This window comes from Phytophthora ramorum, assembly GCF_020800215.1.
Source record: "Phytophthora ramorum isolate Pr-102 chromosome Unknown Phyram_PR-102_s0001, whole genome shotgun sequence".
Classification (NCBI taxonomy): domain Eukaryota; phylum Oomycota; class Peronosporomycetes; order Peronosporales; family Peronosporaceae; genus Phytophthora; species Phytophthora ramorum.
This window is the reverse complement of record NW_027150647.1, coordinates 3,396,319-3,525,454: the sequence shown is the minus strand read 5'-3', so window position 1 is coordinate 3,525,454 and position 129,136 is coordinate 3,396,319. Positions and strand designations below refer to the sequence as shown.

The window sequence follows — 129,136 nt, the reverse complement described above, 5'->3', positions numbered from 1 at the left end:
GCAATGCAAGAAGAGTTTAGCCTGCGGCAGGCTAAACTGCATGTGAACGCCCCACGGCTGATGCCACGACCGGTGGCAAGGCCGTCGGGAGGTCCCGAACCAATGGACCTCTCGAGTGCGACCGCTGCTGGTTCCCAGCAGCGTCGTGTATCAACGAATGTGCGTTGTTTCCGCTGCGGAAACATCGGTCACTACGCCCGCGAGTGCACAGCACCTGTGCACGCGGCGAGGAGCCGTCGTGGCGATACTGGGTATCGTCACGGGCAATCAAAAAACTAAAGGGACCAGCAGGCGCGGGGCGCCCTGCTGGTGATGCGATCGAGCGTGTCGACATCGGACACGCTGCAATGAAGATCGCTGCCCCCAGTGAGAGTCAATCTCACTGCAAGAAGCAAGATGACAAGCCGAACCTTGTCATCCTGAAGGTAAGCTCGAAGAGAGAGAAGTCTCTTCGTGCTCTAGTGGACTGTGGAGCGTCGAACAACTTTGTTCGACTGCAGAGCCTTCCAAGGCTTGACTTCGAGGAAGTGGAAACACCTCGAAGTCTATTGGAAGTGAGGCTAGCAACGGGTGTCGTTGTTAGAACCGAGAAGCGTATCGTACGCGTACGCTTCTCTTATCAAGAGAAGGAGTTCGTCGACGAGCTTATCGTCCTGGAACTGGACGATAAGTTCGATATGGTGTTGGGCATGCCGTGGCTTGCACGGCATGATCCGGTGATCGACTGGACGAAGCGCACGATCGTGCGCTTCGGGAGCAGCAGCAGCGCGACAGAGAGCGATGGCCCTGTCGGCGCAGCACATGCACCACGTGGTGCATGCGGCCCTCCATCAGAGACAGCGCGGAATGCGGCTGTCTCCGGTCACCCGAAGCGAACGCCAACGACTGCGAGAGTCGTTGGAAGAAGATGTGAAACGAATCAGCAGGGCCTGGTTCAATCCGATTCGAGAGGGTCTCGAAGCGTCCGGGGCGACGCGGTAGTGTCGACAGCTAATGTCGACACACAATTGGTCGAAAGACACTCCGCCGTTAGGCGTCGAGGTAAAGAAGGCGCGTCGGCTCTGGGAGCCGACGCTGCAAGCAGTGCGGACGGTTGCAAACGTCCCGCACCGGAAATGCTTGCGAGCTCGCGTGCAGCCGGGCTGCACGACGAAGCGGTGCGCGATCAAGCCGGGCTTGAACGCGTGCGCCCGCGGGTAAAACCCGCCGGCGAATACAAGGAACAACTGTCCACGGCCGGGCCTGGACAAGAAGAAACTCGCGGAGCCGGGCTCCGCACGAGAAGTGAACGGCGCAAGCGAGAAAAGCTGCGCAAGTCTCGGTCAGGGACCGAGACGCTACAAGCAGTGTCTGCCGGGCAGACACAGGAGTTGGAGACGACCGTCGAGACATTGAATGTCTTGACGCGTACGAGTATTGGTCTCCAATACAAGAAGATGAGGCTGAATAATCCTCCGACGTTAGCGTCGGAGTTGATGTCGCTCCCAGTCACAAGCTGGAAGCGTTTCGCTCGCGAACTGCACGATGGACGCATCGAGCAGATCTGCATCCTCTCGGACGTCGAGAGGATGACGTGTGAAGCAGAAGAGCTGAATCAGCTCATCTCTGAGGGCGCGGACGCCCTCAGCGCGAAGTCGAAGAAGGAACGCTTCGACGAGCAAGGCTGGGACTCGCTCAAGGCGAGCCCCTTTTACAAGGTCTTGCGTGAGTACAAGGATGTACTCCCGGACGACATTCCTGCGGAGTTACCGCAGGATAAGGGTGTTCAGCACGAGATTGATCTCGTGCCGGGAACGAAATACTGCGTCACGCGACAGTGGCCACTGCCGCGTGAGCAAGTCAAGGCAATCGACGACTTCTTTGAAAGTCGTCGCAATGCAGGACAAGTGCGGGAATCGAAGTCCCCGCACAGCGCGCCTACGTTCTGTGTGAAGAAACCACAGGGCGGGTGGCGCATCGTTCATGCGTACAACAAGCTGAACGATGCGACGGTACCGGCGCAGACGCCGATACCTCGAAAAGATGTGATCATCGATTCGATGACCTCGAGTACTATCTTCAGTACTCTGGATCTGAGAGACGGGTTCTATCAGATCCTCATGCGTGAGAGTGATATCCCTCTCACGGCGGTAAGCACTCCGAGCGGCATGCTCTGGGAGTGGCTCGTGATGCCGCAGGGGCTGAAGAACGCCCCAGCGACGTTCAACAGGTGCGTCATGCACTTGTTGCGCTCGGTGCGCGACTTCGCACCGAGCTATTTCGACGACGTGTTCATTCACAGCCGGGCTGTGAATGGTAAATCGGATGTGGGGATGCATACAGAGCATCTCCGCAAGTTGCTTGAGCTCATGCGAAAGCACAAGCTCTACGCGAACCTGAAGAAGTGTATCTTCGGGGCGACCGAGATACCCGTACTTGGGTGTCTCGTGGGGAAGAACGGCGTACGCCCTGACCCAGGAAAGGTCAGAGTGATCAATGAATGGCCTACGCCTTCAAACGTAAAGGAACTGCGGCAGTTCCTTGGACTCGCCACGTACTTGTGCAAGTACGTGAGCAACTACGCGGGCAAGATTCGCCCGCTGTCGCAGCTCTTAAAGAAAGAGGCTGCATGGGAATGGACTGCTGATTGTCAGCAGGCCTTCGAAGTAGTCAAGCAGGGCTTGACTGAGGCGCCGATCTTGGCGGTGGCCGACCAAGATCGCCCATTCCACGTTGTGTGCGATGCATCCGATTTCGCGATCGGATGCGCACTGATGCAACTCGATCACGAAGGTCGTGATCGTGTGGTTTACTACCAATCGCGTCAGCTGAAGCCAGCTGAGCGCAATTACCCGGTACATGACAAGGAACTCCTTGCCATGAAGTATGCACTCGCAAAGTTTCGAGTGTATCTACTTGGGAGTAGACCATTCGTGGTCTACACCGACCACGCATCGTTGCGTACGGCGATCAAGTCGCCGCACATATCACAAAGAATGGCACGGTGGCTGTCATTCTTTGCGGAATACAACTTCCAGGTTGAGTACAAACCTGGAAGGTTGAATGTCGTGGCCGACGCGCTTTCGCGTCGACCAGATTATGCGGTGCAAGAGGCCGACGCCAACGCAGTTGGCGTCGTCAGGACGACTACACCCTCGTCGTCCTTGCTGGACGAAGTGAAGGCCGCATACGCACATGATGCGGATGCGAAGCAATTGGTGGAGTACTTCTCCACACCTTCTGACAAGTCTCGTCAGAAGCTGGCCAAACACCTTCGTGCCCGTGTACACCGTTATCGTGTACACAATGGTCTGCTGCTTTACAGCGCAGTCGACGACAACGCAGATCGCATTGTCGTGCCGGATGATCATGAGCTGAAGCTCAAGATCACGTACGAGTACCACGATGCCCCGACATCGGGACATCCTGGCCGTGAGAAGACATATTTGCTTCTCACGCGTGACTTCTATTGGAGTCACCAATACAAGTGGGTACGCAAGTACGTTCGTGCTTGCGAGGTATGCCAGCGCGTGAAGCCTGCGCCCAACTCGCAGGCTCCGCTTCAATCACTACCGACTCCGTCGGAGTGCTGGCAGTCCATTTCAATGGACTTTGTTTTTGGTCTTCCGCAAGACAACAAGCGGAGGACTGGTATTGTGGTCTTTGTTGACCGCTTCAGCAAGATGGTACATCTTGCTGCAGTACCAGCCGAGGTGACAGCCAAACAGACGGCATGTCTGTTTGTCGACATGGTGTTTAGACACCATGGTATGCCACTCGACATCGTGTCGGATCGGGATCCGCGCTTTACCGCGCGATTCTGGCAAGAAGTGTTTACACTTCTTGGGACGCAGTTGTCCATGTCGACTGCGGATCACCCGCAGACCGACGGACAAACCGAGCGTGTCAACCGCGTGCTGGTTGACACCATGAAGAGCTACGCGCACTCGTTCCATCAATGGAGCGACTGCTTGCCGATGGCGGAGTTCGCCATCAACAACTCGGTGCATGTCTCGACAGGACACACACCGTTCTACGTGAATGCCATGAGGCACCCACGCGTACCGAGCGTACTCGGTGCGGTAGCTCCTTCCTTAAGTGGGGGAGGATATCCGGTTAATTCAAAACAACCGGATAAGCACGCTGATACAAGCAATGTATCAGCTGTGACGACTCGCGCACGTACTGCGCGCAGTCATGGCGACGACAACGCAGTGTCTACGACGGGCGTAGACACTTTAAACCGCAACGGACATCACGCGCAGGCCGGGCCTGCTGCGAACAAGGAGCACGAACTGAACCAGGGGTTCAGCTCGGATGCAATGGACTTTGTCCAGCGTCGACAAGCCGTAATTCGGTTTGTCCAAGATGCAATAGCAGCTTCTGTCGATCGACAGAAGCTGAATGCCGATAACATCGGCAGGGGAAACACAAATGAATTCAAAGTTGGTTCATTAGTTCTGTTAGCTACTCAGAACCTAGCTAAACATGCAGTTTCCGATTTCGGAGCAAGCAAGCTTGCTCCGCGCTTCATTGGGCCATTCACCGTGTTGGCGAAGCATGGCAACGCGTACACACTGGACATACCGTCCAGCATGCGCTTGCACCCAACGTTTTACGTTGGGCGGCTGAAGCCGTACGTGCAGCACGAGTCACCTACGTCTGGTGACTCGCCAAAGCGCTCTCGAGCGCGGCGACGCGCTTCGAGACGCCAGAGAGTCTCGTCCCGACCTCGACCTTTACGTTCGAGGTCGTCTGCGCAACCTCCGCGAGCTGAGCCTTTAACAAGCTCAGCTCCTGACGCAGAGCAGCGAACTGCGACGCTTGGAGACGCTCAACAGCCTCCAAGCGAGACTCAAAGTTTGGTTGACCAAACCCGGGGCGTCTTCCCGCCCCCCCCCCCCCCCCCCCCCCCCCCCACCCCCGTTGCGAGACGCACGCGGGGCAACTCGCTGGATCGTCCAGCGAATTGTTGGTCATCGGAACCAGACCCGAGGTCCGGTTCATTTTCGTATTCGTTGGAGAGGATTTCCTCCCCAACACGATACGTGGGAATCACGGAATGTCCTGATGGAGGACATTCCGGAAATGGTGACGGCGTACGAAGGCCGCCACCGCCACCTCCGCCGAAGGGCGTAAAACTTGGGCGAGCGCTGTAGTCCCCTACAGCACTCGGATAAGTGCTGCGATTATCCGCAGCACTAGAAGACGCCTGCGCCTGAAAACTGGCGCGCAGGGTCTTGAGGTCGTCAGGTACACACATGGACGTGTACCCGTTGACGTCCCGCTCGGTGATGCGTACTGCTCCGGGGTAGCAGTACTCACAAGCAGTGTCATAAGGCACTGCGCAAGGAAGTCCAATACCGACTGCACCATGGTGCAGTCGTTCAAGTTTACCACGCTTCGAGAACTTCTCGTAGCGCTCCCGCGCCTGGCTAATCCGGTCGCGATAGCCAGCGGGGTTCTTGTTGAAGTTTTCAACAAAGGCACTCCAACTTTGACAAAGTGCCTGCCACTCGGGCACTTTGCTTCTGCGAGAAGTCTTCTTGCTCGCAAACCATCGGAGCTCATGGAAGAGCCCGATGTAGTAGTCGCGCCTTTGATTCGTTAACGGATCAAAGTGTACTCGCTTCGCGACGTCATCGTCAACGATGGCGTTGCACGAATACAGCGCGTACAGATTCGGTGGCGCGGTCGCACCGAATCGGCTGCCGATCTCAGACTGAGACGGCATCCACGGCTCGCGCACTGGTTCAGTGCGCGAGGCCGCAACAACAGCGGATGGAGCGGAGTCATCTCCATCCCGCGGAGTCGACAAGGCTCCAGCGGCAGCGAGCGGTGTTCCACTGCCGCTGCGCGAACGCTTCGAGCTCGAAGCGTTCGGGTCGTCCTCGCGTGGACGACGCAGACCCACATTGGGGTCAGTGTGGCCCGGAGACAAGATGTCCTTGTCTCCTTCGAGTTCCCCCTCCTCGACTTCACTTCCATAGTCGAGGGGAACTCCCTCTCCACCCGGAGAGTAGATACCCACTCCGGTTTCGACAGCAATGATCTTGCCTGTCTTGTTTCGGATGGCATGTTTCTCATGCCATCTCGAGTGGTATCCAGCAACAGAGAGGCGACTCTCTGTTGCCGCGCTTGTCGGCATCGCCATCGAGGCGATGCCAGTAGCGGTCGTGGCTGAGGCAGCGGCCGTCGTCGCCTTGGAGGCGACGACAGCACTTGCTGTTGCCGAAGCGGCCGGCGTCTTGGACGAAGACGTCGTTGGCGTGCTCATTGGGAATGAGCACGTGTTCTCCCGAAGAAAATACGGATTGACGTGTCGAGACCGACACGTCAAATCCTAACGGGGGGATGGTGTAGCGGGGCTACACATTCGGTTCCCCTCCCACCTTAGTGCAACATGCACTAAGGCATACATTCAGGTGACCACCACAGGGTGGTCCACATTCATAGCAAAAGGCATATGACTGGTAGAAAGTAACACCTTTCTACCAATGAGAGTCATTCAATAGATAGGGGTTCTGCCAGCCATCCAATGGCAGAACCTCTCATTAGAAATATCAGTTTTAGGAGGAAACCCCATTTACAATCAATACAGTTCTCATTTACCACCAAAGCTTCCGTTTGGTTCATTTATCTAGGTTTAAGTATACTTGTGGATACAAGTATACTGAACTTAAGTAAACTACTCCTACGCTTCCTCCTACACGTGCGCACACGTGTAAGCTTAAGTAGTGGGTCTAAGCAGACCCATTACATACCCTGCCTTGATTTCTGGACTACTCGGCGCCAAAGACGCGCGATCTGGTCAACACTGCACTCGTACTCCGGAATGTCTCCTATCGGGGATGAAACTCGATGTTAACGCGCAGGAAGAAGGTCACGGCTACAGCACGCTCCGCGGGTGTGAGGTTCTTTCGTGGCGATATTGGAGGTCATTTGAGGTGCTGGTGAAAGGCTGAAGTTGGAATGAGGTGGCTAGGCTGTGCTTAGTGGACTGTAGCGTTTGCTAGACTCCACCGATTTGCGCGGGAAGACTGCGGTTCGAACCGTGCAGTTTGGTTTTGCTTTTAAGCCAATCAAAATGATTTAACTATGCATATTGAGCTTAAGATTGGATTTTGAGTGCGGACCTGCTTATATATTCGGACGAAGGAAGTATTATTGTTGTGAGGCCGACCCAGATTCGTTTGATTACGACGACGAGAAGCTCCAGGAGTTGACAGGAAAATCTACTAGAGATCGAATGTCTGAAATGCTGAACGACTGTCCTGACCAAGCCGATACTGAAACATGTCAGCAAGCAGTATCGATGGCAACTGATCTTTTTTGCTTGCGCGGCTTGCGGTCGTATACGTTTGAAAAACAGTGATGCACGTGCGTATTTTTGAGGCTTGACCGATTTACAAGATACCAAGCTCAGTGAACTTGAACAGGAGGCTTTATTTCGGGATACGCCGGAGGTGTATCCTATCATTAGAAAGTATCGTCAAGTGTTTTTCGCCGGTTGTGACATTTATTTCCTCCGAGCATGATGCAAGGAGAACACAAGATCACGAAAACCTCCGACTTCCAGCTGAACAATGGCATCCAGCAACTGAGGCCAAGGCAGTGCAAGGTGTGTTTTTGTTACAAGCCAGAAGGGGAAAAGCGACGGGAGACATCTACTAACGTACTCCCAGGGGAAAGGGGTTTGATAACGCTGTACAATAATAACGTGGGCATTCTGATAGCGAGGGCTTGACGTGTTCGCAGATCTGGCACATAGTGTGGCAAAATGAAGAATTTTCACCCGAGGCAAGCAATCTCCGTGATAGTGGCGTAGCGAAAGATTAGCTGGTGTAGTGAATACATTTTGCTTGATATTAAAGCATTACTTGTAAATTCGGGCCGGCATACGTGCAGCGTAGTCGGTGCAGTTGCATTGCATACGTCTCGAGGGCCTTGATGCGTGGCCATCGGTGAAACGGCAGAGGAGATCCCGCCTTCAACTCGGTGGACGAACTATGCTTGTCGTGCCCGCGCGGCGCAACGAGCTTTAGATCTGAGTTGGTATAGTCTAGTGTGTGGTGATCATGCTCACTAACCTTCGCGTTGTCGTTCCTGTCTCTCTTATCTGCCTCTCCTTCCTGTCTCTCCTTCCCGCATCTATTTAAAAATATCGACATTGCGTGACGTCGTGCAAGTAGTTGTGGTTGGATTAAAGAAATCACTTTAGAACACATGTTCTTTGCGGGAATTATTATCGGAGAGATTGCCTACAACATGTACGAAAAACGTTCAGATTTATACTGGAGTGTGGTATGCCTTACTATACGCCATACGATTTCTTATGCCGTCCTGGAGGGTTTAAGGGTTTTAGTATCCCGTCGATGTCAACTCTCCGCGGCCAAGGGGTTAACGCACGAGAACGGCTACGAATCTCCAATAGGTATCCTTCGGTTTCTGTTCAAATGGTAGAGCGTCAAATTCATGCATTTACACAAAGTATCGTTCGTTGTCCTATTGCGGGTATGACCCGAATTAGTCGGGGGGGGGGGGGGGGGGGGTAGCCGCGTGGAATTTATAGTCGTATTTCGGCATTCACCGCAGTGATAGTAGCTACAACAGATGGCCGTCTCCATGCGCATATGGTTTTATATGGTGCTGCTGTGCATCCGACGTTACTAACAAGATTGGCGGCTTGTCCGGAGATGTACGCTTTGGTACGGAAATGGCATGAAACGGTTTGTTGTACCACCGTATCTCATGAAACACGTGCTTGGCTTAGTAAATGGCATGACGAACACGGGGCAAAAGCGCGCAGAGCAATTGATGTTCCAAATACAAATTATGATTATAGAGGATTTACTTCTGTTTTCGAAAGGCGAGCGTTATTGACAAGTGACCTGTGGCAACCAACTTCTCTTGGAGAAAGCAAATTGAATTCTGACAGCTTAAACACGTAGAGCTCGCTAGGCCGTCTCGCTATGAGGCTCACACCGGGGACTCCATGAAGTACAGGCGCTTCACCAGCTGCCATCTTGGGTGAAGCCGCCTCTTGAGATTCACTAGAGATTCCTTTCATACTCCTGATGCACCTTGAGATGCAGTAAAGACTCTTGAAGGTTCGATGACATCATGTGAGATTCACATCAACTTGACAGACAGCCTAGTGAGATTCTTGAGCACAGGCTGACGTCAGTAGAAGGATTCGTTTGAACCCATTCCCCACACCGCCCACCAAAACGAACTCCACGCTCGGTAGACGAACCTTGCAGACGAATTCGTCTACAACACTTCCATACCACACCGGTGTCGCAGATCAGTATCATCTTGGTGACTGGCATACTCTTTCACCTTGACCAGGACGTCCGCAAGCATGCTAGACTACGGCTCCCAGGAGTCTTCAATGGATTCCAGCCCGATCTAAGATACTAGTAGCTCATATCGCCGAGTCGTGTTGTTGAATCGATGTTTGAGGGTGCTCTCAACACCCAGCACTAGCCCTTGGCTCGCCACATTCTCGACGAGCTCTTCATTGACCTCAAGACTGGGGTCATGGTAGTACTTCAGACGCGACCCGTGCACTTCGTGCAGGGCTTGCGTCAGCAGGTGGCGCACCATGAATGAGTGCGATTTCGCTTCAACCACTTGAAATGGGCCTACCCAGCGCACGAGCAGCTTGCCCTCATCGAGTCTCGTGTCAATTCGACTCCACAGAACGAAATCGCCGACAGAGAAGTTACAAGTCGTCCCCTTTTTGTGAGCTTGCTGATACAGTCTTCGTCTCTCTTTGCGATCCGCAACCTCCATGTGCATGGCGTGAAGGCTCTCACGCAGCCGATTGAGAAAGTCCTCAACGTTGCTCAAGCCGACCTCCTGCAGCGGCTCGCCTCTATCAGGAAACAAGCATGTGTCGAGTGGGGTCGATGCCGGGAGCCCAGTAAATAGCTTCATAGGTGACTTGTTCCAATCGGAGCCACCGGTGTTTGGTTCAGATTAGCTTGGACAACGGGCAAAAGGTACTCCCAACGGCGTGTATCGAGTCGCAGCTCGAGTAACAGAGCACGCACGACTTGCAATATGTCGCGATTAATCCTCTCCACAGTCCCGTTAATCCAAGGCGTGTAGACGGACACAAAACTCTGCAGATCACGCAGTCTGGTCGCGAGCTCCACCATGACGGCACTACGGAAATGACTGCCATTATCAGTGGATCATTTGGCAGGGAGGCCAAAGCGCTTGTGCCAGTCCAGAATGGCAACCACGGCGACATCACTAGTTGGAGCATCGCAAGCGACAAGCTCGCAGTAGTGCGTAAGCTCATCTGTAGCGGGGCTACACATTCGGTTCACCTCCCACCTTAGTGCAACATGCACTAAGGCGTACATTCAGGTGACCACCACAGGGTGGTCCACATTCATAGCAAAAGGCATATGACTGGTAGAAAGTAACACCTTTCTACCAATGAGAGTCATTCAATAGATAGGGGTTCTGCCAGCCATCCAATGGCAGAACCTCTCATTAGAAATATCAGTTTTAGGAGGAAACCCCATTTACAATCAATACAGTTCTCATTTACCACCAAAGCTTCCGTTTGGTTCATTTATCTAGGTTTAAGTATACTTGTGGATACAAGTATACTGAACTTAGGTAAACTACTCCTACGCTTCCTCCTACACGTGCGCACACGTGTAAGCTTAAGTAGTGGGTCTAAGCAGACCCATTACACCTGGTAGCACTTTGTAGTCCGTCCAACGACCGACTAACACGTTCGTATGGAATACGAACGCGGGGCTGAGAACCTGCCCTCGGACAGTAACATGTCCGTGGGTAGCCCAAACACGTCTGCAACGCATGTTGCGCGTGCAGACTGCCCCCACCTGTCGGAACCAGAGCGGGAGGCCCTCCAACGACTGTCAACAGTCATTGGGGAAGCGGCGGTAGCAACGATGTTGCGAACGCTATCACCGACGGAGCAACACGGTGTTGCTCTGGGTTTCATCGTGAAGGAACAGCGTGAAACCGCTGCTCGAACTTCGGTGTCGCCATCGGCCACACCGCGCGTGGAGTCATTAAAACTCCACGTAAGCAGCTACGTTGGAAGAGAGGGCGAACCTCTCCTCCGTTGGCTTGTCGAGGTCGACACTGCCATTACGGCTCGGCGTATCGTCGACCCGTTGTCGAAGGTTGCGTTCGCCATGTCATGTCTTGGCGGACGAGCGAGGAGTTGGGCGTACGGACGCCGACTCACAGATCCTACGTGCTTTAGCACGTACGAAGAGTTCAAGGAGGAGCTCAAACAAGCGTTTGAGCCCCCGCAGAACGAGTTCCGATCGAGGGCGGAGTTCCTCGATCTGCAACAGGGCAAGCATGACGTGCATGCTTACGCCCAAAGAGCACGGTACTTGGTCTCGAACATCGTGACCAACCCGATTGACGAGGCGACAAAGGTCGTCACGTTCATGAAGGGCCTTAGAGATGGGCCTGTGAAGACCTATCTCTTCCGAGAGTATCCAAATACTCTCGAGGCTGCAATTGCGCTTGCAATGCAAGAAGAGTTTAGCCTGCGGCAGGCTAAACTGCATGTGAACGCCCCACGGCTGATGCCACGGCCGGTGGTAAGGCCGTCGGGAGGTCCCGAACCAATGGACCTCTCGAGTGCGACCGCTGCTGGTTCCCAGCAGCGTCGTGGATCAACGAATGTGCGTTGTTTCCGCTGCGGAAACATCGGTCACTACGCCCGCGAGTGCACAGCACCTGTGCACGCGGCGAGGAGCCGTCGTGGCGATACTGGGTATCGTCACGGGCAATCAAAAAACTAAAGGGACCAGCAGGCGCGGGGCGCCCTGCTGGTGATGCGATCGAGCGTGTCGACATCGGACACGCTGCAATGAAGATCGCTGCCCCCAGTGAGAGTCAATCTCACTGCAAGAAGCAAGATGACAAGCCGAACCTTGTCATCCTGAAGGTAAGCTCGAAGAGAGAGAAGTCTCTTCGTGCTCTAGTGGACTGTGGAGCGTCGAACAACTTTGTTCGACTGCAGAGCCTTCCAAGGCTTGACTTCGAGGAAGTGGAAACACCTCGAAGTCTATTGGAAGTGAGGCTAGCAACGGGTGTCGTTGTTAGAACCGAGAAGCGTATCGTACGCGTACGCTTCTCTTATCAAGAGAAGGAGTTCGTCGACGAGCTTATCGTCCTGGAACTGGACGATAAGTTCGATATGGTGTTGGGCATGCCGTGGCTTGCACGGCATGATCCGGTGATCGACTGGACGAAGCGCACGATCGTGCGCTTCGGGAGCAGCAGCAGCGCGACAGAGAGCGATGGCCCTGTCGGCGCAGCACATGCACCACGTGGTGCATGCGGCCCTCCATCAGAGACAGCGCGGAATGCGGCTGTCTCCGGTCACCCGAAGCGAACGCCAACGACTGCGAGAGTCGTTGGAAGAAGATGTGAAACGAATCAGCAGGGCCTGGTTCAATCCGATTCGAGAGGGTCTCGAAGCGTCCGGGGCGACGCGGTAGTGTCGACAGCTAATGTCGACACACAATTGGTCGAAAGACACTCCGCCGTTAGGCGTCGAGGTAAAGAAGGCGCGTCGGCTCTGGGAGCCGACGCTGCAAGCAGTGCGGACGGTTGCAAACGTCCCGCACCGGAAATGCTTGCGAGCTCGCGTGCAGCCGGGCTGCACGACGAAGCGGTGCGCGATCAAGCCGGGCTTGAACGCGTGCGCCCGCGGGTAAAACCCGCCGGCGAATACAAGGAACAACTGTCCACGGCCGGGCCTGGACAAGAAGAAACTCGCGGAGCCGGGCTCCGCACGAGAAGTGAACGGCGCAAGCGAGAAAAGCTGCGCAAGTCTCGGTCAGGGACCGAGACGCTACAAGCAGTGTCTGCCGGGCAGACACAGGAGTTGGAGACGACCGTCGAGACATTGAATGTCTTGACGCGTACGAGTATTGGTCTCCAATACAAGAAGATGAGGCTGAATAATCCTCCGACGTTAGCGTCGGAGTTGATGTCGCTCCCAGTCACAAGCTGGAAGCGTTTCGCTCGCGAACTGCACGATGGACGCATCGAGCAGATCTGCATCCTCTCGGACGTCGAGAGGATGACGTGTGAAGCAGAAGAGCTGAATCAGCTCATCTCTGAGGGCGCGGACGCCCTCAGCGCGAAGTCGAAGAAGGAACGCTTCGACGAGCAAGGCTGGGACTCGCTCAAGGCGAGCCCCTTTTACAAGGTCTTGCGTGAGTACAAGGATGTACTCCCGGACGACATTCCTGCGGAGTTACCGCAGGATAAGGGTGTTCAGCACGAGATTGATCTCGTGCCGGGAACGAAGTACTGCGTCACGCGACAGTGGCCACTGCCGCGTGAGCAAGTCAAGGCAATCGACGACTTCTTTGAAGTCGTCGCAATGCAGGACAAGTGCGGGAATCGAAGTCCCCGCACAGCGCGCCTACGTTCTGTGTGAAGAAACCACAGGGCGGGTGGCGCATCGTTCATGCGTACAACAAGCTGAACGATGCGACGGTACCGGCACAGACGCCGATACCTCGAAAAGATGTGATCATCGATTCGATGACCTCGAGTACTATCTTCAGTACTCTGGATCTGAGAGACGGGTTCTATCAGATCCTCATGCGTGAGAGTGATATCCCTCTCACGGCGGTAAGCACTCCGAGCGGCATGCTCTGGGAGTGGCTCGTGATGCCGCAGGGGCTGAAGAACGCCCCAGCGACGTTCAACAGGTGCGTCACGCACTTGTTGCGCTCGGTGCGCGACTTCGCACCGAGCTATTTCGACGACGTGTTCATTCACAGCCGGGCTGTGAATGGTAAATCGGATGTGGGGATGCATACAGAGCATCTCCGCAAGTTGCTTGAGCTCATGCGAAAGCACAAGCTCTACGCGAACCTGAAGAAGTGTATCTTCGGGGCGACCGAGATACCCGTACTTGGGTGTCTCGTGGGGAAGAACGGCGTACGCCCTGACCCAGGAAAGGTCAGAGTGATCAATGAATGGCCTACGCCTTCAAACGTAAAGGAACTGCGGCAGTTCCTTGGACTCGCCACGTACTTGTGCAAGTACGTGAGCAACTACGCGGGCAAGATTCGCCCGCTGTCGCAGCTCTTAAAGAAAGAGGCTGCATGGGAATGGACTGCTGATTGTCAGCAGGCCTTCGAAGTAGTCAAGCAGGGCTTGACTGAGGCGCCGATCTTGGCGGTGGCCGACCAAGATCGCCCATTCCACGTTGTGTGCGATGCATCCGATTTCGCGATCGGATGCGCACTGATGCAACTCGATCACGAAGGTCGTGATCGTGTGGTTTACTACCAATCGCGTCAGCTGAAGCCAGCTGAGCGCAATTACCCGGTACATGACAAGGAACTCCTTGCCATGAAGTATGCACTCGCAAAGTTTCGAGTGTATCTACTTGGGAGTAGACCATTCGTGGTCTACACCGACCACGCATCGTTGCGTACGGCGATCAAGTCGCCGCACATATCACAAAGAATGGCACGGTGGCTGTCATTCTTTGCGGAATACAACTTCCAGGTTGAGTACAAACCTGGAAGGTTGAATGTCGTGGCCGACGCGCTTTCGCGTCGACCAGATTATGCGGTGCAAGAGGCCGACGCCAACGCAGTTGGCGTCGTCAGGACGACTACACCCTCGTCGTCCTTGCTGGACGAAGTGAAGGCCGCATACGCACATGATGCGGATGCGAAGCAATTGGTGGAGTACTTCTCCACACCTTCTGACAAGTCTCGTCAGAAGCTGGCCAAACACCTTCGTGCCCGTGTACACCGTTATCGTGTACACAATGGTCTGCTGCTTTACAGCGCAGTCGACGACAACGCAGATCGCATTGTCGTGCCGGATGATCATGAGCTGAAGCTCAAGATCACGTACGAGTACCACGATGCCCCGACATCGGGACATCCTGGCCGTGAGAAGACATATTTGCTTCTCACGCGTGACTTCTATTGGAGTCACCAATACAAGTGGGTACGCAAGTACGTTCGTGCTTGCGAGGTATGCCAGCGCGTGAAGCCTGCGCCCAACTCGCAGGCTCCGCTTCAATCACTACCGACTCCGTCGGAGTGCTGGCAGTCCATTTCAATGGACTTTGTTTTTGGTCTTCCGCAAGACAACAAGCGGAGGACTGGTATTGTGGTCTTTGTTGACCGCTTCAGCAAGATGGTACATCTTGCTGCAGTACCAGCCGAGGTGACAGCCAAACAGACGGCATGTCTGTTTGTCGACATGGTGTTTAGACACCATGGTATGCCACTCGACATCGTGTCGGATCGGGATCCGCGCTTTACCGCGCGATTCTGGCAAGAAGTGTTTACACTTCTTGGGACGCAGTTGTCCATGTCGACTGCGGATCACCCGCAGACCGACGGACAAACCGAGCGTGTCAACCGCGTGCTGGTTGACACCATGAAGAGCTACGCGCACTCGTTCCATCAATGGAGCGACTGCTTGCCGATGGCGGAGTTCGCCATCAACAACTCGGTGCATGTCTCGACAGGACACACACCGTTCTACGTGAATGCCATGAGGCACCCACGCGTACCGAGCGTACTCGGTGCGGTAGCTCCTTCCTTAAGTGGGGGAGGATATCCGGTTAATTCAAAACAACCGGATAAGCACGCTGATACAAGCAATGTATCAGCTGTGACGACTCGCGCACGTACTGCGCGCAGTCATGGCGACGACAACGCAGTGTCTACGACGGGCGTAGACACTTTAAACCGCAACGGACATCACGCGCAGGCCGGGCCTGCTGCGAACAAGGAGCACGAACTGAACCAGGGGTTCAGCTCGGATGCAATGGACTTTGTCCAGCGTCGACAAGCCGTAATTCGGTTTGTCCAAGATGCAATAGCAGCTTCTGTCGATCGACAGAAGCTGAATGCCGATAACATCGGCAGGGGAAACACAAATGAATTCAAAGTTGGTTCATTAGTTCTGTTAGCTACTCAGAACCTAGCTAAACATGCAGTTTCCGATTTCGGAGCAAGCAAGCTTGCTCCGCGCTTCATTGGGCCATTCACCGTGTTGGCGAAGCATGGCAACGCGTACACACTGGACATACCGTCCAGCATGCGCTTGCACCCAACGTTTTACGTTGGGCGGCTGAAGCCGTACGTGCAGCACGAGTCACCTACGTCTGGTGACTCGCCAAAGCGCTCTCGAGCGCGGCGACGCGCTTCGAGACGCCAGAGAGTCTCGTCCCGACCTCGACCTTTACGTTCGAGGTCGTCTGCGCAACCTCCGCGAGCTGAGCCTTTAACAAGCTCAGCTCCTGACGCAGAGCAGCGAACTGCGACGCTTGGAGACGCTCAACAGCCTCCAAGCGAGACTCAAAGTTTGGTTGACCAAACCCGGGGCGTCTTCCCGCCCCCCCCCCCCCCCCCCCCCCCCACCCCCGTTGCGAGACGCACGCGGGGCAACTCGCTGGATCGTCCAGCGAATTGTTGGTCATCGGAACCAGACCCGAGGTCCGGTTCATTTTCGTATTCGTTGGAGAGGATTTCCTCCCCAACACGATACGTGGGAATCACGGAATGTCCTGATGGAGGACATTCCGGAAATGGTGACGGCGTACGAAGGCCGCCACCGCCACCTCCGCCGAAGGGCGTAAAACTTGGGCGAGCGCTGTAGTCGCCTACAGCACTCGAATAAGTGCTGTGAATATCCGCAGCACTAGAAGACGCCTGCGCCTGAAAACTGGCGCGCAGGGTCTTGAGGTCGTCAGGTACACACATGGACGTGTACCCGTTGACGTCCCGCTCAGTGATGCGTACTGCTCCAGGGTAGCAGTACTCACAAGCAGTGTCATAAGGCACTGCGCAAGGAAGTCCGATACCGACTGCACCATGGTGCAGTCGTTCAAGTTTACCACGCTTCGAGAACTTCTCGTAGCGCTCCCGCGCCTGGCTAATCCTGTCGCGATAGCCAGCGGGGTTCTTGTTGAAGTTTTCAACAAAGGCACTCCAACTTTGACAAAGTGCCTGCCACTCGGGCACTTTGCTTCTGCGAGAAGTCTTCTTGCTCGCAAACCATCGGAGCTCATGGAAGAGCCCGATGTAGTAGTCGCGCCTTTGATTCGTTAACGGATCAAAGTGTACTCGCTTCGCGACGTCATCGTCAACGATGGCGTTGCACGAATACAGCGCGTACAGATTCGGTGGCGCGGTCGCACCGAATCGGCTGCCGATCTCAGACTGAGACGGCATCCACGGCTCGCGCACTGGCTCAGTGTGCGAGGCCGCAACAACAGCGGATGGAGCAGAGTCATCTCCATCCCGCGGAGTCGACAAGGCTCCAGCGGCAGCGAGCGGTGTTCCACTGCCGCTGCGCGAACGCTTCGAGCTCGAAGCGTTCGGGTCGTCCTCGCGTGGACGACGCAGACCCACATTGGGGTCAGTGTGGCCCGGAGACAAGATGTCCTTGTCTCCTTCGAGTTCCCCCTCCTCGACTTCACTTCCGTAGTCGAGGGGAACTCCCTCTCCACCCGGAGAGTAGATACCCACTCCGGTTTCGACAGCAATGATCTTGCCTGTCTTGTTTCGGATGGCATGTTTCTCATGCCATCTCGAGTGGTATCCAGCAACAGAGAGGCGACTCTCTGTTGCCGCGCTTGTCGGCATCGCCGTCGAGGCGATGCCAGTAGCGGTCGTGGCTGAGGCAGCGGCCGTCGTCGCCTTGGAGGCGACGACAGCACTTGCTGTTGCCGAAGCGGCCGGCGTCTTGGACGAAGACGTCGTTGGCGTGCTCATTGGGAATGAGCACGTGTTCTCCCGAAGAAAATACGGATTGACGTGTCGAGACCGGCACGTCAAATCCTAACGGGGGGATGGTGTAGCGGGGCTACACATTCGGTTCACCTCCCACCTTAGTGCAACATGCACTAAGGCATACATTCAGGTGACCACCACAGGGTGGTCCACATTCATAGCAAAAGGCATATGACTGGTAGAAAGTAACACCTTTCTACCAATGAGAGTCATTCAATAGATAGGGGTTCTGCCAGCCATCCAATGGCAGAACCTCTCATTAGAAATATCAGTTTTAGGAGGAAACCCCATTTACAATCAATACAGTTCTCATTTACCACCAAAGCTTCCGTTTGGTTCATTTATCTAGGTTTAAGTATACTTGTGGATACAAGTATACTGAACTTAAGTAAACTACTCCTACGCTTCCTCCTACACGTGCGCATACGTGTAAGCTTAAGTAGTGGGTCTAAGCAGACCCATTACATCATCCTTCAATTCCAAAACGTACTTACGCTTCTCCCATCGTGAGATAATCCATATGCAGCAACTCGTTGCGCTTGATGGCGGTCTCAGCCTCTGACCACAGGCGCTGAATGAGCTTGCCGCCTTTGATGTGTTTACACAAGAGGCATTCATTCACAAAACGCGATACCACAGCGCCTAAACTCGTGATGGCAAAATGCTTCTTGAGCTGCGTCGTCATGGCATCAATACCACGGTGTCCCTGGATTCTACAGTGAGCAACCACCAGGATCCGAACTTTCTCTTGCCTTGGGATCCATAGTTTCCCATCGATGTACACTAGTCCTTCCCGCTCTTCGGCACCACTGGGCCGAGCACGATTGTGGCGAGACTGTGCATTGGCAACCGCCTCGAGTGAAGGCCACTCAAATGCTTCATCTTGCAAGGGTCCGAGTAGGCTCGACTCTCGTTGGCTGCGGGTCCTCACCGCCTTCACCTTCACCAACGTCTCGCTGTTTTCACGCACCGGCCACGTCGAAATCAAGTCTGCCCAATGGTCATCTTCTCCATTGACGTGCTCGATAGTGTAGCGGCTCCCAGCTAGCTTCATGGCCCAACGCTGGAGTTTACCGCGCACGTGTTTCTTCAACTCGGCACTCGGACAGAAAATTTGGATCAGGTTCGCATGATCCGTGTAGATGCGAAACCCAAGCGGTCTCTGTAGCAAATAATCCAACTCGGACACCGCGTACACCACTGGGTAAGCTTCCTTTTCAATAACAGACCATTGTAGCTGCGACCCCTTAAATGAACCACCCTTGCACACAAGCAACTCATGACTCTGCTCATGAACTGGGACCCCATCCTTCCAGCACCTCACTTGAGTTAGGATCACTGCCCAACCACGATCCGATGCATCTGTGCTAAGGCAGATAATCGCTTCATCATCAGCGAAGGATAGCTTTGCCGAATTACCCAGGCGCTGCAAGAAAGTCTGGTATGCAGCGACCTCGTCGTCACTCCACACAATAGTCACACTAGCGGCATGGCGCTTCCGACGGCTATGACCCTTCATGACATCATCAAACTTGGCTTGCAATGGGGCCACAGCTCTGCCATAATCAACCACAGAATCCCGGAGTCAATTCGCTGCGCACAAGAAGTACTGCACCTCCGCAGCATTCTCAGGTAGAGAAGTGAGGTCAGCGCTTCGACTCGAGCAGGGTCATGCGTCACCCCTTGTCCATTGATGATCTTTCCGCACCACGATACAGCATCTTGGTAGATGGTACTCTTCTTCAAATTCAGCTTCAGGTTGCCTCGCGAAGAACCGCTGCAAAATCTCCAAGTACTCCTCATGATAACCAGCGTACAAAACGACATCATCCACGTAGACACGCAAATGGTCGTTGATTAGATCAGCAAATGCAGTCTGCATAGTGGACTGGAAATGCATGGCTGAAGCCATCGCACCTTGGGGAACTTGTGTGGGAGTAAAAACGCCCTCGTCCGTCAGAAAGCTGAATGGCTCCCGACTGTCCTCGTGAATAGGGAGCTGCCAAAAGCCTTTAAACATGTCGAACTTGCCCAACGCCTTAGCGCCCTTCACACGCTGAGATACAACTGCAAGGTTCGGCACGCTTGCTGCAATCGGTACAGTCATGCTGTTGATAAGGAGGTAGTCACATGTGATGCGAAACTCTTCTCCATCCGCCTTTGGAACTGGAACGACGGCACTTGCCCAGCGACTGGCATTGTTCGGGTAGATGTATCCACTTGCAACGAGCTGCTTGACATAGTTACTCGTGTAACTGCTGGCCAGGGGCGAGCAGCGTCGCGGCTTACAGCGAACAGGCTGGCTACCTTCCTTCAACTTCAGCCGATAGAGCTCGACACGCGTGGGCTCTCCTGCTCCCACACGAATACTCCACACATCACGGTAGTCGCTAACCACACGTCGAAGCGTTGACATGTGCTCCGGGGAGAAGCCATTATCACCTGCGTTAGCGACCAACTGGTCGAGCAGCTCTTGCACCTCTGCTTCATCATCTTGACCCGTTTCGGGATCGTCCGGGAGGCCGTCATTCTCCTCGCTATCCACACCGCTGCTGCTCATCGCCAACTGTTCCATTTGGCGGCCTACATCAATGCCGAGGGCGACCAGCATCGGATTTCCGAGCAAGAACTCTTCTTCGTCATCATCCACGATGATATAGCGAACGTTGGTCACGTTGGCAGGTCCTGCCGCAGTGCCCATCATTACGTCCACATCACAGCTCGTCCTGCAAGCCAGTAGATCTCCACCGACCCGCTCCAAATACACTGGCATGAGCATATTGGTCACAGCCACCGGTGCCCCACAAGATTCCAGATCACGTAGAGCATTGGCTGGTATGACATTCACGTCGGATCCCGAGTCAGGGCGGTACGTCAATTCCACTAAGCCATTAATCGTCACCTGGTGATTCCCCGGCAGACGACTGGCTCTGGCAGCCTTGACCTTGGCCACCTTGGCATCTGGTAGCACTGCATCTTTTGTTCTTCTGTAGCCGTCGGACATAGTCGAACTACGTGCGGTCCCTTACAGAAGTAGCATCTATCGCGCGGAGGCGGGCAAAGGGCAGCCCCGCTACTGTTGCCGGGATTGGGTCCTGCTGTTAGCGCGCTCGGAATGCCTTGGGGTCTGTTGCTGACCCTCGAGGCGACCTGACGCGAAGTCCTTTTACCCTGGTCTCCCTTGCTCGACGGTTTCCGCTCCGGCTTCGCCTCCTGTGTCAGCATGTGATAGCGCTGCTGCACTTTGGCGCGCGCTAGGACCAGCTGGCGCAGAGCAATGTCGTCCGTCTTCGCCTCCCTGTGCTGAAGCGACACCAATCACTTGATCTCCGTCTTCAGCACAGCTGGTGCCAAATTCTCAACAATAAATTTGCACCGGTTCTTCATCCGATTTCGGTAGTCGGATCGATCCTGACCACCAGCGGCCAGCATAGAGGTGAAACCATGCTCTTCAATGAGCTGGTCGAAGTCGACAAAGTACTTGACAACTCGAGCCTCCACATCTTGCTCATCCATGTCCATCTTCAAGTGCGTCTTGAAGAAGTCATACACGTCTGGTATGTGTCCGTTCATCACTTCACTGACCCGCTCTTGGATCTTGTCGAGGATCTCTTGGTCGGTGATGGCGTCTCGCGGCTGGCGAAACACATAATGCGCGAGGTAGTTGAGCAGTTTCGGTGACAACGAAGCTCGTACACTGTGCAACACTGCATCCACGGGTTCTTGTGAGATGCGGCACCGCTCGACAATCTCTTCTCGATAGCGGCGGCGCTTCCGAAGCCACTCCACCAGCGACTCTTGGTCCCACGACTTGAGCTATGGGGTCTTGATGATGGGGGTGGGGGCCCCATCTCGACGTCCCCGTCGGCGTCAACGCGAAAACTCGGCATCCCGTGGATCTTGTCTTCTTCCACTTGCGGGGCGGTCCTCGATCGGCTTCTTCGTCAGCTGACTAACACTTGGCCTTTGCCAAAGTTAACTTTGTGGCAACCAACTTCTCTTGGAGAAAGCAAATTGAATTCTGACAGCTTAAACATGTAGAGCTCGCTAGGCCGTCTCGCTATGAGGCTCACACCGGGGACTCCATGAAGTACAGGCGCTTCACCAGCTGCCATCTTGGGTGAAGCCGCCTCTTGAGATTCACTAGAGATTCCTTTCATACTCCTGATGCACCTTGAGATGCAGTAAAGACTCTTGAAGGTTCGATGACATCATGTGAGATTCACATCAACTTGACAGACAGCCTAGTGAGATTCTTGAGCACAGGCTGACGTCAGTAGAAGGATTCGTTTGAACCAATTCCCCACATAACCACACACACTCGTCAATATATCGAAAAGGAGTTTAGGGAAAGTTCATGTGTCAGTTGTCACGACCTGCTGGAGTTCATGAAGATATTACCAAACCACTTCATATTAAACTAGATCAGCCAACCGCTCTCGGTAAACGTCGACGTGCAACATTCACAGTCAAATCGGGTGAGAAAGCATCGTTCCGATTGCATCGATAAACCTCGCAGCTGCATGAATAAACGACTTCTACGAGAACACACAAACGGAGCTATTGTGTTTTTCACTCAAGAGCTCAGGACGAACTAAAAACCACGTGACAATAAGAAGTTGCTCATTTCGTTTCGATTTTGTTCAAGAAAACAACTTGAATCTTCAAATATGCCTAATAAAAAACTATCTCAGCCTCCGCGAAGCCTGGTTAAGCGGGAATGTTAAAGCGAGTGAGCAAGACGGGGCTAAAAAAAAAACCTAGACACCGCATCTGGCCGAGTTGTGGGCTTAGAGGCTAGGTGGGGCAGGTCGCGCAGATACCCCACTCGCTGAAAATCTCAACCAGAGATCATCTCATCGGTCAGCTTTTACCCATACATTTACCACAATTTTGAAAACTCAAAAGTTGTAATGCGTCGCTTTAACTAAAAGTTTGAAATATCGTTATTTGTTGCTGGTGCCTTGAATTCGCTATTCATCTTCTTGTAAAGGAATCTATCGCTCAAACAAGCTGATCCATAATTTGACCGGCCCCGCGTTGATCTCCAAAAAAACGAAGTTATCCCGCGGTTAAAGAAAAGAAAAGTTATCCGATTCACATACATATTTGTTTACTTGGACAAACTCAATGAAGCTCGCACACTACGAGCTAGTTTTCACCTACATCAGGTGTCTTTCACTCACGCTGTAATGATCGTGCTTACTGCCGCAGGCGCTGACGATCACTGTCGTCATCATTATTGCTGTTCTCGGAGTTCTTGTTCTCGGAGCTTTCCTCGCTCTTCTTGTCACTCTCATCCTCGTCGTCCTTCTTTGATTCAGCCGAAGACTTTTGCTCATCGCTGTCCGAAGTCTTTGATTCCTCCGTGTTGGATGAAGGTGTCTCCGTCGATTGCTGACCAAAGGTATACGAAGTCGTGTCCTGGGAAGACTCGGATTTCGAAGACTCGGGGGCGCTTGTAGACTCCTGCTGGGACGTTGAGGACTCGGGGGCACTCGTAGACGCCTCCGCACTACCAGATGACGTTGTGGTTACCGATGAAGATGCGGTGGTGGTAGATTCGCCCGACGATTCAGTCGCAGTTGATCCCGTTGAAGTCGAGGACGTGGTTGTAGCGGTACTGGAGGTGCCACCAGCAGGGCCCGTAAGAGGCACACAGTTCTTGTAGACCTGCCACACCGTGGAGCTATCAAGGCCCTGGAACGCCAGCCAGTAGAAGCGCAGCGTACAACCGCCCGACGGACACGACGAGTAGTCCACCGGACTGAACACGGATGCCTTCTCCTGCGTTCCGTCACCGTACGCGGGCATGCAGTTATCGTTGGACAGAACCTTCGTGTCGTCCAGCCAGATTTCGCACGGACCGGCGTGAACCATGCCTCGGGAGAAGGTGGCATCACCGGTACTTGGAGGGTCCTTCGGCGTGGCGTTGGGGTCGGTGAAGCCGCAGTCCGCTCCGTAGAGCGAGGTATCGCTATCAAGGAGCGTGCGGATATCGCTGTAGCCGTTCGACTCCTTCAGGGACGTATACAGAGTGGTTAAGCACTCATTGTCATCACTGCTGCAGCTGTCCCAGTCTCCCGCCCATTGGGGGTCAATCTGCACGACCCAAGCGGACGTCTCTGAGTCGACGAACTCGGACAGAGGGTTGGAAACGTAGCCGTGAGCGTTGACTTGGACTGCAAATACAACGAGCGCAGCAGTGATGGGAAGGATTGACGATGAGAACACCATGACCAGTGCGTGGCTTGAAGTGGTTGGAAAGTTGGTGTGGGCGATTGGTGTCGAATTCGAAAGTGAGTTAGTTGGGCGACGACATTCGAGGTCGACGTCATGGCGGCGGACTGGTACAGCAGAAGGCGACCTACCCTAGTTGAAACCCGCTTGGGAAGGCATAGGTGTGATCTGACTGCTGACAGGCGTGGATACTTTTCACATCATGTAAATCACACCCAACAGCTTTTCGGTGAACGCAAGATTAGGACACATACGTTAGTCGAAGCATCACCAGGGGGGTGTCGGCTTGGACAACGCCGTAAGCCCCTCAACCGCACAGCAAAGGCATATATTGAAGCGTAGAGGGGGGTCACTTCGCTGAGATTGCTTCGTGTGATATGCTGTCGCTTTGGTAGCTGAAAGACACCCTCCAGCCGCAAAATAGACTTTGTCGAGGCGGATCGGCAAAACTCTGCATGACGAGATCGGTTAACAGGAACCGAAGGAGCAAAGACAGTTGGTCATTCAAACATCTTCCTGGATTGGGACTGGTCATACTGTCAATACGAAAGTTGTTATCAGGCTCACACACTATGTGGGGATATTATCCTGCCAATCCCAACTCCGTGCATCATGTAGACTGCCGCTGAAGAGCTGGTGGGTACTATCGTTTCAAGTGAAAGACATACTGTATTATAGTATCACACTTTAGGCGTTCCAACATGCAACGTTGAATGCCAACTGCGGAGCTCCACACGAATGATCAAGGTCAGATCAAGGTTATTGCTCTGATGATTCTCCCTGACCAGGAAATAGCCATCCAACCGTGCGAAGAAGGCCAGTCATCGCATTCGTGTCGTCGATATCGACGGAAAACTTCGTCACTTGAGACTGTCCTTGCTCCTGGGGGTCTTCTTCGCTAATCAACGACAGAAGCTGCAGCTTCCTTTGAAGAGGGACCGCCCCCACCTCTTCTCCAAACACGCAATTACACATGAGCGGTAGCTGCGGCACTCGGCCTTGCTGCTGCAGCATGCCGGTCGCGCGTGCTAGCATCCACATCAGCGGCACTGCGTCTTCTTTGCTGGAGCGAGCTCCCGTCACGCCCACCACGCTGACCTCCTCAAACTCGGCGAGGTTCCGCTTGGAGCACACGAAGGAATCCACGAGGGGGTTCGCATCGGCACGCGCCACAAGGTCTTCGTCCAATGCGGACGCAGACACCGAGAGCGGCACTAGCAGCGTCTCCTGCTTGAAAGGGATAGAGAACCACGTGACCGACTGCCACACCGTGCCTTGGTCGTCCATCAGGTCCGTCTGGACAGTGAACTCGATCTCGGACTCGAGGAAGCGCTTCTCCGTGAGCACCATGATGCACTGCACACGACACGACAGGGTCACTATAAACAGCAGGCAATAAACCGAAAGAGGGTAACAACGCACCGTAAGCTCCGGGGTCGACGGCTTCTCCCCGTCCTGCAAAGGGAAGCTCATGTCGAGTGGCCGCAGCTGCACGACGGTGAGCGCCTTGAGGCGGATGTTTCGCACGCTGGCGGGGAAGTGTGAGTTTCCTAGCAGCTGCAGAAAGAGGCTACCGATGGCCACTTGCGGGAAGAGGAAGGGCAGCTGCTCCAGCGCGAGCTTGGGCAGACTCAGCGACGTGGCCAGCTTGGCGAAGTCCGCCGACAGCAGCGCGAACGGACACTGCAGCGTGATGCGCGGGCATGGACTGCGCAGAATGGAGGTGCGCCAGCCGTTGCGCGAGAGCGGGGAGAGCCAGCAGCGCCAGCGGAACTCCTTGGTGCCCAGGTCGGCGGGTGCGGGCAGCGCCGCATACCTGGGGGAACGAACAAGCATGAGTCACGGACAGAGTACAAGCAGCGGCAGGAGCGGGGGACACACACCTCTGCACCACGTCGTGCTCCCAGGTGATGGCCACGAAGGCCACGAGCAGCGCCACGGCCACGACCACCAGCACGAAGACGCCTGCGATCACCAGCATCGAAATCGAGATGACGATCAGCGGGAAATTGTGTACTGGCTGTGTGGTGCAGGAGTTTATGCTGCATTGGCTGTTGTTCAAGGATGCTGAGGTGTTGCAGGCGACTGCAGCCGCGGCCCTGCTTCGCCGCGTCACGGCAACTCAAGGCAAGCGCCTCCTCCATCGCCTGGCCGAACACGGTCTTCGCCTACGCAGACGGCGCGTCCCGCGGGAACCCGGGCCGCAGCGGCTGCGGGGCTGTACTAGTGAACCCGTCGACGCGCCAAGTGCTGGCCAGCGACACCAAGTACGTGGGCGACCAGGAAACCAACAATGCGGCTGAGTACCATGGACTGCTGCTGGCGCTTCAACTGGCGCAGCGACACCAGGTCTCGCACGTGCACGTGCACATGGACTCGCAGCTCATCGTGCGGCAGATGCAGGGCCTGTACCGCGTCAAGGCTGCCAACTTGCGCAGTCTGCATCAGCAGTGCAAGGAGCTCAGTGCATCGCTGATGCAGGTGACATTCTCCCACGTGCCTCGAGAGGAAAACTCGATCGCCGACCAGCTCGCAAACGAAGCCATCGACGAGTACGACACCTCAGTTCGCCGTGACAACTAGACAATAGATAACTGAGAGCCATGCAGGCGCTCGGACACCGCTAAACATCAGAAACTTGTGCACACCACACACCGCTGTTTGTATCTCGCCGCGCATGCTGTTTTATTGTAATGAAAATACATTTGCGCCAACTGAGTTTACAGACGACGTCTTGGAGCAGCGTTGTGCCTTGCTTGTGAACCGGTCGCCTTCTAATCGATGCACTTCTCGCCATTCCCTCATGCCAGTCCAATCGCACGCTTTCAGCTTGGACCAGTGCATGTGAATAACTTGACCCGCAACGAGTTCGATTGGAAGTCCATTCAGCATCTGGATAGTGTGTATGAGTTCGTCGGTGAGATTGAAAAATCAATCGTGAAGCAAGTCTCAAAATGCATGTGCATATGTAAAAGTATAGCAGAAGGTGGTTGCGGCGACCGGGATGAGATTCCAAGCATAGTGGGGTAAAACTGAGATATTTTTCTGTTGTTTAAAGACTGCCGGAGGTTCCTCGGTCGAGCTGGGAACTGTCCATCTTAGTTTCGCTTTCTGCTGTAGAAGTCCTGCTCTTTCTTGTCGAAGGCTGCCTGCTTGGCTAGGCGTCGCTTGACCATGCGGTCTCGGAAATCATCGTACCGGGCAGACATTGGCTCCGGGCCTCCAGCTTCGACGCACCATGAGAGAACCATGACCACGGCCATGAGGAACAGAACACGCTGGGTCATCTTCATCTTGGAGTCTTCGGCGTTGTGCGGTCGTTTGAGTGAATTGAAGAGTGAGTTCAGGTGGGAGGAGTCTTGGTGGCAAACGAAGCCACTCGTCCTCGACGCTCCTATTCATGGAGATCACACACCGTTGGCGGAGAAAGTTTGTCCAAACGTTACCGTTGATTTAAATTTATCGAGCACGATCTCACAAACTCAAGAGCCCATGGAGGAGCTGCTGCTGCCCTGACTGCCGCGGCTCCGGTTTTTTCGGCGGGTGTTGTTGCCGCTGGGATGAGGTGGGCTTGGGCTGTCAGCAGTGGCCTCAGGTGGCACACATGCCATCATCCGGATCCAACGACGACGGCGCACCGACGCACCCAGACGCTTCATGCTGGACTTGCCGCGGGCCAGGTGAAACTTGAAGCGAGGGAAGTCTGTGGCATAACTCCAGCCTTCATCATCGCAATCCGTGTAGCTCTTGTCGATCCGCCAAGGCGTCGTCCAGCTCCAGTGGGGAGGCAGAGAAACCTGCTCAAAACTCATGGCCTTGTCACCGTCTCGGTTAGAGAACCGCGGTCTGTCGGTTGGGAGTAAGTGGTTGGGCGCCCATTTTCCGAACATGCTCACGCGTTGGTTTTCAAAAATCTCCTCGAGCGCAACGCTACCATCCAGTGTGCTATTGTAGCGAGTGACGCTAGGCCGGCGGCGAGAAACAACCCCTGTGGACTGACTCCTTCGCGGGCGGTTTGGTGTGCCGCCTCCCTGGTCAGCGCTAGCCAAGGTGTGGGCAGCATCGGCTGCATCTCCGGGTTCCTCCGCATCGACTGCTTTGTTTAGCCCGTCAAAGACCGTCTTCGTACTCTTGATGACGCCCTCTTTAGTGGCGGACATGATCTTCGACTTGAACATCGTGCTTTTCGAAAACGGGATTCCAATGTACACCTTTGCAATCAGCGGCGACCCGACAGCCTCCGTACGCGGCTCGATCACATACACGGTCTCGACGTGGAAGCAGTCGCCATAGGGAATTTCAAGCAGGGTCAGTTTGTGCTCGATGACGAGTCGGTCTACATCCAAGCTATCGCGGTCCTGCGACGAGAAGGGTACATGCACAACCTGCTCTGCCATCGTCGAAGACGGTCCTAGAGGCGACGTGCTTTTAGCTCGGTACTTCATTTCGCGTACCTGGCCACCAAACTCCGCAGAGTCTTCCCACTTGCCCACAACGTGCTCCATGTCTCCTGCCTCCGTATGAATGGTCTGCCATCGTGGCAAGGTATTGTCGGCATAGAATAGGTCGAAGAAGTGCATGGCGTCCTTGATAGCCGGGTGCAGTTCGTACTCACCAACAACTTGCCGTTCCTCTTCAGTAGACACCAGGAATGGCTTTGAAGGCGCTGCGGATTTCGACAAACTTGGATTATCCATCGACCTGTTCACCATGTGGAAATACAGCCTTGATGAGCTACTCATCGCCTCGCGCGTCGCCGAAATGATCTTTGACTTGAACATGCACCCCTTCGAGAACGGAACGCCCAGGTAAATCTTGGCCACTAGCTGTCCTGGACTTCCATCATTCGAAGGGACTCGCTCCACCACAGTCACTTTTTCTACCGAAAAGCAGTCGCCGTATGGAATATCGTGCATAACTACCCTGGACTGCATCACGAGCTTCTCGTTGGCACTAATCCCCCCATCGTCAAATGGCACGTGGTCGGTTGTGGTCGTCATGGTGTGAGATGGTCCAATCGATGCGTTCGTGGGGGAGCGGCAACTCATCGTGCGCACTTGGCCACCATACTCCTTCGAAGGAGCCCAGTCACCGACCTCGATCTCCGTATCACCACGCTCCTTGTAGTATTCGCTCAAACGGTCCGAGGCTCCATCTGCTAAAAAGTTCTTGAAGAAGTCGTAGCTGCTCGTCAAAGATGCATGCAGCGGGTACTCGCCAACTAGTTCGCGCTCATCGGTCGAGGTGACAAGGAATTGCATCAGTTCGGCACCACCAGCATTGTCCACCGAGTACTTCAGAGACAGCATCAGCTGTCCGAGGATGGCATCACGCGTAGACGTAACGGGCCAAGCACACGAAAATTGTGCCGTGCGCATTCCAGTGAAGCCCAGCAGCTCACGCAGGGACAGCGACACTTCGCCAATTTTCGTGGTAAGATAGCGCAGGTGAATTTCGTACACATGCAGCACCATGATGTCCGGTAGGCCGCAGAAGGCGCCAGAGGTCGCGCCAAGCGAGCGGCACTCCGCGCACTCCGCGCACAGGTGGTCAAGGAAGTGCCACGACAGCTTTTCATTCCACTTGACGACAGCTCCTTTCTCGCCTTTTTCGCCTCGCGGTTTGGGGGAGGTTTGGCCCACGGGTACGCTCGAGTAGTCGTGCAGCTCGGACTTGAACTTGGCCACCACGTAGAACTGGCGCAGCGATGCATCCTTGTCGTAGCTCATGTCCTGCACCAGCAGCTCCAACGCGTGCGATTTCAGCCGCACCGGAGGGACCTCCATGTCGTCGCCAGAACTGCTCAGAAGGTTCAGCGCGCTGGCAGTGGCGCTCAGCGCGTTAAATCCATTGTCGTTCGAGTCGGACAACGGGTGGAGCTTCAGCGACGATCCGGCGGACAAGAGCGGCGCGGGCGCAACGGCCGCACTCAAGACACTGTCGATCCGGCCAGGCACGTGGCCCTGGATCGCGCGCATCGTCAGCACGCACAGCCACGAGCGCGCGGCCATGTCGTCCTCTGCTCTGAAAAAATAGGTCCCGCCCAGCGTGCCTCGAATCTCGAGCGTGTTGGCTCCAAACTCGAAGGGGTCGGCGGGCTTCACTGCGTGCACCGCCAACGATCCCTTGACGTTCGTGTTGCGTCGCGCGGCATCGGCGTTGGGGTAGTATTTGATGCGCGCGTGCGTGTCCAGCACCACGAAGCGCTTCTTCCAGTGCTTGCCTCGCTGCAGCCCCTTCTTGACCAGCAGCCAGCCGTCCAGCGGCGCGTCGCCCAGCTCCACGAGGCCCTCCACGAACTCTTGCTTGTTTACCACCGTGTCGGCGAAGAAGGGCATCGAGTAGTACGTGGAGCGGCGCGGCAGACGCGTGCGGATCTCGCGCTCCAGGCGGTCGCGCACGCTGCCGGCGCGCTTGACGGGCGCTCGGTCCGTGGGCTTGAGGCTGCGCGCGGGCTCGGAGCTGCCAGTGCCCGAGCCGCTGCTGGCTGCGGACTGCGACGGCATGGGGAACACGGTGAAGAGCACGCGGAAGAGCACGACGCAGACCGCCAGCCCCACGGTCACGACCATGAACAGGTCCAGGAAGGCGTGCGCATTGCCGCCCAACGCCGCGTCCTCTCGGGCGCACGTGGCCGTCGTGTCCATGCGCGGGTCAAGAACTTGTACTTGCAGCTCTTCTGTCGGTTGCTGCTTGCTTGGCGACGGATTCCGCACTGCGATTATGCCGGGCGGGGCGCGGCGAGATTACCCGCGGGGCGACGACGTAATGGCCGCCGCTATACAAAGAACAAGTGAATTCTGGGCGATCAGCACTGTATCCACACACCTTTTCTGCGCGCTATCTCATGTGGCCTGTGAAATTACAAAACAAGCTGCCGTGTAACGCTGTCTTTCGACGTTAAGTACGCTTGAATTTACAAAAATGAACCGTATTTGACTGCTAGGGCACCTTGCCGTAATCGACAATTTTGCGAAGTTGCTTTTCAGATTTCAGACCGCTCGGAGCAGCGAGCAGCGCGCTTTGGTTGGGGCGAAGAAGGCTGGGTCGTGGAGGCGAAAGGAACATAATACTCGAGCTCGTAGATAAAGAAGACACTGCGCTGCGCTCCTGGTTGCTGGTACGATTTGACCATCTGTGATGACTCCACCGCTGGAACGTCAACAGGAGCTTGATGATGGATGAATGGGTTGACGGGCGTGTTGGCGGAGCTCATTCCCAAAGGCAGAGCGTAAAAAGCTAAAGCATCAATTCGCAGCGATGTCTTGCTTCTTCCAGCACGAACGCAAATTGCTTTGTTCTTGATGATCACCAGCAGCGAGGGGAATGCAAAGGTCGGTCGAAGCTGACGCTCAATTTTACCGCAAAACGGTCTCCAAGCCACATCGTCTCTCCAGCATTGAATGCTGAAAAGCGCTCGCTGTATCCGTTGAAGGGATCCTGGGCGGATTGAAACTGGTCGGAGACGTGAGAGAGAGCATGATAATGCATTAAGCACATCGATGCATTCTTCCTGCGAACAGCAAACACCAAGAGCTGGCGTAGAATAACGTCCTACGGCACATTCCTTCGACAGTAAAAGTTGGCTTGGGAAGGTGGCGCCTTTGCCTGACATCGCCTTTAGCTGGGGGGGGCGGGCCAACGTAGCAGACCGTGGAAGCCTCCGCCACGACTGGCCGTGACAACCTTCACATACAAAGTCCAAGTATTCGCATTTTTTCTGTGTGAAGTCCTGGGCAAAACCGAGCGGTCGTTCCGCCACAATTAAAGACTTCCTGAACCGAAAGAAGGCGAACCAGGATGCGGCGCGACGGGTCGCGCGAGCGCCTGTTCTTCCTGCTGGTGCTGGCCAGCGCGCTGCTGCTGCTGTCGGGTCTCATGCTACGCCACGAGAGCGCCGCACTGTCCACGCGCACGTTCCGCGACGGCTTCACGGTGGCCGAGGGCGTCGTGCGCCGCACTGAGATCGTGGCCGCCACCGACGCGTCAGACAGCAACGCGACGGATGCGCCAACCGAAGACTCTGAGGCGGAGGTACGCACGACGACTATCAAGACGGAGGACGGGGACGAGATCACCATCAAGCGAGCGGCCACGTCCAAGGGCAACAAGATCACAACCATCTCCCGCGACGAGAAGGGGAAGCTCACGATCGAGGACACGACGGAGGAGGAGGAGGGGGAGGAGGGGGAGGAGAGACGCACAGAGACGCAGGAGGGAGAGAAGCAGGATACACTCGAGGATATTCCCACCGGCTCCCCCAGCGCCATCCTTCCGGAGGATACAGACACGACCAGACGCGAGCAAGAAGAGGCGGCGGACGTCGAGGGTGAGAACGAAGAGGCGGCGGACGTCGAGGGTGAGAACGAAGAGGCGGAGGACGTCGAGGGTGCGGACGAAGAGGCGGTTCTCGTGAGCGGTGGCAAGAAGGTGACGCTCCTGCACGTGAACCGGTCGCTGACCAAAGTGAGTCTGTCGGATATAGAAGAAGGGGCGGAGAAGGCCACGAGGTAGCGGCGTCACTACGGTATTTATGTGGAGCAGCTAGGACTTGCTGACTAATGCACAAGGTAATAATTATGTTTTGTTGAGGCTTTTCATCCCGCAGTGGATTCACTACAACCGCTTTGACTCAAGATTGAGTCCCGACAGTCCGAAATGGATAGCTATGTAGAGCGCCGGGCGAATCTGCTGCCGTATGAAACCATGCACTGCGATATCGACGAGATCCCAAGTTACGATGGGGTGGCAGATAACTCAAGTAACCACAAAGCACACTCCGGAAGCACCGATGTGTACAGACCTCAGCGCTCTCCACCCTCCGAACCTGAGGTTGAGCGACGAAATCGACCGAATGCCTGATGTCCGACGCGTGAACCACCGCATTGCTTCTACTCAACGACAACGGAGAGCCCCCTATTTGCAAGCAACGATGGCGCCACACGTGCGATACGGAGCTGCTTGCGGTTATGTGGGAGTTTGGAGGTTGGCCGCGCTGTGCCATCAAGTCTTCGACATCCAACTCGAGAGGCTAGAAAGCGGTGCTGGAAACTCGATTGTTGCCACCACAAAGTGTAGCGCGGTCATCTCTAAAACCACGCTTTCCCGCACCTGGCAAGCGAGGCCCGACCTGGAGCCGGTCTACTGGGCAAGGAGCTCGTGGTTCTTGCTTCAACGAGGGAAGCTGTGTGATGAGTGTGGACTACGACGTCTACTAGGAAGCTTGGAGGATGTGTCTCGTGCGTTCGACAAACTATTGGCTGTTGAGGGTGTCAATGTAGATCCTTGATAACACTTTTTACATGTTGGAGACTCAATTTGGAGCCTCATGCAGTACACGTGAACTCATTGTCTCCCAACAGCAGTTCGGCGTTTCAAATTGCTCGCTACAGTTGAATAGACGTCGGGTTGTAGTACCATACAGTGCTAGTGCTCAGTGTCTCCTTTGACGCACTTCCACAACTGTTTTAGAGGTGCCCGGTTGCTCGATTCCTGTGGACAACAACAAATTAGCAGCTTCCCAAGGTCTACCAAACCGACCGCTGCCATGATACCTGTCTCAGTTGAACCATGTTGCGCATTTCCAGCACCTTGAAAAGCTCCGACTGATCGAGGGTTCCGTTTGCTGATAAATGATAAAATCACCAAAAATGTCAACTTCATGACTTGTACTTGCTCGAGAGAACGGCCGTGGTTGCTTACCATTATCATCAAAAATGCGGAATGCGAGCCGCACAACTGGGGAAGACAATTCCACGCCGCTAACAACGCGTGCCGCTCGAATAAACTCGGCTACAAGCATTCCACAGGAAATATAGACCATTCATTAGCATAATATTCATGTTAGAATTCGTGTTCGCGCCTTACCTTCAGTAATCTCGTCGGCGCCTGTCAGCTCGAATGCCAACTTGATATCGGGCAAGTTGCTCTGCACGTTGAAGTGAAACGCGAAAAACTCTTCCCATGTCACCACTCCCTACAATTTCAGAATGAAGCGCACACACGAAGGGTTAAATCACACGCTTGGGAATCAATAAATGTTCACCACGACGTACATCGCTAGCGTTCAGTGCCTGCACACGATCCAGATACGGAGGCAACTTTTCCGGGCTGAAGCACGAGATGAGCGTCAACGCGAAGTCGTGGACCGACATGGTTTGCTCCTTTGTCAGCGGGTTCACCGTAGCGTACAGATCAAACTCGGCCCTCAGGATTTGCTTGCGCAGTGCGTTCAATGCCGCCTCAAGGTCCTTGGAAGTGATGGTCTTGCCAAAGCGCCCAAACAGGAATTTGGTCAGGCGCGGCAGCATCTCCTCCGCAGAGATCGACACCTCCTCTCTGCCTTCATCGACAGTAATAGATCGCAGCAGGTTCTCAATCACAGCGCAGAACTCTGCCTTGTCCACGGACCCATCGCCGTCCAGGTCCAACATGCAGAACGCCACGTCAAAGTGCTCCTTGGGGACTGCACAAAACACCAAACGACAAAACTGTCAGCACAAAACCAATATTTTCTGATCACTGGACTGTAGCCAACTCACTCTGCAGCAGGTGAATGAGCAGATAGCACTCCTCGTATGTGATGAGTCCGTTGGTGTCCCCCACAAAGTCGCACGAGTACTCTAGATCTGGCCGCTGTCATAGAACCTAACTCAGTCAGTACTCCTCCGTAACATTTCCAACAACTTGTACCCCCACCGCAGCCTTACGGGTGCGTGCAGGTGGAACTGTGGCAGCACAAACGAATGCAGGAAATCCGCGAAGGTCATGGCCCGGACGCGTCTGCCGTCGCCCGCCTCCACACTCTTGCTCGCGTACGTGTCGAACCTCTTGCGCAGCGAATAAATGGCGGCTCGGCGCTGCTTGTACTCGTCCAGGTGCGTCTTCATTTCGTCCACCTCCTGCAGCTTGGCCTGGTGCTTGCTACGCTGCTTGAGGAGCAGGCGGCGTCCTCCTCTGGGCCTCGCGCTCGTCTCCTCGTCCTCTGCGCCGGCCACCGCTGCCCCCAGGCCCCCTCCCAGCAGCTGCTTGCTCTCCGCCTGTGTGGTCGCGTCTCTTTCGGCCGCAGTGACCGCCACCGCTACCGCCATCGTCGCCATCCCCAAGGTCGAGACAGCGCTCGTGTGGCGGCTGTACTGCCGCTCCCTGAGTCGTTCCAGCGCCCGTAGACCCGTCGCATGGAGAGTAGTCGACTGAGACGACGTAGAGAGACCTGCACGGCCCGCAACCCGCAAGACGCCGCGCATCATCGTCTTCAAGTCTGGATCGTGGGGTGTGGGGTGACCCACACCAACCGCAGAGTCACACCATTCCATTACCGGTATTAATACCGTACCGGCGACTTCAACGTGTGTGACGAAACGGCAGCATGTGGCTGGATGTCTCCGCCCACTCGTGGCTATTTATCGTCCGCCATGTGACTGGCGCTCCACTTCTCAACGTGCCGATCGATGCAACGGACGTCTCGACGGTCGCTGTCCGCTGCGTCAATGACGACACCGACGCCCGCGCGCCGCTCCTCGTGCCGTCTGAGCTCCCGCAGCGCCGCCAGCAGCGAAAGCGCGAGCTCCGCCAATGCAGGGGCGGCCCCCGTCAGCAACTCCAGCTCCTTCACACTCACTAGCAGCTCCACGAGCAGCTGCGTGAGGGACGAACCGACGCCGCTGCGGAGACCTGAGAGCACAAACCCGACCAAGGCCTCGTCACCAGTCAATTCCGTGGACCTGGCGGCCTACTACACGTTCTCCAAGAAGAACAGCAAGGTTGTGCACGATGACACGCAGGGGCTGTCGGGGTTCCTCGAGTACCGGAAGCTCAACGGCACGTGGCGGCCGTTCCTGTTCCAAACCGCCGGCTACCAGTTGGTGCTCTACCGAGTCCATGTGCGAACGTATTTGTATGCCAGAATTTGTGAATGGGCATGTGCTAATGTTGTATGATTAATAGTCTACGCACCAGGTGTTGGTTATGTCCACGGACATTCGCAGCGCCTCGGAGATCGATCTTGACTATGAAGGAGCTGAGCGTGAGTATTATCCTACTGTGCTACTATTTCCAATCCCAGTTTCTTACGATCGATATACGTGCAACTGGCAGACCAGGAGGATACGAGACTTCTGCGGCTTGGTATCAATGGCACGATGATCACATTGCGCGCGGTGACACATAGAGCAGCACTGTACTGGGTTGATGTACGTGTTGCAGAGAGAGATCGATCCTGCTCGGTCTTGACGCTAACAAAATCCTGTGCTTGCCTGCAAATGACCAACAGGGGCTACAACGTCTCCGAGATGGCAAACCCCTGCAAATTGTTAGCGATCCCCCTAGCTCCGGTACGCTTTTCGCCCTATATAATACAACTCGCAAAGGCTCCCAATCTAATGCATCGTTGTTTCTACAGAATCCGAAGAGGAGATCTTTGACGATATCGACAAGCTGCTCTCCCTTCGTGAGTGGACACCGCCCCCACCTTCCACCCGACTATGCGGAATCTGTATTTCTATCAAGAAGCCTGAGCCTCCTACCGCAGGGATGTTACTGAAGACCAAGGTACGAAAGGCTTTTGCGGCATACTTTTTCCCACCTCGTCGGAGCTCACGAGCCACTGTCATATTCAGAAGAAATCACTGGACGAAGGACCTTCGACAGGATGCAAAATCTGCTGACGGCTGCCTCGTATGAACCAACGCGTCGAGCGTTCCTAGCACCACAATCCACAAAACAGTTTATAATGAACACGCTGCGTTAAGCCTTTTGACAGCGCCGTGTCACAGTTGGGCGGACATTGCGTGTTGCGGTTGGGGGCAGTTTGGACCGCCTTGGGGACCCTCCTCCACCACAGATTTGTTAAACCGCGCATAAAAGCTGGCCATCCGAAACTCGGGATCCCTAAAATCTCGGAGCACCTTCATCTCCTCTCCAATTTCTCTCTCGTTCTCACCGCAGACAAACTCTTGAGCCAGTCACTCAGCCGAAGCCACGCAGAACAGCTCCGTCTATTGTGGCGATTGTGCAAAAGCGCAAAAGTTCAAGTTGCAGAAACCGGTTCTGTGTGTGTTTTGGGCTACAGATGAGAATTACCGCGGGTATCTATCTCAACTTTCCAGTTGTTTTGCAAGGCAACAGACCACATGTGCTCGAACAATAGGACCACGCAATACAATAGTCTGCTCCCAATTCATCGTCATTCCTCCCACACTCCAATTGCAGCTTCCCATCGTCAATATGTCTCCGTCGATAATCACTATCTTCCAGTGCATGAGTTTGGGACCTGCGTGAAATACACAGCATTTCCACCACGAAACGCATGGGGGGCCACCGATAGGGTTTACCTGACTTCGACTCGTTTTTGTTTGGGCTGGGCATGGACGATGGAGTCGATCGTGCTGCGGGCATGTCCCGTGATTCGATGCAGCTGGGTAATTCTCTCTCCTTTCTGGTATCGCTTGCGAAGCTGGGACTTCTCTAAAGGGGATAGTCGCGAACGTCGTTTCTTGGGCAGCGTACTTCGAGTTCTGTAGGCATTCGGTATGATGCGTTGTGATGCAGTGCACATCCGAACGGTGGTGAGAGCGACGTTAAAAACGAATAGTACAATTACGTCAATGAAAATGTACTACTATTTAGCACTCAATTGAAATTGCTACTCTCTTTTCTGTAAGTAGTAGGCCTGTGTATGCCTGGATGACATCTTCGCGTCGCCGCTTAGTTCTGCGAACGGAGACGACGGCCACTCTGCTGAGCCGCTTCGTTCGAGGTCGTCTGAGTGGTCGACTGGTCCTCGGGGGCCTCAGTCTGAATGCCCGTCTTGCCAGAGTTGACAGTGGGGGCGGGGGTCTCTTCCTGCTGCTGCGTGGGAGTCGTGGGAGCCGGCGTCTCGTCACCGTTCTGCGAGCCGTCCTCCGAATCATTGTTGCTGTCAGCGGGAGCCGGGGTCTCGCCACCGTTCTGGGAGCCGTCCTCTGAAGAGTTGTTGCTGTCAGCTGGGGCCGGGGTCTCATCGCCGTTCTGCGATTCATTGCTGCTGCCCGGGCAAGGAGTCGGGGCGTCCTGTGTCACACCCGATCCGGTGGTGATGCCGACGCCAACACCGACGCCAACACCGGCATCAACACCGACACCGCCAACGTTCACACCGACACCAGCACCGACGCCAACGCCGACACCAACGCCGTTCTGGTCGCCCGACTGCGAAGCACCCTGCGAGTTGGGGCACGGGGTCTCGGAGTTCTGCTCACCGCCTCCGAGGCCAATGCCAGCACCGACGCCAACACCGGCATCAACGCCGACACCGCCAACGTTCACACCGACACCAGCACCGACGCCAACGCCGACACCAACGCCGTTCTGGTCGCCCGACTGCGAAGCACCCTGCGAGTTGGGGCACGGGGTCTCGGAGCTCTGCTCACCGCCTCCGAGGCCAATGCCAGCACCGACGCCAACACCGGCATCAACGCCGACACCGCCAACGTTCACACCGACACCAGCACCGACACCGGCACCAACGCCCACGCCACTCGAGCCAGCCGTAACGTCAACGCCAGCACCGACACCCGCGCCGACACCGACACCGCCGACATCAACGCCCACACCAGCACCGACGCCAACGCCGACACCAACGCCGTTCTGGTCGCCCGACTGCGAAGCACCCTGCGAGTTGGGGCACGGGGTCTCGGAGTTCTGCTCACCGCCGCCGAGGCCAATGCCAGCGCCAACGCCAACACCGGCACCAACGCCAACACCGTGAGAACCGACACCGACACCAGCGCCGACGCCAACACCGGCACCAACGCCAACACCGTGAGAACCGACACCGACACCAGCGCCAACGCCAACACCGGCACCGACACCGACTCCACCAACACCGACACCAGCGCCAACGCCAACACCGGCACCAACGCCAACACCGTGAGAACCGACACCGACACCAGCGCCGACGCCAACACCGGCACCAACGCCAACACCGTGAGAACCGACACCGACACCAGCGCCAACGCCAACACCGGCACCAACGCCAACACCGTGAGAACCGACACCGACACCAGCGCCGACGCCAACACCAGCACCGACACCGACTCCACCAACGCCCACACCAGCGCCGACGCCCACACCGACACCAACGCCGTTCTGGTCGCCCGACTGCGAAGCACCCTGCGAGTTAGGGCACGGGGTCTCGGAGTTCTGCTCACCGCCGCCGAGGCCAATGCCAGCACCGACGCCGACACCGGCATCAACGCCGACACCGCCAACGTTCACGCCGGCGCCAACACCAACGCCAAGACCAAGACCGGTCGAGGGGGTCTCGCCGGACTGAGTAGTCGTCTGTGTGTTGTCGTCCGACTGCGAAGCGCCCTGCGAACTGGGGCAGGGGGTCTCAGTGGTCTGCTTGCCGCCGCCAAGGCCAATGCCAGCACCAGCGCCAAGGCCGGCGTTCACACCGATACCGCCGAGGTTGAGGCCAAGACCGGCACCAGCACCCACGCCAAGCTGCACGCCGTGCTTGTAGTCCAGAACCTGGTTGCCGGTGGTCTGGGGGGCCGCCTCCGCGATGCTGGAGACGATCAGGGCCGCGGTCGCGCACAGCGCGAACATCTTCTGGCAGGACAGCATGTTGCTTTTGTTGAAATTGGGATTGTTGAGATGAAGCTCTACCGAAGGGACAGTTCGGGCTGTTGAGAGGACTTGGACCGGAGCGGGCAAGTTGTAGAATGAGGAGCACGGACGCCGGCTCGGAGCTCAGTAGCCACGCCAAGGCTAATCCTTGCTCGGCAATTGCAATGCAATTGACTCAGTCCCATCCAAAGCGCGATCCGAGATATCGAAGGCACGGATCGCGCATGGGACGCGCCAAAACAAGGCTACGCGCGAGGCTTGCCTAACGACTGCACTGTACTGTGCAGTATCCAGCTTGACCGCACACGTAATCGTTTTTTTTTCGGTGATCGAGTCTCGACACTACGACAGCCCTAATCCATCTATACGGACGGTGGGTCCACCGTGACGGAGATCCCTGGTCGAACATTGTCGTGCTGGCATGGACACAGAGAAGGAGTCGAAGTCGCAGTCGTCCACGCCTCGATCTGGACGACTCCGTCGTATGACTGGGTGGCTGGCTGCTACGTGGTGGACTTGTCCGAACTGGCCTCGGAATTATACGCGAAGACGCGTGCGGTAGGCGGGGCGAGTGCTTGTGGCGTCGCGATCTGCTTGCCCGCTAATCAGCAAGTCGTGACACTTTTCGGTGGATAGCCTCGCTGGCGTCCGGTTGAAAAGTCTCACAACGCTCGGACTCGACGATTGCGCCAGCCGCCGGGGCATCGCAGACACCGTCGTTTGCCCACCGAATACGTTCGGCATTGGTCACCGTTACCAGCATGTCTGTTCGTGAGAGAGAGCACCGGGCGCGCAGCATTCATTGAAGAGACATCGAGCGAGCCGCTGTTCGAGCACCACTTCAATGTGGACACCTTCCGGTGGGCAACGCTGGGAAATGGTGCTCCTTTTCTGCCTGAATGTCTTCGTTCGTTGATCTCTTTCGCGTGCTCCACGTGCTAGGATCCACCACTCCGGACTTGGCGGCCCCTAACGCCACATACATACAGCACCAGCGCCTCGCCTCGCCTCGCCTTTGCTGTACTTTGCCTTCCAGCGTTGCCGCAACGCTGCCCTCCCCTGTCCGGCTTCCCATCGCAGATTGCCGCTCAAGCGTGGGGTCAAAAAATGTTGTGCTCGTTGCGTGACACGCGTGTCTTTGTGTGTCTTTGTGTGTTTTCGGCCATCTTTACGGACACCCAAAGACCGAGGTTCAAGCGATTCCGGTTCGACCGAGCTCGGAGGCGTTAGAGGAAATAAAACCTCGTCCGCTCGTAGCCTCCTGCGTTTCTTGACTCCCTCCGTTGGCCTGACAACCGGTGGCTGTCGTCGACTACATGTATTAGTATTATAGTGATGCAGGCCATACAGTTGAACAGCTCGCCGGCATTGCTGGGACCCGCGGTGATGCACGGTGGCTTCGGGATGCCATTGGCTTTCCCGTGCTCCGTCGACCGACACATACGGTTGCGTCGGAGGCTCGATCCTGGCATATGGTCCAATTGGAATTTCTAGAAGCGCATTTCATGTGACTATACCCGAAGTTTCGGTTTGTGTTTTGCTCGAGATCGAAGATGCACGAGCTGCATTTTCAGCTTGGCAGTGGCCATGAAGTGGTGGTACATGTAGGAGGACAAGCAACTTGCTTAGAGTTTAAGCAAGTACCCTTGCACTCTTGGCGATCTTCTATCCCCGGGACGGTCAACTGCGCCAAGTCTACGACACCGCCACGTTGGTGAGCCGACCACGTGAAGTCATTATGCGAGCGCCCATATTCGGCTTTCCACTTCAGCTTCGTGTCTTCGTGTTTGCATGAATTGCCGGTCGTGAGCCCAAATCGGAGCATCGTCCCTGGAGCCTTTCCACTTGATCAGTCGGTCGTCCGCCAAAACATCCACCAGCCTGGCATCACTAACGTTGCAAGCCTACAAATTGAGATCGTATTATACAGTGGCTCATGTAGACTGCATGATGGAGGATACGAGTCGTAGAGGCCCCAGCATTTCGTCGTCGCCAGACTCCGTAAAGTGTCCTTCACTAAGTGTACAGTACAATCGCCGGCACCGCAAATTGCTCAAAAGTCTCCCCCCTTTAACATGAGGCACTCATTTCTATCCACCACGGTACTGCTTTTTCAAACACCTGCGATCCGATGATGCGGGAGGTGTTCGAGGCGTTCCTGACGGACCCGATCCGCGTGAACGAGGACGTGTTCGCGCTGTGGCTGGAGGGGCACAACGCAGGGGACGCGCTGGCCGCTCGTCTGCGCCTCCCGTCCGCCGTCCCCATGCCGTTCCTGGGCGGAGACGCGGCCGCCAAGCTACGCGAGTTGCTCTGGAGAGACACCGTGGATCAGTATCGCCTCTACGACAAGCTGGAGCACTACCTGTCGCAGCCGAGTCTGTTCCGCTCGCAGCTGCTGTTCCAGATCCCGCCGGCGCAGCAGTACTACATGGTGGAGCGCTACTACTCGCGAGACGCTGACGTGGACCGCTGGCTGCTGGGCAAGAAACTCTCCGGACGCCTGGAGAAGGACCTGGACGATGTGGCCGAGCGCTCTGGACGCACGCTCAAGAGCTGCCGGCGCCAGCTGGAGAACCTGCGCCGGGTATACGCTGCAGTGGAGGACCGCAACTTCCACGGCCTCCCGTGTCGCGCCGTCAGCGAGCTGTTTCTGCTCTCGGAGCAGCTCGCCAGCAAGTACGCGTGTCTGCTCTTCGTCCTGCACACGAGGTTCCAGGTGCACCCGCAGCACCCGACCACAGGGTTCCTCACGTGGCTTGACCTGCGCTTCTTCGCTGCGCTAATCATGACGCACTGGCTGCCGCAACGGAAGAGGCTGGCGAAACTCGCGTTTGCCCAAGGACCTGCTAGCAGAGACCCAGCGGAAGTTGTGGTGGAGAATGGCGCACAGATCGCGCTACGATCACCGAGCACGGGGGACTGGCCAGCGATCGGGTTCTTGCAGGAGAAGTTGCAGCCTACGAGCGTGCGAGAAACGATGGGGCTAGATCTGAGCCATCCATTGACGAACTGCCTGCGCGACCTCAAGGCTCACCTTATCAATGACAACGATGTTCTCAGAGTATACCGTGGGGAAATCATGGCTCGGCTAAGATCATGGAGTGCTGCAAAAGGGACGCTGAGTGAAAGCGCTCGCAGCATGGACGAGCTGGAAAGCAAGCTGTACTTAGTGGTCCATGGCTTCTTGACCATTGGGGCTGGGCTATCGCAGCCGAAGGAGCTGCCGCACCTGCTAGAGCACTTGCTGAGCCGCGTGGTGCGCGTTTTGCACGACTGTGAGGTCGCCAAGCCGCAGCTCAATGCTCTCTTCAGCGCATTCGTGGATGCATTAACCGAGCTGGATGTGTGGTACCTCAACGGCCAGGAAACGCGCAGTCTACTGCTTGCTAGCTGGGACCGCTTCATCAGCGTGTGTCGCGCTGTTGTGCTGACGGTCTACGATCGCTGCCACCCTTCAGCTATCTTGGCGTTCCAGCAAGCCATGTCTGGAGACGCAACAGAGGATACAACTACTGTGTCGTCGTCAACTCATGCTGCGAACCGCAACTCGCAGGTGAATAACTAGTTGCTCTTAACCAAATTATTGCTTCGTACAGTGCACACAATGCCACAGGATCAACCTCATTCGAATGGACCTGTCGAAGCTGGGCGCGATATCTGAATGCCTTTCCGTGCCGGTGACAGAGCACAACGCGGTCGCTGTTCCTCGATACGCTGGTGATACCGCTCTTGGTGGCGTTGCAAAGTTCGTGTGCGTCGTTCCTGAGCCACATTGTAGGAGTCCTGAAGTGGTCTTGCTTGAGCTTCATGATGCTCCATCTGCGCATGCAAACGTTGCAGTCGGTTCACGTTTGCAACTCTGCGGCGCTGCTTTTCTTCTTGGCCGAGCGTCGTAGTAACTTTGGCAGTTGGAGCTGATGACGAACCGCTGCCGTATAGCTGTGCCTCGGTTGTGAACCGAACTGGGGTCGAGCCATCCTCTTGATTACCGCTGTATGAAATACGTGGAGTTAGCGCACTCCATGAGGACTAGCGATGCACGGCGACCTACCCGACGAGTTCTTTTGTGCTGGCGTATGGCGTGCGGCCACACCGAGTAGGAACTTTTGCACGTCTACAGAGGCACAATACCAGGCGTCAACAAGTAAGTTCATGTCAACAAAAATCTGCAGCAAACTTACCTCGTCAAGTGCGCAAAATTAAACGTTCCGGCTGATCGACGTCGAAGACTGCTGTCTTGAGCCTGAGCCTTTGTCTCGGGGGCTTCTTGATCTTCAATTCGTTCGTCTCTTCCGATACGAGTAGGGGTCGAACGACGCCTTCGACTAGAAGCCTCATCGCCGCCAAAGACGTCACAGAACTCCTTGAAACTAATCTCGCCGCTGCCGTCTGTGTCAACGCGCGTAGCCAAGTGGAGGAACTCGCGCTCGGTCAGGTTAAGACCGAGTTGTTGCAACTGTAAGAAACAAAAGTGAAGCAGTTCGTCAGGCGCTGCAAATTCACAAAAGCCTCAGCGAGTGGTAAACTACGCACCCCGTGGCACAGCTCTCTGTACGATAGGTTTCCGCTGTGATCATCGTCAAAGGCAGCGTAGGCGTCGTTTAGCCTTGGTGCAAATGTCTGTAGTTTGCGTTGGAGAGTAGCTCTAAACCCAGGGTCCTGTGTCACACAATACCATACAGCTATCAGGCAATTGCTGAAATTCCTAGGTGACGATAGTACACAGCTTCACTCACGTCAGCGGTGTGGGTCGTCTGGTCAGACAGTCTTAATCTGCGCAAGAAGTCCAATGGGTCTCCTTCATGCGCTTGCTTTTCTTGTTGCTTCTTACGTCGTAGCGCTGCCAAATAGCTGTAGCGCTGCTCGTGTACTGGTCCGTATACTAGGCGCATGAACTCGTCATAAAGAAGTCGTCCGTCGTGGTTTAGATCATATGTGTCGAAAAGCTTCATTAGCTGCGGCTTCGCAATCCGCAACCCCTGACGACGCAAGTTGCTCTCGATTTCCGCTAGTGTAACGCCACCACTTTTATCAATGTCCCAGTCACGAAAAACCTGGTGGACTCTGCGCGACTCGTACTTGGCGCGCAGTAAGGAAACCACGCAATCTGGGTCTGATACTGGCACAACTTCTTCGTCCATCCTTAAATCGCCTATGGCTTGTTTGTTCAAGTTGGAAGAACTATTAGAGCTTTCTGGTCCTGATTGATTCAACTCCGGAGGGCCGAACACAAATCTACAGAAGTCATCGTAGTGCAGGGAGCTTTAGCACAAACAAGACGACTCATAGTTAGCTCATTACCAACCTCAACAGAAACACCATCGTGAGATACTTACGCGGACGGCATCGCTACGACATGCTGGAGAATGGTGTCCACTTTCTTTTGACCCAGGGCTTGAGCGAAACCTAGCCGCGTCAGCATATTTCGAAGTTCGTCCACACACAAGCATCCGTCCTTGTTCGTATCCCACGTAAGAAAAGCTTGGCGGACACTGCGTTTTTCGCCATAACGGTCCCGTAATAAGCGGCGTAAATCCCGCATCTGTGCGGGTTCTAGTTGAGAGCCCGGTGTTGCTGACGCCACCTTGACGGCCCATTGAACCTGAGACGCTACATCGGTTCCAGACGCAGCGATGGATAGGACAGGAGGGGAGGACTTCAGAAGTGGGTTCGTTCCCTTGGTTTTCCCGGTAGTGGAGGGGAGGATGGCAGCCAACCCGACAAGAGACTTGATCTTTGGAAGGCTGTTCAAAATGGATGTCAACAAGCTGCTGGTGCTGTCAACAACTTCAAAAAGGCGTTTTACCTGGTGTCATCGTTTGGCTTCAATACCGTGTCTACCGTCGCTTCACCTGTTGCTTCGGTCGGCCGATTGTACTTTTCATTAGCACCTCGCGCACTCTTTCATCAACAACGAGAAATTGTGAGTTTAAAATCCGCACCCGTCTCAATGCACTCAATTACTGGTCAACAAGCGCTGTACCTGAATGCGACGCTTTGATCGACACCCGGCAAGAGGATCTCGACAACCATCTCGACTACTCGACTGCGGACGCCTAGCCGTCGCAGTTCCGCTTCTATTTTCTCTCTTGTCTGCAGTAATTGGCGCAATTGGCTTGGCCGCAATATCAACAATGGCAGTCGTAGGCCCCGCACGCTTCAACGTTGAAGTGATATCCGCACGAACCGTCCGCCCCGATCCCCACCCCGATGCATCCGCCGCAGCTGATGCCATTGCATTGCTGTTGCCGTTTACATGTCGTCGCTGCCTCATCGTCCACTGTCAGTCGGCTCTTGGCACTCTCCTCCGCAGCTTCCAGGACAAGTGTAGACCGTAATTGTAACCGCACGAACAGCGCTCCATTGGGCAAATATAGCGTTTCTCCTCCCCCCATCTATTCCGACTCGCTGTCTTTCTTGGTGCCCCCCGTCGAGACGAAGTAGTGCAGCGCCATGGACCCGGAGCCACACAGCAACGCTGCCTTCACAAGTTTGAGACCGCGCATCTCCGCCGACATAATGATCAGCGCGGCCGTAAACCCGCCTGCCAACGGGTTCAACAGGTCACTCTGGCCGCGCACCTTCTCCAAGCTGCAGCTCACACCCCCATAGATGCCCAGGAAGCTCGCAAAGCCCAACATGTTGAGTCCACAGTTACGCCCCAGCGTCCTCGCCGCCTCACGCGCGATGCTAGAGTCGGGACGCGTTGACAGCAGCTGCTTCCACTGCGCATCCGTCGTGCGCGCCAGCTCGTAACCGTCCACGCCGATGGTCCAGGCCAGGCCCGCGCCCAGGCCGCGGAACACCTGCTGCGCGGTGGTGGACACGCAGTCAGCGGAGGACGAGTCGGAACTCTCGGACGGCGCGTTCAGCGCCTCACGACGGTCCGCGAAGGAAGATACCGCCGTCACAGTCAGCAAGGGAACCAGAGTGCCCACTGAGCCCACGCGCAGCGCCTGGTGCGTCACAGCCGTCGCCCTCCTTCGATGCGCCATACTTAGTAGTCGGCGGTTTTGATGAGTGATTGTCATTGTCGATGTACCGTTATTGTGGTACCGCTACCTTTGGGCGGAGTGATGGTCGCATTTCAAAAAGTGGCCGAGAGGAAACGAGTCCGATTGCGGCAGCGCTGGCGCGGACGACAGAGAAACGATGGAGAAGCAAGTTGCACAGGGAGAAGAAGAAGACCACCATATTTATGCTGACGTGTCGATGGATGCTGGGAACGAAGTGGAAGCGGCGCAATCCGCTGAAAACCAGCGGAAAGGCGGCACGGAAGACATTACGCCTGCGTATTCCGACGCCAACGCGCGGATAGAGCCCTCTATTAACACTTTAAACGACGAGGAAGACGCTTCAGATGACGACGAGTTCGCTGTGCGCTTTTCGGCGGCGCAGTTGAAGGCGAAGATTGCGCAGGCCAAGTACGAGGCCAAACTGGCGGCTGATGTGGAGCTGCTAGAGGCCAAGAAGCAGCTGGTGGAGCGGCGCTACGAGGTGGTGGACCGCGAGCGCGAGCGGGACAGAGCGTCGGCGCAGTGTAAAGCGCTGCAGACGCGTCTGGATGCGGTGCTGCAGGAGCACAAGCAGACGCTGTGCGGCATGCGCGAGGACCTGCAGCTGGAGAAGCTGCTGGTCTCGCTGGACGTGGAAAAAGCGACGCTCAAGAAGCTACAGGAAGCCTTTGAGAAGCAGCAGCAGACGCTCACGTTGGCCCAGGAACGAGTGGAGGAGCTGGACGTGCAAGTCGCTAACTACCAGAAGACTGAGACGGTAATGGCTCAATCCGTCTCCCACTTGCAGCATCGCTTTACCAGTAAGGATCAGCAACGTGCGGCCTCGGTGAAGCAAATCCAGCGTGAGTTGATGGAGCAGCATGAACTGGAAGTGAAGGCTTTACGCGAGGAGCTCGCCATCGCTCGGAGTACAGAGCAGATGGCACAGGGGCAACTGCAGGAGCTTCAGAAGGAACTCCAGACGCTGCGAGACAGCGCGCAGCAAGCGTTGGCGTCTCAAGAAAGCGTGGTGACACGTGAGCATGAGCTTCAGGCCAAGATTTCTCAGCTAGAGGCCGAGAAGGCCATGCTCCAGAGCAAGGCTGAGCAGGTGCAGAAGGCTGACTCTCAGCTTCGCAGCCAGGTTCACGCGCAGAGTGAGGAGATTGTGGCGCTACGTCAGGAAAAGGAAACGCTGCAGCGAGACAACAAAAACCTGGGTGATATTGCGAGCGATCTCGTGCAGATGGCTGACAAGAAGCGCCCACGCTTGTCTCTCGGCTAAATGCGCTCTTTGTTTCATTAGCAAGAGCAGCTAGGCAGAGGAGTGAGACCCTCCGCTTCCGTATTTCTCGACTCCCAAGCTGTGGACAACCAAACTACTGCCTCGAAGCATTTGCGTCGCCACCACCGAGCGCCGCAACGCTGACTGGCTGATAAGTGAAGTAGCGATGGTCTCTACTTTCTTCCTTTCTACAAGATCAAAAGCACAACCAGTGACGTGAGTTGAAGCCCAGACTTCAGCGATAATTAGCAGTAACAACGCACCTTTCGTTTCTTCTTCGACTTCTTCGTGGGGGTGATTTTCTTGGCAGGTTTGGGCTCCTTGGGCTTGTTGCCATCGCCGTTGTCGCCGTTGTCGCCTTCGTTGTCTCCATTGTCATTATCGTCCCCGTCGTTGTCGTTATCATCGTCATTATCGTCGTCATCGTCATTGTCATTGTCGACGTCTTCTGCCTTGACTGATACGGAAGTGAACGCTGATGCCATCACATTGTCATCTTCTGCCTCCGACGGTTTCTTGGGCGACGTCTTGGGGGACTCCTTCGTCTCCTCCGGCTGTGCTGGCTTTGGTGGTGACGTTTTCGCCGGCTTCGGAGGCGACGTTTCTGTCGGTTTAGGCGGTGAATCGGGCTTCACGACTGGAATTTCTGCTGCTGGCGGTGGTGCCGGTTTGGGCGGTGTACGAGCCTTGACGACTGGAGCTTCTGCTGTTGGCGGTAGTGCCGGTTTGGGCGGCGTCGGAGCCTTGACGACTGGGGCTTCTGCTGTTGGCGGTGGTGCCGGTTTGGGCGGCGTCGGAGCCTTGGCGACCGGTGCGTCCATCGACGTCGGCGGCTTCTCGTTCAGTCCCAGCAGGTCGACGTCCTCCACAGGCTTCTTCTTGGGTGGCTGCGGCTTGGCCGGCACCTTGGAGACATCTCCCGCTGCGACGACGGCCGACGGCGACTTGTAGCTGCCGTTGGCGCCATCTTTCTTGGCTAGATCCACCTCCACTGACTTCTCTCTGCACGCAGTCAGTTAGCAACACATAAGACTAAGGCAACTGCATCGTACAACGCACACTCGTTTGTGGGTGCCGTTCTTTCCCTTGGGCAGTAGCGCCTCGGTGTTGTCGAAGCGGTCGTCCTCTCTCGACAAGCAGCAGCCCATGGTCCCACAGGCGGCACTCTCTTATTGGCGTTCAATCGTCCTGAGTCTCACGCGTCGTTTCCGCTTGTGCGTCCTGGATCCACTCGAAGCGACCGCCTAGGATTTCTTTTTTCTCGCCGGATCTTTGGCCTCTCTGCCTGATTCCGACCGGTTTCGATGCGGTATTGCGCGGTTTTTAGTTGAAGCTGCTGGACGATCGATCACTGTGTCCGCTTTTGGCGATGACCATCTCGCAATGCTGCATCCACCTGGTGAGACCAGTACACGAGCATCGATAACGGATCGACCCTGCCGCGTGGACAGCTCTGTTCTTGCCGCCCACAGACGTTGGCCCCAATTCTCAGCGCTGTTTTCGGTTGCACAGAGAGCTAACGCTGCGCCGCAGTGCGAGCTTTCATGCAGCGCCGGACGTGAGACGCCACACAGCTGGTCTTTGGCAATTGGGTGTACGCCAGCAAATGCAGAGTCGTCGATAAAGAAAAAATGGCGCAAAACCAAAACCTGTCCGTTTCCACTTCGACTACCAGAGGACCTTTTGAATCCTGGCCACGAAAGCGCAGCGAGGATACAGCCCGCGCCTTACAGCTCCCCAGGCAATTGTTTTCTCCATTCCGATGCCAATCCGTCGACTGCTGGGGTGCTGCCAACTCATTTTCCTTGTGCTAATCGGTAGCGGGGAGATTGCTCAGGGGGATTTCGGAGGGGACTGCTACAATGACTGCAACGACCTGTGCTGAAGTGATGGGATATTGTACGAATACCAACTGCAACTCGGCTAACGGTGATATTAACTACACCTGCCAAGCACCACACGTGTGCTCGAGCTCGTACACTTTGCCTTCACCTACGGTAGCGACTGCGAGCTCGACTTCAACCTCAACCACAAGTTCAGGCGGCGTGGATGCTTGCGACTCGTTGTCCCTCAGCTCGTGCGATGAAGTAGAAAGTAAATTCAACAGTGTCGGATGTACTTGCTATTCATGCATCGAAACAAACGGCGATATTGAGGCATCGTGCACTTCTCCATTCGAGTGTCGGCCTCAAATATCTAGTCCGCTGGGAGAAACAACAGACACGCCCCAAATGGGTGACGAAGACTATGGTATCGTGTGTGCTGTATTCGTTGCGACTGCGACCATTATCGCGGGCTCTGCTATTGCTGTCGCATACTATTGTTTTCCTGAAAACATCAAGGAGCGGTCGATCAAGGAAATCGTCATGAAGAGGATGACTACCCTTGCGTGGTGTCTTTATGGTGTGGTGTCGTTTGGATCATTTGTGCAAGACAATGGAGCTCCTGTGGGGTTCATTGACTACCTTTGCGATATAAACGAACTGTTCGGTCATGTCGATTGGCGCAAGAAGACAACTCCCAGAGAGGACGAAGCCTCAATTCTCAAAGCAACTCCTGATCCTGCTTCGTCTTCCATATGGGGGGTCAACAAACCCTCCGCTGCCCCTCGGCCCTGCTACTATGGGCCTCTAGTATTTCGCTTGCCACGGCAATGTTTTGGGGAACTTGCTACAGTACATACGACTTCTTTGCTACGGCATGTGATGAAGTGAACGCAGCTTGCACCAGCGCGAACTGCATCTCGGATAATGGAGCAGTCACCTTTGAATGCTCCTCGCCGTACTGGTGTTCAGGCTTGTACAAGCCATTTACGGTGGTACAAAGCCCAGAAAATTTGGAAGCCTGCAACGCAATGTCTGTCAGCTCGTGTAGTGACGCCGAAGACCAGTTTATAAACGTCGGATGCTCCTGCTTCGCGTGCACGGAAACGGCAAAATTGACGAAGTATCGTGTACCATTCCATTCACGTGCTCACCACACATAGTTAATCCAAAAGACACAGCACGTGGTCCTGAAATGAGCAGTGAGGACTATGTAATTCTGTGTGCTGTGTACCTGGGGAGCGCGTTAACGCTTGCAAGTGTTGTAACTCTCATAGCTTCGTGTAGGAACTCACGGGCGTCGTCTGCTAAGGAAAGTGTGAAGCAAAAGATGTCTCCAGTCACGAAGTGCCTCTATATGGCGCTGTTCGCATCGTTTGTCAAGGAAGACGGATCGCCTATGGGGTTTATCGACTATCTTTGCAAAATGAGAGATCTCATGGGGTTTCTCGACGGCCGCACTGGAAGGACCATCTCACGCGCGCGTTGGATGCGGTTCATCGGGGTTCTGTCCGCATTGATGGTCACAACTTCACTTGGATTTGTGTTTGGTACAATTATGCACAATACGTATAACTGTTCGTCCACGATGAACTATTGTGGGGAACCTGTTTGCCAGACGCTCTGTGGAGCGGTGAATATTGGCTGCGATGAAAGACAATGCAAGTCCAGTAGCTTATTCCTGTCTAGTTTCCCTTCACGGATATCCACCGGAATCTGATTGCGCAGCCTCAAGCGTTGAGACTACGGGGATTTCTTACTGGGTCATGGCGGTGCTAACTACCGCTGTGTCGAAAGCAAATGCAGTGGTAACTAGTACGTCCAAGGGGGGATCGCAACAACAACTCAGCCTGTACGCGGTAACATGTTGCACTTCACTCGGACTCCTGATAGTCGGAGTCCAGTACTCGAACAAATTACAAACTATCTGACCACTACTTCTCCGTTTCCGAGATGACGGCTGATTCTGAAACACGTCGAGCGTTGACTATCGTCTTGACTGCATTCATCGGAAGGTGGTTAGAGCAGCTTTTTGGACAGGAGTGGTGATGTTGCAAAGGGTGCTTTGCCAGCTTTGCTACCACACTTGGTACAAATCAAGACTTGGGGTACGACAAATGTTATTTACCCCGAGCAAAGTCGTGGTGAGGCCGTGAAGAACCACTGACAGTTAAGCTACTTCAACTCCACAGATGTACCTGTCCCAGGCAGAAGCAACCCACTCAAGTCCAGGCCCCTTGCCAGGATGAGAGGCTACGCGATGGCAACAATCTGTACATTGCTGCTTCTGTCGCTGCTCTCATTGCCCGCGAGAGTGTACGTGAACGTGAGTTGGTGCAGACGCCAAGAGGCCGGGCCACCCCAGTCCTTGCAGGCTGCCGATGCGGTCGTTGTGCTGCGTCCCCTCGCTGGTGATCAATGGAGTATCCTCCCGAGCAACAATCGGTTCCCACAAGCGCTTCAGATCGCCCAACCTGGTGCAAATTGCATTGCTGTGAACTTTGAGCGACTCGATTTGCTGACGGGTGACAAGCTCGTGGTGCGTGATCCCAACGGTTCGAGGCCCATCACTGTAGTCCCAGGGAATGCCAGTTCCCTCATCGTGGACAGCAATAAGTCGCCGCATTCACTACTGCTACGGACTCACCCATTCTTGGTCAAAGGTGACACCGTGGTGGTCGAGCATATCCCAAGTATCATGACACTGATGCTCCCAATGGCTCCGAGTCAGCGCCAGAAAGCTGTAGTAGTGATGGACTCGTACGCGTACGTTGTTGACAATAGCGGATCTGGGGTATCCCGTTCCGGAGTTGATACTGAGAGCACGGTTGGAGCCACTGACGAAGCAAAAGAAGCCGTCTGCTACCGCAAAACCCAGCCCAAAATGTACGCGAAGGCCCGAACCGTGGCACGGTTGATGATCCAAACCGAGGAGCAGACTCCCAAAGGACGAACCGTTCAAGATTCCGAGCAGGTAACCAGTTGGACGTTCTGTACGGGCTGGCTAATCGGACGTGGCAACCACTTGCTCACCAATCACCACTGCATGAAGGATGCGGCCACAGCTGAGCAATCTTCTCAGTCGTGGACGAACAGGGAGAAAAGTAGCCCCGGGTTCTTGTCTAACACTTTCAGTCGCTTCCGATTGTTTCCAACACACAAGACTGGTCGTATCGTGAAAGCTGTTGTCGGCTTCATGGCGGAGACCAAGTCGTGCCGGGAGACAGGGTTCATGGGAGAAAGAGTAGGCGTCGTGGAGGCCACGCGAGTCATTTTGGTAACGGAGAACCCGGAGTTGGACTACGCACTGCTGCGTGTCCTCACGAACGACTCGGAGGTGGATCTGGCGCGACGTTACGGATTCCTGCGACTCCGCGCTGGCGGGCCTGTAGATGGGGAAGCCGTCTATATCCCACAACACCCGCGTGGTGAACCCAAGGAGATAGCTGCGACGAAAGACGGGAAACCCGCTGTAATTGACGTGTTGACAGCAAGCTCCGGGTTTGTTGGGCGCCATAGCGAAACAAGCGAAATTCAGCCAACGGTATTGTACAATGCCGACACAAAGCCTGGTTCATCCGGGTCGCCCGTACTGAGTCGCAAAGACAACACTGTCGTGGCACTGCATCGCGCTGGCAGCTCTGAGATCGCTCAGTCAGCGTCCACCGAGCTTTTCAATATGGGGGTGCGTATCGACTTGATTGCACGCGATCTCCAGCGACGCCACGTGCTGCCCAGAAGTGCGCTCGAATCGTGAATTGTGAGGGATTCGTCGATAACCATGGCAGCAAACCAAACGAAGCTAGCTCGAAGCCTTTTAATGAAAACTTCTTAATGGCACATCGTTCATTTTTGGAGTAGTGAGGGGATGAAGGCGACGCCCACAGCTGCATCGGCTGTGCTCTGAATTGATAGCTGAGAAGGGTGCGCCAGTTTGCGCCTGAGGAAATGTTGAAGAAGACTATTACGCACCAATGCTTGTCCCGTTCCGATCATTCTAGGCATCCACAGCACAGTAACCAGGCAAGTTTAGCAGACATCACGCACAGTAGGATAGCGTCTTAAAACGTACGGTTGTTGAAGGAGATCTGCACGCAGGTCCTCCGGCACCATCGAAAAAATGTTGTCAACTAGTCCGCGGCAAATAGCGGCGCTGATGTCACCCAACGACCAGTTGCTGATGCGTAGTTGCTCAATGCTACCTCTCACCTCTGGCGACGCCCATTCCCCGTACAGAGTGGGCGAAAACTTGAGATCGGTATCAAGCTTGGTGCCACCGAGAGAAATTAGCCGCGCGTACATCGGATCATCTGCTAGATGTTCAGTTGTAGGGCCCACTGCCAATTGCCGACTCCACGCTTGACACTGCTTGATAAACCAGGCAAATATATTGCCGCTAATGTCCACGGAAACAATGCCATTAGTTGCCACAAAAGAAAACAAGTTCTACAGCACGCACCCGGACAATGACCCTGCGACGCCCAAAAACCAATTCTCGGATAGAAAAGGTCTTACTTCAAAGCTTAGAGAGCAGCTTCCACGAGATTGCTTCAACTGTGCTGCATCCTCTTCCGTCAGCACCATGGCCAGTTGCGATGCAGAGCCAATGCTCAATACTATTCAATTGCACAGACACACATTGTTAGAGGGCCCCGCAGTATTTTCTCAGCCTTCAGGCCTGAATGTACCAGATGTTCGCGAGAGGTTGAGATCTGCAGGACTTTGCGTTTGCGCCATGGTGGTCATGACTGCGCACGGGTGGTCGCCCATCGCAAGGTACACTGGTTTCCCATTTGGTAAACCTATAACTGCTGCGATGTCAGAACTCTGGCCGATGACAGCGCCTGGAGACTTCACTGTTGGTAGCATGTGGGCTGGAAGACTCAGAGCCTGCACACTGCGACGCTCAAAATCCACGGGTTAAGTACTGTAGTAAAACACAAGCGAAACACCCAGTTGCGTACGTGCGCGGGTTCCACGTCTTCGTGTTGATGTCGAATCCACCCCAGCTGAAGGCGTCCGTGACGTCCATGCAGTTTTGGGCTGGCGTGGAGTGTCCGCATAGTGCGAACGCAATGAAATCTTGAATCGTCCCGCACGCATCGAACCCCACAATATCCCGCGGTTGCCTCTCTAACATATACGCAAAGGTGGCAAGTCCGTAGCCGGATGCGATAGGCGACGACGATGAACAGACATCAACGGCCTCCAACCCAAACGGGGCCGTGGAGGTTGCCGTGTTGGCAAGTTGAATCTTGGCTCGCCACTCAGTCAACAGAGCTGGATTACACCGCTGATCCAGAAATGTGATGTACGTACTCCACGGCCAGCTTCTGGCTGACGCTGTGGTGGTCCCCCCTTTCACCGACAACAGATCACACATCGCTCGCCGCACCCCGTTGCAGTGCCACCACACGATCCCATGCATCTAGCACATGACGTCATGTCAGTAACAAAATCTTCAGTAAAACACAAACTACTCCCGTCTCACCACTCCACAAATGCCAATCGAGCGAATACTCTGGCGCAAAGGCGTCGGCAGCGCTTGCACTGCGCTGAGCACGGCCAGCAACACGTTGGCCACACTCTGCTCGCTCTCCAGCAAGTTGGCGTCGTGTTGGATGGGCGCGCTGGTCGTGGCCAAAATATTGCCGCTGGCCGCACACACGAGAGCGCACTTGACGTTCTTGAGGCCGATGTCGATACCAAACATGCAGTCCCTCTCGCCAGTGGCCATCCCCTCCTGACTCACTTGCAGCGTGACGCCCCCTTTCTGCCTTTTCTTGCCGCCGGCACTGCTCGCCGCCGCCGACAGCTTGTTCCTGCTCTTGAAGCCGTAGATGTAGCCATTGGACGCGTGGAAGTCGCGCACGCCCTGCTCCTCGGCGATGAGCTTGGCCTGCTCCTGCATCTCTCGGTCCGTGATGCCTTTGCCGCCCTCTCGTCGGCTGTAAACCCACTGTAGTAGTGCCGCGTCGATGGCTACGTTGGGGCGGCGTCCGCTGCCGAGTTTGCGCTGCCGGCCGGAGCCGCTGGCGTCCAGCGCCACCGCTGCCTCCAGTTCCGTCTTGCTGCTCAGCCACTTGCGCACCATGGACGGCGTCACACCATGGTGCTGCGCCAGAGACCGCACTGACGGCGGGGACGCACCCTCCGTGAGCTCGCGCACCACCGACAGCTTGAACGCCGCCGGGAAGCTCCGTCGCGACGCCATAGTGCTCTATTTGACAGCCCTCTATTGTAAGAGCACCACCTCAATTATAAGAGCAATCCTAGCTTAATGTGCCCCACACCAGCACACTAACTCTATTTCCACCAATGAGACGGCCCCGTTGTAGCTCGGTACTTTCCCATCATCACTGCTCCCGCTTGAAGGGAGCATGGAGGCGACACCTGCGGCGGCGGCTAGCGCGGTCATTCCTCCTTCTCCGCTGCCGAGCGCAAGTGTACGAGCAAGCGGAAGTGCCGGCCTGTCTGCTGGTGCAAACGCGATCCGGATTACGTCCTCAGGAGAAGCAACAGCCGCGTCCGAAGACTCGGTTGGACGCCGCATCCATCAGCGCGCCAACTACTCGGTGCGCAAGAAGCGCGAGCTTATCGCGTTGGCGCAGGTCGCGGGCGTGCGCGAGGTCTGTAGGATGGAGGGCGTGCCGCGCCGCACGCTGCGCCACTGGCTGGACGACGCCGAGAAGATCAACAGCTTTGAGGGCCCTGACTCGCGCACGTCCATTGGGCGCTCGGGGCGGCGCGAGATCCTTCCGTTCGGACGGGAGATGTCAGATTTTTTGGAGGAGGGGCAACGTGAAGGACGAGAGCTGACGTCCTCGCACATGATCGAGTACATTCGACAGAGCCACAGCCAATGGCTGCAATCCTATATGGTAGACAAGAAGAGCGCCGAGAGCGGACAAGCTGCACTCGCGAGGCTGTGCCAGAGGTTCGCGGAGCGACATGGCTTTACACAGTCCGCCAGTGGTGCTACGAGGGCTGCTACGGCTACGACAAACTCAAGTACGGGCGCAGCAAGTTCCAGTCCACCTGTGGTGCATGCAAAGATGTCGTCTAATGAGCCGGTGGCACAGCCTGCACTGGCTGAGACGTCTGAGCCGCAGCCCACGTACGTGGTCGAGGCTCAAGATGACAGTCCGTTGCTGTTTGGGCTGGATATTGGCACTACAGCTGTCAAGTGTGTCGTGGTGAAAGCTGATGGAGGTGAGACCGTTGCGGTGGCTAATGTATCTCTAAACGACGTCATTGTGCCCACGAGACCTGGTGAAGATGCTGTGGAGAATACAGTTGGCGTGCAGAATGTGGACCAAGTCCTGCTGGCAGTGCAGCGAGCAGTGACTTTGTTGCCTGAGGCGGCACGGAGGCGAGTCACGTCGGTGGGCATTTGTGGCCAAATGCATGGGATCGTGTGGTGGTGCAGTCGCGCTGTACATGATGCGGCGGAACGCTTGCTGGCAACAGGCGGGAACTGGGAGCAGGAAGATGACGACACCTATGAGCCTATGTGGAGCGAGCTTATCACGTGGCAGGACCAACGCTGCACGCCTTCGTTCCTGGACGACTGTCGGAAAAAAATCGCCCGCACCAATGCAACAGCTAATGCCCCTCCCCCCAGCCGCATTGCTGCTGGCTATGGATTAGCCTCCTTTGCGCACACGTTAGAAAACTCCCCACGCACACTGGTGGGCATGGATGCCTGCGGAACGATTCACGACTTCGTGGCTTTTATATTGTGCGGCCACACGCTTCCTAGCGAGACTTTCATGGACACTACGGACGCCCACAGCTGGGGCGGTTTTAATCTTCAGACACACAATTGGGACTCCAGAGTGTTACGAGCGCTGCGGATTCCGTCCTCGATGCTGCCCGCAGTGAAGAAGCCAGGCACTTGCATCGGCCACAGTTCGACTGGACACTCAGGCTTTGGCTTGCCTCTTAACAAGCCCGTGTTCGTGCCTATGGGAGACCACCCATGTTCCGTGCTGGCTGCATTGGCGCAACGCCAGTCGGACCCTGGCAGCGGCGCCAATCTAACACGTATGTCGCCTTTGCGATTAGTATTGAGTTAAGCCTACAGTGACTGACTGTGTGGTATCTCTATGGTGTGACCGCAGTGGTGAACATCGGCACGTCGGCGCAAATGGCCATGGTGCTGACGGGTGGAGATGTAGCGAAGTTGTCTTCTGAGCCCAGTTCTGGCTCGGCTGATACCCAGGAAAATTCAAGCTTTGAAGTGCGACCGTTCCTGTTTGAAGACCGCTTCCTGGGCGTGGCAGCGTCGCTCTCCGGGTTCGTTGCGTTTAGGCTTCGCTTTCTCGCTACCATACTTGGCCGATGATTGACTAACCGACGGACGTTGCATTTGCAGTGGAAACACGTTCGCGTGGCTGGTGCGCCAGTGGCAGCAATGGGGCATGGAAATGGGGGTCACTCCAGCCTTCAACGACGGCGACGAAGAGCAGGCGGCGCAGCGCGAAGCTGAGGTCTACGCGCGGCTGATTTCGTTGGGATTCCAGTGCCAGGACACCGAACTCACCTTCGTGCCGACGCTCAACGGCGAACGTGCGGACCCCAACGCTACGGGCAGCATCCTGAACCTGCGCATGAACAATTGGGGTATGGGCGACATCAGCGCCGCACTGTCTCGCGGCCTTGTGGAAAATCTCTTCGCCATGATCCCCACGGAGCTGCAGCCGCTACTACCCGTACAACCGTACGTGCTCTAGATTTGGTGCTGCTTTATTTGAAAAATGACCGATTGCTTGTGCGGATACTCTGCAGGATGATCGGAACGGGCAACGCACTGGTGCGCAACCAGCTGCTGCAACACTACCTGCTGCGGCGCTTGACGCAGCCCTCGCAGCTCCAGCTGCAGACCGCTGCGGATGCCGCTGTTGGCGCCGCCCTCACTCCGTCGCTTGTAGGTGTGGTGTTAAAGGTGTAGTCCGTTGGTTGTCTCGAAAAGCCGTTTGGATCCAACGTTGAAGTTGTTGGGTACCTTCGCGCAACCTTCGCGACGTGACGACGCCAGTGTGCCCAGAATATTCTTGTGGGCTCTATATCCGCTGAACCCTAAGCACAACGAGTTGAATTGCGCGATGAATTGAGGACCAGCACCACGATTCAGCCTTGGGCGAAGGCTGGGAGCTTTTAGTAACATGCACCACCACAACGATCCTGCAGTTACGTTTGCTAGAGCGAATTGCTGGAGCGACCATGTATCGGTGTCCTCAAAGAGGGCGGACCAGCGTACATGCAAACGCGTTAGGTTTGAATAGATCCCTCGCAAAAGCAGCGAACTGCTGCATTGAGAATGGCAACACACGCCCCACCTCGCGGATAACGCATGAAGAGGTCCAGCGAGAGAGCAACGAAGAGCTGCCATGAGATAGAGCGCGTTTACGTACCGATATCTATACACAGTATTAATATGTGTAATGGGACCTGAAGAAGCGCTACAGTATTGACCCGCAGCATTTCTAGTCTCGCGCGAGGTGCGTGCCGTAGTAAGCTTACATTAGCACTTTCACTGAAGCAGTTGAATTGATGCCGGTTGAATTGCATCTGAATTGCACGTCGGGAGCCAGAAAATTGCCTGGCGTGCGTTTCCTGCGCACGGAAATCTAGAACGTTCTCTGCCATGAGGGCGGGTGAATCTGGGCATTTGTAAAGAAAGAGACTTCGTGGCACATCGCAGGGCGGCGCGACCTCCGTCCCGAGAGCCGTTTCCCTCGTCGCATACAAAAATCAAGTCAGAGAGCTGAGAAGGCGCTCTGGCCACTCGTTCTGCAATTCATTTGCAATTCTTTTGCAATTCTTTCCGATCAGACGCGAAGAAAAGGCGCGTGGAAGGAGAGGGGGAGAACTCAAGAATCGCGCGCCCGGAGAAGAGCGCACGTCGACCAAGCAGGACAGCGACTTGAGGGACCCGCAGCCTCGCTAACAGCAGCAGCAGCACCCGCAGCGACACAGGAGGCAGGACAGTACAGGTCAGAGCATTCGGACCCACTCGCAGCGCTCTCGTCGCCACCGGACGAGCGCATTCGGCCAATTTACGGCTCGTTTTCCGTCTTTTTCTTTATCGTCGGTGGAGATCAATTCCTGCAGGTAAGCCTCATGCTGCGTGCAACTCAAAGGGGAAGTGGACGCTGATGTTGTGCTTCCTGCCCCACAGTCTCACTGCCTGAAACCCACACACAAAAGCTGCATATTCCACGAACCCCCTTCATATTCACCCCACACACAACCATGTCAAGCGACTGGATGTTCTCGGAAAAGGAGCTGCGGTCCACTCCGTCCCAGCGCGATGGCATGAAGTTCTCGGACGAGCTGTTGCTCCGCCGCAAGGCGTGCGACTTCATTGAGAAAATGGCCAAAGCTCTGGACCTTCCGAAGCTCGCGCAGATCAGCGCAGACAACTTCCTGCACCGCTTCTACATGCGACAGTCGATCGTTCGCTACGACAAGTTCCTCGTCGCGGCTGCGTGCGTGCTGCTCGGCTCTAAGGCCGAAGAGAGCCCCAAGAAGATCGGCTACGTCGCCAAGGAGTACATTTCCGTGCGCAAGGTCGTGGAAAAGGAACAGGTGTTCGCTATTCAGAAGCACGACCCGCAAGTCATCGCGGGCAAAATCATCTCGATGGAGGGCGTAGTACTGCACAACATTGCGTACGAGCTGACGCTGTCGCATCCGTACAAGTACATCAATGAGAAGGTGGATAAGGTGGTGCGCCTGCAAAATCTGAACGAGCAAGAGACTAAGTTCCAGAGCAGCAAGATCAAGCAGGTGGCATGGTCATTCCTAAACGACAGTGCGTACACGGTGGCGTGTTTGCGTCTCGAATCGGTGGACTTGGCGGCTGGAGCCGTGTATCTGGCGGGACTGTATGAGAGCTACGTGCCAGAGAACCTGTGCACAGCCAGCGGTCTGCCGTGGTGGAGTGTGCTGACGACCCCTCTCCATACCTTGCAAGGTATTGCCATGCTTGTGAACTCTGTTCTCTTGGGTCTGGCAATGTTTAAAGAAAGCTGTGTTCTCCCGTTTGTCTAGATGCGGCTCGCTTCTTGCTCCATGCTTACACGGCGCCGTACATCGAAACGAACGTGCTCGCGGCGGGATTGTCAAAGCTAGTGTACATGTTCCACCCGCCCAAGTCGGCCGAGAGCCCCGCATCGTTTGTAGAGCTGGACGTCGTGGAACAAGAGCACGCGTCGCCCATGGTTTCATCACCGATGGACTCCGCTGCGTGCGTGACGTCCCCCGAGTGCGGGAGCAGCCAAGGCCGCTCACCGTACGACCACGACTTTGACCACGACGTCAAGTCGCACGTCAAGGACAGTGAGGAAAGCCCCCGCGAGACAGCGCAGGTTCCTGCCACGCCCGCGTCGCTGCTGGACAGTTTCCCTATTGCCAACGATAGTTCAAGTGCTGACAAGTTGTTGGGAAGCACTGCAGCGACGCGAGCGGTGAGCAACGGACGACTGTCGCGCAAACGCGGTAAGGACGCTGAAAACACGTTTTGTTCTGGAAAGAAGTTGAAGTACTGCTTGTAAGGGCTGCGACGCGAGAGTGAGCTAGCGAGAGCGCTTTCCTCGGCGGGCGCGCCCACAGCAGCCGATCACCAACGAGCCAGGAGCCTGACACGGCAAACACACCAGGCGACATGATGGGCTTGCAGCAATGCGCGCGCCCTCGTCGCCTCCCGCAGCACTCAACTCTCCTTGCAGCTCCACGCTCGAGATGCCGCCATCAGTTTAGAAAAAGTAGAAAAGCGCTAAAAACTCGACAATAAAAACATATTTATACCAGCACCCACGCAAACCAACCTTCATGCTTCTCGTCGACGTCCTCCATGTCGGTCACCAGCCATGAAGTCGAGCATCAGATATCAGGTGACAACTGACTGCACCATCAGCCAAGCCGACAGCTGGCTGGATCTGCACGGACGCGAATGAACCTCAGGAGGTGAAGCAAGCAGCACACCGAGACGAGGGAGGCTCAAGCTCTTCCCGTCGCCCGAGTAAATGCGCCTTTCACTCACTTCAATGCCCTTCCAGGTCCATTGCGCCGTCGGAGTCTCGATCCACCGACCAACTGGCTCTGCACCTCGAGATCAAGGTGCAAGACGCCAGCCAGAGCAGCGGAGAGGTGACGACATGGCCAAGCCGTCAACAGAAGCTCCCGCTTCACGTAGCGCCTGGACGAAGACGGCAACTGGATGCGAACAGGCGCAAGGACACGAAGAGGCAGGTGAGAGATCCAATCGAGTCGACAGGTTAACGGAGTTGACAACGCAGTGCTTACCTTACGCGATCGACGCCATGAAGCGGCGGAGATTTCCTACTGGTCAACACCCCAAGACACTCACTTGCCTCTCTCGAAGCAAACTGGAAACTGCGCCCGTAGCTGCACATATTTTTGGCCGCTCCAGGACGAAGAAGCGAAGTGCGCTCAGCGCCGGATAAGCGTTTATCCGGCGGGTCCCCCGGTAAACGCGATATCGACCCCTGGGATATCGACTTTGCCTGGCATTGCAGATCCCTGATTGGTGAGAATGCGGCCAAATCACTTTCCTATTGGACGAAAGTGGTCCAAAGCCATGCGACAAGCGCGCAGTTTTGCAGAGAACCCGAGCTGGAACTGGCCTCCTTTGCTGGCCATTGCTGCATAAATGTTGGCACAATCATGAACAGCATACTGTAAGGACGTGAAACTAACAACAACGGAATAATTTTGAGGAGAAGGGCGCCTCTTTCCGAGAGGGGTGCATCCGATCGAGTCTAGCCAGCGCGCGGTGATCTGCTCGACCAGGTCGTGGCGTCGAGCTCCGGGCGATCCTCCCTCCATGGCACTCACTCCAGGCTCGCATTGACGACCGCGATTGATTTCCAGTCGCTTGCTACTTGTCGCGCCACCTGGTTCACCCAGTTGAAGCAGGTGCCGCGAGCTCAGCCGCGCGACGGCGGCTCGGATTGTGAGGAGCAGGCGGCAGAGCGCTGCTTACCCTCGCTGGAAGGGCTGTTTCATATACCACCGCCTGCGATATTCGTCGTCGGAAGGGGACGCTAACGCCAACGTGGCGTTCGCTTTTGGCTATCACGCACTACATGTAGTAATCACTTCAAGACACATGCCCACATTGAGGGTTCCTCACTTCCTATGCAGCCTTTTGGCTTTGCAACGAACATGGCTCCACTTTATCAACGCTTTACATCCTCGTTGCAGCTCTGGCCTACTATGCAGTGTTCTTTTCCCAGGGCTTGGCCGCTGCCGCCTCACCGGCCTTCATTTGCTGGCTCAGCAGCGCGCTCGAGTCAACAGACAGCTTGTTCTCGATGTCGCGGATGCCCGGCACCGTCTCGCCCTTCTGAATGAGATCCATCACCTCCTTGAACGACTCCGGGTACGACGGCCCGCCCGCCGTCACTGTCGGCGAGATCGAGCTGGTCACAGGCACGGGCATCTTCTCCTCCTCGTCGCCCGCTGCTGCTGTTACTGCGGCCACGTTGTTGGAGGATGAGGAGGATGAAAGAGCTTTCTTCACGCTGATGTCACCACCGTTGGCGAAATTGCTGACGCTGGTTTGCTGCTCTAGGCGGGCCATGAACGCATCGAGACTCGTGGAAGCAGGAGCGGCGGACACGCTGTGGAACGAATTTTGGTTGCTGTGCATCGCCGGCCGCTTCTCCTCCAGGGTGGTGCTGGAAGTAGTAATAGTAGTCGTGGTGGTCGTGGTTGAAGCCTCTTCCTGATTTTGCTTGCCCTTCGCAGCGGAATACTCCTCCAGACTAGCGTGCGCAATCTCCTCGAGTGACAGACTCGACGACGCCTTCGGGCTCGTGAGAGACTGCAGTGCCTTCAGCAGTGCACGCAGAATGGCGATATTCTCGTCAAACGCACCAGTTGTTCTGCTCGCCGAGTGCCATTTCCACTCCATGTTGAGACCCGTTGTCTCGAATCCGATCGACTTGAGGAGCTCCTCGTGGTGCTGTGCGGCAGATGACCAGGTAATAACACGGATTAGCATTAAACATTTTGTGTTTTCACTTGCAGCCCAAGAACGAGAAACAACACCTTGAGGGGTTCAATCTTTTGTTTGAAGTTCGCGTTGCCAGGCGCAATGCGTCGGTAGCGGGGCACATCCGGGTTCTACATGCGCAGCAAGTGCCGACACGATAAGAAAATATGTTCACCGTGAAACGTCCCAACGAAAAGTGAAGTTGATCTTACCTCGACAAGGTTCTTGACATACATACTGAGAATACCCGCTGCCAGCTTCAGTTGTTCCAGCGAATTCTATACGTACAAACGCAACTTAGTCAATGTCACGCAATGTCGAGACTAGCCAAGTGCTTACCTCAGTTCGGAGCTTCTTCAGCGCCTTTTCCATTCGTTCAGCCTTGGACACCACTTCTGGCACAGCAGCAGGGGGTTGCTGCGGGTTGACCGAAGATGAAGTCACAGCCGTCTTGCTTTCCGAGGCCAAACCGCTCTGCTTCTTCGTCTCGCGGTGGGTCTCTCTCTGCGTCTTGCCAGCATCAGGATCGCTAATGTTTTGCGTATTTTTCGAAAGCAAGAGCGCCTTTAGCGTGGAGATTTCAGCCTTCAACTCAGCAATCGACTGTGCATTGCCCTGTTCAGCAAGGGAGCTCGAAATCTGAGCAGTCAGCAGCGTCTTGCTCTGCAAAGCACGCTCCTTCTCGTCCAAAGACGTGCTCAACTTGGCCAACTCTTCGGTCTGCTTTTGAATAGCTGATGACACGCTCGTTAGTTCTGCCAGTAGCGCCTCGTCTTTCTTAGCCTCCAGCTCCTTCTCTTCCTGCACTTTGGCTGCCTCAAGCAGAGGTGGCATCGGACGCTGCAATATCATCACACACGCAGCAGCAACAATCAGTACCTCCTCAATACTAAAACCCGATGTGGAGTCAACTTACCAGCCACGGGATGTAACCGGACTGCACCGCATAGTTCCACAAGAACGTCAGGATGGAGGCAGCGCCCACCAAAGACGACACCGTCCACAGCACACGCATATAAGCTGGGTACCGAGCACGATGCTGCATCATCTGCTGCATGGGTGCAGCTGCAGTCATCATCATCGGTGCCGCAGTCGTCAGCTGCTGCTGCTGCATTACTGGTTGCGCTGCCGTCGCAGTAGAGGTAGCCACGCTGCCATTTTGGTGGCGCTCGATAGACTCTTGGATCTCCTCCTTGGTCATGCCTTTGCCCTCCAGGAATGATACGCGCTCGGACAACGGAGTGGACTGCAGACAAGGAAGGCGTAGGGTCAGCGGTTTTGACACGAATACGAGGCGGTAGATCGCGCGAAAAGATGCAAACGACGCGCAAGACACAACAGGAGGAGACGACACACCTGAACGTTCGGGTGCTGCAGGAACTTGAGCCCATTCTCCACCATTTCCTCGCGTATGGCCATCTCTACACCAACTTGAATCTGCCTTTGACTACGTTGACCGAAGAGCCGAATCAGTCATGGCGTTTCTGATTCTGTGTATTCTACATATCTCGATTTGTGTTTCTTACACAGCAGGACTTTGGCTGGCTGTCAAGCTGCACCATTGGGCAATCGCAACTGCTGAAGGTGAACTTCGTGCATACAGGTTTCCAGCACCATGGCGCCCCCCCACAAGCGAGCAAAGAAGGATGAAGCGGGTGACGGCAACGGTGAGCCGGACGTGTTCGAGCGGCGCAACCCGTCGCACATCAAGAACAAGATGAAGCGCCAGATCGTCATGCAGAAGTTCCGCAAGGAGAAAAAGGAGGCCAAGAAGGCGGCGCAGATCAAGCGCCGGCGCGAGGCCGAGGAGATGGGCGAGGAGGCGCCGGCCAAGATGGAGCCACGTACGATTGACAACACGCGCGAGAAGGAGGTGACGATGGTCAGCAGCGAGGGCGACGAGGAGATCGAGGCTGACGAGCGCGACGACGAATTCGCCAGCATCTTCGCCAATGAGGAGGCACCCAAGCTCATGATCACCACGCGCCCGTTCCCGTCAGGCGAGCTGTACCACTTCATCAAGGACCTCATGGACCTACTTCCAAACTCGTTCTACTACAAACGCGGCACCTTCGACATCAAGGAGATCGTGCAGTTCGCCACCAACAAGAAGTTTACGCACCTTGTCGTGCTCTCGGAGAAGAGCAAGATTTGCAATGGGTTCGTTGGCGGCAGTTGCAATTGCTGATCCTCGTGCTGGATCTTGACTGACTTTTGCAATTGTTGATGTGTCTGTAGCATGCTTGTGAGCCGCCTGCCCGATGGCCCGACGGCGTTCTTCAAGGTGTCGAACGTCAAGCTGACAGCTAGCATCAAGGAGCGCGGCAGACGTACGAACCACCAGCCGGAGCTGATTCTTAACAACTTCTCCACTCGTCTGGGTCACCGCGTCGGCCGCTTCCTGGGCTCGCTGTTCGAGCACCAGCCCGAGTTCGAGGGTCACCAGGTCGTCACGTTCCACAACCAGCGCGACTTCATCTTCGTACGACACCACCGCTACACGTTTGAGAACGAGAAGAAGGCGCGTCTACAGGAGATTGGACCGCGGTTTACGATGAAGCTGCGGTGGCTGCAGCAGGGCACGTTCGACACCAAGTACGGCGAGTACGAGTGGATCCACAAGCAGCACCAGCTCGACACGTCGCGCCGGAAATTCCACCTTTAAGCCAGGCAGAAAACCTCATTCATTCAATCAAACGTACCACAAACCGCACAAAGCTCCTTCGTTTCTCGATTCCATTGCCGCCGCATGGCAAATTAAAGCTGCGTTGACGCAAATTCGGTGGTGCTGCCATCCGTTTGGCTAGGGGTTTAAAACATCTGCGATTTGCAACGTGCGATCCGATCCTTCTCGACCGTCCGTTTCGAGACAACAATGCAGGCACATGACCTCCCCTCCCCCCCATGCGATGCAGCATGCCGGCGTGCAGACCAACCACCTTATTCCGAGCGGCTACTGCTGCCTAGTGACGTTGGACGCGTAGCATTCTCCTGACGTGTCCTACCTGATCCAAGTGGCCGCACATCTACGCTGACCGCATCTCGAAGATCGTCGCAGGCTGCGACACAGCTTCCGCAATGCCCTGCTACCTTCGCCACGACGATGGAGCTCCGATTCCACGCTCCGATTCCACGCATGAGCTCACGGGAGAGTAAAGTGTAAAGATGTTATCTTTCAGCGGTTTAAAATATAATCTAGGGTGCCACGTGCATTGAAAGCCGTCTTCAGGATCGCTTCTGCTACCGCGCAGCTGATTTACTGCGGGCGTGCTCTCGCTCGGCGCACATGGCTATCCTCCCGGTGCTGCTGCAACTCTGCGACGGTTTCTGCTTCCAACTGGGCGGCCCGCTCGTCGACAGTTCCGACTTACTCGTTGGTGGACTCCATCAGGTAAGCGATCAGGTCACGGCGCTCCTGCGGCTTCTTCAGGCCGGCGAACACCATCTTGGTGCCCTTGATGTACTTCTTGGGGGCAAGGAGGTACTCGAACAGGGTCGCGTCCGTCCAGACGACGCCCGAGTTCTTGTTGGCAGCCGAGTACGAGTAGCCGTCGGCCTGGCCCGACTGGCGGCCGATCATGCCCGCGAGGTTGGGGCCCTGCTTGTGAGCGCCGCCAGCGTTCGTGGTGTGGCACTGCGCGCACTTGGTCTTGAAGATCTTGGCGCCCTTGGCAGCATCTCCCTTTCCGCCGGCAACGTCAACCATGGTGCTTGGTAGTGGTGGAGTGGTTCTGGTGGTGCTTGTGAAGCGAACTCGGCCTTTTTCAAAGTGCGTCGGTGGGTGGCCGCAACGGCCCAAACCCTTCCAAATCGGGTAAAGATGATTCAAACCCAACGTGAGGACGTGAGGAGTCGCCTTCGACCTGTTTTAAACAAATGTAACCGCCTCGTCGATGCAGCCAATCACCGACCGAAAAACCGTTTTCATGAGCAGCGCTCCTTGTCTTCGCAGAAGTCGCGCGCCGCCGACTTGCTATTCTAGGATCAACTCAGTCCGACCGAGACGCCTGCGGGACACCATGCAATTTGCTGGCACTTTTGCTTCAGTCAGCCAAACCGCTGAGATCGAGGCGTTGAAATTTGATGGGTCGCTCGCCCGGCTCTGTACTTCAGATTGTTTCTTTCAGATGTTTTATTCCGTTTTGGTGGTGTGGGCAGATCGGAGACAGATCGGAGACAAAGGCGTGCGTCACTGCTTCAAGCCGTCGAGGTTAAACCACCCGTGCAATTAAGGCGCAAGCGCGCGAGACGCAAGTCGGCATAGCGCAGGCCAGGCCCCAATACCACATCTGGGAACCGACTGCACGGGCGCAAGAAGGCAAGCCGAGCGAGCGCGATCTGGATGTCCCGAACTGGTGCGGCGCTGTGGTGGACATCACCGCTGTCGAATTCGTGCTGTCATTCAGGCCAAGAGAATGCAGATGTGGTAGTCCATGCTGCTTCTGTGCTGCCGGCGTATGGGGTATTTGTTGCGAAGAGATGACTGCGCGCTGAGCGGAGTGAGTCGAGAGGGGCTACTTTTGCGTTGCACCTCAGATGATCAAAAAGTTGAGAGCACGTGAACTGAAGCAGTACGTCTGCGCATTGAGAGGTTGTATTTGTGTTTGTGTGGGGCTGGATTTGGCGTTCGGGATGGCCTCTGTGATGGTTGCAACGGCTTAGAATGCTCGTCACTTGTTGGCAAGGAGATATATTGTTGTTAACTCCTCAAACGCGAAGCATTTTCAGTGCGCCTGTCGGCTTAACGTTATATCCTGTTTGAAGTCAATCTGTAGGATATCGCTATCCATAAGGTGCAGTTCACTTTTGATGACTGTCGAGGAACCTGCATTGATGTGTCGATTGAGCTGTTTTCTTGCTGGGAAGTCCCGCAGTTCAAACATAGTACACCATTCCCACATAAAGTGATGTGGCTTACATATGTTAGAATTAGAACTTAACACGATCACTATTGGACTTGGGCGCGAAACTTAAAACGCTCGATTGGACCAACACCTCCCGCCACCATGGCGTCTGCAAGGTATGCTGCGCTCTCGGCCTCTCGCCATCGTGCGCCAAGTCCTCACCCTTGTGTGTTCTTGCTCTCCCTTTCGCCAGCCGACCTCTAGTCACCGCGCAAGACGACGAATACTTCCCGTCTTTCCTCACGGCGCTGCAGTCTACGCCCAAGGCTGACAAGTCCAAGGAGAGCGCGCCCCGAGCTCGCTCCGAGGCAGACGTGCTCTCGTCCAAGTCCAAGCCACGTCTCACCTTTGCCGACAGCTTGTCCATGAACCAGAACAAGACGCAGGGCGTGGAGGTGCCTGAGGATTCGCCCTTCAGCTTCGGCGGCAGCTATGTGGACGGTCTGGGTGCTCGCAGACGCAAGAACGCGTCGAACCAGGACGCAGCAGATGGCGACAATGCTCAGGATGAGGACGTGCCGCCCCCGCCGACCATGTCGCTACTGGATCCCGTGGGTTTCGCTGCAGGGTCTCACCGTCTGGACGATGACGAGGCAGCCGAAGCTACACGACGCCGTGCCGCAGCATCGAGGACCTCGTACTACCCCAACGTGCACAGTGACGAGTGGGGACAGGACAGACAGTACTGGGTGACGGTGTTCGGCTTCCCGTCGAGCGCCAGATCCTTTATCCTGCACCAATTCCAGTCAGTGGGCGAGGTTGTCAACTACTCGAGCAGCAGTGGCGGGAACTGGCTGCACCTGCGCTACCACACGAGACTTCAGGCTGAAAAGGCGCTGAGCTACGACGGACGCACACTCGCCAACAACATCATGGTCGGCGTCAAGAAGTGCTCCCCTTCGGACAGAGACGCAAACGCGCTCGACGAGACGCCAGTGTCCAGCTACTTTGGTGCGCAGGCCCGACAGAGTTTAGGCTCCCGGAACCTGGAGGTGGACCCTACTGACGCCGACATCATGCTACCCCCGCGACGCCGACAAGACATTTGCTCGCGGCTTCTGAGCTATCTATTTAACTGGTGATGCGACTGTCATAGGCGATGTGGCAGAGCGCACTTGTGGAGTAGAAGCGAGCAGGCTGATAGACGGCTACAGAATGGGGTCGTGCTTGCAGTGAATGCTGACTGAAGCGTGCACCTCCGGAGAAGGGAAGATGCGAGCGAACGCGTGGAGTACAGAGTTCCGCAGAAGGTGAAGCAACAAACCGGAGCAAATAATAGGTGATGTACACTGTGCACTGTTTAAAGAGCTCTATGCGTTTCCCTCAGGGCCCGGAAGGCACTCAACTGCTTGCCAAGTGTGTGGTCGGTCTCCCTGGCTCGGTCATCTTGGCCTGCTCGATCTTCAACATCGAGTTGCATGAGGGCGAATCCTACGAAAGGGACTTCAAATGCTATATCATCCGATATGTGATCATGAAGGTGCAATTGCATAAACAGTGTTATATTTTGCAAAGGTGGATTTGGCAAAAATAATGTATGACAGGTTTATGAAGCAACACCCTAACCGCAGTAAACTGACGGATACGATGAAGGACTTGACCCACCAACTTCTTGCAGCGAGGATCGGAGCTGTGCACCAAGCAGAAAAACACAACTGTCACTTCGTCAATATCCGCCAAGTGCTCACGTCGATCCAAGTTCAGCTTCTTCACACCCGTCCACCATGTTCCCGTCCATCGTGCCCCGCATCCAGCAGAAGGTCCTCGAGCAGCAGATCGTGGCCAATAGCCCCAAGCTCGCGAAGGTTCTTGCCCACCCCGCCGGCCCGTTCACAAGTGCGTTACCGTTGTGTCTGCTGCGATAGTGTAGAGCTTCGACTAACGAGTTCTGTGACCTGTGTTGCTTGAACAGTTCACTTCTGGGCGCCGACTTTCAAATGGGCCATCTCTGTGGCAAACATCGCGGACATGCGCGGCGACCCTGAAAACATTTCGGTGCTGCAGCAAGTCGGTGTGTAGAGCTCTTTGACATTGTTTCGCTTGGACATGCAGTGTTGCTGATGTTCGTGCCTTTTGCTTGTCTTGCTTTCAACAGCCGTGGCGGGCGGAGGCCTCATCTGGTCGCGCTACAGCACGGTGATCACGCCCGTGAACTGGAATCTCCTCGCGGTGAACTTCTTCATGGCCGGCACGGGCATCGTGCAGCTATACCGGAAGTTCGACCACAACCGTTCCGTGGCCAGTGCTGCGGAGGTGGTTTCGGCCCAGTACGGCAATGTCAATGGGACTGCTAAGGCAGCTGCCGAGTCGGCCACACTGTAGACGCCAAGACTCCTAGTTGGCCCTCCTCCCTCCCTATCTACATAGCTAATTTACTTCCCCATAGAGACCTAGCGCCCCAAATGCACAAATAGTAGCGTAAATGAACGCACACGACAGCCATTCCACCATACACTTGCTAACAAGCGTTTGCAAGCGATAGACACGCATTTTGCATGCTTGCACAACTTGCTTTTTGCTTGGTGCCGAGGACGTCGCGCATGGTGGGTCCAAAGACACGTAAGGAAAATGAATCGCCGACACGGGCTGTTGAGTGCTCCAATTTGAGTCCAAAGGGATCCGCTCGCAGTCTATAGCCGGGCACAATAACTTGTCGGGTGCGCTCCGTCCCCATTTGCCGCGATCATGTCGCCAGGCCTACTCGTATTTGTTGTCATTGAAAATCGCTAGTCGCGCTCCGCTTTTCAGGCAAAGCATTTGGCACTGCAGTTCAACTGCATTGTCTCGAGCTCCTTCCCCACCAAGACCACAGGCATGGCCCACAGCATGAGCAGCGCCTTCCGCCGTTGGCTTTCAATCAAGACCGCAAACGTCAAGTTGCACGTCTATTGTAAAGTTGCTTCGAGTTGATGCTCGTTTCTCCGCCTTCACTATCACTTTCGCTTCCCGGGGCTCACGCCGTCCGAGAAAGCCAAGCCCGTACGTGGCGCAACCATCAGACCCGCTCGCTTTTGTCCTCGTGCGCTAACCTGCTCTCCTGTCACACAGACCCCCGATCTTCACCATGCTACCATCCATCGTCCCGCGCATTCAGCAGAAGGTCATAGAGCACCAGATCGTGGCCAACAGCCCCAAGCTCATGGCGCTGCTCAACCACCCGGCCGGCCCTTTCACAGGTGAGCCCCACAACGCTATAAGCTCTGAAGCCCCACATTAACCTGTGTTTGCTGCACGCAGTCCACTTCTGGGCGCCCACCATCAAGTGGGCCATCTCCATCGCCAACGTGGCCGACATGCGCCGCTCGCCCGAGACCATCTCGGTGGCCCAGCAGTCGGCCGTGACGGCCACGGGTCTCATCTGGTCGCGCTACAGCTTGGTCATCACCCCCAAAAATTGGAACCTCCTCGCTGTAAACGTCTTCATGGCCGGCACGGGCCTCGTGCAGTTCTACCGCAAGTTCACGTACGACCACTCGGACAAGGTGCAGACGCTCGCGGGCGGCGCCAAGCCGGCCACGTTGTAGACGCCGTGGAGTCTGTGCAGCACAACCAGTTCCTCTACGCGTCGTATTGCTCTGTTGCTGTAGATGCTGTCATAGAGACGCCGAAATGAATGGGCAGCCTCTAACCTGAATGTAGTCATGTTTCAAATCGAGCATTTTGTTAAGGGCCGCCGGCGTCAATGGCGCTCAGCTCATGGAGATTGACGCGGAAAATCCTGCTCGTGCTGATGTCCTTGAAGGTGGGCCAGATATGCATTGCTTGGGGGTTAGCGTCAAAGACACGAGGCTCGCGGGATCGCCGACACCCATCGAGTTGAATTGCAAGCAGACGCCTCAGGCAAGCATGGCAATCGATCTGCGGAGTTTTGTTGGCCAAAAATTCGGCTAAGCGCAGCTCGACCGCCATTGTACTTGAAGCAGTAACTCGACGACAGCACGCTCCCCCAGTCTCGTGATCGTAACCTCTGCTCGATTGGACCGTCGGAAACCGAGCAGGGCTTCGCCAATTCACCACGAGCTCACACCGACAAGCTCAATAGCACAGCCGCAAATCCGGCCGGGAGCAGCTTTGGTGCTTGGTCTCCAACTCTCGTCTATCTGTAATATATCAAACAGCTCATGTCGCAGTTCTCTCTTCATTGGGCAAATACCTCTTCCTTCACCACTGATTCGCTGAAATATCGCGCCATCTGCGGCTATAAAGCGAATCTCGCACCGCCGGCTCCTGGCGCAGCAAATCCAACGCAATCACTTTTGAGCCCCACAGCACAACAGGAAGACCCGAGAAGAAGTTCACAACATGCTGCCGTCCATCGTCCCGCGCATCCAGCAGAAGGTCATGGAGCACCAGATCGTGGCCAACAGCCCCAAGCTCGCGGCCATGCTGGGCCACCCGGCCGGACCCTTCACCGTGCACTTCTGGGCGCCCACCATCAAGTGGGCCATCTCCATCGCCAACGTGGCCGACATGCGCCGCTCGCCCGAGACCATCTCGGTGGCCCAGCAGTCGGCCGTGACGGCCACGGGTCTCATCTGGTCGCGCTACAGTATGGTCATCACCCCCAAAAACTGGAACCTCTTCGCCGTGAACGTCTTCATGGCCGGCACGGGCCTTGTGCAGTTCTACCGCAAGTTCACGTACGACCCGTCCAAGGAGACGAAGGTCATCGAGGCCGAGACGAAATAAACCCACGCACGGACCACCTAGTAATCTACACTACGACAACACAAAACGTCACTTACTTGGGTGGCTGTCCACGGGCTCACGCTTCTTCCACACGGGTACGAACTGCTGGAAGAGCACATCTAACGATCTAATTGAATTGAGTCTGTGGCAGTTGTTATTTCTCCCTCTTAAGGTGCGTATCCTGTGCGCTGTTAGTGTTATTTGACCTGTGGTGATGCAGAGATTCTGTTGGACGAGCCAAGTTATCACCATTTAAGCTGATCAAGATGATGTTTGATCCTTCAAATGATCTAGCAATTACCGATACCTTCAAGCAGATCGGTTTGGCCACCCAGCACGGAGATATGGGCTCGAAGCACCCAACTCCGCTCCGCCGTTCGTTTAATCATCGGTCGGTTAGAACGAGATGTGCATCGCCACGCGCTTTAATAAGACACCGTGGGCTGGGTGATGAATCTGGTGAGGGGTGAGAAGCGAGGACACTACGCCTGCCTCCCCCAATCAAGACGTGGTCTGCCAACCTTAGCACGTCAGCCAGCACTGTGTGCGTTGCGGATCTATCGTACAAGGTGCGCTATCCTTGGACTGAAGCCTCAAACTATGTGATCTTATCTTCTCTCCAGCCTGGAGAACACCGTATTCTAAATACAAACCCACGCAAGTGTGACAGATTGAGTTGTAAACGAAGAAATCCCAGCACAAGTGAAAAGAAGCCCAAGCCAAGAAAGTCATAGCACCCAAACGTGCTGCAGGGATCAAAATGGCCAAGAAATTCCCGGGTCTCTGGAAGATGGTTTTGATGACAGTACTCGCTTTGTGGGGCTTGTCAAACGGACCCAATCTCGTTTCGAGCAAGATGGTGGCGAACTCGCAGCAAGCTTTTCGAGATGCAAAGACGAAGCAAGATGCAGATCGCCGTGCAGTAGAGCTACAGCGACAGCAAATACTCGCAACTACAGCAGCCAAGTTTGACGAGAAGCAGCAAACAACTCCCAACTTCAATACGAATTACTCATGGAACCAGCGAAGTGGTTCCAACTACAATACGAATTACTCGGGGAACCAGCGAAGTAGGTCCAATACGAATTACTCAGGGAACCAGCGAAGTAGTTCCAACTACAATACGAATTACTCGGGGAACCAGCGAACTAGCAACTCGGCGAGCGTACGCCAGCAGTAGTCGCTTGAAGCCTGGGGATCAGTAACAAGTAGTACTTCAGAAGTAATTGCTATAATAACATTTCCTTCTGCTCATCGAGTTAGTACTTTAAAAAGTATGCGTCTTAGCGAGCTTTTATGACAAAATTCTCTGGATTTTTATGTTCTCAAGTTCTGCGGAGGACAAGAACTTAGTTGGAGACGAACGTACAACGAGACTGCTGCTGCCAACTCGCTGTGAGCGACTTTCAGCTACTGTGTTGCGATGTCAGAGTTTAATTCAAAGAATCGCACAACTTAAATGAACTCCACCTACTGTGCAGCGGTATCGGCATACAAGATTCCGTTCTTTGGGTTTATATTTCGAGGTGGTCTAAACGTCAAGTACGTGTTAAAGACACAAACATCAAAAACATGCTTTCGCTATGAACACTGGGTGCCATGTAGTTATTAGTCTTCTTCTTGGATTGCTCGCAGTGGTGTCACGATGGACAATGGGTATCTCCCGTCAGCCATAGGGTTCCAACCCCAATCAGTGCAATCTGCAAGTTTTGGAACCTTTGGCTTGGTGGCGTTGCAAATTGAAGTTCCGCCCAGGTTGATCCACTGACCCACCCCATCAACCCAGGCTGGTAGATCGGTCAACTCGGTGTGGTCGATCGACAGGTAGTTGATAAGCAGGCCGTCTCGAATCGATTTGGGCAACGACTTGATCGGGTTGTAGGAAAAGGCGATTTCCAAGTACTCGTCTAACAAAGACACGGTCGTGAAGAGGTCTTCAGGCACAGACTCCAGTCCGTCGTCGATTAAGGAGACAGAAAGTGAGGGGATTTGGAAGAGCGCCGTGGGGAACTCCTTGAGAGGAGCGTGCTCCAGGTACACAAGCCGCACGTTTTCCCACGCCTCCGCTAGCTCGTCCGGAATTCTTGTGAGATTTGTGATCGAGATTTCGATATCTCCCAGCAGCGGGGGCAGCGGCCGTGTCAGCAGTCCTTGCGGCATCTCGGTCATATTCGTGTAAACCATGACGAGATAAATCATGCTCGGGTGAAGGTTGGCGCTGAGTGCCGAGTCCACATCCCACTTCACAATGGAGACGTTCCAGAGCTCGACTCCGAGCAGGTTGTGGAAGCGGCGGATGGAAGAGGGCATCTCGAATTCGGGGCAATGCTCAAAGACGATGGCAGTCACGGCATCGTTTTGCAGGTGGTCCAGTGCATCGCTAGCAGGAGACAGCACGCCGTGTCTGTAGCAGTTGAATTCAAGCACAGAGCAGCTTACGTTCTCTGCAAACCACGGACGGAGGGTTTGGAGACACATTTTCATGATCGCAGCGTCTGCGGTGCTCGCCAGGTGCGCAGCGTGAAGGTGTAAACCCAGAACAACGGCGCCTGCGGCTAAGAAGCCTAGTGGAGTAAGTACTCGTCTCATGAACGTCAAACCGACGATGTGCGCAGGGGTGGCGGGTTTCATGGTATCTGTATCCTGCGGTTTACTTTGAGCCGCAATCAAATTTGTAACCGAGTATCGGACCCTCGGCTTGCCGTTGTGCTTGAATTGTTGCGGAGCGTAAGCTTCCAAGAGAAGGCTGATACTGGCCATCCCGAACAAAATGCTGAGGTGCGGCACAAGCTTCGTCACCCCATCGATGAAATTAAGCGCGAACAGCGCTTGGTTTTCTCGGATAAGGTTCGGAAAGGATACGTCCCCGTAGAGCATTTCCAATGGGAAACCGAACCACTGAGCATCAAATACTTGAGCGTAGGGGATGAAGATAGCGAGCGGCAAGACAATAGACCCAATCGTTGTCAATAGTGTATCCACAGTCACGCAGATAGTTCGTTCTCGGATGGACACAGCGATGTCTGCTTTCGAAATGTTCCGCGCCGTTGCATGTTTCGTCACTCGTGAATCGGCCGAGAGCATGAGGTAGTCCAGTATCGGTGTGATCCAGCAATTGACAACAACCATAGCAGCATAGGCTTGATTAATCCACACTCGCCCGATAAGGGTGCTGTAGCGGTGGCACTGTACGATCTGGGCACTGACCTCCACAGCCTTGCGCGCCGTGAATATCAGTGCGAAATGATTTCCCTCGACGCTCAGCACCTCTTGCAGCCCAGCAGCTGTGAACGAACTGATGGAGCTGAAAGAGCTAAGCGATCGTCTCAACCGTGACGTAACCGGCTGGGCTGCCTTCCTTTTCCTCTTCAGCCCTACAAGTGCCTTTACCATCCGATTGACCATGGCAGCACGAGGAAAGACGGCGGGGGCCCGAGATTTAATGGTCCATACAAGATGGAGAACCAATTGCAGACCGTGAAGCGCACCCAAAATGCCCACAAGGAAGCCAAACAAACGAAAGCAGCGATGTTTCGGTAACGCTAGCAGGTTGGTGTAGTACGCCATGAGTGGGTTCTCCATGAAATAGTAGAGCAGCGCCATTGCAAGCAGGTACGTCGCGCATAGGCCGTGGAGTGCCAGAGACAGCAGCCACACGACTACAAATGTGAAGGTCGGCAGCGGGTCTGTCGATTCTGCCTTAACGTTTGACTCGGAAGGTTGCTGGGGCTGCGACTCGGGGTGAGCTAAGGTAAATCTCGGTTGCTGCACGATGGAGCCTCCTGCGTCTTGAACGATCACCATGCTTGGCACGCCGCGTTGAAAATCAACGGACAATCCTCTTTGTTGGTTTTGTCTGCTGCTGTCGATGGAGATAATGTGTTGGCCAGCAAAGGTGGGACAGTGACTTTGGATGGACGATAAGAATAGGCCGAGTTCCGAAGGTTTGAAAACTATCTTTGAGGACGTCCGAGCTTCGTCTTGTCCGAAACACCGTTATCGTTAAATGGGCCTTGTCACTAATGTCGGTACTAAATGGAAGTGCCGTTGCTGTTATGGCTTCCCGAGTGTATGTGCTTCTCTTCAGTGTAGGTGACATAGTTACCAGACACTGGTATACCCGGATAAAACAAAAATCTGTCCAAGTGTGGCGTACTTTGCCGGTTATAGAGCAGTACCTCCCTCTCCTGAATAGGTGGACCATTTAGCCAGGTCTGCTTCGCTTCCTTTAATGTGCGGGGATATGTCACTCTTCGTGCCGCGTCCAAGTTCTGGAGGGAAGACAGTAGGGTAGTTTACGTGCAAAAACAGCAGCACGCCGAACGGATTTGGGGAATGCAACCACAATCGGCTATCCGTCGGAAGAATCTTAGGATAATGCAAGCGAGGCCAACCTGCAACGCGTAAGTGTTCGAAGACAAGCGCATACTCTACAGCTTTCAGCGTACATTTCTCGGAACGGTTTGTACGCAGCCATTCGCACATTTCCAAGTGGCCCTGTGTAGCAGCCGCCTCGAGTGCAGTGTTCGTACAGCCAGCTGTCGTGTTGCTCTGCAGCCATTTTATCATACCCAAGTGGTTATTATTAATACGCGCAGCACGATCCATTGCTGCGACAGAGCAACGCTCGAAACGAATAGCTACAAACCAGTTGACGACCTGTTTCCTACCGCCTTGTCCATAGTTTCACTTGATCGAGTCCACCACTCGATTCGCACCCTTTTTACCTTTTTAATTCAAATCCTGGAAAACCTTTAAAATCTCGAGATTGCCATTTATTGCGGCTTCCACCACTCTGTCCATTCCTCTTTCTTCTTCCTCCTCTCGTGAAGCTTCGAAATACGCTGCATCAAATCCAAGTTCCCACTGCGGGCTGCCTTGCCAATAACAGGCGCTGCGAATTCTTGATTCTTTAAAGAAGATCTGTCTCTTCCAGCAACTTCTCGACCACTTCAATCCGTGGCCAATGGCACACATGGTCGATGACCCTGCTCTCCAGAGGCAGCAAGCGCCAGTCCAAGTCAAAATTGTCAATATCCACAGCAACTTCCAGGATACCGTCCCTCCCTCCAGCGTCAGATTGATGCGGCGTCCTCATGCTGCTTTGCTCGGACGGCCTCTCGAATCGTGAGGCCTCCTCTCACTGAATTCTGAAGTGAAGGAAAAAAAACAGCACTTTGAAAGCGTCCGAACCGTAGGCTGAGCATAGCCACAGTTTTCTGATAAAGTCAGGCACAGGAAGAATCATACTCAGTGGTATTATACATGCAATATAGGAAATTGTGCTTAGCCATCACTCGAGGTCGCTCAAGACGTCCAATGCTCGCAATTCGTATTCTAGGCATACTTAACCGAAGTCCTTTGGTGAGCTGACGTCGCGGTTCTCTACTCGATCAATCGTAGAGGTGACACGATGGACAATGGGTATCTCCCGTCAGCCATAGGGTTCCAACCCCAATCAGTGCAATCTGCAAGTTTTGGAACCTCTGGCTTGGTGGCGTTGCAAATTGAAGATCCGCCCAGGTTGATCCACTGACCCACCCCATCAACCCAGGCTGGTAGATCGGTCAACTCGGTGTGGTCGATCGACAGGTAGTTGATAAGCAGGCCGTCTCGAATCGATTTGGGCAACGACTTGATCGGGTTGTAGGAAAAGGCGATTTCCAAGTACTCGTCTAACAAAGACACGGTCGTGAAGAGGTCTTCAGGCACAGACTCCAGTCCGTCGTCGATTAAGGAGACAGAAAGTGAGGGGATTTGGAAGAGCGCCGTGGGGAACTCCTTGAGAGGAGCGTGCTCCAGGTACACAAGCCGCACGTTTTCCCACGCCTCCGCTAGCTCGTCCGGAATTCTTGTGAGATTTGTGATCGAGATTTCGATATCTCCCAGCAGCGGGGGCAGCGGCCGTGTCAGCAGTCCTTGCGGCATCTCGGTCATATTCGTGTAAACCATGACGAGATAAATCATGCTCGGGTGAAGGTTGGCGCTGAGTGCCGAGTCCACATCCCACTTCACAATGGAGACGTTCCAGAGCTCGACTCCGAGCAGGTTGTGGAAGCGGCGGATGGAAGAGGGCATCTCGAATTCGGGGCAATGCTCAAAGACGATGGCAGTCACGGCATCGTTTTGCAGGTGGTCCAGTGCATCGCTAGCAGGAGACAGCACGCCGTGTCTGTAGCAGTTGAATTCAAGCACAGAGCAGCTTACGTTCTCTGCAAACCACGGACGGAGGGTTTGGAGACACATTTTCATGATCGCAGCGTCTGCGGTGCTCGCCAGGTGCGCAGCGTGAAGGTGTAAGCCCAAAACAACTGCGCCTGCAGTGATGAAAGCAAAAGGCGCTACAGCTCGTCTCAGGAACGTTAAACCAACAACGCGGGCTGGCTGCGAATGTTTGAGATTGGAGCTCTGCGCTTTGACGACTAGCGGTTTACCACGCACAGAAACAGAAGCTGCGATGGAGGACTTTGCTTTACCGTTGCTCTTGAATCGTTGTGGAGGATACAATTCCAAAAGAAGACTAATACTCGCCATTCCAAACAACATGCTGAGATGTGGCACTAGCTTTGTCACTCCATCGAGCAAGTTGAGTGCGAACAGCGCTTGGTTTTCTCGAACGAGGTTTGGGAAGGATACATCGCCGTAAAGCATGTCCAGTGGGAAGCTGTACCAATAGGTGTTAAAAGCTTGAGCGTAGGGCACGAAAATGGCGAGTGGCAAGATCAAACATGGCGCCATTGTAAGTAAAGTATCCACAGTCACGCATATAGCTCGTTCTCGGATCGACGACGTGGTGTTTGTCTTGACAACGTTGCGAGTTTGCGCCTCCTTCGCCGCACGAGAGTCCGAAGAACGCATCAAGTAATCTAACAGCGGCGTGACCCAGCAATTGACAATCACCATAGCAGCATAAAATTGATTGATCCACACCCGGCCGATCAGGGTGCTGTAGCGGTGACACTGCACAATCTGAGCAGTAGCTTCAGCAGCCTTGCGTGCCATGAATACAAGTGCAAAGTGATTTCCCTCGACACTTAGCATGTCATGTAAGCCAGCAGCCGTGAAAGAACTGAAGGAGCTGATAGAGCTACGGGAACGAGAGGATTGCGACTCAATTGGCTGAGTCTTCGTCTTCTTCAGACGACCCAAAAACTTTACCACCCGATTGATCATGGCAGCACGAGGGAAGACGGCGGGGGCCCGAGATTTAATGGTCCATACAAGATGGAGAACCAATTGCAGACCGTGAAGCGCACCCAAAATGCCCACAAGGAAGCCAAACAAACGAAAGTAGCGATGTTTCGGTAACGCTAGCAAGTTGGTGTAGTACGCCATGAGTGGGTTCTCCATGAAATAGTAGAGCAGCGCCATTGCAAGCAGGTACGTCGCGCATAGGCCGTGGAGTGCCAGAGACAGCAGCCACACGACTACAAACGTGAAGGTCGGCAATGAGTCGGCTGACGCTGCCTCAGCTTTTGGCTTGGAAACGCGTCCAGCCGTGGAGGCGAACGGAACGACATCGAAAGTTTCTCGCAGCACAAACCCATCTTCTTCTTCTTGGACGAAGCCAGGGTGGTTCATGCTTGTTCTCGTCAACTGCAATCACTTCGTTAACTGTGCGTGTTGTTGAATAGCTGTCCAACAATTAGAACGAGGGGATGTTACGAGACCAACACCGACAAGAATAGGTATTCTAGCCAAAACCGAACTCAAAAGCGGGTACAATGACCCGAATGCTGTTGACGATTGCAGCAGGACTAGCTGGGGGGTTAGCGCTGAATAAACTTAGCAGTTTGATCATTCAGCAGCAAGATCGCATTCCCGAATAAACTGAAAAATCAACAGCAAACCATGTAAGAACTCCCCACAAACAAATGAAAGCACCGATGGCTAGAAAATTTGCATAGTAAGAGAATCTTCCACGAAAACAAATACTAGTGTTGTCATTATCAGTAGAGGTCCGAACCAACAGCGATGAATTCTAGAGACGACTTTCGTGCATCTTTTCTTGCTTCAGTGTTGGGATGGAGGAGCGAGCAAATAGGGCTTCCTGTGTGTACATATATACCTGCCAAGAAACACGAAAATACCTGTAGTTACTTTTACTTTGAAGTATGCGTCAAATACACGTGAAGTGTGTGTTATGGCTCATTCAAGCGTAGATATCATCAAAGTCTCCCACATTACCTGCGTCATCTTCAGTCTACCTAGCCACGGAAACCGTTGAGTAGCTGTTCCTGGAGAGTCTTCGCATTAAGTTGGTAGCCGGATGAAACGGGCACGTTCATGCCTTGTTGACCACCCATCGGCATTTGCTGCATCATGGTTTGCTGCTGGATACCCATTTGCATAGGCATTTGTTGTTGCATGCCTATTGGCATCGTTCGCTGCTGTTGCATGCCCATACCGTGCATACCCATAGACATTGTCCGCTGCTGCATATCCAGTGGTTGCTGCTGCTGCATGCCGAAAGCCATCGGCTGCATTCCCGACATTGCCATAGGCATGGTCTGCTGTGGCTGCAGACCCATGGACATCGAAGGTTGCATGCCCATTGGCATCGGCTGTTGCATTTGCATCAGCGGCTGCTGGAAGGCGGGGTTCGGATTCGGTGCTCCGAATTGGGCCTGAGGCTGCATCATTCCCATCATGTTAGGCGTCTTGCTCGCACTCATCGCCATAGGCATTGGCATCCCCGTCATGTCTACTGGCTGCGGTGGTCGCACCTGTTGTTGCTGCATTGCAGCGCCTACGCTTGCCAATCCAAACCCTCCCATTCCAGTAGCCGGCTTTGGGGTTGTACCGACCGGCAGATCGACGTCGAAGTTAATCATGTTGAGCGCGTCAAAATCTCGATGTATCTGGGCACGACGTTCCTCGCGTTCTTCCCGGCGCTCAAGCCTTTCCTTGTTGTTATTGATTGCCCACTGCAGTTCCTGAAGCCAATTGCCACGCTCCTGCTCGCTGGTGGCGACTAACTCGTGGCCACCAACAACGCCAGGCACTTCAATTCGGAAGCCGCATCCTCTAGGTCTGTCCGGGAACGTGGCAGCCACCACGCGCACCTCGTAGTTCACAGGGATGATGATGATCGGTCGAATGCCCGTAGCGTTCTCGTACAGCAGCACCGCCTCTGGTCGCAACAAGGCAAAGTGTTTGGCCCACACGCCATCCATTTTCTTACGCAGTAGCGGACCCCGAAGTACGCTGTTTGGCATCTCGGCGGCGTCCACAGCGCTCACATCTGCGTACTGCATGCCATTGAGGCTCTCGTTAGGGTCGACTTCTCGTTCTTCCAGGCCGTACCCCTTGATTTCTTCTTCTTCATCGTGCACAGCGTACGCAGCGTCCAAGTCTACATCTTCCAGCTCTGCCTGCTTCTTCATCCAGGCGTTAGGGTGCATCATCTGGTACTCACCCCCAAAGTGCTGCGGAATGACAGTGCGTGGCAGCAGCATGCTCAGTTCCCTCGGCTCCCCCACCACTCGAATCCGTTGCTGGGTACGAACTCCCAGCAGTTTGGACAACAGCAACGTCAATACTCGCGCGAACGCCGAGCTGTTGACCACCAAGATCCTCTTGACCACCTCCGGGTACCATTTCTTGCACACCTGCAGGATGTCCGTGACCATCTTGGCCTCCAAGTTGGCCAGCGAGCAATTGGCCACGTCCACAATGAAGTTGACGCCCGGCGCGCCGCGCTCCTCCATGGCCTCGACGGCCAGATCCATGAGGTACACACACAGTCGTCGTGCGTCTTCCAGAGAGCTCACGGCCGAGCCATCGGCCGCTCCTCGTCCTTGACGCTGGAGCTTCTGGCCGTCTCCGAATCCCGGTTTGAAGTACTGGAGCTGCAGCAGCAGCACGGGACACCCGTCGAGATCCGCGGCCCCGTCCAGCAAATGGGCGTAGCCTTTGCGTAGCTCCTCCTGCAGCGTCGGGAGTCCCACGTTGAGCTCCTGGTAGTGCATTTCCTTCCGGAACGCGTGCTTGTCCGTCAATTGCAGGGCCGCCTTCATGACGTCCCCGTTGTTGCGACGCAATGTGCGCAGCATCTCGGCGTCCGTGAAGACGTTCGGGAGGGCCACAGCACTGGCCAAAGCCTGCAACGGCGACGGGTGGTGACCGTTGAAGTGCTGGCCATTGGGTAATTGGGCCGCGTATGCCCCCGTGTCTCCCGAGAAGTTCGAGGGACCTCCACCGTAGCCCCCACCACCGTACGACGAGTAACTCATTTTTTTCACGAGACTGTCGGACTATGAAGGGACGGAGGACTGCGAGGACGAGGACGAGCGTTATGGATTTATTTACGACTTTGAGAAAGCGTTTTCGGAGACTCTGGAAATGATTCAGAACAGAACCCACGCACGCAGATCGAGATGGCTACATTGACGACAAGTTGGAGGTGGCTACATTGTGGACAATATGCCCATGTTGAAACCAGTCTAAAGACGCCCTCTTTGAGTGTGTTGAGTGTTGACGAAGGCTAAGTAGTATGGTTCCGCTGTGCAAGACTGTGCAAACTTATCCGGTACAGCACGCTGATCTCGAGTGTTTGGATCTACCAGGCTTTCGTGTGGCCAATTGCTTGGGTACGCCAAGACAAATGGATTCATCACTATCGTCACCGTTGTAAAACGACAGCTACAATTCGTCCACCAACTGCTTCGGTTGCGTTTTTGCAAAACTTTACAACCCGCCGCAGTTTGACTGCAATTGTGTCTTTACTACTAATTTCACGAGAAGCACCTTTCTTCAGCTCGATGGTTTTTCTTATGCGTCCAATGACCGAGACTTCGCAATAAGCTGCGTTGGGTAGCGCTCCTCTCCAAGAGGGTCATCATCCTCTCCACAAACTGCGACTCCAGGAAGTTCGACGTTGTCACTATCACATATTGGTGAACCGCCTAACGACACGGAATCCCAAACTTGGGAGTTTACCCAGACAGGAAGTTCCGTCAGCTGAGTAAATTCCAACGCCAAATACGATACGTCAAAGTCTTCGGCCCGTGCTTTGGGCAGCTCTCGTATTGCATTTCTCGAGAGTGCCAAGTCGTAGAAGTGCGTCGAGGCTGCTGTAAGCAGTGCATCGTCCGGAATCGTCTCGAATTTGCTGTCAATTAGCGACAGTTCACTCAGAAACGGGAGCTGCATAATTGCAGTCGGGAAGGGATTCAATTGCGAGTGCTCAATGTATATGAGCTGAACATTACTCCAAGATTCGGTGATTTCCTCAGGTACCGTCGTGAGGTTTGTGTGAATAAACTCCAGGTCCGTCAATTGCTCAGGCAGAGGAGGTTGTAAGATTCCAGCAGGTACAGCAGTCATGTTCACGAAGGAAAAGATCATATAAAGCATCACGGGGTGAAGTTTGGCCGAAAGAGCAGCTTCCTGTCCCCAGGACACCAGAGTTGAGTTCCACAGCTCCATCCCCATCAAGAGTGGAAACTCGCGGATGACCGGAGGCATCACAAGTGCCGAGCAATGCAAGAACAAGATGCTGCGCACTGCTTCCCGCTCTAACGGGTCCAGAACGCCAGGGTCAGGACTGATCACCCTCTCTCGATAGCAATTGTACTTGATCACAGCGCAGCTAAAGTTTGGCGCTAGCCACGGATGCATCCGCTGAAGGCACATATCCGTCATGGCATCGATGTCGCCATTAACATGACCATATTGCGCTGAAAGATGTAGTGCGAGCACAATCGCTCCTGTAGCGAGGAAAAGGAATGGAGCTGCGATATGATGCATTCGTTGTGCAAGTCTCGCTGAACTCTGTACGTTGCTGGTAGCATGTATCACTGCGCGATAAGACGCTGAGGCGATAGTTGATCGCCTTGTCTTGCGTGCAATTCTCGGAGGTGAATTTGGTGCGCGTGCTGCAGAGGTGATCGGCTCAGGTTTGGACGCCGAGTCGAGCATGGTCGCAATAGTCAACAAACACAAGAACGCGCTCACATGTGGTACACCTTTCACTACAGCATTCACCCAGGAGATGGCGAAGAACGCGCGATTCTCAAGCACGAGGTTTGGAAAGGCCGTGTCACCGTAAAGCAGCGAGTCTGGGAAGTCGAGGTTTTCGAAGTCAAACTGCTGTAGATAAGGAATGAAAATTGCGCTCGGTAGTAAAATGCCCGTTGCAGTAGCAAGCACCACATCTACAACTACAGCCGAAAACCGTACAGATAGACGCGAATTTGTTGCGCTTGGCGGAGCAACTCGCCTGTTGACAGACTCGTTCGTCATCAGCATGTGATGAATAATGAAAGCCGACCAGCAGTTCGCCACCAAAAGCGCCACCTTCGCGTGGTTTATCCACGATCGTGCAATGAGTGTACTGTACAGATACCCGTTGGGGACCTGAGTGGCGATCTCCATGGTTTTGCGGAGTGCGAATACACGCTGATAAGCTTCGTTGCTTACTGCATATCGGCGCGCGCTGGTAGCTAAGCGTGGAAGTTCAGGGCGTTTTTCACCACCACGAGATCCCCGTCGGTGTATTACCCAACGCCTAAGCTGAACCAATCCACGAGCTACCAGCGAAACGAGAGAGATACTGTCAGAGCCCAGATTCACTGACCGGACTGTCAATCTGCGAGCTACGACAGAGGCTCCGAGATGACTCAGGAGCTGAGCTCCATGAGCTGCACCCAGGACACCCAACGCTGTGCCTACAGCACGAAAGTGTCGATCACGCGCAGGTGCTAGCAGCGTTGCAAAGTAGTCGAGGTACTCGTTCTCCATTAACCAGTAAAGTTTTGCGCAGGCCAACAGGAATATTGCACACAGCGCATGCAGCACTACCATGAACGTCCACAGCGCGATGTATTGCCGCCGCGAGATTTTATCGTGGTCAATGGATGATGTAGCGTGTCGAATATCCTGGACGCATGGGCTCGTCAGAGATGTCGGAGTCACCTGGTTCATGCTCGAAAGTCTCACGTAGCACTCCAAGTTGTGACCAAGATGGCAGGACGCTCATTTAAGGAGGGGCTGACAATGATTGAAATAGCGCTTTGAATTTGTCTCCTCCCTAGATAGTCATCCGCGTTTCACGACAAGTCGTCAACTACACTAACACCGTCACATCTTCAGGCGTTCGCGCTTCCGACGCCTTACCGACGCCAGCTTCTGGGATCTTGATAGCCGCGAGCCTGGGGGAGAGCTCCGTCATGTCGATCTCAGGAGCGTTCGGCGCGAGGAAGAAGTTCTCGAGGCGACAGCAGAACGTGATCACGAGCAGCAAACTACCGACAACCATCAGCTGCGCGATGCTGCCCTGGGCCGCATGACACACTGTCACATCGCTCCAGCAGCTACTGTCGGAGAGCGTGGCGAGATCTACGGTAGCTCGGTGCCTCGGAATGCTCATCAAGCCTACAACGGCCCAGCCGACGGATGTGAGAGCAACAACCGTGATGCTGAGCGCGACCAGCGTCTTGGCGACTCGTGTGGACACCGTCCGGTACCTGCGTGGCGACATTGAGCAGCCCACCACCACGAGTGTTGCGGTGAACATGGCCACGAACACGGCCGCCGCTCCTGCGAAGAAGGTCGGGGGTGAGAGCAGCTCCGACGTGCTGCACGTCTCTGTAGTGCGACTCTCGAGCCACGACGCGGCATTGAGCGTCACCAGCAAGGCCAGCGGTGGCAGCAGCAGCGCTCGCTGGGTCAGGCGAGAACAGCACGAGCAGCGCAGACACCAGAGTAGAGTCAAGACCTGTCGGTGGGAGTAGCACGATGCACGACGGGGTCAGAGCCAATTGACACAACAAGTTGAAGTGGTTGACGTTGAAGTGAGCCGACGTACATCGCAATCGATGGCGAGCAGCGCCTCCCGCACGCCCAGCCATCCCCCCACGACCACGCAGCCACCCGATAGCGAGAGACAGAGCACTGCCAACCAGTGCGACGCCGGACAGCCGTGCTCCAAGCTGAGTACGAGTCCTAGCACCCCCCACGCCTCAAGCCCCAGCACCGAGACAGCCGTGCTGCGCCGGAACGAGCGATTCCGGTGGTCGTAGAGCGCGTTGGCGTCGGGTTTGGATGAGGTCCTGTTGGCGGTGACTCGACGATGCAGAGCGAAGGTTGTCAGAAGCAGCAGCGCCAGCAGCGAGGCGTCCAGGAACACGCGCAGTCGAGGCAGGCAGTTGTCGGCCATGACTAACAGCAGCAACAGTTAGCCAGCACGATCCGGAGCGGAGACAAGTGTGGGATGCAAGTGGAGGCGATGCCGGCCACGCGCGTCAAATGCACGTGCAGGCGGAACGCCGCAAGTGTGGCTGTCCTCGTCTCGAAGGACGGAGTCTCACAGAGCCTGGCAGAGCGGGGTTCTAGCTTTAGACGTGCAGCATGGGCGTCTTCGCCTCCAAAATAGCTAGCCGTCTCGACACCTCGCGAACAGAGACTCCATTTCGTAGCATCACAGAGAGCGAGTCTGACTCACGTACGTTGGTGAAGCACTCGTATCTCTTCGTTCGTAATGGTGCTACCGACGATCGACTCGTTGAAGCGGACGTGAGACCGCGCTCATGACCATCACGCACTTGTCTTCAACGTGTTGCTTGATTGATCGCGGCGCGTGGTTGGGCGCTGCAGTGGCTGCCGGTGTGTAATTGCACTGTGGCACCCGACACCCGAATCCGATGCGAGCCGGAGGCGGTCGGCGTACATGTAGTGGTGAACGCTGTTGCTGCACTTGGTGCAAGACTTGCCGGCCGGCCGGCCGCTCGCACGCATGCGTGGAGAACGTGGCCCGCCGTGACTAGCTAGTCGAGCAAAGATGACGACCATGCAAACAGACAAGCAAGTGCATGCTCGTCAGCGGCGAGAGCTGGTTCCGAGGCAAACCATGCGATGTAGCCATCTGCCACGAGGCGACACGACAACCGATGCTGTTGCACCCCGAAAGAGCTCGGACTCTCGTGAGCATTCGCTACTGCCATCATCGCTAGACGCTCGCTACGGCGGTGATGCTTTCATTGAGCTGCTGCGTGGTGGCCACGATGGCGACCGGCCGGCCAGACATTCGGAGCCGCGGCTGGCATCGCGGCGCGCCGAGCGCTGGGCCCATTTGCCATCTCGGTGCAGCTTCGTCATCGTCGCGGGTCGGAAGTGGGAGCGCGGACAGTAGGCCGTCGGCACGGTCTGATAGTCAGCGACGTGCTGACAAGTAGCCAGGTCTCCTCGTAGGCTACGACTCGTAGCGCGTGCAGCGTTGCGTGGCTTTTGACTGCCATGAAGGCCGTGCTTCCTTGCCATGCCTCGCCTGACAAGTCTCTCTTCACGTAAACCGCATGGAATGCTGGTCACATGGGCCGAGCGAGTACATGTATTGCGGCGTGTCGTGAATCTCTCGTCCGAAGCAGAGAGCTGATAACTCACGAGGTCAGGCGCCGAGCAGCAGGCGAGAGTTAATGCGCGTCCGAAACATGCGCCGACTACGGCTCGCTGGCAAAGTGAGTAACCTCGGACGTCCATGTGCGCGTGGACGCAAGTGTCCGCAACCGCGGCCATGTGCTGGGTGTCGCGTTCTGAGCGCCGCACATTGTGGACTGGGTATTGAATCCGCGCGCACGCACTTGGGCCTGCTGCAGCGAGATGCCGATCGCTCGGTGGCGCGGAGCTGTGATGGTCGAGACCATATTGGCGGTGGGGAGGCGGCCATCAAGATGGACAAGCTTCGGACTCCGAGCGCTATAATAGATACGCGCGGGCTGTAGCCATTTCGGCCGAAGACAACATGCTGGACGTGACTTGAACGAGCGAGCGCCAAGACCGCACGGAGCCGGGCCGGTGCGGCGAGCTGTAGTACGATCCGGCAGCTCTATATGCTAGTCCCGAGCAGCATCCATCTGCGCGCGGAAAAACAGTCTCTGGGGGAACTCCACCTGGACACGCAGCGACGGCCACCTTGGCCCAACAACAGAGTCGGCGCTCGATCTGAACAGCGCGGCAGCAGATGTTCGTTTTGACCGGCCGGAGCTCGGTGGGGCACACTTCCAAGGTGCACTGTGGGCCGCCGGCTGTCCGACTCGGAGAGCGAGAGCCGCGGCGGTCATAGATCGATTCGTGCCTCCGATCACTCGTGTCTATCGCGTGAGGAGTGGACGAACGACCTAGGCATCCTGCTGCCGAGTCGAGCCGAGCTCCGCACTTGCCACTTTTGAATTCGACACTGCGTGTTCACACCGCACCACACGCGACAATGAACCTGCTTGCGTCGCCCATCATGGCGTTGAGCGCCTCTGCAACTGCCACGGCCACGACTATCGGCAATAAACGCGCGCTGCACGACTCGGAGGCCGCTGCAGCCATTGCCGCCTCGGGCCTTGTGGCGGCGGGCCACGACGACGACGGCGAGGAGATCCTGGTAGAGGCGGAGCCACTGCCGCACGAGGTCGCGGCGAGCCCGGAGCTGCGCTGCCGCTACCCGAGCAAGCACTGCCTGCGCGCGCGCACGGTCAAGAAGACGGGTGCGTTGCACAGCATGTGTGCGTTCCACCGCGCCAAGGCAAACCGGAACCAGCGGCGGCTGGAGAAGCGAAAGCGTCTGCGGCTCAATAGTGGCGACAACCTGGCCGAGACGGAGGCCACGACTCTGATGCTGCCGACGTTTTCTCCGCCCAGTTTCAAGAGCCTGATGTTGCTGCCGGAGTCGATGCCGGCCACGATGCAGCCGCGGTTCCAGTCGCCGCGCGAGGTGACGGCCGATCTCGAGCCGTTCCGGACGCCCGCCGCGCTGTTCCCGGAGGACCTGGAGGCGCTGTGCGAGCTGGTGGACGTGAGCGTGCGTCGGGCGTGCGTTGACCCGATCGATGACGCGGAGCTGTGCGCGGCGGCGGCGGTCTTCCTGTAGATGGGAGGGGGGGGGGGGGGTGTAAGGAGTATTTAGTTAGTTAGAGGGCGTAGCTCTGGATGTAATGAAGTGTTGAAAGCTGCTCAATTGCCATCATTGTGGTGGCCCAGAAGGTGTTCCTGTGAATGCTTGCCATCCTTCTGTTCGTGTTGAAGCACGTGAAGGCGCTTGGCAAGATTTTCACTTGTCATAAGCTGTGAGCATGTGCTGCACTTCACCAAGCGATATTGGTGTGCTACAAGTACGAACGAAAGGTGATAAGCAGGCTCTGGTGTCGTCGATCAAGAACTCATTGGGGCATCCTCAGCTTAGCACTAACTTATCCGAGATGAGCAAATTTACATGTATGAACGTTCCCATCACAGAAGCCAGTGGTCAATGACTCATTGCACGTCGTGGTCATCGTTGCAAGCATCGACTTGTCCTGTCGATAGCACCAACTTGAGGCTTTCGGGGTCGGAAGGCTTTGCCGTGCCGACAACGCTCTCAATGCAGAAAGTGCACTACAGCAACAGCGACAACCAGCACCACAAATACATGTACATTTAAACTCTAGTGACGGCCGATTTCCATGTAAATCCAACGCAGTGCTCCCCACCAATGCATGCTCACTAACTCATGGTTCAGACGACACTTCATTACATCCAGAGCTACGCCCTCTAACTAACTAAATACTCCTTACACCCCCCCCCCCCCCCCCCCCCCTCCCATCTACAGGAAGACCGCCGCCGCCGCGCACAGCTCCGCGTCATCGATCGGGTCAACGCACGCCCGACGCACGCTCACGTCCACCAGCTCGCACAGCGCCTCCAGGTCCTCCGGGAACAGCGCGGCGGGCGTCCGGAACGGCTCGAGATCGGCCGTCACCTCGCGCGGCGACTGGAACCGCGGCTGCATCGTGGCCGGCATCGACTCCGGCAGCAACATCAGGCTCTTGAAACTGGGCGGAGAAAACGTCGGCAGCATCAGAGTCGTGGCCTCCGTCTCGGCCAGGTTGTCGCCACTATTGAGCCGCAGACGCTTCCGCTTCTCCAGCCGCCGCTGGTTCCGGTTTGCCTTGGCGCGGTGGAACGCACACATGCTGTGCAACGCACCCGTCTTCTTGACCGTGCGCGCGCGCAGGCAGTGCTTGCTCGGGTAGCGGCAGCGCAGCTCCGGGCTCGCCGCGACCTCGTGCGGCAGTGGCTCCGCCTCTACCAGGATCTCCTCGCCGTCGTCGTCGTGGCCCGCCGCCACAAGGCCCGAGGCGGCAATGGCTGCAGCGGCCTCCGAGTCGTGCAGCGCGCGTTTATTGCCGATAGTCGTGGCCGTGGCAGTTGCAGAGGCGCTCAACGCCATGATGGGCGACGCAAGCAGGTTCATTGTCGCGTGTGGTGCGGTGTGAACACGCAGTGTCGAATTCAAAAGTGGCAAGTGCGGAGCTCGGCTCGACTCGGCAGCAGGATGCCTAGGTCGTTCGTCCACTCCTCACGCGATAGACACGAGTGATCGGAGGCACGAATCGATCTATGACCGCCGCGGCTCTCGCTCTCCGAGTCGGACAGCCGGCGGCCCACAGTGCACCTTGGAAGTGTGCCCCACCGAGCTCCGGCCGGTCAAAACGAACATCTGCTGCCGCGCTGTTCAGATCGAGCGCCGACTCTGTTGTTGGGCCAAGGTGGCCGTCGCTGCGTGTCCAGGTGGAGTTCCCCCAGAGACTGTTTTTCCGCGCGCAGATGGATGCTGCTCGGGACTAGCATATAGAGCTGCCGGATCGTACTACAGCTCGCCGCACCGGCCCGGCTCCGTGCGGTCTTGGCGCTCGCTTCAAGTCACGTCCAGCATGTTGTCTTCGGCCGAAATGGCTACAGCCCGCGCGTATCTATTATAGCGCTCGGAGTCCGAAGCTTGTCCATCTTGATGGCCGCCTCCCCACCGCCAATATGGTCTCGACCATCACAGCTCCGCGCCACCGAGCGATCGGCATCTCGCTGCAGCAGGCCCAAGTGCGTGCGCGCGGATTCAATACCCAGTCCACAATGTGCGGCGCTCAGAACGCGACACCCAGCACATGGCCGCGGTTGCGGACACTTGCGTCCACGCGCACATGGACGTCCGAGGTTACTCACTTTGCCAGCGAGCCGTAGTCGGCGCATGTTTCGGACGCGCATTAACTCTCGCCTGCTGCTCGGCGCCTGACCTCGTGAGTTATCAGCTCTCTGCTTCGGACGAGAGATTCACGACACGCCGCAATACATGTACTCGCTCGGCCCATGTGACCAGCATTCCATGCGGTTTACGTGAAGAGAGACTTGTCAGGCGAGGCATGGCAAGGAAGCACGGCCTTCATGGCAGTCAAAAGCCACGCAACGCTGCACGCGCTACGAGTCGTAGCCTACGAGGAGACCTGGCTACTTGTCAGCACGTCGCTGACTATCAGACCGTGCCGACGGCCTACTGTCCGCGCTCCCACTTCCGACCCGCGACGATGACGAAGCTGCACCGAGATGGCAAATGGGCCCAGCGCTCGGCGCGCCGCGATGCCAGCCGCGGCTCCGAATGTCTGGCCGGCCGGTCGCCATTGTGGCCACCACGCAGCAGCTCGATGAAAGCATCACCGCCGTAGCGAGCGTCTAGCGATGATGGCAGTAGCGAATGCTCACGAGAGTCCGAGCTCTTTCGGGGTGCAACAGCATCGGTTGTCGTGTCGCCTCGTGGCAGATGGCTACATCGCATGGTTTGCCTCGGAACCAGCTCTCGCCGCTGACGAGCATGCACTTGCTTGTCTGTTTGCATGGTCGTCATCTTTGCTCGACTAGCTAGTCACGGCGGGCCACGTTCTCCACGCATGCGTGCGAGCGGCCGGCCGGCCGGCAAGTCTTGCACCAAGTGCAGCAACAGCGTTCACCACTACATGTACGCCGACCGCCTCCGGCTCGCATCGGATTCGGGTGTCGGGTGCCACAGTGCAATTACACACCAGCAGCCACTGCAGCGCCCAACCACGCGCCGCGATCAATCAAGCAACACGTTGAAGACAAGTGCGTGACGGTCATGAGCGCGGTCTCACGTCCGCTTCAACGAGTCGATCGGCGGTGGTAGCACCATTACGAACGAAGAGATACGAGTGCTTCACCAACGTACGTGAGTCAGACTCGCTCTCTGTGATGCTACGAAATGGAGTCTCTGTTCGCGAGGTGTCGAGACGGCTAGCTATTTTGGAGGCGAAGACGCCCATGCTGCACGTCTAAAGCTAGAACCCCGCTCTGCCAGGCTCTGTGAGACTCCGTCCTTCGAGACGAGGACAGCCACACTTGCGGCGCTCCGCCTGCACGTGCATTTGACGCGCGTGGCCGGCATCGCCTCCACTTGCATCCCACACTTGTCTCCGCTCCGGATCGTGCTGGCTAACTGTTGCTGCTGTTAGTCATGGCCGACAACTGCCTGCCTCGACTGCGCGTGTTCCTGGACGCCTCGCTGCTGGCGCTGCTGCTTCTGACAACCTTCGCTCTGCATCGTCGAGTCACCGCCAACAGGACCTCATCCAAACCCGACGCCAACGCGCTCTACGACCACCGGAATCGCTCGTTCCGGCGCAGCACGGCTGTCTCGGTGCTGGGGCTTGAGGCGTGGGGGGTGCTAGGACTCGTACTCAGCTTGGAGCACGGCTGTCCGGCGTCGCACTGGTTGGCAGTGCTCTGTCTCTCGCTATCGGGTGGCTGCGTGGTCGTGGGGGGATGGCTGGGCGTGCGGGAGGCGCTGCTCGCCATCGATTGCGATGTACGTCGGCTCACTTCAACGTCAACCACTTCAACTTGTTGTGTCAATTGGCTCTGACCCCGTCGTGCATCGTGCTACTCCCACCGACAGGTCTTGACTCTACTCTGGTGTCTGCGCTGCTCGTGCTGTTCTCGCCTGACCCAGCGAGCGCTGCTGCTGCCACCGCTGGCCTTGCTGGTGACGCTCAATGCCGCGTCGTGGCTCGAGAGTCGCACTACAGAGACGTGCAGCACGTCGGAGCTGCTCTCACCCCCGACCTTCTTCGCAGGAGCGGCGGCCGTGTTCGTGGCCATGTTCACCGCAACACTCGTGGTGGTGGGCTGCTCAATGTCGCCACGCAGGTACCGGACGGTGTCCACACGAGTCGCCAAGACGCTGGTCGCGCTCAGCATCACGGTTGTTGCTCTCACATCCGTCGGCTGGGCCGTTGTAGGCTTGATGAGCATTCCGAGGCACCGAGCTACCGTAGATCTCGCCACGCTCTCCGACGGTAGCTGCTGGAGCAATGTGACAGTGTGTCATGCGGCCCAGGGCAGCATCGCGCAGCTGATGGTTGTCGGTAGTTTGCTGCTCGTGATCACGTTCTGCTGTCGCCTCGAGAACTTTTTCCTCGCGCCGAACGCTCCTGAGATCGACATGACGGAGCTCTCCCCCAGGCTCGCGGCTGTCAAGACCGTCGAATTGCAGAGAGAAGTAGAACATCACACGATGTACAGACGATGCACAAACGAAATTGTATGAAAGCAAATGCAACATGCATTGTATGTAAGCCGCTGCAGCCAGATTCACGTCACCATCGACCCGGCAGCTCTGTCGTCGCATGAAGAAATAAACGCGACAGGTTTTCTCGCTCAAGCCGTCTGCTTAATAGCGGTGGCCAGCTGCACGAACACGCCCTGGTGGTGTTCCCATTGCTGCTTGACGCTGGTCGCGTGCTCGGCATTGACGCCTTCGGTCTCCGTCAGTTGCTGCACAGCTGATCCACCACGCTGCAGCAATCCCTGCAACGCCTCGGCTCGCGCGCGGTTGTGCAGCACGATGGACAGCGACTGCACGTCGTGCCCATTCAGCGCCCGCTGGAGGCACTCGGTCAGCAGTTCGGCAGGCGGAGCCGGCGGCACGTAGAGCAGCATAAGCACCAGCGTCTGGCACAGGCGGTCGTCGCCAGCGTCATTCACGTCCAACTGACGGCCCCCTTCAGCCCGTCCGGACAAAAGGTGGTCCACAAGGTGCGGCAGGAGCACAAACCGAGCCGATGGGTGCAGGAGCGGCAGCGCGCGGCTCACCAGCATCTTGCCCTTGGTCGCTGTCAACATCCTCTGGAGTTGCTGCACATCGCAACTCATGACGCCACGGGAGGCGGCCGCGCCATTCTCGCTTTCCGCCTCTGCCGGCTGAGTCACGTTGACGCCCAGCAGGGCTGCCAGCTCCAGCAGCAGCGACGTGGTGCGCAAGCGGAGTTCAACAAGAGACGGATCCATCTCGCCCTCGTTCATCGAGTGGAACTGCTGCACATTAATGCCGCGTGCATCCAGCAGGTGACGCGCGTCTTGCAGAGACAGCAGACACTGCATGCCGCGATCCAATTGAAGTCGAATCTTCCAGGTGTCGTTGGCGAACACTGAGTTCCGGCTAACATCGTCGCTCATGCGCAGGACCTTAGCGGCTTGAGCTTCCGCAGCCACAGCCTGGGCACCAGGACTCGAGCCGCGCACGTGCTTAGAGCTAGCAGCCTCACTGCTAGATTCGGCTGTCGCAGACGCAGCAGCAGTAACCTCTTCGTCGCCCTCTCCACCACTAGAAGGCGTACGCTCCGGATCTGCCGCATTTGTCGGGGACGAAGCGGGAGGTGAAGAAGTTTCGTCGCCTGCGAGGTTCAGCAATTGCTTGGGGCGGTACAGACTGCTCTTGGTGTTGCGTCCTAGCACATGATACTCCGATTCCCAGTTGCGCGACTTGACTTCACGCTGCACGTCACGGGGGTCAACAGACTTGACGTGCTGCAGCTTCCACGAGGGAAGCGGGACCGATGGGCGGCCAGGCACACCAGCACGTGTGCGCTTCTGCATGTAGTTGTGGAAGTAGTAGTCGTCACTAAACGGGTCACTCGAGCGCAGCCACTTCATCTGCTGCTGCATCACAAAGTTTACGTCACGCGGAGTCATCATCTTGAAGGCGGGCGGGTGCATCTGCGGCGGCGGATGCGGCATACCATTGCGCGCGAATGCTCCAGGCGGGCCGGGGAACGGCGGCCGCATCGGCGGTGGCGGGCCACGTCCGTAAAACTGCGGGGGCGGCGGGGGGCCTCTAGGATACATTCCCTGTGGAGGCATCGGATGACCCTGCATGTACATTGGGTGCGGAGGCTGGCCCTGCATGTGAGGCGGCGGAGGCGGCATGTACTGGTGCGGCTGCTGCATCTGTTGCTGGTTAGGCGGCGCCATCGGAGGAGCACCCCACGCGTTCGGCGGCTGAGCGTTTTGTGTGGGAGGCATCGGCGGTGCCGGGACCGGAGGGGCCTGCGGCAGCGGCGGCGGCTGCTTGGACGGCGGAGCCATCGCGTTCACCACCGAGTCGTCGTCATCCAGACCCAGTCCACGGAGTCCAGGCACTTGGCTCTCGTCCAGCTCAGAATCCTGTTCCAAGCTCAGTCCCGGCGGCGGAGCGCGTCCGCTCCCTGCAGCAGCAGTTGTCGGCTTCTCCGAGCCGTGGAACTTCTCCTCAAGTCTCGAGAACTCCTGCTGGCCTCTGGCCCACTTGAGGTCTTCCGAGGGCGCCGCCAGTCCGGGCGGAGCACTGAGCCCAGGCGGCGCACGGCCGGATGATCCTCCGCCGGCTTTGCCGCTCGTTCCCGACTGGAAATTGCCCATGAAAACCGCCGAGAACGCGTCGTTGAAGAAGAGAGACGAGCCACCGGCCTCGCTGGCCTGGGCGCCACTCTCCACGGGCCCCAGGAGGTCGTGTGCGCGGAGATCAGCCAGCAACGACTCGTACTTGGTATCGTCCACGCTGCCGTTGGTGAAGAAGGCCGGCAGCCCGTCCATGGACGAGCCGAACAGCGAGTCCTCCGAGGCCATGACGGGCGTCTGAAGTGGCTTAGGAGCTGGGAAAGGGCGAAAAGGGCTGGAAAAGGCTGCAGAAGAGCGAAATGCAGATGGTTTAAAGCCGTTAGTGGGCGTTGTAGAGCGATTCAAGATGAGCAACTGGTATGATCGGAAGGAGGAGACGGCAGCGGAGATGAAGATGCAGCTTCCTCATCAAGAAAATCACTGCACACAGCAGGAGATGCGCACGTACCGAGGCTACGCGAACTTGGCTACGTGGATGTTGTACACCCACGCTTTTGGTGAATCTCCAAAAGCGAGGGAGGCCCCTTGGACCAATAGCGAACACAAGGTTAGCGTGATGAAATGATTAGTGCGACTAATTCACCAATCATTTCGACACTGTAGACTTGCTTTCACTATATGTCCTGTGCAGGACGGTCCGCAGGACGGACAGCTTATGTTGCGCTACCACGTGAATTTGATGATAAGTTGCACTTGAATAAGTTGCACTTGAACGCCATGGCGGGCACACGGCTGCAGATCGTGGGCGCGTTCGTGGTCTTCGCGCTGCTGGCGGCACCCGTGGCCTGGCACCTGACGCAAGTGGAGCGCGTGGATCTTCCGGTGCAGCGCATCCAACGGTTGTCGTGGGAGAAGTCGCGCTTCGGCGGGCCGGACGAGTTCCTCGTGGACATCTACAGCTTTGGCTCGGGATCTTCGTCTACGCCGCCCTCCAGCGCCCCCAACGTTGCGTATTCGACGCAACAATTGCAGCTAAATGAAGAACAGAAAAACGAGCTGCAGGTTGCGGTGGAAACAGGTTTGCAGGCCACGGACGACGCGCTGGAGACGCTGCTGACTGTTCACCAGAAGCGCTTCAGTGTTTTCCTGCTTTGTGATGAGAAAGCGGCGACTTCTGCTGCTGTGTTGACAGTGGGGAAGTACCGCCATGCGTGGACGTCGCAGTGCCAAGTGACGAAGGGGGATACAGTGCATTCTGCCATTGAGAGACTGGTGCAGCGACATGTATATCCTCAGGAGCAGGAGAAGAGTGTGAACAAGCAGCAGGTGGAGGCCAAGACGGCGCGGAGATCGCTGAACTATCGACTGCAGTTTTCTTTGTTGAAGGAGAATCCTGTGACGCCCTGGACGGAGGATTTACCCGCGCTGGTGGACCAGTATGTAGGGAGGTTCGTGCTGAAGGTTGGCGCTGTTGCAAACTTTACGGTGGAGACGCAGGTGGTGCAATATGCGCGACTGGCGAAGGAAATCACGCCTAGCGCCGATGGGACGGAGTTCTACCTGAGTGCTGAAGATCTCAAACAGGTTGGTCGGTGCCTATTGTGCCTGGATTGTATGAGGTTAGGATGACCACTGACGTGTTTCTGGTCGTTCTTGCTGTTTTAGTTTAAGAGCGCGAATGACTTTCTGGATGCTTCCGTGCTAGAAGACCGTGAGCAGGTGCTGCACTTCATGGCCGCACTTCCGGACCTTGTGCATGCCCCTCTGTTTATTCGCCCGGACGGTGAAGAACAGAAAAAACGTGGTTTGGTGACGTCTTTCGAGTTGCCAGGGTGGGGCATTGCTGTCATCCTGAACCCTCACGTTCTCAATGCCAAACCGAGTATTAATGCCTCCGAAGAAGCGCAAGCAGCAGAGACCAAGAGACGGGAGCTGCAGCGCGTCATGGGACTTTTCATCTCGGAGTTCCGCACGCTGCTTGGTGTTCCGTCCTTCACCCATCGGCAACGAGAGGAAGATACTGCAAGTAGGGCAGCTTCAAGACGGCGACTTCAGTTTCTGCCATCGCCAGCTGACGGCATTGCGGATTGGGAGTTGGATGTCGTCATGCGCAGCCGATTCACTAAACTCATGCAAACAGCCATCGAGACGCTGCAGTCGACCGTGGAGCTCGTGGAAACGCTGCCTGAGCTGAGCGTGCTGGAGCGAGTGCAGATGCGGGTTGAGACTGCTGTTACAAGACTGGAGGCCATCCTTTGCGACAGCAACCAGCAAAACTGCGTGGAGGCGTCCGACCTGCGTAGTCTGCTGGCCATGGCTCGTCAAGCGTCGGAGCTTACGGATGCTGCGTACTATGACCACACCATGATCCGGCAGCTCTACTTTCCTCAGGAGCAAATGTTGGGTGTGTACGCGCCCCTTCTCGCGCCTCTGATCTTGCCGTTCCTGTTAGGACTCGTGCGAGAACTCAAACGCTTCAAGGCGAAGCGTGCGGCCAAGAAAGCCAAGCAGCAGTAAATGAGAAATGTTTGACCATGTACAGTGCCGTTGGGTTACCGCAATGCAAGACGCGTCTGCATCTACCCAGCCTAAGCTACTTGAGCACTGCTATTTGAACTTGAAGCCCTTGTGCTTGTGCTTGTACTTGTGGTGCTTGTACTTCTTGTGCTTGTAGTAACCGCCGCCGTACGCGACGCCCGGGTACGCGACGTAGGCAGGCTGCGGTGCTGCGTACGCCGGGGCCAGCGTCGCCTGCACAAAGAGCTGTCGGCCCTGGGCTGCGTAGTAGGCCTGCGCTTGCTGTGGAGGAGGCGGGTATCCCCCTGGACCTGGAGGGTACGCGGCTGGATAACCCGGTTGAGGCGGATATCCGGGCTGAGGCGGGTAACCAGGAGCTGAGTATCCTTGGGGGGGAGGAGCGTAGCCCTGCGGCGGATAACCTGGCTGCTGAGGAGGATAAGGCTGTCCTGGTGGAGGCCCGTATCCAGGCTGGCCAGGAGGCGGGTAGCTGTAGTTGCCGCCGTACATGGCGTCAAGTTGCTCGAGTTGCTCGACTGGAACGATTTTGTGTGGCTTCAACACGGCGTCTTTGTGCGTGGTGTATGGGACACAAAGTCTCCAATACAAAACGCCAGTTCTGCGATAAATCATATTTTACAGACCATATTGTGCCGATAAAACTAAATCCTGTCCGGATAGTTTCACAATATCAAGTGTAGTAGGGTTTCTGTTGCAGCTCCATTTTCAGTCCAAAAGCCAGACTCAACAAAGATGGCGGGCCGCGAGACAGAGGACACGCCCGTGCTGGAGGAGGCCGCACGGCCGGACTCCACCACTAACGGGGAGACCAACAACCGCGGCAACTTCACGCGCAACCTGAACAAGGAGGCAGACGAGAGCGTGGCCAAGAAGATGTTCCTGGGCGGGCTGGCGTTTCTGCCATGGCTGCACCTCGTGAACGTCATTTTCTACCGCAAGCAGTTCATGGACCCGACCATCGACCCCACGGTCACCATGTGTACGTTAACTGTATACAGTAGTAGTATACATTACTTGGGGCCAATTGTGCTGATGGTGCTACCTGTGCCTTGCTGCTCAAAGGGGTGCGACGGTCGTTCATGGGCTTCTGCTTCTGGACGGTGCTCTTCGTGGCTTGGGTGCTGCTTTTCCAGCTCAACTGGAAGGACTTTGGCTGGCAGAGTCTCGTCATGGTCGTGCCTGACGAGGACGAGAACGCGGGCTGGTAGGAGACGAAACACATTCGCAGCGGTTCCATGGCCGAATATCGGCCCCGTCGCCGCCACTATCGCCGTTTGCCGACACTGTACTATGCTTCCCCACTTGATCTCGTCGCTGCAGAGGCCGGTGGCGTCCACAACTAAGCAGCGTCCTAGCGATGCAATAATTCCATTCGAACTCCCATACGAATTGCCTTTTCCGTTTTCGGTAAATGTTGCGTGGTGTGGCGCACATACCGTCAAATTTTGCGTCCGGATCTCCCCTTGACAAAAGTCTCGAGCTGCCACCGAAGCACACCAACCGGCCACCATGAGCGCACCCATCCTCTCCATCGACACGCAGCATGAGGACATGATCGTACGTCGCGCCGTCCCTCTCCTTCCTCCTACCACGCTGCTTTTCCGGGTCTCTGTAGCCTCCAAACTGACGAAATACGCTACTTCACTATTGTCTTTTGCAGCACGATGCGCAGCTGGACTACTACGGCAAGCGTCTGGCCACGTGCTCGTCGGACCGAACCATCAAAGTGTACGACGTCACGGGCGATGTGCAGAACAACGAGCAGATCTTGACGGGGTACGTCCATCAGTGTCGCTGCATCTATTGCCAATTATTCAATATTGTGTATTGGACATTGCAGCCATGAAGGCCCCGTGTGGCAGGTGGCGTGGGCGCACCCCAAGTTCGGCGTGTTGCTGGCAGCCTGCTCGTACGACGGCAAGGTGATTATCTACCGCGAGCAGAGCTTGAACCAGTGGACGCAGGCCTACATGCACGGCTTCCACGAGTCCTCGGTCAACAGCATCGCCTGGGCGCCGCACGAGTACGGACTCGCCCTCGCCTGCGCCTCGGCCGATGGGACCGTCTCCGTTCTCAGCTACTCGCGTACGTGTTGAGCTGCAGTTGGATCAACTTTTATTCAGTTGACTAACTGCCCTTGGACGTTTTTGCAGCCGAGGGGTGGAGCGTGAGCCATTTCAAGGACAGTGCGTTGGGATGCAACGCTGTGAGCTGGGCGCCATTTAACTCAGTGGGCTCGCAGGGCCCTACCGGGCCCATCCGCCGCGTGGTGACGGCCTCGTGCGACAAGACGATCAAGATCTGGAGCCTGCAGGAGGGTGAGACCGAATGGACGAAGCAGGAGCTGAGCTCTGCCCCTGCCCACGGCGACTGGGTGCGTGACGTGGCTTGGGCTCCCAGCACGGGACTGCCCGTGAACCTTATCGCCAGTTGCTCCGAGGACAAGCACGTGTACATTTGGTCACAGACCGCCGAGGACACCGTCTGGAAGCGCGAGCTGCTGCACACGTTCGACGCGCCTGTGTGGCGTGTGAGCTGGTCCGTCACGGGCAACGTCTTGGCTGTGTCCTCGGGCGACCACAAGGTCACACTCTGGAAGGAGACGCTCGACAAGAAGTGGATGTACGTATATGCGTGTTTTGTTGTCTGCGAAATTCTTGTGGAGATTAACTTGTTGTCATTGATATGTGCAGTCAAATTTCGTCTGTGGACGAGGCTGGAGCCATCCACAACGGTAACGAGTAGATGCGTCTTGCGGTATTAGGAGACTGAAAGCCCCCGTGTAAATGGCGTACTGGATCACTTCAGTTTGACATGCACTTCACCCTTCCTGCGTTTCCGGTTGCCTGCAAATGTTATAGACGGCAGGTGATCAAGTTCTGGTGGGGTTCCGTCCGTTGGAATGAGGAGAGATGACTGCTACGAAGAAAGCAAGAACTCGAGAATACACGTGTGCATACATATCGAATGCAGTCTATGTTTTGCAGGCGACAGCGACTTACAAACGCCATTTGTGTTTGTTTCCAGTGCCAGCTGCGGCATCTATCAAGTTGCGTTGGTTGCTGTTGCGCTGACCATTATCTTATGCTACGTCGTCCTGTGTTTACTCTTCAAAGTTACGCGTCCATCGTCGCTGGAACTTGTCCTCGAGAGCCTGCACACATTTGTAATGCACCTGGTGTTCGTGGTTGAAGCTCGAGAGCGTCATTTGCTGCTCGGAGGAGCGCGCCTCCTCCTTTTTCCACTCCGGGTCGGATGGATCCAACCTCTTGCTGATCAACGCGCTATGCCGCTGCTCCACCGCCCGCAAGTAGCCGGCAATCCACACGTCGTCCACCGTCACACATACGGATGGGATGTCCGCCAGCGCCTCCACATCCGAGAAGAATCCGCGCCGATACGCGTTGCCACAGCACGCCTGCAAGATGTCCACATAGCGTCCATGGGGACGCATAAAGTACGGCACGTAGGCCGGCACCACGCCCACTTCGTGCCACATGGGGAGCATGCCCCATCCACAGACCCCCAGTGCATCGTCGGGCTTGGCCACTGCTTCCCACGCCAGCGACGCCACGAGCTCCGACGGGTACTCGAAGTCGTCGTCCAGCGTGATGATGAGCGTGGACGCGTTGCTCTCGAGCCTCAGGGCCCCGAGCAGCTTGGTGGCTGGGCCGTCGTCCACGCAGCGATTGACTTTGACCAGCGGCGCGAGGCTCTCAAGCTCCGACGGGATCTCCGTCTCGTCATACGAGCGCTCCGGGTGGCGCTTCATGGGGCCCTCCGGGATGTTGACGTAGATCTGGTCGGGCCGCAAGCTCTGCTTGGCGAGCGAGCGCACGCTGTCCATGACCTTGTCCAGGCGACTGGGCGTCGTGGTGAGGGACACGACCACGCGGAACGGCGGCCGCCAGGGCGGCGACGCCGGAGGCAGGTCGTCGGCCGCACGGCCGTCGTAGGCCGTCGTGAAGAGCGCCGTGGCGGCGGGCGAGATGCTGCCGTAGCGCACCAACAGCTGCGTGTAGCCCCAGCACACGAAGAGCGCGAGCCCCACGAGCAACGCGCGCAGCAGCGTCACGTGACGCAGCCACGAGTGCGGGTGCTTGCTGTGGCGCGGCAGCACGGGCTGCCGCATGAAGACGCTCCACTCGCGAGCCATGCGCGCTAGCATAAGAGAGGAACTCGGAGACTGCAGGAAACCGATGGGCTATAAATGGATGCATCCGTGTGACACGGACAGGTAGCTCGCAAGCCTGGGTTCTGGGATATTGGTGGGCGGTTCGTAGTATGCTATACCGCAGGATTGAGAAGTGATACGGTTGCGGAGTGATGGTTTTAACTTGGTAGCTGTAAGTGAAATAGATATTCTGCAGCAATCATATTCGCTAGCGTAGGGAATGGCGGTAAGGGTCCAGTGTATCCATATCAATCTAGTGTGGTGTACACGAACAAAGTTGGTTGACAGCTTGTCACAAGCTCATTGAAAGTGCCGCCTGGATTCTCGACATCGGGATGAACCTGTTTGGGCGCAAGTCGGCGGCGCCGGCGCGCAAGGGACCCGTGGCGACGGCCGAGACGATCCGCAAGCTGCGCGAGCAGCTCGAGTCGCTGGAGAAACGCGAGCAGCACATCGTGAAGAAGATCGCGCTGCAGTTGCAGGAGGCCAAGCACAAGAGCGCCACCAAGGACAAGCGCGGCGCCATCTTCGCGCTCAAACGCAAGAAGATGTACGAAGCAGAGGTGGAGAAGCTGCAGGGCGCGCGCATGACGCTGGAGACACAGGTCATGACGCTCGAGAGCGCACACGTCAACATGGAGACGTTCACGGCGCTGCGCTCGGGTGCCGAACAGATGAAGTCCATCCACGGCCAGATGAACGTCGACACGGTGGACAACATCATGGACGACATCCAGGAGGAGATGGCCACGGCCGACGAGATCGGCCGCGCCATCTCGCAGCCGCTCGGCTCGCAGCTCTACGACGACGACGAGCTCGAAGACGAACTGCGCGAGATGGAGGAGCTCGAGATCGAGGAGAAGGCGCTCGAGCCCATCGCGGCCACGCCCGCAGAAGCCGCTGCGGCCAGAGCCCCGCCAGCACCAGTAGCTGCTTCTGCTGCCGCAGCTACTGCCCCTTCGGCGCCGCCCGCGCCCACGGCGCAGTATCATTTGCCAGACGTGCCTACACACGCCGTCGAATCCAACATCAACGTGGTGGGCAATTCGGACGAAGACGAACTGGAAGCGCTGCGGAAGCTCGAGGCATCCATGGCGCTGTAGCGCGCTTGACAAGCTTCAGGTCATCAAAGAAAGAGCAGGTTGAAGGCGCAAGAGCTTGCTGAGCGTGCTGAAATGGCGAGCTCTGCTTCTTCAGATAATGTATGGCAATAAACGAAAACGGACACACAACGGACAGACTGCAGTGGTAATGCTTTGAGTTGTGCAGACGTCTCGTGGCCTTGCTGTCTGCCTGTTGCGCTCTCGTCTGACAAGAGCGCGCACCTGACCTCTCCTCTCTATCTCTTGACCCACTGGAATTTCTTACGGGCCTTGGCCTGACCAGCCTTCTTTCTCTCGACCATACGCGGGTCACGCGTCATGAGTCCTGCCTTCTTGAGGGCCGGACGCATCTCCGGGTCGAAATTCTGCAGCGCGCGGGCGATTCCGTGACGCACAGCGCCTGCCTGGCCCGTCATGCCTCCTCCCTTGACCGTGCAGTACACGTCAAAGTTGCCGGTCTGCTCCACCACGGAGAAGGGCTTGAGCACTTCCTCGCGGTGCGTATCGCGTACGAAGTAGTCCACCAGGTCCTTCTTGTTCACCTTGATGCGGCCTGTGAAGGGCTGCGCGGCCTGTTTGACCCACACGCGGGCCGTGCTAGTTTTGCGGCGGCCCGTGCCGTACGCGCGGCCCTTCTCGTCCAGCTTGCGCACGCGCACAATCTTGTTCTTGGCCTCGTGGAAGGCGATGCGGGCCGAATTGGCGCGGATCGCACGCTCCTCCTCCACACTCACCATGTTGCGCACGGACTGCAGCCACGAGGGGACGCCCTCGTCCGTCACGCTGTCCATGTCTCCGTCGAAGCCGAACCACTTTTCGCCGTCCTGGGCGCCCCACCGCTGCTCGTCGAAGAAATCGGCGTTGTGCGCCAGGAACGCGTCCAGTCGGCGCCGCCGCTCGGCCGTCGAGATACCTTCCTCGTCGATAGGCAGCAGCTCCTCCTGCTCCTCCTCCTGCTCCTGCTCTCCATCTGATTCTGAGTCTGAATCCGAGTCGCTGTCTGAATCCGAGTCGCTGTCGTCGTCCTTGGACGCGAAGAGCTTGGCGGCGTCCGAGTTCTTGTCCTTCTTGTCGCCGGCCTTGTCGCTCAGGAAGCGCGCGCCCGGCACCGATACGGCGTTGAGAAGCGGGCGAGCAGACGGGCGCAGCGTGGAGGCCACCGCGGGGGCCGCAGCGCGCGCCACACGACGCGCCGTCAGCAGCAGCAGCTTCATGTCCTCTGGTGTGGGGGAATGAGAGGCGTCAAATGGCTCGGCGCTTTAGTGGTGTTGTGTGGAGCTGCGTTTGCACCAATGAACAGTGCGTAGAGAAATTTTAAGAGATAAGATTGGATGAAAATGAATTATGAAGTTGGAGAGTTATGATGGCACAGGGGTTGCCGTGTGCAGCCATCTTCTCAGGACTGCAACCTGCAGCGGCGTCTTCCAATATCTACCAAACAAACGTTCATGATGCTGTTTTTACTTAGTATTTATGATGCCGTTGTGCGTGTATGTTTTCCTACTGCGCTGCCTCCCTTCTCACTTCTTTCTCTACATGGTACAGACCTGGTGGTGCTCACTCGGCGATGGACGGCGGCGGCTGCTGCGGCTGCTGCTGGGCCTTCATGACTTCCTGGTACAGCAGGTCCTTGAGCGTCTGCGGGTCGTACGACATCTGCGCGTAGTCGAACTGCGTCAGCTTCGTCGCCACGTCCGCGTGGCACGGCTGCTCCAGCTGCGAGTCGCGCCACTGGCTCACGTACGGGTGCTCCAGCGCCTCGGCGGCGGTCATACGCTTGGCCGGGTCGAACTGCAGCAGGCGATCCAGCAGGTCCAGGCCGTCCGGGTTCGCCTCCGGGAAGACCTGCGCCCAGTCCACCTTGGGCACCTGTTGACTCTGGATAAGGAACTGCCGCCCTGCATAGCGACGTGCCACGGGGTTATCGCAGAAGCTGAAGGTTGTAGGCGTGCCCACAATGTCCACGATCACCTTGAGTTGGTCCACATACGACGTTCCCGGGAACATGATACGCCGGCCTAGCAGCTCGGCGAAGATGCAGCCAATCGACCACATATCGATAGCCTTGGTGTACGCGTTCGCGAGCAGCAGCTCAGGAGCACGGTACCAGCGTGTGACCACGTACTCCGAGAGCCCTTCCGCCAGATCCCGATCGTTCGCATGCCGCGCAAGCCCAAAGTCACAAATCTTGATCCGACAGTCCGAATTCACGAGAATGTTGCTCGGCTTCAGGTCGCGGTGCAATACGTCCGCCGAGTGCAGGTAGTGAATGCCGCAGAGCATCTGGTACAAGAAGTACTGCACCTGATCGTCGCTTAAACTCTCCTTCGAGTGGATAATCCGGCACAGGTCCGTCTCCATGAGCGGCTGAATAATGTACAGGTCTTCGAAGTGCTCGTAGTCTAGTGGCCGCTGCAGCTCGTGGAAACCCATGAGGCACGGGTGGTTGCCAATCTCGCTCATGAGCTTAATCTCGCGCAGAGCCAAAAGTGCCACCTTCGGATGCCGCAAGAACTGACCTAGTTTCTTGATCGCAAAAGTGCCGCCGTGGACAAAGTCACTCGCTGCGATCACCTCGCCGTAGGTACCTTTCCCCACAATCTTGACCATGCGGTATTTTTCTGCCAGCTGATAGCGTACGCCGTTGATAACGAACTGGTGCATGACCTCCTCTCCAGGAGGCGAAAACTGCTGGGTGAGCCTTGCGAATGAGCGGAAGCTATTGCGCGCCGATGGACTGTCGAAAGACGCCAGCGAAGCAGCGCCAATACTGCCGTCGTCTGAGCAGAAGCTATCCCGATAACTGTCTCGGAAGCTCGACGTCGACGATCGCTGCGAGACCGATCGGTGTGACATGGACGAGATCGTGAGGCCTAGCACGAGTTTACCAAAGAAGCTCTGGTGGTCGTTCGATAGCACGTAGCTCTGCAGTTCGCCTGCCCTGGACGCATTGCTGCCAGTTTTCTTCCGACTCCGTCGACCCATCAACCGAGAGGAGATTGTTCCACCTGTGCTAATACCACTGACGCCATTGCTTCCGTTCAAAAAGCTCGCGAGGTTCACGTGAGTGCGCGCAACAACTTCGTGGTTAGAGGAGCGGCAGCATTCAATGAGCAAAACTGTGTTGTCATCGCGCGACAGTCGATCAAACTGCAAAAACAGTTCCTGCTGGTAGTTGTAGGACCACGACGGCGCAATTTCGCTTCCGAAAGAATCAGAGGGGCACTCTACAGGGGCAGCACCCCGGGATTGGGCCTCTGTGTGCCACACGCCTTCAAACTCGTTGGTATCTAGCGAACAGCGCACAAAGAACTCGTCGCCTTGCAGCTCCCGCGATCGAACGTCCGTGATCTGGTGCAAGTGGATCGAAACCACGTATCCGCCGACCACTGATTCGCGAATGCGCTCTGCCAGTGAAGGCAATGTAAGGTTTGTAGTGCATCCCGGAGCCTTGAACACCACACTGGAGGCCACGACGTCGCCGAAAATCTCCCAGCGATTCACGCGGCCGCCATCACCCGGCTTGAAGTGCAGTTTGTGCGTCCACTGCTGCATAAACGTGGTTTGGTTGTATCGCACTTGCATAGTTTCCCTCCCCGAGATGACGACCACGCGGTTGCGGTTCCGGCGGTGGCGAGGTTCAAAATCCGGGGCCTGGTCCCGCTCCTCGTCTTCCTCGAGCTGAATGCTCTCCACAATGAACTGCTCCATCTGCACGGACTGGGACAACCTGGAAAAGTACTCTAGCACGCCGCTAAAGCCGCGATACTTGCCCTCGAACGGCACCATGGGCAGGTAGTTGCTGCGTAGGATCACGTCGGATTTCAACAGTGAGAAAAAGCGGACCAGCACGTGGTCCATCGGGGGAAGCACGTTGGTTTTGGCCAGGGGCTGGTTCGGCGTGACCGGCATGAACGAGGCCGTCGGCTTCTTGCCACTTGGGAGCGTCAGCGTAAGGCTCGACCTGTCCGTGTCCTCGGAAGACCCGAAGCCGGGGGTCGACGGCCGAGCCCCCGCGGACGGAGAGGGCGGCACGTCCATCCGAACGCCCGTTTCGTCGGCCGTCACGCGCGTGCACAGGGCCGCGTAAAAGTACTCGTAGCCGCGGTAGAAGTCGGCCACGTTGGTGCGCACATGCTGCACGGCCGGCCGCATGTGGCCCGACAGGTCGTGGTCGGCGATGGCGTCGGCAACGAACTGCAGCCACGTGTGCTTGCTGGCCTCCGAGTTGGTACGGAAATGCAGCTGGTGGCCCTTCTGCGTGGCCAAGGTGAAGCGGAAGGCCGACTCGTCCGAGTCTGCGCCGGCCGACGGACTCGTCGCGGCGTCGGCCCCGGCCTCCGGCTGCGGGTCAGTGCCGGCCACGGGAGTGGACGCGGCCGAGCCCGTCTGGCCCAACGCTGGCGCAGTTGCAGCGCCCAGAAGCTCCTCCACGTCCCAGGCCTTGACGAGCGACACGCGGTCCGAGAAGCCGAACTTGCCCTTCTTGATCTTGGACTTGGCGTTCTGCCGACGCGCGTCTTCCTCCGACAGGTAGCAGTAGAGTGCGCGACCGCGCAGCACGAAGTAGTACGTCTCCCAGTGCTTGAGCCAGTCGCTGCGCTTCTGCAGATAGCCTTCCCAGTGGAAGCGCAGCGGCACGTCCCCTCGGTGGTGGTGCGACGGCCGCGTGGAGGGCGCGGCGGCCGACGCCGGGGAGATGGACACGGATGATCCCGACGACACACGCGACTTGATCTCGTACGACGCCGACAGCCGCAGCTCGTCCGCCGACCGCACCGACGCCGACATGGGGCTCTGCGTCATGCTTTTTATTATGCGAAAGCCGCTGAACCCACGACCACCTGCCGAAATGACATAAACAGTGTAGAACACGTAAACATGAAATTTCAAGGAGATTCCCTAAAAGAGACCAAGACGTGAGCTCTCTCCACGCCTCGGTCAGGTCCTCGTTCAGACAGCACGACAGCAGCTCGACGAGGCCAACAAGAGCAGCGTGATGTGGCCGCGTTACAGCTACGACGTCCGCATGGCGCGCGCTGAGGAACTAAGATCGTCAGCTACACGAGTCCGATTTGCACCCCGATTTACCCGATTTACGAGCGCTATATTACAGCGGATCGTCAGTAACGTACGCGGCTAAAGTGACGTGCCAGGCAAAACCGACTTAAGCTCAAGCGCGTCATCGCGGGCGCTGCTTCAGCCAGTCAAGTGTCGACGAAGTGATGGCCCGTCCTGGTGCAGTCGCTTCAACTTGCAGGCCAATGGCCGCTCGCCACGCGGATTTTGCCCAAGCTCCTGTTGATTCACGACGGATACCAAATCACAAGCACACGTTGTGATTGTGACCTGTTACTATCGTAGTAACTACTTCGAAGCACGAGGTTGAGGCACGCAGACTTCCAGCAGCGAGTGGCCAAGTATGACGCGATCGCTGTGTTTGAAGGTCTTGGAGACGTCTTTAGGACAGGAGTGAGTCCTCTAGCTGACCAAGACGACGAGCAGCACGGAGCAGACCTCACAATTCAATTTGCCAAGCGCAAAACCAACACAACCAAACACTGAACGAGTCATGGACGCAATCGACGAGAGCTGCGCAACTACCGCGGAGCTGACGCCGCTGGCCGCCGCCGTGGACGCGGGCAAGTACAAGTTCATTCCGGAGTTCGGTGGCCAAGGCGTCTCGTACTGGACGGAGCTACAGCGGCTCTATGCTGCATCGGAAGCTGGTGCCACGCGCAGATTCATCGACGACGCGGCGCACGCACTTCTGGAGGAGTCGAGCACGCTCGAGGCCAAGACGTCAGGCGCCTTTGAAGCCCCCATTGACCTGCACAGCTGGCTGCAGACTCTGGAGGTTGGTGATGCCCCCGAAGGATTGAAAATGGACCGAGTGTTCTTCAGCATGCCGATGCTGATGCTCACCCAATGCGCCAACTACCTCAATTTCCTCGAGACCACGGGAGTGACCCACGAGAGTATGATCAAGAACTCCGCTACTGCCATTGGCCACAGTCAGGGCGTTGTGAGCGCGGTTGTCTTCTCGGCAGCCACTACAGCTCAAGAGTTTCAAGAACTGGGTGTCACTGCCCTGCGCTACATGTTCTGGCAGGGGCTGCGCACGCAGGAGACGTACCAGGAACTCTTGACGCAGTGCGGCCGTGGTAGCAAGAAGGCTGAGAATGCTACTCCGATGCTAGCTGTGCGGGGACGCGACAAGGAACGTGTTTCCAAGGCTATCGAAATTACCAAGCGTCGAATCAAGGCATCGGACCTGCAGCTCTCACTCATAAATGCACCGGACATGGTGAACGTGACGGGTTTTCCGGCAACGTTGTCGATGCTGAAACAGTCACTCGAGGAACTGCTGGCCAAGCCGGATGCGGACCAGACGCGCACTCCTCACTCGCAGCGAAAGCCCTCGGGCTCGCTTTCGTTTTTGCCACTTTCAGCCCCCTTTCACACCTCATTGCTGGCAACTGCTAAGCCGAAGGTGGTCCAGGACGCGCAACGTGTCAAGTGCAAGCTTCAGGGGAACCAACTGCAGATCCCCGTGCACACTACCAACGGAGACGCGGTCAACCTGCAGACTATTGACAATATCGTCGAGGCTCTTGTTAGCATGCAACTTCTGGAACTGGTAGATTGGACCACGACGTGGGCGACGATTGCAGAGCTGTATGCAGACACTACTCACGTCTTGGAGTTTGGCCCGGATATTGGTGTGGCGAAGCTGAGCAACAAAGTCGCGGAAGGCATGGGCATCGACGTGGTGATCGCGACTGCCAGGCACCCGGTGATGAAATCGACAACGAAGTACGCTCCTCTGGTCGGCCTGCAGCATTTCATGGACGCTGCTCCGACATTCACCCGCACTGAGGCGACGTGGGCGAAGAAGTTCGGTCCACAAGTGACGCAGTCGGGCAAGCTGTACAACAGGTTCACGCGCGTGCTGAACAAGCCGCCGGTGATGGTCGCGGGTATGACGCCGACTACCAGTTTAGAGGGCATCGACCTCGTGGTGGCTATCCAGAACGCTGGCTTCCACGGTGAGCTTGCCGCGGGTGGCTTGTCCCGTCCTAACATCTTCGAAGATGCGGTGAACGAGCTTGTGTCGAAGATCAAACCCGGCCTCGGCATCGCGATCAATATGCTGTACCTGAACGCGAAACAGTGGGGGTTCCAGTTTCCGATGGTGCTCCGCATGCGTCGCAGTGGTGTGCCTATCGAGAGCATTACGATCGGCGCCGGTATCCCGACGAAGGAGCGCGCGCTTGAGATGATGTCGCAGCTGGAGGCGGTGGGCATTAAGGTGGTGTGTTTCAAGCCCGGTTCGGTGGACGGCATCCACGCGGTGCTGGAGATTGCAACGGCGATGCCGACTATGAATGTGATGCTGCAGTGGACTGGCGGTCGCGCTGGTGGCCACCACAGCTTCGAAGACTTCCACCAGCCGATGGAGGATACGTACGCCGACATTCGCCGCGTGCCGAACGTGTTGCTGGTTGTCGGCTCTGGTTTCGGCAACTGGGAGGACTCACAACAGTACCTCACCGGCGAGTGGAGCTTGACCCGTGGGCACCTGCACAAAATGCCTGCGGATGGTATCTTGATAGGCTCTCGTGTGATGGTCGCGAAAGAGGCTGCGACCGCGTCGGAAGTGAAGAAGCTGCTTGTGGACACGCCCGGTATCGAATCCGAGCTGGAGTGGGAAACGAGCTACGCGGGTGCTGTGGGCGGTGTGGTCACGGTCACGTCGGAGCTCGGTGAGCCCATTCACGTTGTGGCCAACCGCTGCGCTCTGCTGTGGAAGGAGTTTGATGACAAGTACTTCTCCATCCCGCGCGAGCAGGTGGGGCTGGCGCTTCGCCTCAACAAGAAGGACATCATTGCACGTCTGAACGCGGACTACCAGAAGCCGTACTTCGGCTGCAAGCGCAATGTCGAGACAGGCGAAAGCGTTCCGGCTGACCTGGAGGAGATGTCGTACGGAGACGTGCTGACGCGTATGATCGACTTGACGTACGTGGAGATCGAAGGCAAGCCGCAGCGCTGGGTGCACGACACATTCTTCTCGCGGGTGAGCAGGCTCCTCACGCGCACGGAGGAGCGTTTCCGCCGTGAAAGCTCTGGTGACCTGTTCGACCAGTCGGAGCTGAAGGCGAACCCGAGGGGTACGGTGCGTGCTTTCATTGCGAAGTACCCTCAGACGGCGTCGACGTTGGTATCCGTCCCGGACTGCGACTTCTTCCTGGACATCTGCCGCACGGGTGGCAAACCGGTGAACTTCGTGCCTGTGATCGACACCGAGTTCAAGACGTGGTTCAAGAAGGACTCGCTGTGGTATGCAGAGGATTTGGACGCGGTTCCGGCGCGCGACGCGCAGCGCGTGTTCGTTCTCCAGGGGCCCGTGGCTGTTCGCTACAGCACGGTGGTGGACGAGCCTGTTGCGGATATCCTTGACGGCATTGCCAACGGCTTCGCCAACGTTGTGAAGGAAAGCGGTGCGATCGCTGCTGTGGCGGCTCCGCCTGTCAAGAAGACAGTGAACATTGCCGGCGTGGAAGTGACGGAGGATGAGAACAGCGTGGAAGTGTCGATCCCTACTGAGGAGAGTGCTCTGCCGTCTGCGGACGAGTGGCTTGCTGCTCTTGCTTCGTCGGTGAACGACAAGGACTGGCTGAACGCGCTCATCTCGTCGACGCACGTCGTCGAGAAGAAGAAGTGGCTTCCGAACCCGGTCCGCCAGCTTCTCGCTCCCCAAGTGGGCCAGAAGTACGTGATCGACGCTGCTGGCATTCGTGTGTTCGACAGCTCCATGGACATTTCGGGACCTGTGATCGAGATCACGAAGAAGGACGCGGACATTGCGGTCGTTGTGAACGAGTTTCGTCCAGCCGTGACCGGACTGTCGGCTGGTGTCGTGGCGCTGGAGATGACGTTCCAGTACCACCCCGAGCTGTCGAGCTCGGTTCACGCAGAAGACAGCGGGTTCATCGACAAGGTGAAGGCGTTCTACGCGCGCTTCTGGGTGGCGATTGAGGGCAAGGAGAAGGAGTCGTGCGATGCCGCATGCGCGGAGAGCGTGCTGTCTCCTTTCACGGCCGACTCCTCCATTACGAAGGAGGACATCGTGGCATACCGCGCTGCGCTAGGTCTTAGTGATGAGGTAGTCGGCGCTCCTGCTGACTTCTCGACGATCGTGTCGTGGCGTCTATTGATCCAGTCGGTGTTTACGAAGGAGGTGAAGGGCAATCTGCTGGACCTGGTGCACCTGAAGCACTCGTACAAGCTTCTGTCGTCGCGCAAGACTTCTGCTACGTTCCTGCCTGGGGACGACATCGTGAGCACGTCGAACGTTGCCAGTCTGCGCATTATCGACAGTGGCAAGATCGTCCACGGCGTCGCCATTATCTCGCGAAAGGTGGTGAACGAAGAGATGGTAGAGGTGCTTGAGCCTCTCGTGGAGCTGCACAGCGAGTTCCTCATCCGCGGTTCTTTCGACGACTTTGAGTCGACTTTCTCGATTGACAAGTCGACGGAGGAGTTTGTGCCCAGCCACCAGGAAGGTGTGGAGATCCTCAAGGCGAAGTCGTGGCTGAAGCTTGCTGCCGAGGCCTCCTTGAACGTCAGCGACCACTTAGTGTTCCAATTGACCACGAAGAAGCAGTATGCATCGATCGGTTCGTTGAGCTCCGTTGAGGTGTCGGGCACGTTGCTCCGTGAGGAGGCGGGTTTGAAGGTGGAGATCGGCACAGTGGAGTTCAAGAGCCACGACGTGAATGAGAGTCCTGTTGTGGCGTTCTTGCGCCAGGTGCAGCCGGAAGATGCCAAGTCGGGTGGCATGTTCGCGAACGGTGGCTCCTACATGCTGGAGAAGCCACTGGAGATCCATGTGCCGACCAACGCCCTGGCGTACGCGGTGGCTTCTCGCGACCTGAACCCAATCCATCGATCCAAGTATGCAGCCATCCTGGGCCACCTTCCCAAGGGCAAGCCGATCATGCACGGTCTGTGGACTGCGAGCAAGGTCCGCGACCTGGTCATTCAGACCTTTGGCCTGGGCGTTGACAGCAACGTGGTGGACTACGATGCGAACTTTGACGGCATGGTGTACCCGGGTGACAAGCTGTTCATGCAGGCACGCCACATCGGCCTCGACAACGGCAAGAAGGTGTTGTCGGTGGAGGTTGTGAACGCTTCGGGTGAGCGCGTGGTCAGTGCGCGCGCTACCGTGAAGCAGGCACCGATGGCGTTCGTGTTTACCGGCCAGGGCTCTGCTACGGTTGGTATGGGTATGGACCGCTACCAGGAGTCCTCAGTCGCCCGTGACATTTGGAATCGCGGCGACGTGCACCTACGCAACACGTTTGGCTTCTCGATCTTGGACATTGTGCGCAAGAACCCCAAGTCGATCACGGTGCATTTTGGCGGCTTGAAGGGCCGTAAGATTCGCGAAAAGTACATGAGCCTGACGTGTGAAGACCCGGTGACTGGTGCAATTGTGCCGCTCCTGCCTGAAATCAGCGCGCGTACGCAAAGCTTCACCTTCTCCATGTCGGAAGGTTTGCTGTTCGCGACTCAGTTTAACCAGCCGGCACTGGTCCTGCTGGAGAAGGCAATGTTCTCTGAGATTGAGACCGCACAGCTAATCCCGGATGACGCTTACTTCGCTGGACACTCTCTTGGAGAGTACGCTGGATTGAGCTCGTTTGCAGGCGCCCTAGCTCTGGAAGACGTCGTGGAAGTGGTCTTTCTGCGTGGTTTGATCATGCAAAAGGCCGTGAAGCGCGATGCGGAGGGCCGCTCTGACTATGGCATGGTCGCTGCAAACCCCACGCGTGTTGGCTCCCACTTCACGGAAGAGATCATGTTCAAGATCGTGGATGGCATCGAGGCTGCGTCAGACAAGCTTCTGCAGGTGGTGAACTTCAACATCCAGCAGCACCAGTACGTCGTTGCTGGTGACAACGTGAACTTGGAGACGCTGTCACTTGCGCTGTCCGCGTTCAAGACACTGAAGGCGACCGCCGCTGAGGACGTGGAGAAGATCATTGCGGAGTCACTGAAGCAAGCCCATTCCCGCAAGGAGAAGTGTGAGCAGAACGGTCGTCCGTTCATGCTGGCAAAAGGCCTGGCGACGATCCCGCTGGTTGGCATTGATGTGCCTTTCCACTCGCGCGAGCTGCTCGGTGGTGTGCCGTCGTTCCGCGCGCTGCTCCGGACCAAGTTCGACCCGCAGGTGCTGGAGCGCCAGCTGCCGCTTCTGGTGAATCGCTACGTCCCGAACTTGGTGGCTACCCCGTTTTCGCTGGAGCGCTCGTACTTCGAGGAAGTTTATGAGGCGACCAAGAGTCCGTACCTTGCGGAGGTTCTGGACCCGATGCAGTGGCATTTGACGACGCAGTCTCAGCTCGCGCACCTGCTTGTGGTGGAGCTATTGGCGTACCAGTTTGCGTCTCCCGTACAATGGATCAAGACACAGGCGCTTCTGTTCGCGGAGGGTGACGTTCGCCGCTTTGTGGAGATTGGCCCTACTCCGACGTTGACGAACATGGCACTGCGAACCCTTCAGATTGGCGACTTCCCTGATGTGCCGCGTGAGATCCTGTGGTACCAGCGTGACCGCGAGGTTGTGCACTTCGAGGGGGAGACGTCGAACATCTCTGCCTCTGAGTACGCTCGTGGTTTGGCTGCCGAGGCTGCTGCTGAGACCGCGGCTGCCGCTGCGAAGGCCGTTGCTGAATCTGCTCCGACAGAGGAGGCAGTGACCCCTGCCACTCCAGCCCCAGCCGTTGCTGCCCCTGTCCAGCAGGTGCCTGCTCCAGCTCCGGTGGCCGCTGCTCCGGCTGCCGCGGATGCACCGGTTGCTGCTTTGCATGTCCTTCGTGTGCTGCTGGCTGTTCGCCTGAACAAGGAGCTTGCCGAGATCAAGGAGGCCACGGACGTCAAGACGCTGTGCGCTGGCAAGTCTGCTGTGCAGAACGAGATTCTTGGCGACCTCGAGGAGGAGTTTGGCGGTGGTTTCCCTGAGGGCGCTGCTGAGGTTCCGCTGAAGGAGCTGGCGTCCAAGTTCTCTAGTTACAACACGCTGGGAAAGGTGACGAATGGTCTGATCAACAAGGTGGTGGCAAGCAAGATGCCTGGCGGCTTCACGATGTCGAGCATCAAGGAGTACCTGAGCGCTGAGAGGGGCCTCGGTGCTGGTCGCATGGAGAGTGTCCTGGCTCAATCTCTGCTCCTCGCCCCACAAGCTCGTTTCAAGAGTGATTCTGATGCACGCAAGTGGCTGGACGACAGCGTGAGTGGCTACGAGTCGTTTGCTGGCGTCTCTCTTGCTCGCCCGACGATGGCTGCCACGCCTGGCGCTGTTGGCATGTCGTTCAACCCGGCCCCGGTGTCGATCCCCACGGTGAGTGACAAGTCCGTTGAAGCGAGGCACGCCCTGCTGGTTATACTTGCGGCGAAGTTTGGCCAGATCTTCAGCGAGATTCCGGAGACAGCGACTATCAAGGAACTGTCTGCCGGCAAGTCGGCAGTGCAAAACGAGATTGTTGGCGATCTGGAAAAGGAATTTGGTTCGACCCCTGACGATGCGGCTGAGCTGAAGGTGGCTGAGCTGGCGAGCAAGTTCCCCGAGTACGCTTCTCCAGGTAAGGTGACGAGTGCTCTGATCGCGAAGATGCTTGCGAGCAAGATGCCTGGTGGTTTCGGTCTGTCGGTGATCAAGGAGTACTTGTCTAGCGAGCGCTGTCTGCCGATCGGCCGCATCGAAAGTGTGCTGCTGCACGGTCTGACCCAAGACCCGAAGCAACGTCTTACGGACGATGCAACGGCGAAGAAGTGGCTGGATGGAGTGGTAGACAGCTACGCAAAATATGCCGGCATCGACATCCCTTACCTGTCAAAGATAGGAGGCTTGATTGCTGGTCCGGCAATGGGCCAGCAGGTGATGCAGTCGAGGTCACTGCCCAGCGACTTCGAGAAGCGCCTGAAGACCATGATCGCGGACCAGATCGACGCATTGAGCTCGTACCTTGGCGATGATCGCCTGGACTGGCACCGCGAGATTGAAACGGAGGTGGAATTGCGCGAGGACCTGGAGTCGTCCGTCTCGCAGTGGGTGACGGAGCACGGTGCAGCTTATGGTTCTGGCATTGCTGGCAAGTTCGACGCGAAGAAGGAGCGCCAATACGATAGTTACTGGAACTGGGCGATCCAAGATGCCCTGCAGCTATACTACCGCACCGCGGCAGCGGCCAACGGCACGATGCCGAGCCCAAGGCTGACTGTGAACGAAGGTCTGGACACGCATTTCGAGGCGATGGCTCGTTTTATCAACAAGGACGTGGAGACGATTGCGAACGACTCAACGCTTCCGCCGCTCGAGTGGTTCAAGCCGTACCTGTGCAACCGTGCCACACCGGAGCTTCTGCAATGCACTCAATTCTTCGTGTCTCGCGCCGACGAAGAAAACAGTTCCGATCTGGCTCAGGCGGTTCAGCTTCTTGTTGAGCAAGTGGAGAAGTGGCTGAAAGCGAACCCGGTGAACGTTCAGATTTTCAAGCCGACGCAGCCACAGCTTCGCATTCTCGAGGACGGCGAGCTTGAGTACACTGAAGTGGCTCGTGATGATGTAGCAGATTCCATCAACTACGTTGACGAAGTTGCTCGCGGGTTGGAGTACAACGAGATCGAGACCGCCAAGATTGTTGGCTCCAGCGTCACGGCTAGTATGACCAGCGCTGTCGGTTTTGAGTCGGCTCTGAACGACACCGACAGTAGGAACAGCGATGGTCCTGACAGCGACGATGGTGACGAGTTTGGCGACAATGAGGCTGCATCGGATGTGGCTGGCAAGCAGTCCGCTATGCTCAAGGAAGTGACTTCTGTCGCAGGCTCCAAGCTCAACGCGCTGCGTGATTCATTGCAGAAGCGTACCACGTACGATTCGGAGATGTCGTTGGTTGCTCGCTCGTCCTCGCTAGGCTCCGATCTGAACGAAAACTTGAAGAAGATTGTGCTGCCACATGTGCATATTCGCAAACCGTCTGATGCGGACCCGACGATCCGCCTGTACGACGTTGAGTCGACGTGTGTGTTGTTGTCATGCATGCGAGAGATGGCGACGGCGGGAGTCTCTTTCGTTGACAAGGTGGCTCTGCTAACTGGTTGTGGCAAGAATTCTATTGGTGCCGAGATTGTGAAGGCGCTACTGGAGGGTGGCGCAACCGTGTTTGTGACGACGAGTAGCTTCAGCATGAAGACGAACGCTTTGCTCCGTGACATCTACGAGCAGCACGGTAGCCGCGGCAGCCGACTCATCGTGCTCCCGTTCAACCAGGCGTCCAAGGTGGACGTGCAGAAGCTGGTGGCGCACATTTACAACGTGCACAAGCTGGACCTGGACTTCGTGATCCCATTTGCTGCGCTGTCGGAGGTGGGCCGTACGATCGCCGATATCGACTCGCGTTCGGAGCTGGCACATCGCATCATGCTGACAAATACCATGCGCTTGCTGGGTGAGGTTGTGACCGCGAAGAAGACTCGTGGCATTACTACTCGCCCTGCGCTCGTGATCCTTCCCATGTCGCCGAATCATGGCAGCTTCGGTGGTGATGGTCTGTACGCCGAGTCGAAATTGGGTGTGGAGAGTCTCCTGGGCAAATGGCACTCGGAGGGCTGGAACGAGCAGCTTTCAATTGTTGGTGCCATGATCGGCTGGACCCGTGGCACGGGCCTGATGTCAGCCAACAACGTGGTTGCTGCTGGCTTGGAAACGAGGGGAATGCGTACGTTCAGCACGACGGAAATGGGCTTTAACCTGAGCGCCTTGATGCATCCTACCATTGTCGACCGCGCGGCTGAGTCGCCGATTTTTGCGGACCTGACTGGTGGCATGGCACGGGTGAGCGACTTGAAGGACCAGGTCGATGCCATTCGTACCGATATCAGGAGGAAGGCCAAGCTACAGGCGTCTATCCATGCTGCGTTGGAGAGCGACAAAAAGATGTTGGCTCTGCCATCGAAGAAGCTGTCGGGTGTCCTCGGCTCCAAGAGATTTGCTCCTCGCGCGAACTTATCAAGCTACTACTGCAACGCGTTCCCGAAGCTGTCAGGTGTGGCGGAGCTGTCCACGTCGACGAAGCAGGCGATGCTGCGTGGCATGCTGGACCTGCGCCAGGTTGTTGTTGTAGCCGGCTTCGGTGAGGTGGGCCCGTGGGGTAACTCGCGCACACGCTGGGAAATGGAGTCGTACGGCGAGTTCTCGCTTGAGGGTTGCATTGAGCTGGCCTGGCTGACGGGCCGTATCGTGTTCGAAAAGGGTAACTGGGTGGATGCAAAGACAAAGGAGGTTGTGTCGGACCACGAGGTCAAGTCTCGCTTCGAGGAGGACATCGTGACGCACTCGGGTATCCGCATCGTGGAACCGGAGCTCTTCGACGGATACGACCCGAAGAACAAGATGGTCCTTCACCAAGTGGCCATTGACAAGAGGATGTCGCCGATTGAGGTGGCTGACCGGGAGGAGGCTTTGGATTTCCGCAAGGAGCTGGGCGAGGAGAACGTGGACGTGTTCCAGAATGCGTCGGGCGCGTGGATGATTCGCCTGCGCAAGGGCTCAGTTCTGAACATCCCCCGCGCGCTTTCCTTCGACCGCTTTGTGGCGGGCCAAATCCCGACAGGCTGGAGTGCAGAGCGCCTGGGGTTGCCAAAGGACCTAGCTGAGGCGGTGGACCCTATCACGCTGTACGCGCTGGCATCGACGATGGATGCGTTCGTTGCAGCCGGCGTGACGGACCCGTACGAGTTTTACCAGTACGTACACGTCTCGGAGGTCGGCAACACCTCTGGAGGGAGTATCGGTGGTATGCGTGCGTTCACTCAAATCTACAAGGACCGCATGCTGGGCAAACGTGCTCCGAGCGACGCTCTTCAGGAGTGCTTCATCAACACTCCGCCTGCCTGGGTGAACATGCTGTTGCTGAGCTCGTGTGGGCCGATCAAGACTCCTGTCGGTGCTTGCGCGACAGCAGCTCAGTCTTTGGACATCGCCGTTGAGACCATCAAGAGCGGCAAGGCACGCACTTGCATCGTAGGTGGCTTTGATGACTACGGGGAGGAGAGTGCGTTCGAGTTCGCACAGATGCAGGCAACAAGTGACTCGGTGAAGGAGACCAGCATGGGCCGTGAACCGAAGGAAATGTGCCGCCCTTGCTCAAGCACGCTAGATGGGTTTATGGAGAGCCAAGGCGCCGGCATTCAGCTGGTGATGGATGCGCAGCTAGCACTTGAAATGGGCTTGCCGATCTACGGGATCGTTGCGCTGACCAACACCGCGACCGACAAGAACGGGCGATCAGTGCCGGCTCCTGGCCAAGGCATCCTGACTACGGCGCGTGAGGTCGCGACGGGTAGCGTGAAGAGTTCGCCGCTGCTGGACGTGGAATACCGCCGTCGCCAGTTTGACGACGAGCTGGAGAGTATTGAGAGATGGTACGCGCGTGAAAAGGTTCTGCTCGATGAAGATGACTCTCGTGTGGCATTCCTGGATGGGATGAAGGTGCGCAAGGTGCAGGCTGCGCAAAGCTTGTGGGGCGACAAGTTCTACCAGGGACGAATGGACATCGCTCCTCTTCGTGGCGCGTTGAGTGTGTGGAACCTGGACATTGACGATCTGGGAGCTGCCAGTTTTCACGCCACCAGCACCAAGGCTAACGACAAGAACGAGAGCGAGGTGGTGCACAAGCAGATGGCTCATCTTGGCCGTTCCTCGGGTAACCCGCTTCCAGTGATCTGCCAGAAGAACCTGACCGGCCACCCGAAGGCTGCCGCCGCTGCTTGGATGCTCAACGGATCGTTGCAGGTGCTGAACACGGGACTGATCCCTGGCAACCGACAACTGGACAACTCGTGGCAGACGCTGCGCAAGTACAGCCACCTCTTTTATCCGAACCGGAGCTTGCAAACCGATGGTATCAAGGCCGTCATCCTGAAGAGCTTTGGCTTTGGACAGGTGAGCAGTGAAGTGGTGCTCGTCCACCCGGACTTCTTGTTGTCGACGCTGCCAGCAGAGGAGCTCCAACTCTACGCAGCTTGTCGTGAAAAGCGCCAGATCAAGATGAACACGTACGCTCAGCGCGTGATCACAGGCAAGCACCCGCACATCCAAGTGAAGGAGGAGGCACCGTACTCGTCGGCCCAGGAGAGCAACGTGTATCTCGACCCCACGGCTCGTGCCGAGTTCGACCCGACGTCGCAGACATGGCGTTTTAGTGGCGCGGACTCGCTCACTGCAAAGGAGAAGCGCCGACTGCGCGCAGTGAAGCGTGTGGAGAAGGCGAAGGCTGCCGCAGAAGCGTCATCGAAGAAGACTCCGGAGACGGACACGCACTCGACCGACATATCGTCGACGCTGTTGACTGCTATCAACCGAGCAGCGACCGACCTGGGTCTGGCGTCGAAGAACTTGGGCATGGGCGTGGAGCCTGTGGCCACCTTCGAGAACCTGAACGGCCGCGAGGACTTCATCCGCCGCAACTTCACGGAGCAGGAGATGGCGTATTGCTACAGTGCACCGCATCCTGCCGCGAGTTTTGCAGGTCGTTGGGCAGCGAAGGAGGCAGTGATCAAGGCCATCTCGAGCGCCGCGCCGGCAGAACCGAACCTCTGGAAAGGGACCGGCGCTCCGCTGCACGAAATCGAGATCTTCTTGACCGTGTCGGGCGCGCCGGCCGTGCTGCTGTCAGGTTACCCGTTGCAGGTCTTCAATCGGCTTGATCTGACAAAGCTTAGTGTGTCCATCAGCCACTCGGGCGAGTTTGCTGTCGCGCAGGTCATCGCTAACTTCGAGTAAACGTCAGAAAATACCAAATGTGAATACAATATAAATGTTCGCCTGCAACAGTGTATGCAGCAACTGCTCTCCGAGAGTTCCATGCCCACTTGCATCTGGTGGCAAATACTTCGAGGTAATACTCTGTGAACCATATTTAGTCTGTGTGAAAAGTTCGTGATGCTCTGATTTTATTCTTTGAAGTTTTTTTTCAGTGTCTTATTTTGCAATATGAAACCTGATAATTTATATAAAATAAACTATACATATATAGAGGGTACATACAAAAAACATGCACATTACTGTACAGTTACTTTCACCAAAACGAATACCCCTTTGAATATGATACATTACTGAGATGTTGCTTGTAACGTCAACCTCATCTAGGTACGTAATCTATAGGCATTGGATGTTGCGCGAAGGGAGCGCATCCCATGGTGGGAACTGTTCGGCGTTGTGGAATCAAGTGATCCATATACGTGACGGCTACATGTAGTTCTGTGTGTTATGCGCAGCCCGAGAGCGTGGCGTGAATGGAGCACCTCTCCCTGGACGTGAGCATAGCCGCCAACAAGAAGCTGATCCTCGTCAAGCGTAACAACGAGCTACAGCTTACGTACCACTCAGCGAAAGACCAGCACACCACCTCGTGGATGGTGACACTATCAAAGTGATACTGTGTGTGTTTCCCGAACTTTTGATAGTACAGTGGCTCCAGCAGCTCAAGAAGCGGATCAAAAGATTCTGGGCTGGACCACAAAGGTTTCTTGTAAGCCGTACAAGAGCGCTGGGCTTTGAATGTAAAAAAAAAAACGATCCGTACGAACTGTGCGGATCATAGATGCCTTGCTTGCCTGCCCTATGAATAGTACCTACATTTACAGTTAATAGTTTCGTGTGAACATCATGCATCACGATAGGATCAGGTTGTTTTGGTGACCAGGAACCTCGCCAGACGCTCCTTGAGCTCTTCCAGAAAAACTCATGTTTTTGATCAAGATCGAAAACGTGATAGTGATGCCCAAAACCAGGCGATAGTATAGGCTACGCTGAAAAGCTTAACGTAAGCTTAGTAACCTGCAGCTACGCGTATGAGTTGGCGGGATAAGCTGATCAAACGATTTGCGTCGTTGGACAGGCAAATGTTCCCGCGGAGAAGGCGACACTGTGGCTCACAGTGTGCACACCAAAATTGCAATTTTAGTTTCCGCTGATTGCGACTCGCAATCATAAAATGAATTGCTCGGATCGAAGCTCTGCGCTTGGGGTTCCCCCGTGGCAACCTCGCTTGGAGTGTCATTCGCAGCTACTCAACAAACCACAGTACAGTGTAGTTAGCAGGGTTGGCCACGTTTAGCTGGCTATTGACTGTAAAATAGAGGCAAAGTTTGTTCCCCCCTCTGGCGGACTCAGCGCAAAGTTGGCGCTAACGCCATCGTCATTCCGCCTGGGAGAGGCAAGGCGTCCAGCTGATGCCTGGGAAAAGGCCAATCCGATCGCAAGTGGTCCCATAGGAACCGTTGGGGGTCCCAACGGTTCCTGCTTCTCGCCCATGCACAACGTTGTCCGTGTGGTCGAGAATTGGTTCAGTTAGCAAGAAGATCTTGGGATAATCTATAACATTTTATGAAACCTACTCGTACTACGTGTAGATGTCTTCCGCCTACAAATACTACCGTGAGATGGCCCGCCTATAAACACTACCAGTTCAATTCTCTAGTATAAATCCATTTTGATTGAAAGCGACTCGTTGTCTTTTCTAGCGTATTCGATCAAATATCTAAGCTTCCGTTCAAGGCTTCAATGATACTTTTATTATTATTCTAGCCTAGAAATTGTCATCTTCCGTACAAAACTACAGTGTTAATAAGCTTGAGATGGTTAATGCAATACGGCAGATTAATTTTGTTTTTTAATAGTATTTGATTATAATAATCTTGAAGTTTGTATTTGACGCCATTCCTACTATCAGAGTTATCCTGTTGTACACCAGGAAAATACCATGGTATGGCAGTTCTTTGGCCGGTGGAAGGGACATCGAGCCTATCTTTTCCGCCCGGACGAAGATTGTGAGACGATGATATGATTTACATGTAAGTGCACAGGTTGTTTAGCATATATAAATTATATACTGTATGCTTAGCAACCTGGGCACTTATATATAATATAATACCATTTTCGTCAGGTAGTTTCGGTTCACAACAATTTAAAGCTTTATTGTCGAAGACAACACCCAAGGCGGCCCTGATGGTGCGCCACCATCAGGGCAGCACGGGGATCCGTTTCTGTTTCCTTTCTGTCTGTGTGCTCTCAAAGCAGATGCATGAATCATACATAGCCGAGTGCCGTAAGACACTCATCTAGACAGGGCAGAACCTGACGTTGTACACAATACCCATTCCTACAGACGAAGTCTATTAGCTTCGACCCAGTGTTGGTGTTGGCACGGACGTCTACATAACTCGATGCAAAAGTTCTTTGTCGTCATAACTCGATGCAAAAGTTCTTTGTCGTCGAAACTATGTGCGCTACGTTAGTCAGTTAGTCTTGCAACATGCTCCAAATGCGCTAAGAGATACTACATGTAGTAGCACTGCATCGAATATGTATCGTGCCTTCGTACGAAAGGTACATGCGCCGTATGTACAGCGGAAGTTCCACGCCGTTGATCACATGATAGCAACTCCGGATGTGAACAGAGATTAACGCGACAATAAATGCAGCGTCAACTTGTTCGCTTGTCTTCTGTTCGAACAGCGTGCGTTGCATCACTCCACAGTCATTACTTTTGTGAGGAGAGGAAGCTGGCCATTTCGCAATTTGTCCACCCGGACACAGCCTTCCGTACCAGCCATGAGGGCCTACGTAGTCATATGCGCCGCGTTGGTCGCCATTGCCACCGTGCAAGGCCAAGAAACTGTGCAAGGCCAAGGAACCGTGCAAGACCAAGAAACGACCAAACCTGCTGTGAAATACATCGACTACTCGTCTCTGAAGAAGTTCACGAGGGCGCCATCGGTTGAGCAAACCTCCTCGGGCTCCTCCTCAGGCTCTCAGGACCAACAGCCTACCGTTCCGCTTGTGACACCTACGATGAGGCCGGACCCACGCGCGACAGAAGCCCCGACGCCCGAACCGACGTTGCCTCCAACACCAGCACCCACGCCAGCGCCGACTCCGCCCCCAGTCCCATTTGAGCTGAAATGGATCGGTCACGACGAAGTGAAGCCATTCCCCCAGCCTGAGCCCGTCACGATCTCCGACAAGGCTGGTGTCAAGTTCAAGCCTCAGATCCAGATCAGGACGGGATGTAATCCGTACCCCGCCGTGAACGAATTCGGTGAGGTTGGTGGTGGTCTCAAGCCGACCGGCAAATCGAGAGGCAAATGCGCAGGCTCTGGTCATGGCTCGCAAGTCTACGGGCGCTCAACCTGGCACAACTCGGTGTGGGTCATCATGTACTCCTGGTACTTCCCCAAGGACTCGCCGTCCCCTGGACTGGGACACCGCCACGACTGGGAGCACGCCGTCGTGTTTATTGACAACCCGGACGTGCCGGAGCCGAAGATCTTGGCCTGCTCGGTGTCGTCCCATGACGGCTACAAGAAGTATAACCCGTGTCCGCCGTGGGTCATTGACGGTACCAGCCTCAAGGTTCGCTACAAACACAGTTGGCCGATCAACCACGACCTGGACACCACTGGAGATGGTGGTACCTTCCAAGACCTCATCATGTGGGGCCAAATGACGGACAACGCTCGCAGAGCCCTCAACGAAGCGAATTTCGGTAGTGCCAACACACCGATGAACGACGGTAACTTCCCCAATAAGGTTCAGGCGGCCTGGCCATTTTAGGCAGCGAGAGCTGTACCTGTAGCTGGACATTGCTTGAGTGAAGCACGATTGCCTATATATGTGAAGTGGGTACTCGTAATAGTCTAGTAAGGATCGATTTTGAGCAGATGCGACCACAATTGCTAGACTCACTTCCTTCAGTAAATTCTGACAGTAAACTTATACGTCGACTCGGGTCACAAATATATTCAATGCATTTGAAGCGACGAACGACGAGAAACACAACTCCCACAACCAACGCGTCAAAGCCAACGTGGCACGTTACGTGCAGTCAGGTCTAGTTCTGAGCCATGCTTTCAGATAACCTTCATTGCTGATCATAATCGAATTTGGTCACACCATGATAGCAGTGTTTGGTCACGTGACCAAACATCACTGATCGCATCTGTTGTGTTGCACGCTTTGTGTTGATGGCCTTCACTGAACCAAGACTCTTCAGTACGATAGAATACAACCTTTTGGCTAGCTAATTTGACTTGCTGCATCTGCGTAGCTACAGTGATGAAATACATTCGAGAGCCATCCAAGAGCGTGCGACATCACGTAAACGAGCTACATGGTCCGGTAGCACGGTGGTCGACCGAGCTGTGGTAACTCAACAGGGCTCAAGCCAGTCTAGTCTGTGCATGGGTAGCAACAGCTCACACCCGCCATGTTTTTTGAAGAAGAACATGCTTGCACTTCTTGAGTAGAATGTGATCTCATGCCTGCCATGACTGCTGCCTTATCGCCTATTACCGTATAATGTATGTATGGGTGGTGTCTCTCATTGCTACGGGGATGGCGTCTAGAATTACGGTTGTGACGCCTAAAATTACGGTGCCTATGTCCCTCATGCATTACATTGGCGGCTTCCGAAATTACGGTGCTGTAGTCCAAATCTTGAGTGCGCACGTCCCTCTCTCAGGCCGGAGTCGTTCCTGCAACATTAGCACAACCCGTCGACAAACACAGTCACTTGCTGGGTATTTTATTGGCTGGCGATACCACCCATGTAGCAAAACAGGGTTAGGGGAAAATAAACCTGGGCAATGGACTGACTTGAACGGCGGCCAACGCACAAGTCAAAGCATAGCCAAACCTGGACGAACATGTACCTGGGCATGTTTCGACTTAAACATGGACATCGTGGGGGAAACATGGCAGTCTGCAAATTGAGCCATGTATTAAAGCACTTAGCAAAACTCGACCCTGGGTCACTGCTCTTCCATCCCATTGCTGATGCTGAAATTCACCACTGTCTTGAAGATATCCCAACGCCGGCGCAGCAAACCATCCTTCGTGTAGTCGTTGCCTGCCTCCTCGTCAACCCGGCACCAGAAGAACATGCAGACGAACAACCCGCAATTATCGCTGTCTTTTTGGATTGGGCTTTGAACGAAGATGATCTGGTGTTCGCAAGAGAGACCCCGCTTGACCAACTCCTGTGCCAACGCCTCCAGTAAGTTGTAGTTCGCCCGTTTGTTCATGCTATCATAGCAGTAGATCACCCTCTTCGTCTCGTCAATCACCAGGCACGCCCAGTGGCTCGCATTGATGTTCAGAGGCATGAAACTCAGGTCTTCCGCTGCCGACGACACCAAACTCAGCGTTGCAGGGGAAATGTGCTTGCCGTTGTTTTTCGACGGGGCGGGGGTCTTTGAGACCGGCAGGAAAATGGTCGTGTTGTTTTTGTTCTTTGACGCGAGTGTGCAGCCAAAACTTGAATCAAATTGTCGTTAAACCACGTTCCGCTGCGTACACAGTAGACGTGACTCCACTCCAATTCAAACCCTTCACCATACCCGGCGAGTCGTTCACCGGGCCATGTATTTATCAGTCGCTGTGCAAGCTCAGCTGCTCCTTCATCAGCAAACTTTGTGTCCACCTGTGTCACTAGCCACGAAAAGCACTGCATCCCTTTGACGCATGTAGCAGTCATAGTCCATACATATTCCATAGCCATCAGCTGACGTTGCGTAAATCCACTCACACCGTCGGCTTCAGCCTTCGCTTGAGTCAGCAGGGGTGGACACGTCCATGGTGTCACCAAAGGGAGCTGCGCACTCCATCATGTCCAATGCATTTCTGACGACGGTCTCCGGAAGATTGTACGAAGCACACACATACTTGGGGGTCCGTTTCACAATTTCATCGTTTTTGCTTTGTGTCCACGGTATCTCTCTTCGAATGTTCTCAAATATGAGGACAGCTCTTTCAGCGGCGGTTTGCAGCTTTTCACGTATTCCTCCACCTTCACGACATCCTCCCCCCGTAATACATTTCTGAGCTTAGCGCCGATATTGTACTCCTTCCGTTCTTCGCTGACTTTTGCCTGTTCAGCAGCTCTATTTTTGCTTGGGTGTCCCACGCGCTTGGCTCGAGGGTTGAACGGGCCAATTTCCAAGTCAGACGCGGCCTTCGCTGCTGCTTCTGAGGACTGAATTGACGTTCCCCGCTTCTTCTGACTACCCGCACGCTTCTTCTTTCGTCTCGGAGGGTCTTCCCTGACTTCTACTTGTGTAGTTTTCTCCGTTTGAGTCGGCGCGACAAGCGTTGGCATCACGTCTTCATCTGACACCGGAGGTTGCTCACTGACTTTGGCTGACTCAGTAGCTGAAATGCCGCCTTGCCTCAACTTGCCCCACCACATCTCTAGACCGTCGAGGGCTGCTTGGAACCTGGCCTCTGGGAGCTCTGTCAACTCAGACGTGATGCGACTGAAACGCTCTGCGCACTCTTGTACTTGTCGTGTTCCGTCATCTGCTTCTTGCGCTTCACATCATCATGCCCCGTACTGATACGGATCGGAATATCGACGTCGATCAGGTCTTCATCTAGAGTACCAACACGCAGCCACCTGTACATAGGAAAACATGATCAAACAT

The 129,136-nt window shown here is 55.9% G+C and overlaps 42 protein-coding genes across 42 annotated transcripts; 20 read left to right on the top strand and 22 right to left on the bottom strand.

Moving 5' to 3' along the window:
• Positions 1–22,982: 22,982 nt before the first annotated feature.
• Positions 22,983–24,017, bottom strand: KRP23_825 (uncharacterized protein; the record flags this gene model as incomplete). Its single annotated transcript, XM_067893439.1, has 1 exon — positions 22,983–24,017. The coding sequence occupies one exon, from the start codon at positions 24,015–24,017 to the stop codon at positions 22,983–22,985; it is 1,035 nt and encodes a 344-aa protein (XP_067751389.1).
• A 762-nt stretch (positions 24,018–24,779) lies between these two features.
• KRP23_824 (uncharacterized protein) lies at positions 24,780–26,001 on the bottom strand (the record flags this gene model as incomplete). Its single annotated transcript, XM_067893428.1, has 3 exons — positions 24,780–25,376; positions 25,443–25,836; positions 25,904–26,001. The coding sequence occupies 3 exons, from the start codon at positions 25,999–26,001 to the stop codon at positions 24,780–24,782; spliced, it is 1,089 nt and encodes a 362-aa protein (XP_067751388.1).
• An 83-nt stretch (positions 26,002–26,084) lies between these two features.
• KRP23_823 (uncharacterized protein) lies at positions 26,085–26,603 on the top strand (the record flags this gene model as incomplete). The annotated part of the gene is made up of 1 exon (XM_067893414.1): positions 26,085–26,603. The coding sequence occupies one exon, from the start codon at positions 26,085–26,087 to the stop codon at positions 26,601–26,603; it is 519 nt and encodes a 172-aa protein (XP_067751387.1).
• An 899-nt stretch (positions 26,604–27,502) lies between these two features.
• Positions 27,503–30,667, bottom strand: KRP23_822 (Protein VASCULAR ASSOCIATED DEATH 1, chloroplastic; the record flags this gene model as incomplete). Its single annotated transcript, XM_067893403.1, has 1 exon — positions 27,503–30,667. One exon carries the CDS (start codon positions 30,665–30,667, stop codon positions 27,503–27,505), a length of 3,165 nt encoding a protein of 1,054 aa, XP_067751386.1.
• Positions 30,668–31,820: 1,153 nt separating this feature from the next.
• Positions 31,821–32,534, top strand: KRP23_821 (uncharacterized protein; the record flags this gene model as incomplete). The annotated part of the gene is made up of 1 exon (XM_067893391.1): positions 31,821–32,534. The coding sequence occupies one exon, from the start codon at positions 31,821–31,823 to the stop codon at positions 32,532–32,534; it is 714 nt and encodes a 237-aa protein (XP_067751385.1).
• Positions 32,535–33,446: 912 nt separating this feature from the next.
• KRP23_820 (Calcium uptake protein, mitochondrial) lies at positions 33,447–35,269 on the bottom strand (the record flags this gene model as incomplete). The annotated part of the gene is made up of 7 exons (XM_067893378.1): positions 33,447–33,512; positions 33,575–33,645; positions 33,723–33,812; positions 33,888–33,996; positions 34,076–34,485; positions 34,562–34,655; positions 34,730–35,269. The coding sequence occupies 7 exons, from the start codon at positions 35,267–35,269 to the stop codon at positions 33,447–33,449; spliced, it is 1,380 nt and encodes a 459-aa protein (XP_067751384.1).
• A 201-nt stretch (positions 35,270–35,470) lies between these two features.
• On the top strand, positions 35,471–36,685 carry KRP23_819 (uncharacterized protein; the record flags this gene model as incomplete). Its single annotated transcript, XM_067893367.1, has 6 exons — positions 35,471–35,902; positions 35,967–36,045; positions 36,117–36,211; positions 36,292–36,352; positions 36,421–36,569; positions 36,638–36,685. The coding sequence occupies 6 exons, from the start codon at positions 35,471–35,473 to the stop codon at positions 36,683–36,685; spliced, it is 864 nt and encodes a 287-aa protein (XP_067751383.1).
• A 1,039-nt stretch (positions 36,686–37,724) lies between these two features.
• On the bottom strand, positions 37,725–39,629 carry KRP23_818 (uncharacterized protein; the record flags this gene model as incomplete). The annotated part of the gene is made up of 3 exons (XM_067893356.1): positions 37,725–38,657; positions 38,708–39,158; positions 39,331–39,629. The coding sequence occupies 3 exons, from the start codon at positions 39,627–39,629 to the stop codon at positions 37,725–37,727; spliced, it is 1,683 nt and encodes a 560-aa protein (XP_067751382.1).
• A 2,134-nt stretch (positions 39,630–41,763) lies between these two features.
• KRP23_817 (Acidic fibroblast growth factor intracellular-binding protein B) lies at positions 41,764–43,200 on the top strand (the record flags this gene model as incomplete). Its single annotated transcript, XM_067893345.1, has 1 exon — positions 41,764–43,200. The coding sequence occupies one exon, from the start codon at positions 41,764–41,766 to the stop codon at positions 43,198–43,200; it is 1,437 nt and encodes a 478-aa protein (XP_067751381.1).
• A 56-nt stretch (positions 43,201–43,256) lies between these two features.
• On the bottom strand, positions 43,257–45,909 carry KRP23_816 (EF-hand calcium-binding domain-containing protein 6; the record flags this gene model as incomplete). Its single annotated transcript, XM_067893334.1, has 8 exons — positions 43,257–43,626; positions 43,687–43,749; positions 43,817–44,091; positions 44,169–44,294; positions 44,372–44,897; positions 44,972–45,379; positions 45,442–45,536; positions 45,619–45,909. 8 exons carry the CDS (start codon positions 45,907–45,909, stop codon positions 43,257–43,259), a joined length of 2,154 nt encoding a protein of 717 aa, XP_067751380.1.
• Positions 45,910–46,030: 121 nt separating this feature from the next.
• KRP23_815 (uncharacterized protein) lies at positions 46,031–46,630 on the bottom strand (the record flags this gene model as incomplete). The annotated part of the gene is made up of 1 exon (XM_067893323.1): positions 46,031–46,630. The coding sequence occupies one exon, from the start codon at positions 46,628–46,630 to the stop codon at positions 46,031–46,033; it is 600 nt and encodes a 199-aa protein (XP_067751379.1).
• Positions 46,631–46,787: 157 nt separating this feature from the next.
• Positions 46,788–47,915, top strand: KRP23_814 (Laminin subunit beta-2; the record flags this gene model as incomplete). Its single annotated transcript, XM_067893310.1, has 1 exon — positions 46,788–47,915. One exon carries the CDS (start codon positions 46,788–46,790, stop codon positions 47,913–47,915), a length of 1,128 nt encoding a protein of 375 aa, XP_067751378.1.
• Positions 47,916–48,088: 173 nt separating this feature from the next.
• KRP23_813 (uncharacterized protein) lies at positions 48,089–49,063 on the bottom strand (the record flags this gene model as incomplete). The annotated part of the gene is made up of 4 exons (XM_067893299.1): positions 48,089–48,103; positions 48,179–48,658; positions 48,716–48,917; positions 48,975–49,063. 4 exons carry the CDS (start codon positions 49,061–49,063, stop codon positions 48,089–48,091), a joined length of 786 nt encoding a protein of 261 aa, XP_067751377.1.
• A 2,920-nt stretch (positions 49,064–51,983) lies between these two features.
• Positions 51,984–53,495, top strand: KRP23_812 (Secreted RxLR effector protein 73; the record flags this gene model as incomplete). Its single annotated transcript, XM_067893288.1, has 1 exon — positions 51,984–53,495. One exon carries the CDS (start codon positions 51,984–51,986, stop codon positions 53,493–53,495), a length of 1,512 nt encoding a protein of 503 aa, XP_067751376.1.
• Positions 53,496–53,584: 89 nt separating this feature from the next.
• Positions 53,585–55,952, bottom strand: KRP23_811 (Sedoheptulokinase; the record flags this gene model as incomplete). Its single annotated transcript, XM_067893276.1, has 6 exons — positions 53,585–53,735; positions 53,811–54,134; positions 54,198–54,354; positions 54,427–54,635; positions 54,703–55,166; positions 55,230–55,952. The coding sequence occupies 6 exons, from the start codon at positions 55,950–55,952 to the stop codon at positions 53,585–53,587; spliced, it is 2,028 nt and encodes a 675-aa protein (XP_067751375.1).
• A 166-nt stretch (positions 55,953–56,118) lies between these two features.
• Positions 56,119–59,934, top strand: KRP23_810 (Sedoheptulokinase; the record flags this gene model as incomplete). The annotated part of the gene is made up of 6 exons (XM_067893265.1): positions 56,119–57,784; positions 57,862–58,036; positions 58,116–58,460; positions 58,529–58,685; positions 59,694–59,854; positions 59,922–59,934. The coding sequence occupies 6 exons, from the start codon at positions 56,119–56,121 to the stop codon at positions 59,932–59,934; spliced, it is 2,517 nt and encodes an 838-aa protein (XP_067751374.1).
• A 61-nt stretch (positions 59,935–59,995) lies between these two features.
• Positions 59,996–61,299, top strand: KRP23_809 (Cyclin-T1-4; the record flags this gene model as incomplete). The annotated part of the gene is made up of 2 exons (XM_067893254.1): positions 59,996–60,719; positions 60,797–61,299. 2 exons carry the CDS (start codon positions 59,996–59,998, stop codon positions 61,297–61,299), a joined length of 1,227 nt encoding a protein of 408 aa, XP_067751373.1.
• Positions 61,300–62,981: 1,682 nt separating this feature from the next.
• On the bottom strand, positions 62,982–65,183 carry KRP23_808 (Peroxisomal membrane protein PEX14; the record flags this gene model as incomplete). Its single annotated transcript, XM_067893243.1, has 6 exons — positions 62,982–63,734; positions 63,821–63,895; positions 63,977–64,042; positions 64,104–64,604; positions 64,681–65,010; positions 65,121–65,183. 6 exons carry the CDS (start codon positions 65,181–65,183, stop codon positions 62,982–62,984), a joined length of 1,788 nt encoding a protein of 595 aa, XP_067751372.1.
• Positions 65,184–65,379: 196 nt separating this feature from the next.
• On the top strand, positions 65,380–66,429 carry KRP23_807 (Ribosome production factor 1; the record flags this gene model as incomplete). The annotated part of the gene is made up of 2 exons (XM_067893232.1): positions 65,380–65,924; positions 66,003–66,429. 2 exons carry the CDS (start codon positions 65,380–65,382, stop codon positions 66,427–66,429), a joined length of 972 nt encoding a protein of 323 aa, XP_067751371.1.
• Positions 66,430–67,131: 702 nt separating this feature from the next.
• KRP23_806 (Cytochrome c) lies at positions 67,132–67,470 on the bottom strand (the record flags this gene model as incomplete). Its single annotated transcript, XM_067893221.1, has 1 exon — positions 67,132–67,470. One exon carries the CDS (start codon positions 67,468–67,470, stop codon positions 67,132–67,134), a length of 339 nt encoding a protein of 112 aa, XP_067751370.1.
• A 1,300-nt stretch (positions 67,471–68,770) lies between these two features.
• On the top strand, positions 68,771–69,750 carry KRP23_805 (Nucleoporin NUP35; the record flags this gene model as incomplete). Its single annotated transcript, XM_067893210.1, has 2 exons — positions 68,771–68,784; positions 68,862–69,750. 2 exons carry the CDS (start codon positions 68,771–68,773, stop codon positions 69,748–69,750), a joined length of 903 nt encoding a protein of 300 aa, XP_067751369.1.
• Positions 69,751–70,392: 642 nt separating this feature from the next.
• Positions 70,393–70,990, top strand: KRP23_804 (Mitochondrial pyruvate carrier 2; the record flags this gene model as incomplete). The annotated part of the gene is made up of 3 exons (XM_067893199.1): positions 70,393–70,504; positions 70,581–70,679; positions 70,764–70,990. The coding sequence occupies 3 exons, from the start codon at positions 70,393–70,395 to the stop codon at positions 70,988–70,990; spliced, it is 438 nt and encodes a 145-aa protein (XP_067751368.1).
• A 742-nt stretch (positions 70,991–71,732) lies between these two features.
• Positions 71,733–72,192, top strand: KRP23_803 (Mitochondrial pyruvate carrier 4; the record flags this gene model as incomplete). Its single annotated transcript, XM_067893188.1, has 2 exons — positions 71,733–71,844; positions 71,906–72,192. The coding sequence occupies 2 exons, from the start codon at positions 71,733–71,735 to the stop codon at positions 72,190–72,192; spliced, it is 399 nt and encodes a 132-aa protein (XP_067751367.1).
• A 778-nt stretch (positions 72,193–72,970) lies between these two features.
• Positions 72,971–73,357, top strand: KRP23_802 (Mitochondrial pyruvate carrier 4; the record flags this gene model as incomplete). Its single annotated transcript, XM_067893177.1, has 1 exon — positions 72,971–73,357. One exon carries the CDS (start codon positions 72,971–72,973, stop codon positions 73,355–73,357), a length of 387 nt encoding a protein of 128 aa, XP_067751366.1.
• A 1,608-nt stretch (positions 73,358–74,965) lies between these two features.
• Positions 74,966–77,161, bottom strand: KRP23_801 (uncharacterized protein; the record flags this gene model as incomplete). The annotated part of the gene is made up of 1 exon (XM_067893165.1): positions 74,966–77,161. One exon carries the CDS (start codon positions 77,159–77,161, stop codon positions 74,966–74,968), a length of 2,196 nt encoding a protein of 731 aa, XP_067751365.1.
• Positions 77,162–78,742: 1,581 nt separating this feature from the next.
• On the bottom strand, positions 78,743–80,938 carry KRP23_800 (uncharacterized protein; the record flags this gene model as incomplete). Its single annotated transcript, XM_067893154.1, has 1 exon — positions 78,743–80,938. One exon carries the CDS (start codon positions 80,936–80,938, stop codon positions 78,743–78,745), a length of 2,196 nt encoding a protein of 731 aa, XP_067751364.1.
• A 626-nt stretch (positions 80,939–81,564) lies between these two features.
• Positions 81,565–83,592, bottom strand: KRP23_799 (Tyrosine-protein phosphatase non-receptor type 9; the record flags this gene model as incomplete). The annotated part of the gene is made up of 1 exon (XM_067893143.1): positions 81,565–83,592. The coding sequence occupies one exon, from the start codon at positions 83,590–83,592 to the stop codon at positions 81,565–81,567; it is 2,028 nt and encodes a 675-aa protein (XP_067751363.1).
• Positions 83,593–84,130: 538 nt separating this feature from the next.
• On the bottom strand, positions 84,131–85,108 carry KRP23_798 (uncharacterized protein; the record flags this gene model as incomplete). The annotated part of the gene is made up of 1 exon (XM_067893132.1): positions 84,131–85,108. One exon carries the CDS (start codon positions 85,106–85,108, stop codon positions 84,131–84,133), a length of 978 nt encoding a protein of 325 aa, XP_067751362.1.
• A 1,318-nt stretch (positions 85,109–86,426) lies between these two features.
• On the bottom strand, positions 86,427–87,518 carry KRP23_797 (uncharacterized protein; the record flags this gene model as incomplete). Its single annotated transcript, XM_067893121.1, has 2 exons — positions 86,427–87,077; positions 87,168–87,518. The coding sequence occupies 2 exons, from the start codon at positions 87,516–87,518 to the stop codon at positions 86,427–86,429; spliced, it is 1,002 nt and encodes a 333-aa protein (XP_067751361.1).
• Positions 87,519–89,564: 2,046 nt separating this feature from the next.
• KRP23_796 (uncharacterized protein) lies at positions 89,565–90,215 on the top strand (the record flags this gene model as incomplete). Its single annotated transcript, XM_067893110.1, has 1 exon — positions 89,565–90,215. One exon carries the CDS (start codon positions 89,565–89,567, stop codon positions 90,213–90,215), a length of 651 nt encoding a protein of 216 aa, XP_067751360.1.
• Positions 90,216–90,926: 711 nt separating this feature from the next.
• On the bottom strand, positions 90,927–91,577 carry KRP23_795 (uncharacterized protein; the record flags this gene model as incomplete). The annotated part of the gene is made up of 1 exon (XM_067893099.1): positions 90,927–91,577. One exon carries the CDS (start codon positions 91,575–91,577, stop codon positions 90,927–90,929), a length of 651 nt encoding a protein of 216 aa, XP_067751359.1.
• A 2,046-nt stretch (positions 91,578–93,623) lies between these two features.
• Positions 93,624–94,715, top strand: KRP23_794 (uncharacterized protein; the record flags this gene model as incomplete). The annotated part of the gene is made up of 2 exons (XM_067893088.1): positions 93,624–93,974; positions 94,065–94,715. The coding sequence occupies 2 exons, from the start codon at positions 93,624–93,626 to the stop codon at positions 94,713–94,715; spliced, it is 1,002 nt and encodes a 333-aa protein (XP_067751358.1).
• Positions 94,716–94,825: 110 nt separating this feature from the next.
• KRP23_793 (uncharacterized protein) lies at positions 94,826–97,051 on the bottom strand (the record flags this gene model as incomplete). Its single annotated transcript, XM_067893077.1, has 1 exon — positions 94,826–97,051. The coding sequence occupies one exon, from the start codon at positions 97,049–97,051 to the stop codon at positions 94,826–94,828; it is 2,226 nt and encodes a 741-aa protein (XP_067751357.1).
• A 489-nt stretch (positions 97,052–97,540) lies between these two features.
• On the top strand, positions 97,541–99,280 carry KRP23_792 (GPI transamidase component PIG-S; the record flags this gene model as incomplete). The annotated part of the gene is made up of 2 exons (XM_067893065.1): positions 97,541–98,347; positions 98,429–99,280. 2 exons carry the CDS (start codon positions 97,541–97,543, stop codon positions 99,278–99,280), a joined length of 1,659 nt encoding a protein of 552 aa, XP_067751356.1.
• Positions 99,281–99,370: 90 nt separating this feature from the next.
• On the bottom strand, positions 99,371–99,790 carry KRP23_791 (uncharacterized protein; the record flags this gene model as incomplete). The annotated part of the gene is made up of 1 exon (XM_067893053.1): positions 99,371–99,790. The coding sequence occupies one exon, from the start codon at positions 99,788–99,790 to the stop codon at positions 99,371–99,373; it is 420 nt and encodes a 139-aa protein (XP_067751355.1).
• Positions 99,791–100,033: 243 nt separating this feature from the next.
• On the top strand, positions 100,034–100,509 carry KRP23_790 (Gamma-secretase subunit PEN-2; the record flags this gene model as incomplete). The annotated part of the gene is made up of 2 exons (XM_067893042.1): positions 100,034–100,280; positions 100,364–100,509. 2 exons carry the CDS (start codon positions 100,034–100,036, stop codon positions 100,507–100,509), a joined length of 393 nt encoding a protein of 130 aa, XP_067751354.1.
• A 301-nt stretch (positions 100,510–100,810) lies between these two features.
• Positions 100,811–102,046, top strand: KRP23_789 (Protein SEC13-like protein; the record flags this gene model as incomplete). Its single annotated transcript, XM_067893031.1, has 5 exons — positions 100,811–100,858; positions 100,962–101,077; positions 101,142–101,386; positions 101,455–101,923; positions 101,995–102,046. The coding sequence occupies 5 exons, from the start codon at positions 100,811–100,813 to the stop codon at positions 102,044–102,046; spliced, it is 930 nt and encodes a 309-aa protein (XP_067751353.1).
• Positions 102,047–102,404: 358 nt separating this feature from the next.
• On the bottom strand, positions 102,405–103,457 carry KRP23_788 (uncharacterized protein; the record flags this gene model as incomplete). The annotated part of the gene is made up of 1 exon (XM_067893020.1): positions 102,405–103,457. One exon carries the CDS (start codon positions 103,455–103,457, stop codon positions 102,405–102,407), a length of 1,053 nt encoding a protein of 350 aa, XP_067751352.1.
• A 353-nt stretch (positions 103,458–103,810) lies between these two features.
• On the top strand, positions 103,811–104,578 carry KRP23_787 (Vacuolar-sorting protein SNF7; the record flags this gene model as incomplete). Its single annotated transcript, XM_067893009.1, has 1 exon — positions 103,811–104,578. The coding sequence occupies one exon, from the start codon at positions 103,811–103,813 to the stop codon at positions 104,576–104,578; it is 768 nt and encodes a 255-aa protein (XP_067751351.1).
• Positions 104,579–104,814: 236 nt separating this feature from the next.
• Positions 104,815–105,792, bottom strand: KRP23_786 (30S ribosomal protein S9; the record flags this gene model as incomplete). Its single annotated transcript, XM_067892997.1, has 1 exon — positions 104,815–105,792. The coding sequence occupies one exon, from the start codon at positions 105,790–105,792 to the stop codon at positions 104,815–104,817; it is 978 nt and encodes a 325-aa protein (XP_067751350.1).
• A 343-nt stretch (positions 105,793–106,135) lies between these two features.
• KRP23_785 (Extracellular signal-regulated kinase 1) lies at positions 106,136–109,384 on the bottom strand (the record flags this gene model as incomplete). The annotated part of the gene is made up of 1 exon (XM_067892986.1): positions 106,136–109,384. The coding sequence occupies one exon, from the start codon at positions 109,382–109,384 to the stop codon at positions 106,136–106,138; it is 3,249 nt and encodes a 1,082-aa protein (XP_067751349.1).
• A 766-nt stretch (positions 109,385–110,150) lies between these two features.
• KRP23_784 (Fatty acid synthase subunit alpha) lies at positions 110,151–122,435 on the top strand (the record flags this gene model as incomplete). Its single annotated transcript, XM_067892975.1, has 1 exon — positions 110,151–122,435. One exon carries the CDS (start codon positions 110,151–110,153, stop codon positions 122,433–122,435), a length of 12,285 nt encoding a protein of 4,094 aa, XP_067751348.1.
• Positions 122,436–129,136: the final 6,701 nt, after the last annotated feature.